The sequence below is a fragment of the Astatotilapia calliptera genome, chromosome 3, assembly GCF_900246225.1.
Source record: "Astatotilapia calliptera chromosome 3, fAstCal1.2, whole genome shotgun sequence".
Lineage (NCBI taxonomy): Eukaryota > Metazoa > Chordata > Actinopteri > Cichliformes > Cichlidae > Astatotilapia > Astatotilapia calliptera.
Genome location: NC_039304.1, coordinates 20,191,946 through 20,336,124, shown reverse-complemented (window position 1 = coordinate 20,336,124; position 144,179 = coordinate 20,191,946). Strand labels below are relative to the sequence as shown.

Sequence of the window (144,179 nt, the reverse complement as noted above, 5' to 3'; positions counted from 1 at the left end):
CAGTGAATTTGTTTTATTTACTTTGTGTATTTAATTTATTACCATACATTTCAAATAATTAATTTGAAGCATGACTGAGTTTATTGATCAATAATGAGGGAAGTACCAGGTTAAATGATTCTGATTGTATTTTGAAACAGTGAGAATTGCCCTCCTAACGATTGTGAGCATTATCGTTCATTGTTGTTGTTCTTTACTTTGTTTTTGGTGTATTGGGAATTGGTGAGTCACAGCTTGGTTTCTTTGGTGTCAGTTAGCACGTTATGTCCTTGTGTTTCTTTACTAAATCTGATGTTGAAGCCTTCTGAATAGCTAAGCATGAGGACCTAGTAAGTGTGTTTATAATTTCTTTTTGCATGTGGGAAGCTGGTACATTTCCTGTCGCACAGATGTGTTTTAGACCACACTAATATGCACAGTCAACTTCACCAATGCCATTGCAGGAAGGCATTGGATGGATTTCCAGCTGAGCTGTTTAGGAAATGCTGGAATAAGACTCCAGTGTTTGTGTTGCAAAACAATTCAGGTTTATCAGCCGAGAGCAGATCTCAGAAACTGAAATCTGAGACTGTTGAACCATTGATGGTGATCACACCTAGCGAGATCTGAACCTCCACTGAAATCTTCTTTCCTGCTGGATCAACCATATTCCAGAGATCAGAAAACTGACTCACACTTTCTGAACTTTGATACGACTCCACCCATAATCTCTGTTTACTGCAACACACAGAGGATTTAATCCAAGAACTGATTCCACACCAGATTGTGACTGTGAAAGGTTTTCTCCTGTAAATCTGTGCGGACAGCTTGATTTGTGCTTTCAGTGTTTGTAATTCCATTCATTGTGTTTGGTGTTGTACTGGTAACTCACTGCTGTTACTGATTATTTCCTACACCAGCCACTCATTGCATGTCTAGTGAGTAAACTGATCGACTCATATGATCAAAGTTTGGAGAAGCATGAAAGAAAGCTGGTAACCCTGAGGAGCTAACACAGGTTTAAACTTGTAGTTCACACAGGTAAGAGTTCAAACTAACCTAGAACTTAGACAGAGAGAGAGATTTTTACATATTGCTGTTTAATTTTATTTAAATATTTTATTCTGGTTTTCACATGCATAAATTAATGTAAACTGGAAACTGATTGTATATTTCTGTGTCTTCTGTTTCCCAACTACAAGTTCAAAGTTCACCCTGGTCCTGGTATGTATTATTGGTTATTGGTTGTTATTTTATTTTAATTTTAATTTTGTTTATCTTTAGTGAAGTATTGAGTTTTCCCATGTACATGAATGCACCGCTGCACTGCTCATGTTAACTTTCTTTCACTGCAGCTCTCTGCAGGCAGCAAGGTAAATTTCTCTGTATATTGCACTGTGTTTAAAGGGTAAAAGAACTCCATGAAACGTAGTTTTGAGCACTGATTTTGCTTTGCAGATGCACAAAACTGCTGTGGTGGGGTGGCTGTAGCTCAGGAGGGTTGGTGGTTCGATCCCTGGCTCCCCTAGTTTGCATGCCAAATATCCTTGGGCAAGATACTTATGGCGTATGAATGCGTATGATTGATAGTTTAGAAAGCACTTAAAGTATAGATAGTAGTGCCTGTGTGAATGGGTGTGTTGTATAGAGCGCTTTGAGTACTCCAGGAGAGTAGAAAGAACCAGTCCATTTACCATGTGTGTTGAGCTACAGAGTTCATGTATTGTGTGAGCAATAAATTAACTCCGGTGAGTCTCTGATTGTGCAAATTAAATTTGATTCACAGTCCGGTTTCTAATTTATAAAACTTTATAAAACAGCTTCTATGTGATTGTAGAAGCTGTTAACGATGTATTCGATGTGTTAGCCCTGTAAAAAATATGCTAGTGTATCCACATGTGCTACCTTTGCAGGTGCAAGTGTTGCATTTTGAGGAGAATTTCATTTTGAGGAAAGAAAAGCTAAATTTGAGTGAACAAAATGAATTGCTGCGTGCAAAATGTATTTCAGTGTTTGCTGTTATCCACACATACCCCAATAGCAGCCCCTTTTGCTCTGTTTTTGCAATTGCGTTTGCTCGCAATGTGTTGCTTGCGCTTCTCAACATTTCTGCCCAGCGCGTTCAGATCGATAGTATCGATCCCAAGTCGGCATCGGTATCGGATCGATACTAGCCTGGTGAGATTGATTCTTTACTTTACAAACTCTGCTTGTTTGCTATGCTGTGCTTTCGGCAAAAACGAAACAACCAGGTCACTGGACTCACCGCTCCTGTGACAGCGGAGAGCACTTTGCTCCCTCTTCCCTCACTTTCGGTGTTGCTGACACGTCATGTGACTTAGACACTTTGGGGGTTGTTACGTTGTTTACATATTAATTATATTTTTTTGTTTTTGTGAATTTTAATTGTAATTTTTGTATTAGTTTATCAACAGTATTTGTTTTAATTTGTTTACTGGTTTGCGTGCACTTAAGATTTAAAAAAAAAAAAAAAAAAGGATCACCACCACGGCAGACCTGATGGCATTTTCATGCTTCGCAGCATCATTTATTCTTACAATAATCACATAGTTGCTGTAACAGTACATTCAATGGCTGCAGCTCTCCCGCTGGCAGCCATACACATCACCACCACCAAACCTGCAGCGGAATCGCAGAACACGCCCTGCCACAAAACAGCCAATCAGAATTTTTTGCATCCTTTTTTTTGCCTGTCCCGTTTGGCTCTTTTGCATCAGAATTATTGTCTAAAGGCAAAGAAAGACGCCCAACGGATTTACTTTACCAAATTGACCATCCCAGCCTTGCCATAATGGTCCATTTGAGTCACCTTTTGTTTATTTTATTTTCACTTGCTGAATACGGGACAGACTTGACTGGGGGAAAGAAGGGGAGAAAGAAAGAGGGAAAGAGAAACAGCTGAAAAGAGGGACGGGGGAGAAGGGCAAAAACAAAAACCAACAGAATGGGCAGGAAAAAAAAGAAAGAAAAAAATGCATATATCGATCACCTGGATCACCTGTTGAGAAAGAAAAAGGAAAACAAGCAGAAGAGAAGAAGAGTAATAGAATAAACAACATCACAATGCCGCTCTTTCGGCTCCGAACCGGCTCTTCAGGTTGTTTTGTTGCTTTAATTAATTTTTATCTCTAAAAAGAGCCGGAAATCCCATCACTACTGGGTGGACCAATTACAATACATCCCTATTGAGATGAAAAGGAACACAGTTTGTCCCGTACTTCAGCTAGAATGAATGTTTTTCCTATCCGGTTGTTCAGTGATGACGTGACGAATCCTACTTCCGGGTCTAAAGTAGTCTGCGTTTAATATGGCTTTTGTGTTGTTAACATGTTTAATGTTTTGTATTTTCTTCTATTTGATCTCAAAAAGCTCCTAAAACAGTCAGTGATCACTGTTGACCTTCCTCGGCTTTTATTACCGCTAATCATTTATTTAAGCTCAGTTTTTAAAACCTTAGGATGTAACTACAGCCCAGCCCATGCAGCAGTATATGAATGACCAGAGGTGTGGACTCGAGTCACATGACTTGGACTCGAGTCAGACTCGAGTCATTAATTTTATGACTTTAGACTTGACTTGAAAAAATGTTCTAAGACTTGTGACTTGACTTGGACTTTTACACCAATGACTTGGGACTTGAATTGGACTTGAACCGGTTTACTTGAAAAGACTTGATATTTCACCCCAAATATAAAATTTAACATGCATATTATATAGAGATTGAAAATGTGACGTCATTCACGGGTAGAACCACAAAGGATTCTGGGAACTCGTGGCAAGCGGTACTAGCGCACGCAGGCTTTCAATTAAAATCAGTCACACAGCGATAAAAAGAAACACAAAAATGTCAAGAAGCTGTTGTATTATTAACTGCAATAGCCGGTCGCATGACAGCCACGGGAAGCCGACGGGTAAAGAGATCGGTTGTTATCGGATTACGTCGTGGAAGAGAAATTGTTCGAGCCATGTTTCCGAAGTAACAAAGAGGCGACTGGATTGCAGCCATTCAAAGATCAAATATAACGTCCTAGAACACTCCAGCTCACAGGTTAGTCTGCTCCAAGCATTTACACAAAGGTCAGTCTGCTGTTGTAGTTAATGCGTCATTTTTCTTAACATAATTGGTGATATAGGTTACAAGCAAGTCTGGCGCTGAACAGAAATTGTCGCGCTATGCTCCTTTATTTATTGTGCATAAATAGTAAATTATCCTGACACAATATTGCGTTTCGCTTCTGTTATTATGGTACACTGACAAAAACATATACTTTTATTCACAGGATAAAACAGGTTTTTTGTATCACTAATTGCCCAGTACGATTACAGCATACAATATTATTGTCACTGCTACATTTCTGTGATGCTACCAGAAATTATTTCCACTACTAATTAATTACCGTTGTGCTCAAAGGTTATATTAATAAACGGTTAACGAATGTGTATTTATGAAGACGATTTGTGAGACTGGTAAACTTATGATACGTACGATGGTCTTTCGTTCTACACGGTGCATTTCAAGGTCCTGCACCCATCCGTCGGTAAACTGTACCTGGGCTTGTTGCAGTGACCGGAAGTTACTAAACTTCATGAGTGTATGCACTCACTCCAAGAACCGTATGATTATAAATATGCATATAAATATGCTAAGATGAGATAGCTGACTTCATCTAACTAGCAAATGTTTTCCAGGCTACGTTGGTGATACAGTTTTTTTTAATGTGTATGATATTTTTGTCATGCGATTTTAAAGCTGGTCCTACAACCGCATCCAAGAATAACATGCAGCGTATCTCAGAACTGTCGGTGAAAATTATTCTTGGAGCTAAGTTTAATTGAGCTGCATTTTAAAGAGGTGCAATTTCACAATTTGTGTATATTTTCTAAGTTCACTATTTTGTATGTGTTGAGAAAAACACAGATTTTAAAATTACATGGTCTAATATTTACATTTAGCATAACTGCAACATTATTTTTTCGTTTGTTTTTTTAAAGACTCGAAAGGACTTGAAATTCAAAGTTTCAGACTTGTGACTTGACTCGGACTTTTACACCAGTGACTTGAGACTCGACTCTGACTTGCCTGACATTACTTGAGACTTGACTTGAGACTTGAGGATAAAGACTTGAGACTTACTTGAGACTTGCAAAACAATGACTTGGTCCCACCTCTGTGAATGACTAACCTCGTATTGTGGATGGATTATCTCAGTTGTTCTCCTGGCTGAAGTTTGGTCCTTTTACAGCATCCTGCCATGCGATTACATTTGTTCCTGACCACCGAGAACACTCACGTTAACTTTTATCGAGTGGAAAAAAAGTTAGCTTGTTTATATTATGCTAACATAGCTGTGTCGCTAGCGGTCACGTAGCACATCATTATATACCAGCTAGCCCAACTTCAGTAACCCTACAAACGTCACTGCGGTTTAGTTTTCTGTCTTCATTTATGCTGGAAGTGATAGCAGAGCTGTACGTTTTAATTTGTTTCCAAAACCCCGCAGTCAGGACATGCTATATTGTATTTAGATAGAAGCTAGCGAGCTAACTCCCTGCTAACTTCTAACTCCGTTAAATGTCATAAATTCCGTTTTCATGGATGCCTGGATGTTAAACTCAATTGTTACACCTGGTAGAGCAGAACGCTGATCATTTTGTTAAAGATGAAAGACTTTAGACAGTTTTTCAACTCTCAGTAATGCCATAGTGATCGTTTGATATATGGACCTGCAGCGGAGTTTAGACCCAGACACGGCTAGTGACGTCAGACTGAACAACCTGATAATACCTGGTGGTCTAGTCAATACACGGGCAGATTTTTGGACGGCACACTTGGGATGTCATTGTCCTCCATTGTCCATGATTACATTCATTGCAGAGAAACAAGCACAGGGCTCTCACTGATTTAGCATTATGACTAATTATATATTTTCATGTACTTTATATTTGTTTTTTAGTTGAGGACATCTTAGGAGGACACTGCCAATAAAGTTACACAATTACGCAGTGAATTGGTGTTTATTATTATTATATTATTATTATTATATCTACAAGAGTTTTGTTGTTGGTCTTATCATTTTATTTTGTTGTATTTATCCGCGACACGCTAAGGCTGGTCCGTGAAAATATTGTCTGACATTAAACCAATTTGTGGCACAAAAAATGTTAGGGACCGCTGATCTAAGTGACCTATATATTATGTTTAACCCGAGTAGGGAAAGACCACGGGGGGGGGGGTTGAAAACAATGTGCGGGAGCCTTGACCAGCCGGTCAGCTGGTGGGTAACAGGCATCTCTGAAAACGTTTTACAAATATGCGATGTTTTGATAAATCGAGCAGATTTTTGAAGTTTACACAGCAACATTCTCACCTGAAAATATTGTAAAAGTTTATTTTGTGATCCAGACAGAGTAATATTTTAAACTCCGCCACTCTGCGTTCTTCCGCCACTGCCTCGTTTGAGTTTTGGATGAAATGCATTCTGGATATTTGCCTGGGTTTAGCTACAGCAGCTAGTGAGCTGATTAGAGACCAAAGCAGCCAATCAGAATTTTTTGCATCCAAGTCTGTGATTGGTTGGTTTTGTGGCACAAATATAAAAGCATACAGAAACAGTTGAACGCGCAGGGGTAGAAATGTTGAGAGCGCAAGCAACACATTGCAAGCAGGTCCGTGATCTAAACAAGAGCAAATGCAAAAACTGAGCGAGAAGGGCTGCTGTTGTGTGTGTGTATGGATAATTGCAAAATTATGGATATGGATAATTGCAAACACTGAAATGAAGCAGCAATAAATCTTTGTTCATTCAAATTTAGCTTATCTTCGCTCAAAATAAATTTCTCTTCCAAATGCAACACTTGCACCTGCAAAAATCTTTTATACGTGCGCTTAAAATAGTGGCACAAAAATAACACCGGTTTGAGCACCGTTTAAGCACTGGCACGTTTCAAAAGTAACAGTTTGGCACCGGATAAAACCTAAATGATACCCATCCCTATTGGCCAGTAAGAACTGTATAGATGATATCTAAAGAAAAAATATAACACTTAGAGGAATTTGATTTTACTCTTTTTTTAATTCATACAAATGAGATACAGGGAAAATTAGTCGGTAGCAGGGCCTTTTTAGCCAATTTTTGGGGGTGCTGAAGCAAAATCCTTTTTTTTTTTAAACAATATTTGCTGTTTGTTTGACACACTACTAAAAATATAAAAAAAAAACAAAACATACAGCACTTGGTTGAGACGTAATATTTTAACAACAAAAGTATAGATACCCCCCCTCTCTCAAAATGGTTTGTTCCAGCTCGCCTTTCCCCTGCTCTGACTCTAGCGCCCTTTCTGCCAAACCGAATGTGGCTGAGATGCAGCGGAGCGGAGGTGTAAGTGCCTGGCTTAAAACAGGACATATTAGCTGCATTTAACCATCAGTTACTCTTTATATAGTTAGGTAGGAGTCAGACCATGTTTCTTTTTAACTGAAAAACATTACACCAAGTAACCTGCAGGGTTGAAAACGTGTTTCCCGACGTTTGCTACCCTACAATGCGTCCTGCTCTGTAGGACGCAAATCAGCAACATTTGACCGTCCTGTTGCTCCATTGAAATGTATACAGCCTTTTTAAAATCTAAAACTTAAAATTGTCTGTAGCCTGCTGTTGTTACCACTGTCCTTGAAATGGATACTAACTAGCTAACTGACTGGGTGCCCATTAACCTTATATGTTACTGTGTGTATGTGCGTGTGTGTACGTGTACAGAGAGACAGCCAGGTTCATAATGGATATTAGGACGTTTTCAACAAAAAAAAAAAAAAAAAAAGGAGCCACATTCAGGTAAAAGTGTAAAATCAAATGATCCATCAATCAAGAATAATGTTGGATCAGTGTTTCAATATTTATATCTTTTATTAGATGTTCATGTGGTTTGGTTATTTGCCTTTTGGTTGAAAGTACACTGAGAGAGGACTTCTTGTTAGGGATCTTAATAGTATTTTTTTCATATTAATGTAATTTTTTCATCTAATTGAATCTATTTGTGTATGATTGTCAGTCCAAAGAGGGAGAGAGGAAAGAGGGGAACGTGAGGAGAAAGTACAAGGTCAGGAAGAACCAGGTAAGAAAACAGACAGGGAACAGTGACAGGCACAACAGAAACTGTTAAACTGACAAAGAGAAAAAAACTAATTTTACTCATAAAATCTGGAAGTTGTGTTCTCCTGATATTAAAGATGCTAAACAGAATCTGCAAAACAAATTGTGTTGAAACATTTTTTGAACACAACATTATAATTGATTGGGGAGATTAAAATTAATGATATATTTTTATGTGGTTCAGTCACAACTCTACTAAAACCTCAGGTAATAATAGATTGGGCCAACTTTTGGACCGTCCAGTTGTCTGAGTGACTGCCGCAGTACGTACAGAGCAGAGTGCTCTGTTTATATTCTAAAGGTGTTTTAAGCTAGCTTGTTTCAAAGATTCTGTACAGCAGCTTTAAATATTTTCCACAAGCACACATAGAGGCTCCTGACTACGGCAGTAATGCTCCGACAATCCACCAAGCAATGCGGCTTCGTAGCTTACCATTTTCTGACAGATTTCTGAGCGCTGTGGACCACATAAAATTGGTTCGAGGTCAGTAAGCACAGCCAGAATTCATATATAAGGCGCACTGTTCATTTTTGAGAAAATTAAAGGATTTTAAGTACGCATTATAGTGTGGAAAATACAGTATACAGAAGAAAATAATATATCGCAATATATATCGTTACCGCACATGCTTCAAATTATACCATGATATGGATTTTTGTCCGTATCGCCCAGTCCTAACCTGAATTAATAGACCAGCGTGTTCTGACAAACCATCCTACTTTGACAAACCGTCCCACCGTAAGTAGTTTATGCACATTTCTGCTGTCACAGAATAATTCCAGCACAAATTTAAGTTGGTATGACGGTTTGCCACTTAACTTTGCCCATCAGAGTATGCTTGTAGCTCATAATTATAAAGCCAGGACGGTTTGCCACTTCATTTTACCCGTTATAGTATGCTTGTATGTAACAATCGCAAAGGTAGCATGGTTTGCCACTTCATTTTACCCGTTATAGTATGCTTGTATGTAACAATCGCAAAGGTAGCATGGTTTGGCACTTCATTTTACCCGTCAGAGTATGTTTCCAGCTCTTATTAAAAAAAAGGTAGGATGATTTGACACTTAATTTTAGCTGTTAAAGTATGCTTGTAGGTCACATTCACAAAGGTAGGATGATTTGACACTTAATTTTAGCTGTTAAAGTATGCTTGTAGGTCACATTCACAAAGGTAGGATGGTTTGGCACTTAATTTCATGGACAACATGTACAGGCTCAAATTGTGGTCATAAATATTTTGTACTTGTAAATCAAATGTGTATTTGTGAACTGAGTTTTGTTTTGTAACCTTGTAAACCAAAATATGGGAAAATTGTATGTTTGTGCATCTACAGATGAGAATGTGTGTGTGTGTAAAAAAGATTTGTGTTTGTATAAAAATATTTACACGAGTTACAATTTTTTTGTTAAGGTCTGCTTACTGAAACAAAGCAAAACATATTTGTGATTTTATACTACACACAGTAATTTTGACCTGATTTTTCTTCCTTTCAGCTGATTGGTTAATGTCATATCAATCACAAATGTAACAATCCAATCAAAAAACAGATTTGGCTGCTTGGGGTGCTTTACTGAGCTTCAGGTCCTGGAAGGGTAATACAGGTTAGTGATGTGCGATACCACTGATTTCCTTTCCGATCCAATACCAAGTAAAGTTACGGGTGGTATCGACGATACTGATCCGATACTTTGTACAAAAACTTAATGTTTCATTGTATTTCATAATGCAATATTTAATTGTATTATGTAATTGTAATAATATAGCTTCATAATAATTACAGGACATCAGACTACTTGTTCTTATTACTAAATAATGCAGAATAACCATATAGAAATAAAAAAAAACTTGTTGAAAAAAAAAAAAAAAACGTTGTGCGCTATTTGAACATGTTGCTGCCTGCAGCACTAAAGGACTCTGCGAGAGACGTCTGTCTCGCCCTAGCAGCACCTGTCCCTCTTCTCCTCTTCAGTTCACCTCAACATAAGCTCGTCATATTCTGTGATATGATTTACTCTGAGGTTCTTGACGAGGTTAGTGGTGTTGCCACAAAACCTCACTGTCTTGCCACATGTATCAAAAACCGCATCTTGGCCTTTTGTCGAGGTAAAATATGTCCACACATCACTCCGTTTACGAACAGCCATTGTTGTGAGTGCGCACACCAGAGGCTGCAACACATTTATACAGCCGTATTTTGCATATGACTATGAAAGGCGTAAGAGGAAGTAGTTCCTCCCAATTTAGACGATCCGAATGATATTGTTTCTTTCCACTGTGTTCCTGTTAATGAAAAACTACAAATTTACTCCAAAGTACTAAAATATTGATATTTTAATATGAGAATAGATTTTAGAACATAAATTACAGGTATCGGAAGAATTGATATTACAATATCGATCCACTATAGGATCTCTATATAAATATCCCATACAAGCTTGGTCCAGAAACTTTCAGTAGCTGTTGGAATGATAAAGTTGTGGTATGTCAGTGGTTAGAAGTACCATTATTACTTTAGGATTAGTTTAACACAAAGTCAGTGTTGACCCGTGACTATTGCTGTGAGTCACAGTGCGCAGCATAAAGGCCCGTTCACACGCTACTAATGGTAACTAAAAGCAAAGGATCCAGAATTTGTTGTGCTGGCCACTGAGCTCTACCTGTACTAAATGCACCTGCTCCTTGTAGTTTCTATCTCTGACTTTATGTCCTCTACTAGAGTTTGTGGTGTTTTATCTTTAATTGTTTAATAAAAACATGTATCGCTAATTCATAACGAAGAAAGCTTTGTAACTCTCCCCACTAGTGAAGACTGTCATTTCCACAACACTGCTTCCCCCCCGAGGTCCGCAGCACTGTTGAAAAGGCTCTGGAGGTCTCTGTGTAAGCACGTAAACCTGTCACACAAAAATCACAGAACTGGGACAAACACTGTTTTCCTGTTCTGTAGAGCTGCACAGCAGAGAAGATACTCTGATGTGTTTTTTGTCTTCACTGTGAGTAAAAAGTTGCTTTTCATGTTTTTTGTTGTCAAACTGAAACCAAAATATTTTAGTGAGCAGCACAAAAAAATCAGCTACAAATCTGCAAGAAAGCGAGTTTTCACTTATTTTAACAAAACAAATTATCTGTACGGAACATCTTCAACTTACATGATACAGTCAGTCCAGGAACTTTACTCCAATATGTTAACAAATAGTCCCTTCTGCCCCGGCAGCTGTATCCTCCGCTGTCAAATTCAGTAACTGTGATTCTGTATTCATTGCAGAGGTGGGACCAAGTCATTGTTTTGCAAGTCTCAAGTAAGTCTCAAGTCTTTATCCTCAAGTCTCAAGTCAAGTCTCAAGTAATGTCAGGCAAGTCAGAGTCGAGTCTCAAGTCACTGGTGTAAAAGTCCGAGTCAAGTCACAAGTCTGAAATTTTGAATTTCAAGTCCTTTCGAGTCTTTAAAAAAAACAAAACGAAAAAATAATGTTGCAGTTATGCTAAATGTAAATATTAGACCATGTAATTTTAAAATCTGTGTTTTTCTCAACACATGACAAAATAGTGAACTTAGAAAATATACACAAATTGTGAAATTGCACCTCTTTAAAATGCAGCTCAATTAAACCTAGCTCCAAGAATAATTTTCACCGACAGTTCTGAGATAAGCTGCATGTTATTCTTGGATGCGGTTGTAGGACCGGTGTTGTGCCAAAAAGTGATTGTCTGCCAAAAACTGATTTCCGGTATTTGCCAAAAAGCGATTGCTCATATTTAAAGTGCTATAAGTAACTTGTTGGGCTATAATATGTTAAACATATGTCAAATGCATCCCTTATGGATGACATAAAGTCATCTTGAGCCACAAACAACATTCGTGTAGCAAGATACAAGCCGCAATCAGTTTTTGGCAGCGACTTTTATATAACCTTTATTTATGCAGTAAAAAAAATCTCATTAACATTAAAAATGTATTTTGTAAGAGTAAGTTGCCCAACAGGACAGCAGAAATGGCAGCAAATATTACAATAGTTCTGTAAAAATATTTTAAGTGGGGATAAAGGACTGGATTGGTTATAATGTAAGTACAAGTTGTAAAGATACTTAAAAAACAGATAATTTTTTAATTCTTTATGTAACCCCTTTGTATCCCCTGTTCACCGAAGTCTATTTACGAACATACGTAAAGATATTACACATAAAAAATACACAGAAACACTGGAAATCACTTTTTGGCAGACAATCACTTTTTGGCACAACACCGGCTTTAAAATCGCATGACAAAAATATCATATACATTAAAAAAAACTGCATCACCAACGTAGCCTGGACAACATTTGCTAGTTAGATGAAGTCAGCTATCTCATCGTAGCATATTTATATGCATATTTATAATTATACGGTTCTTGTGAGTGCATACACTCGTGAAGTTTAGTAACTTCCGGTCACTGCAACAAGCCCAGGTACAGTTTACCGACGGATGGGTACAGGACCTTGAAATGCACCGTGTAGAAAGTAAAGACCATCGTACGTATCATAAGTTTACCAGTCTCACAAATCGTCGTCATAAATACACATTCGTTAACCGTTTATTAATATAACCTTTGAGCTTAACGGTAATTAATTAGTAGTGGAAATAATTTCTGGTAGCATTACAGAAATGTAGCAGTGACAATAATACTGTATGCTGTAATCGTACTGGACAATTAGTGATACAAAACAACTGTTTTATCCTGTGAATAAAAGTATATGTTTTTGTCAATGTACCATAATAACAGAAGCGAAACGCAATATTGTGTCAGGACAATTCACTATTTATGCACAATAAACAAAGAAGCATAGCGCGACAATTTCTGTTCAGCGCCAGACTTGCTTGTAACCTATATCACCAATTATGTTATGAAAAATGACGTATTAACTACTAAAAAACACTGACCTTTGTGTAAATGCTTGGAGCAGACTAACCTGTGAGCTGGAGTGTTCTGGGACGTTATATTTGATCTTTGAATGGCTGCAATCCAGGCCATCCGTCGCCTCTTTGTTACTTCGGAAACATGGCTCGAACAATTTCTCTTCAACGACGTAATCCGATAACAACCGATCTCTTTACCCGTCGGCTTCCCGTGGCTCTCATGCGACCGGCTATTGCAGTTAATAATACAACAGCTTCTTGACATTTTTGTGTTTCTTTTTATCGCTGTATAACTGATTTCAATTGAAAGCCTGCGTGCGCTAGTACCGCTTGCCACGAGTTCCCAGAATCCTTTGCGGTTCTACCCGTGAATGACGTCACATTTTCAATCTCTATATAATATGCATGTTAAATTTTATATTTGGGGTGAAATATCAAGTCTTTTCAAGTAAACCGGTTCAAGTCCAATTCAAGTCCCAAGTCATTGGTGTAAAAGTCCAAGTCAAGTCACAAGTCTTAGAACATTTTTTCAAGTCAAGTCTAAAGTCATAAAATTAATGACTCGAGTCTGACTCGAGTCCAAGTCATGTGACTCGAGTCCACACCTCTGATTCATTGGATGTTTCAGGTATGTTTTTCTGGCCTTGTCTCCATTCATACGTCCACTGAGCTCCTTCACCTCCCTGAATCTCACATCTGACAGTGACTGTCTCACCGCTGTATATCTGAGTCCAGGATGGCTGCAGGGTCACAGTGGGCTTAATGTGAACTGTTCACATAAGAATGATCCAGTTAGAAGAGAAACATAAAAACTCTGCTGTTTATAACATAAGAGTAGAGTCATTACAAAACAGCTGATTCACAGAGAAACAAGTTAAACATAACAAAAAGTCACAACATAAAAGTTTCAAACTGTAACACAATATTTTCAGTAAAATGTAAAAGGTAAAGTCTTTACTTTGCACAGTTTTTGTTCAGATTCCAAAAGTTACAGATTATTTTTCATGAGTTGACAGCAGATTAAGAAGACTGGAAGAAATCATCATTTGAGAAACATTTTCTAAAAGTTGTGATGAGGTCATCATGTGAAACTGGTGCAGTTGCTGATTTGGGACACACTTGTCACACTTGTAGTTATTGTATAACAAACAGGTTCTTGTGGCTCTGACTGATTTTCCATGAACTGAACCACAAACCACTGATCCACTAATGCATCTGTTCTACACTGGAGGTTCTTCTAGCTGTCGTATCATTAAACATATTATGACACTCATGAACACCTTTATTTTTCATTAATTAAAATAAATTAATAAACAAATGCCATTAACAACAATTACAGGAAAGAATCTAAGTGGAACCTGTAATGTAGCAGAACAGTCTCTAATAAAATGTCACGGCCAGGGGATCAGCAGGCCGCTGACTAGTAGTGTTCTCTCTCTCGCTCTCTCGCCAGGGCGGAACTCATGGTGGGTTCACGCCCTCGGCCCACGCCCCCTCTGAAGAGGAAACACCTGGGCCTCATCAGCGCAGCCAGCATTTAAGCCAGGGAGTGGCTTCTACTCATCGCTGGATCGTTGTGTGTGACTCGCGTCAGTGCAGCCCGGCTCTGAGCAAGTTCTCTTTTGCTGCCCTGTGCAAAACGTCTAACGTGTGTTTCCTTCTGTACATAGATCCCCTGGACCCGACCCTGCATTCCCCGAGTGGATTCCCTTTTGTGTGAGTGTTTGGAGAGAGAGCCAGAAGAGGAGCAAGTGTCTTTTCCCTACCTGGATTTCCCCGGAGCCCTTTCCATGTCACCGCTTTGTATATAGCACTATCCCCTGCACTGTTTGTATATACACCTGGTGGAACTGTAATAAATACTGACTGTGCCTCTGAGTCCTGCGTGTGAGTCCTCAAGCGAACCGTGACATAAAATGAGGTTATATTGTAGCCAAACCTGAAACGTCGAGGAATTAATGTAAAAATGCTAAAAACAAAGGAAGTAACTGATCTGCAGTGATAAACTCCACATGTGCAGCCATGAGGTCAAGATGGGAGTGACTGGGATTATTACATTTGGACTGAATTCTTTCATCAAACTAACAAAATATTTTCCAGATGTTTCACTGAGTGATTATTAAATATCTTTATAATGACACTAAAAGATATTTTAAACTACTTTTGATCCTAAACACAAAATAAACCTACAGTGCTGTTGAAATACAAAACGTTTGGTTGAGTTGATGAAACATTGTTCAGTACAAATTAAAATATTTGAAATATGTCCAACTTACCTATTACTTTCAATGAGGTGCTGTCACTCCACTCTGTCCAGGAAGAGCTTCTTCTGCCCCGGCAGCTGTATCCTCCACCATCAGACTCAGTAACTCTGTTGATTGTATATACACTGGATGTTCCACGTATGTTTTTCTGGCCTCGTCTCCATTCATACGTCCACTGAGCTCTTTCCCCTCCATGAATCTCACATCTGACAGTGACTGAGGTATGTTTGTATATTTCTCCTCCATATATCTGAGTGTAGGATGGCTGCAGGGTCACAGTGGGCTTAGGAGGATCTGTTCAAAGAGAAAATATCCCATCATCAGACTTATAGAAAAATAAAACGATCATTGACGCTTTCCTGGTTTTATTGCTCTTGTTAGGGGTAATAACGTTTTTTTCACCCCAGTGACAATTTGACTGAAAATCAACAATAAAAAGGTAATAAAAAAAAAATCAGATTAAACCTTAAACCTAATTTGCTGATATTAAGAATCTACCAGCAAAGTGACGGAAACAACCAGGTGTGCACAAATCTGTGCGACTGAACATCAACACACAATATCATGTAAACAACTTCAGTCTCTCAGATTGTACATTGTAAAAAAGAAGTTTTATACTCAAACATCGCACTATTTACTTATTTCTACATCTTTACATTTGCATATTTATGAGCATATAATCCAGAGTTGTCAGTGGGCTGTTATTCTTCTGAATAACCTGAGACCTTACTTTCCTGTCAGGTATAAAATCCCTAACATATTATACACAATATCAGTTTTACTTTAACTGTTTTTAACAAATTTAATTTTTACTTTTCTTTTTCACTGTTGTAAATATAAAAGTTCCTTTTCTTTGTGGATCAATAAAGTATCTATCTATCTATCTATCTATCTATCTATCTATCTATCTATCTATCTATCTATCTATCTATCTATCTATCTATCTATCTATCTATCTATCTATCTATCTATCTATCTATCTATCTATCTATCTATCTATCTATCTATCTATCAGTATTGACCTGTTTAATATGTGTCCTATGTTGTAAACTGGCTGTGCTGGATTATTCACTCACATTAGGAACACCATGTAGAAAGAATTTAACGACTGTTACGCCCCTCAAAACAGAAACGCAAAACAACACGGGAAAAGTGTGTAACGCACGCAAAAACCACACAGCTGCTGCTGAATTGACGAGGTTTATTTTTACAAAGCTGAAAAAAAAGGAAAAGACTCGCAATAAACACAGCTGAGCCAGGAAGCTAAAAGCATCAGGCTCTCCAAGGCCAAAATAACAAACAAAAACTCTCCCCCTTCCTAGAAACAAAACACAGGGTAAAACTTCCCTGATCAAGAAAAGGAAGATGCAATGCCTGACCTTCCTGGCTGTCCACAAAACAGGAGAAAACTGGGTTAAACAAAAGTGGGTTAAACCACTGCTGCTTCCACTCTGCTGAAAACTGGTGAAAAATCCACATGCAGCAACTGAGCTGAATAAACTGGGATCATTACATTTGTGTTTCATTTTTTTTAATGAAATTTACTGAATATGTCTTTCAACTCCACATGCTTCTGTCACAGTCCTGGGTCTGTGAACCAGTGTTTTGATTTTGTATTACAGTGGTCCCTCCCTCGCTACAATGCAATTCACCTTTCGCGGCCTCGCCGGGAACGTGAGTCATTTGGTACCGGGCAGCGAGAGTTGAGGCTGGAGTGTAAAATTTATGGTTTTCAGAGTTTTTATTGTTAGCTCGGTTTCCCTGGATCTTTTCCTGGTTGTTATGAGTAAATTATGAGCTTTGCCGGTGTCGCCCAAGAATACCCCGAGATTGCCACAACAGCACTAAAAACCCTGTTGCCATTTCCGACATCATAACTGTGTGAAGCGGAGTTTTCTGCAGTTACAGCTTCCAAAACAAAATTGCGGCGCAGACTGAGCAAAAGCAACACACTTCAGGTGTCACTGTCCCCCATTATGCCCAGGTGGGACCGGCTCGTTGCAGAGAAACAAGCACAGGGCTCTCACTGATTCAGCGTTATGGTGATTTATATATTTTCATGTACTTTATTTTTTATCTTTTTGTAGTTTTGTGTCTAATTTTGAAAGAAATATTTACGTGTTACCATAGCGATCAGCGAGCATCAAGGAGAGAGGAGGAGGATCTTACTCTCAATGTTGTTGGTGCATTTCAGGAGGATGCTGCTATTAAAGTTACACAAGTACACAGTGAATTCCTGCTTATTATTAAATTTACAAAACACCACAGTTTTTGTCTTGGTCGTATCATTTTAATTTGATGTATTTATCCGTGACACCTTAAAGGCCGGTCCGTGAAAATACTGTCTGACATTATCCGGTCCGTAGCGCAAGAAAGACTGCGATAAAGGACCGCTGCTGTCCAGTGCAGAATGCGTTCAGCTTGTCAAATTTACATAAATCTTCGATCTCTAGCAGTGTGACTCTGAAGTGCTGCAATGTATGTTTGTAAGTTTTCTCCCCAACAAACACAACACTGGCGACAAAACGTGTTGCACCGTCAAAGGCAATCAGAATCATCAGAATCAGAATCAGAATACTTTATTGATCCCTGGGGGAAATTATTTTTTGTTACAGTGCTCCATTTTAAACCAACATTAAGACAAGACAGACAATACACTAACTAAGAATAGTACAATATATACATATATATACATACATACATAAATAAGTCACTTATAAATAAATAGTTGGAAAAGAAACATGTGTAGCTGTAGCAGCAAACAGTGTGTTAAGTGGATGCGTTGTACAGGGAGATGGCCACAGGCAGGAATGATTTCCTGTGTCGTTCAGTGGTGCTTTTTGGTAATCTCAGTCTCTCACTGAACGAGCTCCTGTGACTGACCAGCATGTCATGGAGTGGGTGGGAGGTGTTATCCAACATTGTCTTTATCTTGGACAGCATCCGCCTCTCCGACACCACCTTGGGGGAGTCCAGCTCCATCCCCACAACATTGCTGGCCTTACGGATCAGTTTATTAAGTCTGTTGGCATCTGCGACCCTCAGCCTGCTCCCCCAGCATGCAACAGCATAGAGGATCGCACTGGCCACAACAGACTCATAGAAAATCCTCAGCATTTTCTGGCAGATGTTGAAGGACCTCAGTCGCCTCAAAAAATAGAGACGACTCTGGCCCTTCCTGTAAAGTGCTGTGGTGTTTTTAGCCCAGTCCAGTTTATTGTCAATGTGTACTCCAAGGTATTTATAGTCCTCCACAATGTCAACACTGACCCCCTGGATTGAAACAGGGGTCAAGTGTTTCCTGGTCTTCCTGAAGTCCACGATCAGTTCCTTGGTCTTTGCCACGTTGAGCTGCAGATGATTCTGCTCACACCACGTGACAAAGGAGTCGACCACAGCCCGGTACTCTGTCTCATCATCCCTGCTGATGCATCCAACCACCGCAGAGTCATCAGAAAACTTCTGAAGATGGCAGGTCTCTGTGCAGTGGCTGAAGTCTGTGGTGTAGAGGGTGAAAAGGAAGGGGGAGAGGACAGTCCCCTGTGGTGCCCCTGTGTTGCTAATCACCTTGTCAGACACACACTGTGGGAGACGTACATATTGTGGTCTTCCTGTCAGGTAATCAACAATCCAGGACACCAGAGAAGCATCCACCTGCATCGCTGCTAACTTATCACCCAGGAGGGTCGGCCTGATGGTGTTGAAAGCACTGGAAAAGTCAAAAAACATGACCCTCACAGTGCTCGCCGGCTGGTCCAGATGGGTGTAGACACGATTGAGCAGGTAGATGATGGCGTCCTCTGTTCCGAGACGAGGCTGATAAGCGAACTGAAGGGGATCCAGATGTGGTCTTACTATGGGTCGCAGCTGGTCCAGGATGAGCCTTTCCAGGGTCTTCATGATGTGGGAGGTCAGTGCCACGGGCCTGTAATCCTGGGGGCCACTGGGACGAGGCGTCTTTGGTACAGGGACGAGGCATGATGTCTTCCACATCACCAGGACCCTCTGCAGACTCAGACTCAGCATAAACAGTTTATGAAAGACTCCACACAGCTGGGGGGCACAGGTCTTGAGGACAAGGGGACTCACTCTGTCTGGTCCAGCAGACTTGCCTGAGTGAAGTCTCCTCATTTGCATCTCAACCTGGTATTGAGTGAAGGTGATGGGTGGGGGAGGGGTGTCAGGAATCTCACAGGAGGCAACATGTGAAGAGAGAGGCTGGCACAGTGGTGTGGCTCTGGATTCCAGGCTGACTGCAGGTGAGGTTGTGGGGGTAGGAGCAGACACTGTGGTGTCGAATCTATTGAAAAACAGATTCAACTCGTCGGCTCTATTCTCACCTCCCTCAGCTCCCCTGCTGTTGGTTGGCCTGAATCCAGTGATGGTCTTCATGCCCCTCCACACCTCTCTCATGCTGTTCTGCTGGAGTTTCCACTCCAGCTTCCTCCTGTAATTGTCCTTAGCCTCTCTGATCTTGTCCTTTAGTAACACCTGGCTCTTCCTCACCTCCTCTTTGTTGCCCCCTCTGAAAGCCCTCTTCTTGTTGTTGAGGAGGGCTTTGATGTCCTTAGTCACCCACGGCTTGTTATTTGGGTAACAATGAACAGTCTGAGCTGGAACAATGGAGTCGGTGCAGAAAGTTATGTAGTCTGTGATGCACTCAGTAAGCCCATTGATGTCCTCGGCGTGAGGCTCACAGAGTGTTTCCCAGTCGGTCACCTCGAAACAGCCCTGTAGTTCCGCTATTGCCTCTTCTGACCACCTCCTAACAGTCCTGGTGGTCCCAGGTTCCCTCCTCACAATTGGCACATAGTGGGGGGTGAGGTGAATCAGGTTATGATCTGACCTACCAAGTGGGGGGAGGGAGGAGGAGCTGTATGCATCCTTGACGTTAGCATACAGTAAGTCTAAAGTTTTCTCTCCCCTGGTGGGACAGTCCACATATTGTTTGAATGTTGGTAGTGTATTGTCCAGTGATACATGGTTGAAGTCACCCGAGATCACAATACAGGCACTCGGGTGCTGAGTCTGTAGCCGAGCTATGGCAGAGTGGATAGTGTCACATGCAGCTGTGGGGTTAGCAGAGGGGGGAACATAGACAGCCACCAAGATGACGTGAGAGAATTCCCTGGGTAAATAATACGGCCTGAGTCCAACCGCGGGTGTGTTTGGTTTCATTCTTTAATTTTGGACTTATTTTTCTAGAAGGTTTGAACTTTGAGAGTTTAAACAAGAGAGAAAACTGTGAAAATGTTCGTGCCTGTCTGAGAAAAGTGAATAAGTGTGTAGTGAGGGGTTTAACAGACTTAAAACATCTATAATAATTGTAAAAAATAAAGTTGGCTACTTCGCAGGTTTCACCTATCGTGGATTACTTTTAGAATTTAACTCCTGACATAAACGAGGGGACACTGTATTTTCTTGTTCCCCAGTCAGTCATGTTCAGGGTTGGGTATCGTCACTGATTTCTAGAAGTCGATTCGATTTGAATGTGGGAAATTTTGCCTCAGACAGTCAGAAATATTATAATTCTGATCACTTATCAGTACATATCCATATTTTTATATCTATAAAAACAAAGCTGACACTTGTGAGACTTTATCAAAGGTGTGAGCATCACAGCAGGTGCCTGCTCTCATTTACTGTTTTAGCTGGTTGGTGGCTGTTGAAATCTTGTGGTTTAACCTGAGATTCTGGCGTTTCGGGCAAAATACATTTATATTTAGAAAATCGATTCAGGGTTTTATTGAATCAATATCACGTTATTCAAGCTAGAATCGATTTTAATCGGAAAACAGATAATCAAAACCCACCCTAGTCGTGTCTTTTGTCTCTCTGGTCTCTGTGCTCCGTGTTCCCTATGTTCAGTGTCGCGTCCGTGTCCGTGTTATACTTGCTGTTTTACTTTGACGGTCTCTTGTCCTTTGTCACTGTTTCTAGTTTTGCTTCACCCTGGTCTCGACTGTTCTCCCCTCATGTGTCTCATTCCCTCGTTTCACTCAGTGTATTTCAGACCCGTGTTTCTCTCTGTCAGTGTCACGTCGTCCCCTCACCATGCTGCGTGTTTCCGTGCTCCCTGAGATCAGTGTCACTAGTTTACAGGTTTCCCAGTGTTTTTGTTTTATTTTGTTTTTGCAAGTTTTTTTCTTTTCGTGAAAATTATACCGCTGCAATAAAGCAGCCTTTTAAGTTCATTGCTCTGATGATTGTTTTGCGTTTGTGTCCTACATCCTCCCTGCCACACAGCCGTATCATAACAGTTTCACTGTGAGTGATTGCTGTGGATTTTATGTAAAACTTTATATTGCATCTTCAAAAAATAGAAATAAAATAACTGAGACTAACAATGAAGTATCGTTGACACTGGTTTACTGAACCTTCTTTTCAGTGCATGTACAGAACATGAGTATCCATTTTCTACTGCCTCCTACAGGACACACTCTTCTTCCACTTCCTTACAACATTAATGTAACACAGAACCACTACTGGCTCTCCTGGCATTACCATTGTAACGACACACTCATTCTTTTTCTTTCAGATGAATAACAGGAACTTAGGATGTAGGTATCTATGAGTAATAACTATTATGCATACTCATATATTTATATAACCAACTAATTTCTTGCGATACCACACTTTAAAACTTGTTTTACGCTGCTTTTGATACTAAAATGAGAAGAAAGCCTGCAGTTTTATTGAAAGACGTGATATTTTCTTCTTTTTGCATCAAACGTTGTGCAATAGAATTTTTTTTAAAAAAAAGGTGAAATATGCCCAACTTACATGACACAGTCAGTGTAATGATGTCACTCCACTGTGTTAACAAATACCCCAGAAGCACAGTACTGATGAAATTATTTTGTTTTGTTTTTGAAATTAAAATGAAAGAAATATGTTCAACTTACATAAGACAGTCAATGTAATGACGTCACTCCACACTGTCCAGAAAGAACCTCGTCCACCTCGGCAGCTGTATCCTCCACTGTCAGACTCAGTAGCTCTGATGATTCTGTATTCATTGGATGTTGGAGGTGTGTTTAACTTGGCTGCTCTCCATTCATACGTCCACTGAGCTCCTTCACCTCCCTGAATCTCACATCTGACAGTGACTGTCTCACCGCTGTATATCTGAGGCCAAGGTGGCTGAAGGGTCACAGTGGGCTTAGGAGGAGCTGATCAAATAAACAGATATCATTAGCAGACTGATAATTTGACTTGAAAATCAACAATAAAATGTTTTGTTTTTATTAAACAAATTAAACCAGGTAATTTACTGATCTTTATATTTGACTGTTTACTTATTTCTACATATTTGCATTTATTTATACATTTATGAACATGTAACCTATGAGCTGTAAGTTAGCTGTTGTTTGCAAACAATGCTGTTAAACCTCCAGTATATCCAAATAATCACACAAAATTAAAAACAAAACCTGTTGTGTTGTCGCAATACAAAGAATTTTGTTGTGTTTTTGGATGAAACATTGTAATTAAAATGTGTGAAACGTGTCCAACTTACATAATACTCTGAATGCGATGATGTCACTCCACTCTGTCCAGGAAAAGCTTCTTCTTCCCCGGCAGCTGTATTCTCCACTGTCAGACTCAGCAGCGCTGCTGATTCTGTATTCACTGGATGCTGAACCTATGTTTACTTGGCCTCGTCTCCATTCATACGTCCACTGAGCTCCTTCACCTCCATGAATCTCACATCTGACAGTGACTGTCTCACCGCTGTATATCTGAGTCCAGGGTGGCTGCAGGGTCACAGTGGGCTTACTGGGAACTATTCACATAAGAATGATCCAGTTAGAAGAGAAACATGAAAACTCTGCTGTTTATAACGTAAGAGTAGAGTGAATGCAAAGCAAATGATTCACAGACAGTTTGAAGTCTGAAAATCAAAACAAAGTCACAATAAAACAATTTATAGCTTTCACACTGTAACACAATATTTTAATATAAAATGTATTAGAATTTACTTTGTAAAGTTATATTTTATTTATACTCCAAAACTCACAGATTATTCTGCTTTACATTTACTTTGAGGTTAAAATCAGCGTGAAGCTGGGAGCCAGTATGAAAAATGGGAGTGCTGGGATCCTATGTGATGTGTTTGAGCTCAAAGCCTGGCAGCTTAAATCTGTTTGGTCTGCAGTCATTCAGCTGATTGTTTGCTTAGACTGTTGCAGTAATCTAGGCAGGGGCACCGTAAGAGGAAGAAAAGTGATAAAAATTATTAACCTATCACCACAAAATATTGTTTGCTTCACACTGTACTTTTAAATGTTTATGTTTCATAGCGTTAGTTTTGTTTTTTTCAACAAAGAAGAGGTTAGAGCAGCACCTCTGCAGGACAAAGAGACTGTAGGATGGGTCTGTTAGAAGTAAGGTCTGTTTTTCAAAAAAGAAAAGTGAGACAGGTGGAAATTAAACTCAGAGGAAGTCTGCATGAAAAGCTTTCCTACTATTAGTCAACTTACTTAACTTCTAACAGAAAACAATGTGTTTGTGTGTTTTTTAGTCAACATGCAGTTAGTTGGTGCAGTCAGACCCTTTGTACATATATATGCTAAATCACTTATCTGCTAACCTGCTGGCAAGACAAACAGATCAAACCACTGGCTCAGGCTTAGCTGTCCCACTGCCTCTGCCCACACCCACACTCCTGAAATTGAACCAGCCCACTGATATCTGAAGGAGGAGCTGAGTCTTTTATGTCAAATATGTCTAGTTGAGGGAGGCCCCTTGGGAATTGTATTTTTTTTTCTGCACACTATTTATTTGGTAATCAAAGAGTAATTTGAAGGGCAAACTGTGCCAAAAGTTCAGGCAAAACAATCACAAAGGCCCAGTCTTAGTCTTAGCCTGTGTTTTAGTCTGCTTCCAGGAACAAATAGAAGCAACTTTTCAGCTGACCTTAGAGTTCTGTTTGGAGTTTGTTTATTTAAAAGATCAGAGAGCTACGAGGGAGTGAATCCATTCAGAGACTTAAAAACAAACGATTAAATAATCATTATAGCCTGGCTGCTACCAAAATAAAGCATATTACACAAGAATGGATGAAATAAATGCATGAATTACTTTCTTAAAGTGAGCAGATGACATAACGAATGTCATTTTTGCAAATGCCCGAACCCTTTTACAACACAATTTATTTATTTCTCAAATGAGAAACTGTCATCAAAGATCACCTGCAGATTTTTTTCAAAGAGAGTTCTGAACTTTTTCAGAGGAACAAGGTTACACGAGCAAAATGAGGGTCTGAAGGTTCAAATAATACAATTTTTTTGATCGTTTACATTCAAAAAAATGAATTGCCAACCATGATTTTATGTCATCACAGCAGTCTAGCAAAACTTTTAAATAGACTGTAAAACTCATGTCATCTGTGGTTTTAGGAGTTTGATGGGCAGCAAACATTAAAATCCCCAAGAGTTAGAATGCTGTCAAATCTTTATATGATTCCAAAGAAAAGGGTGGAAATAAAATCCTTGTTTAGCTTGAGGGGATGATAAACAAGCACAGGAGAAGACAGATCCACCATAAATAATTATAGTTCAGAGCTGCCATAAATATCAGCAGTGAGGTGTTGGCATATAAAAGGGTTCAAATAGATGCAAGACCTCTGCTGTGACCAGGTTCCTGCAGGAAGCTGCCTGTGACTGTTGCAGGTGGTGAGAGCTTTCAGTCAGCTGAAAGAATTAAAACCTTTTTGAGTTCCACCAGGTCTCAGCACAGAGACACATTTTAATTTCTTTTACTTTGTTTAAAAATGTATATCCAAAGAATTACTTATGTTATAATTGCCACTATTTAATAGCATAATTACAAACAGTAATTTAAGAAGTAAGAAATGTCTTCTACACTATTTTATAGATAAGAAATTCAACATTAAAAATATAAAAATATTATAACATATAACAATATAACAAAATCTTTTTCATACTTCAGATGTTTAACTTTGAGTCTTTACTGTTAATTTTTATCAAAGCCATTTTTGCTACTTTTGATAATAAACAACAAATAAACAAAAAAAGCCTTCGGTGTGTTACAATATAAATTAAAAAAACATAGTGTGAGTGAAATATCTCCAACTTACGTTTTACATTCAGTGTGATGACATCACTCCACTCTGTCCAGGAGGAGCCTCTTGTGGCCCGACAGCTGTATCCTCCACTGTCAGACTCACTAACACTGTTGATTGTGTATTCATTGGATGTTGGAGATGTGTTTAACTTGGCTGGACTCCATTCATACGTCCACTGAGCTCCTTCACCTCCCTGAATCTCACATCTGACAGTGACTGTCTCACCGCTGTATATCACACCGCTGTATATCTGAGTCCAGGATGGCTGCAGTGTCACAGTGGGCTTAGGCAGAGCTGTTCAAACAAAAATATATCATTAGCACACTGATAATTGGACTTGAAAATCAAAAAGTTCTTTCTTTTAAATAAATAAATAAAATCAGGTAATTAACGGATCTTTATATTCAACAGTTTACTTATTTCGACATCTTTACATTTCCATATTTATACATTTATGAACATATAATCAATGAGTCATCAGTTAGCTGTTGTTTCCTAACAATGTTGTTAAACCTCCAGTTATGGATTCAAAGCTGGAGGCTGCTCTGCTCTCATAAACTGTTCATAAAATATGAAATACAAAGTTTTTATGTGGCACCAAAGTCAAAACTGGCAAAGAAAAACTAAGAGTAAAGGTTCAGTAACCAGGAAAGGAGCACAAACTGTTTTTTAAATCACTCTAAAAATACAAAACAGCACCATGAACTCCTCTGTGTCTGTAAGTGATCTGAAGACTGAACAAAGGTGAAACAATGTACTGAGCCTAATAATTAATAATTTGACAGATTTAGTGGTTTAAGTACTGGTGATTAGTGAATATTGACTTCCATTACAATTTGGAGAAGACCTTTTTCAACTCTCAAACTTTTTTAAACTCATTAGTTTCCTGAATAATGACTGAATCGCTTTTAGTTGTGACTAAATTCGTGTTTCTTCTCCTTCCTCTGCAGGTGTAGATGCCTCCATCAGAGACAGAGATTGCACTCTTAGAGCTAAAAGAGATGATCTCATTTTCAGATGAGGTTTTTCTGAACAGAGTAATTCACCTCACAGGTCAGTGTCACACTGCCCCCTGCTGGTGTGGTTGTGCTGTGTGCTGTCAGAGTGGCCTTGACTTTAAGTTCTGTAACTTAGACAAATATGAGGCTATTATTGTGGTCCTTTTAGTGGAAGAAGGAGAAACCCACCACATCTGCCACACAGATGTTCCAGCTGCAGTTTTATTTCCTACTGCAACTGAGACTCAAATACAAGGTGAAGAGCAGGTGAGCCTGGCTGAGTAATACGCCACCTGGTGGTTTGTTCTGAGTGTGACAGAAAGCCTGAGCCTGTGAGCCTGAGCTCAGGGTTAATGAACCCTCGATTACAGAAAACCTTCCACACTCATCTGTGGATCTGTCACAGCAGCAGTGCAGCAAAGGTCACAAGTAATAAAACAGACAACAAAGAGAGCAGGTGAGCTGAAACTTGACCACACGTCTGTATTTAAGTGCTTTATGCAAAACTTTAAGACTTTCCAGCTGATAATATCTGTGCACACAGATGTTTCGACATATTTACAAACCTGATCACACACACAGAGATAATAAAATGCACACGAGGGTTAATATATATACACATGACTTTGCTACAGTAAAATCTCCAAACTAAGCTACTATCATAGAAACACCAAATTAGAGAAAAAGTATTTTGTGTCCATTCTTCCAGTAGAGTCCACAGACTTGTAAATATGTGTCTCTGTAACAATGAGTGAAGTGCAGAGGTGTGAACTCAAATGCAGGAAGCAAAATAACTTAAATAAAGCTGAACTTTAATACCTAAATAGTCTAAAAATGGAAACATACAAAGAATCAAAACGTAAAACTAGAAATAAATAAACTGTCAATAGAAACAACTAAGAGATGAACACACTTGAGTGTTCACAGATGCTCTGACAAAGACTGACAAGACACAGCAGGACAATTTAAACAGGACTGGGAATGAGAAACAGTTAAAAACAAACAGGAAAATCATAAAAGAGGAAGAAAAATAACACAAAGTAGGAAAGAAAACAAACCTTTAAATTAAAGAGGAAATGTTTTTTTTAAAAAGCTAAACAAAGATGGGGAAGAAGCACTCAGACTAAAATGATGAAAGACCATGACAGTGACAAATGAATAAATCTATATCGATGGCACTTTGTCCAGTTTGTTTTACTTGTTACTCTTGTGTATGTGAAGTCTTTAACAACGTTTAGAGGTTTTTTTCAAGAGGACACTGAGGCAGACAGCACACCATGACACTATAAATAACTGAGAGTAAAAATTCATAATAAGACTGATTAAAGTCTTCAGGCAGGACTTTAACTGACTGATCTGTGGTTGAGTCTGTTTTCAGATTTGAGTTACCTGCATTTACCCTAAACTCATCACGCTGTGCTGTAATAAATTAGATTGATCCTCCAGTTCATCAGCATCTTGTGAATCATAACTGTGATGTGTGAGGATGGACAGATAAATACTCATGAAAAGGAAATCAGTCAGTTTCAAGGCAACAAACTCTAGTAAATATAAAGTTTGTGTAGCAGCTAAAACATCTGCTCACATGGTTGCACTCTTGATATGATCTTTTAATATTTTAACCAATAAATGCAGTGGAGTGTGAGCTGTATCATATAAAATATTTTGTCCCTCAGGTTATTCCTGAAATATAGTTTGTTTCAACTTTGTTATATGACAGGTCACATTTATTCATCTGCTTCTTCCTGGTCCGCTCATGTCAAAGTCCGCCATCTAGTGGTTAAATGGAGGAAGTGCCGAGTAATAATGGCTAGAGCTCCGTGTCTGTGATAGTTCTGCATCTGCTGCTCTTGAGATGGGATAAAGTGTAAGTTTGGGCAGATGATGGATTGTTTCTACATATTAGTGCTCTGTCCTTCTTGTGGGTCTGTGAAGTTTGTTACATTACTACTGTAAGCTAACTGTTAGTGCTTTGTTTTGCCTGTTAGCATAAAACATGTCAGCATGTGGTATTTGTATTTACGTCACTTGACAGGCTTTGTCCATTTATTGTTAATGTTATGATCTTGCATTGGTCATGTGACATTTGTGCATCTACACTGAGATTAAATGTACCTGCTCTGTTTTGTTGTTACAGTTTTACAGACTGAAAGTGGTACAAATGGTACATCAGTAAAAGCTCTGAAGAACGCCACAGTCTCCACATGGAGCGCTTACTGAAGCCATTTATGTTTAACTGCACAGGCTGAATAGAAGCATTGAGTCTGTGCAGAAGATAACATGTAAACACAGGGAGGATATTATTGAGCACATTATAGGACATAACAGCTACATATATGAACAGGAAGAAAAAGATCATTTCTTACCTTCAGCATTTCCACAGATGACAGTACTGAGCACTAAAATAATGAATAAAACCTCATCAGACATTATACAACGATTAAAATCAAAACAAAAATAAATTAAGACTTTATTGAAGATGAACAGTAATAACCAGTAATCTGTTTGACAATAAAATAAAATAAACATAAACATCCAAACTGTTGTAACACAGTGTGTAACTATAAGTGATGCAAAAAGCAGCAGTGTATCAAACATTTAAACACTATAAGAATCACAAGTCTGCTTTGTTCCAGCTCTCAGGTAAACAGGTTAAAGCAGTGACTCAGTGTAATTCTCACAGATCAGAAACATTTTCATTAATCGCTGCCATTCAAACAATGTCAGACGTGTACTTACAGAAAAAGCCCATCATGCAGAGCAAAGAGTGCCCCATCGTCACATCCAGCCTGCTGCACTCTGATCCTCAGATAATCAAACAGTTTTAGTTTGCAGATAAAGAGAAGTTGTGTTTAATATAGATACAACAAGAGTTTTTCTACAGGCTCTTATTCTGATTGGTCTCTCTGTGCTTCCTGCCCTTTGACACGAAACTTAAACAGCTCGTGTAGCAGTTGGTTGATATGTTTATATTTCCTGTCCACTGCAAACATAGAAGCTTGTTTCTTGTGTTGTGTTGTTTCCTTTTTCTATAATATACAAAGTTGTTGTGTTGCTTCATGTAAGTATACATGTTTTGCCCGTTTGGGGGATTTTTTGGCTGCAATATCCACTAATATTTGTCTCCTGGCAGGTGTCTGCAGACTGGGAGTCACTGAGAGTGAATATACCAAAACAGCTTTTCTACTTTGGTGCCTGTATTTTCACTAAAGCCTTTAAAGTATATATATATATCCTTTTGATTGTTTAACAGTGGAATTAAATTAAATTCTTACTTTAGGCTGCATTAAAATGTCTTTATTTTATTCGACTCTTAGCTGAAACATCATCATGCAGTAATATAGTGAAAAGGCTCCTTTGACCTCAGACCTGTGAAAGTTTCCACCTTGTGGTTAAATTCTGGTTTTAAGTTTGGTGGAGACCCAAACACAGGAAATGACTCAGTGTGTGGCTGAAGTGAGACTAAAGACCTTTATGTTTCACCAACTAAAGAACAATTAAATTCATAGATAAATTCAAAGTTATATTTATTATCTGTTGTCATTTCAAAGTAAAGCAGGAACTCATTTATTCTGCAGACTGTTCTTTGTCTTGCTTTGACATGTATGTGCAGATGCACACTGACCTCAGCCTCTGACTACATGTAAACACAATAAAATAAAACAAACTGATGATGTGAAACAATGATTGAAACACTGTAATAATGATGTTTGTGTTGAACACCACATGTTACCAACCAAGATCATGTGATTGTGTCCAGAGTCAGTTCAAAAAGCAGACCCACATGTTAAATGGTTCTTATACAGCACTTTTTTTTACTCTTCTGAGTGCTTCACACAACTCGTGCATTCACCCATTCATACTAGCACATTTTTCTTAGTGCTTTGTGACAAACATTCACACACACATTCATACTCCGATGGATGCCTCAGAGAGCAATTGGGGGTTAGTATCTTGCCCAAGAATATGTGATAAGCAGACTAGGGGAAGCCAGGAATTGAACCAACAAATCTCCGATCAGCAGATGTTCAGCTCTACCGCCTGAGCTACAGCCGCCCTTGCAAAGCAGGACTCAAAGTACCAAACAAAGGTGACCTTTATTATGAAGCTGATAGTTTCAGGCCTTGATGGTAACAAACGAAGAAAACTGAGTTACAGATAACCAGTGTTGGGACTAACGTGTTGTTAAGTAACGCGTTACAGTAACTACGTTATTATTGTGGTAACGAGCACGGTAACTAGTTATTATGCCAAAATCAGGAACGCGTTAGTCGTTACAGGGATTTAGATAGGCTCGTTACTCGTTACTTCGTGTGGTGGCTATCGCAGAGCTTCCACAGATTCAGTAACATTAGCAAGTGGTGGAGGCCAGCAGGTGGATGAGAGAAAGGGGAGGCAGGAGGAGGAGCAGAGACCCGAGGCAGCCGCTGGTCCAAGTGTCAGGTGCACTGAACTTCAGGTAAGAAGTTATGACCTGCAGTCTGAGTCAGATATAAACCAAGTTTAGGTGGAGTTTATTTTCGTTATGTTGACTTTTTCCGTACTGTGTACTAGCTAGCATGACGGAGTTTCTATATAGCTGGGTGGGTGCTATGAAGATGTTGAACTTTATTTTGTTCATAAGGTTAATTATTAGAGTTGCCAACCGTCCCGCAAAAAACAGAATCGTCTCGTATTCAGAGAAAATATTACGCGTTTCGTGTTGAGGTGAAAAGACACACAGTTTGTCCCGGACTGCAGTTTTTGTGTTGGGTGTAAAAAGCGCACATGATGCTGTGACGTAGGCTAGAATCATGGCCGCGGTCAACGACGGTCCAGGCGTGGGATTTCTCTTGTGGAAATATGCACATTATTATTATTTTTTCTACTGGTAGGTGGCACAGTGCACTTGTTGCAAGTAAGGAAGCTAGAAGACTGGCAAAGTTATGGAAGCAACACATTAACAAGAGAATTCTGCGTAAAACCAAAGTTACTTTCCCTAGTAACGAGTAACTTGAAGTAACTGAGTTACTTTTGATAGAAGTAAGTAGTAATGTAACTAAGTTACTAATTTAAAGTAACTTACCCAACACTGCAGATAACTGATCACAGGAACACAGAGACTTACCTGTGGGTCATCACAAAATCTCTATTGAGATCACAAAAATGTCAACTTACACTTTGCAGTCAACATAAATAAATAACTGAGACTTAAACACTGTGTGATTCCACAAATGTTAATCTGTCCAAATGATTCAGTGATGTGTAGACTAATAGATCAGAAGATACTGTGGTGTATTACCTACAGCATGACTGTAGAGGGATCTTATCATAATTATTCCTGAAAGACTTTTACCTTTATTTTTACTCATGTTGCCATAGTAACTTTAACCTCCGAAGACCTGAACTCTTTCATAGCATTTTTATTTCTCTTTGCTATTTGGGCTGATTGGCACCTGATGAATGTAAAAACAAAGAATTACTTTTTATTGATTTTGCTGTACAAGGGCCTGATATCCACATATGGGGACATTCGTTTGAAAATTTGATAGAACAGTGGCAGAATAATGTCCTCGTGAGTGGATATCAGGTCCTGTGGAGTACTGTGGTCTAGACAAGACAAAATGTGATGTCCACATATGTGGACGCCTCAGGTTAAATCTTGAAAGCATGCTGAGAAAATGCACAAAGCATTGCAACAAACCACTATTGAACAGTTCACTTATAACTGGATCAAGCTTCCACTTCCTCTTTACACTTACTGAGGTTTGATAACAAGAATAAGACGACACCACATTCACACCAGAGTTTTTGAAGTGTTTTAGAGCGGTGGTTTGATGTGGATGATGGTTTGTCCTTGTATATTATGTGCATGTGATCACAGCCCTGGGCCTTGTCCTCAGCTTGTGACGGGTCCCTGGACTCTGGGAGGGTCGGCTGCCCGTTGCCTCTGGTTCTCAGAAGCTCTCCTCATGGGGTCTCTGTCTTCCTTCTGCTCTCTTTCAGGTGCTGTTTGTTTTCTGTGTCATTTCCTCTTTTTTTCTTTTTTTTAAATCTCTTTCCTTCTTTTAATTTCTTCTTCCTAGTCTGGACCTCCCCACCTGTCAGCTCTGACACTGTTACAGTAAAGATGTGTAATCTTTTTTTATTTTACTTTAATACCTGCAAATAGTTAATGTAGCAGTTAAAGCACAGTTTCTATAGCAAATGTTCTTCCTCATTTTAACTCTGCAGGCTGATGAAGGAAACAGCAAAAGATCATTGAGGTTTGTTTCAGTGCAGAGATGGTGCAGATAAGACTGCAGCTCTGTGTGAACTTGCAGTTATACAAATAACAATGTTTACACAATATTTTCCATCATTCACGTCTTTTTGAGAACTGATCCTTCCTGTCACAGTCTGATCTACAAGGTCAGAGTCTAAACACTTTCTGCATATGTTCATGGTCTCAATCATTAAACCTTTACATCTTACTGACATGTATTATAAAGTATTGTCCTCATCAGGGTATGAAGAGGACAATAAAGTGCAGTGTGCTTTAGGACCTTATGTTTGCTGGATACTGATGGCTTAAAATAAGACACTGCTACACACAAAACTATTGTCTCAAACTACAGGCTGCATTTCCTCTTTTGTATGTGGCCGAGACGAAAATGAGGCCGTTCAGTAGATTAAAAATAAACCTGTGGCAGAACAGACAGTAACCACCAACAACCCTTCACACACATATCGGCATTATTCTGCATTGTCATTTTTGCGGTTTGATCTTAATGTCTTTAAATTTAATACACAAACAGATGTCATGGTCCTCCAGTCTTCTCTGACTTCCTGTCAGTGCTGTTGTGGTTGCTCTCTCTCTCTCCTGCTGTCCTCTCCACCTGGGTGGTGCCCCATTCTGGGTTCCTGCCTTTGGCCAAAGCAACTGCTGCTCATCATCCTCATCCGATGCTTAAGGTGGTGGCTGAGCTGTAGGCTTTGCTGGATTGTTGTACTTACTTTAGTTACTGTAACCAAGACACAGAATAACTCCAGCTTTGTGTCTTTTTCATTGTAGCTGAAGTACGGGACAAACTGTTCCTTTTCAGCTCAACACGAAACGCGTAATATTTTCTCTGAATACGAGATGATTCAGTTTTTTAGGGGACGGTTGGCATCTCTACTAATTAATCTTATGAACAAAATAAAGTCCAACATCAGTAACATCATAGCACCCACCCAGCTGTATAGAAACTCCGTCATGCTAGCTAGTACGCAGCACGGAAAAGGTCAGCATAACGAAAATAAACTCCACCTAAACTTGGTTTATTTCTGACCCAGATAGAATGCAGGTCATAACTTCTTACCTGAAGTTCAGTTCACACTCAGACCGGCGGCCGCCACGGGTCTCTGCTCCTCCTGCCTCACCTGCTGGCCTCCACCACTTGCTAATGGTACTCAATCTGTGGAGGCTCCATGATAGCCACCACACGAAGTAACGAGCCTATCTAAATCCCAGTAACGATTGACACGTTCCTGATTTTGGCATAATAACTAGTTACCGTGCTCGTTACCGCAATAATAACGTAGTTACTGTAACGCGTTAGTCAACACTGGTGAGAGCTTTGTGATGTTTACTGTGTTTGGAGTCTCAAGTTAGTTTGTTGTCTTGTGTAGTTAGTGTGTAGTGTAGTCGTTGTTTTGTTTTGTGTGTCAGTTCTACTAGTGAATGTCACAGTTGCTGCAAAAAAGCCACCAAAGGCAGACTGCAGTGTAAATGCTGAGTGACACACCTGCTGTCAGACCTGCAGGATTTATCCCTGTGCTGTTCTCATCTGTGTTATAGTGACACAAACTATTTTTTGGAGTTGCATAAATAATTTGTTCTCTTCTTATTTGATGCAGAACACCTGATTGTTCTGTAAACAGTTTTAAATGGTTTTATAAAAAACGTCTGAGCCTTGGCTGCATTTTTAGGTAAATAGTACCATATAACTTTGTTTTTTGCAAAACTTGTGCATATTTTTTAAAAACGTACCATTTGTATTTGCATTTCAAGTTATGAAAATGATTCGTTAAACATGCTTTTGGTTTTTACTAGAGATGGCACGATACCACTTTTTTATGTCCGATACTGATACCGATATCATAAATTTGGATATCTGCCGATACCGATATGAATCCGATATAGTGTTTTTTAATCAACAAAACTGTTTTTTAAATATCTTGCTGCATTTTGTATAAGTTCATACTCAAGTTTAAAACAACAACTACACTAAAGCTATTCTGTTATACCTGTATGCAAAAAAAAACATTTCATAGTTCAGCAATACTGATCAATCTAATAAACTTAAACCTACACCATCCTCCCTATTCTGGTATTTTAAAGAGTACTTAGCATAAATATTAAGCAACCTAACTAATAGGGTTCCAACTCCCAGCAACAACAAAAATAAATAAATAAAAAATAGGGAACCACCCCTCACGCTCCACCTCATGATGCTTAATCGACGTAATCAACCTTAATTTGATGCAGTGTGAAAAAAAATGCACAGAAATCAATTATTTTTCAAGAAATATTAAATAGATTCAACATCTTTCTTCAACAAAATTGCAGACTGCACAGATGGTACCTTCCCAAAGGAAAAAGTACTATAGCTTACTAGGGTATATATATTAGACTTAATAGTTACTATATACAGTAATTGACTTCTATTCATTTTACATCAAATTAAAACTTTGGGTGTCAGATAATTATTCATTAAAAGCTAGACATTTTAAATGAGAATAAGAAAGAAAAGTATGTCTTTGTGCCCCCTTTTCCCTGTTAATGCCCTATCGGCCCCCCTGGCTAAACTTTGCTAGATCCGCCCCTGCACAGTTACCAGCGTCAGCTACGTAGAAAAAGATCCTGGTGTAGAAAGTAATATTAAATACATTCTAACAATAGCTGATCAAGCTTAAACGTGCTGCTGTTGTTCAGCCGCTGGTTTCCTCTTTCTGGTGCAAAGTGGGCCAAAAGCAAACTAGAGACACGGACTCGCGACAGAAAAGCCGATCAGCTGATCGTTAAGCAGTTTCATGATTGAAGTAGCAGCAGGAGAGGCAGTCGCTTGTTAAGCTTAACGCAGGAATGCTTTACAAACATTCAGAGATGGACTTACACACTTGCTTTACTTCTCTCGGGATAACTTTGTCGGAGATGAAATGCCGGGTTGCTAGCGAAGCTCCAAATGCTATCCAGACCACCGACAGGTCCTGCATGCCACAGCCGCTCTATCACGTGATGCATACTGCTCCGACGTGCTAACGTTCTGAGGTGAGTTACGGCGTGTTGCAAGTTTTGTGAGGTGCTTTCGTGATATTTAATGGATCGGATTACATTTTTTATTTTTCTACGATATCCGATCCAGTAATTTAGGTCAGTATCGGACCGATACCGATACGTAATATCGGATCGGTCCATCTCTAGTTTTTACAGTCAAAAATATCACTTTGTCTGAATTTAGATAAATTGTGCTGATACATTATATCAAAATGGGCAAATAACAGATTGGCAAGATAAACAGTTTTTAAAGGTGAAATATAGAGGCCAAATCAAAAGTAGTCAAAAACGGCCAGTTATACCCTGGACCCCAGAGGGTTAAAGGCTAAAAGCAAAGTTGTCACCAAGTACTGTTTATATTTGTGTGTATTGCTGCAGCTTTTTTAAGTATTAGCTTGGTGCCTTTGGGTGAAATAATGGTAATATGACTGATCCATATACTCACAAAGAATAGCCACTTGTTCCTGTGCTACCAAAGTTCCCCGGCTTTCATTCAAAATGTGTTTATCGTCAGCACCGACACATTAAACTACTTAAACATTATAAATGTCTTCAAGCTCACACTGAGGCCTGTGGGGCACAATCAGCCACTGAGACAGTTCACACATTTATATATATTTGTATATGGATATTTCATACTTTAAGAGTGCCTGTTTATTTAAGGGAGATGAACAAAGTACATTGGAATTGTACATAATAATATCATAGATGATAAATTAAATAGATTTTAAGTAGATGCTTGTGCATTCTTAAAGTCTTATATGTTGAATTGAACTATGTGATCTGTTCAAAGCCTCCCAGTCAGTGCTGTTCTCCATGCCTGTCTGACTGTACATGATGTCATCAGCACAAACACTTTAAAGGTGATCATTTAGGACTTCAGCAATAATACAGACAGCAATGTAGTTAGCAACAAAACAGTTAGTTTTATTGGGAATTAACTTAAAAAACAAACAAACATCAGTCTCCTATTTTCTATCACACAGGAAAGAAGCATCAATATCTGATGAGGCGTATTTATTTATTTTATTTTATTTGGGGGGGGGGGGGGGGGGGGGGGGTTCAACAGGAGAAGAATATCTCTAACAAGTTGATTTGTTCACATCTTAATTTTTAAGTGAAATGTGCATGTTGAGTTTATACACCATGTATATAAGGCGACCGTCCTTTTGCAGTATTTTTGTGTGCTGCGTTTTTCTGTCTTAACAAAAGGGGAACAAATGTTTTTAAGTTCACCCAGGATGATTTGTTTTAATTTTCACATGGTCTTACTGAGGTAATGCGAAAAGACTATGTGCACCTTAGCATATGCTACTTCCGGTGGCACCCAAAATGCACACAGATGGAAGCAAAAGGTGAACTTAAATACAGCTTTAATGCTGGACGACAAAACAGAAAACTGGCTGAAGTAAAATACAAAATAAACTTACGCAGGCAGACAGAACACACAACATGAATGAGGGTAGATCGCAACACTTTTGGACTTTTGCAAATATGTAATGTTCTGATAAATCGAGCAGATATTTGAAGTTTACACAGCTACATTCTCGACTGAAAATATCTTAAACATTTATTTTGTGACCAAGAAAGAGTAATATTAAAACAAAGTAGCTGCCGCCATTGTTGGAAACTAGAATTGGCCGCGCTATGAATTCTGGGTTAGATCGGGCCACAAAGAATACACCCGACCCATCCTTCCAATCTAGGGAAAAGGACACATTTGGAGGAGTCTTCGAGGTTGGACAGTCTTCGTTGCGTTGCTGTAACGTTATCGACCTACAAATGCGGCCTGCAAAGGATGCAGCTCCTGAATTTGGACACAGCAACGATACTGGAGACGGCTTCTTCTTGTTTTTGTGTTGAACACTAGCTGACCTGATCGTGACTAGTCAGCGAATCGTGGCAACCCCAGTTGTTATTATTGGATGACTCTACACAGGTTTAGCTGAGAGGTCGGTGACAGAAAGTGATTATAGGGTTGTAGCTTACACCGTCCCGATCATTGTGTTCTTATTTCTTAGAGCAAAAGAAGTGTCAGTCTGGACAAATGAACAGAAAAACTAAACAGAGGCAGATTCTGTTGGCATTGATATTTTTTATATTGTCATTTGTGCTAAAATAAGGCGTGTGCTGCTGAACTTGGGGAGCCGCTACAACGAGTCTTCAACCTCAGTCTGCGACTGGGGAGAGTGCCCGCCCTATGGAAGACATCCTGCATTGTCCCGGTCCCCAAAAAGAACCGGCCCAATGAGCTGAATGACTTCCGACCGGTGGCACTGACGTCACATCTTATGAAGACTCTAGAGCGGCTCTTCCTCAACCTCCTCCGACCACAGGTACAACATGCCCAGGACCCACTACAGTTTGCATACAAGGCGGGTGTCGGAGTGGAGGATGCCATCCTGTACCTCCTACACAGAGCCCACTCACACCTGGATGGGGGAAAAGGCACGGTCAGGATCCTGTTTCTTGACTTTTCCAGTGCCTTTAATACCATCCGGCCCTGTATGCTTCAAGAAAAACTGAACAGGATGGAGGTGGACCCCTGCCTGGTGGCTTGGATCTCCGACTACCTCACCGACAGACCACAGTACGTCAGGCTGAAGGACATCACGTCTGACACAGTGGTCAGCAGCACAGGAGCACCACAGGGAACTGTGCTGTCCCCTCTTCTCTTCACCCTGTACACCTCTGACTTCTGCTACAACTCTGAATTATGCCACATTCAGAAGTTTGCAGACGACACAGCCATCATGGGGTGTATCTGGGATGATCAGGAAGAGGAGTACAGAAGTCTGGTGAGGAACTTTGTCGCATGGAGTCACACAAACCACCTGCAACTCAACACCTCAAAGACTAAGGAACTGGTTGTGGACTTCGGGAGGTCTAGAGCAGGTCCACTGCCGGTACAGATAGAGGGGGAGGAGGTGGAGGTGGTCAACAAGTACAAGTACCTCGGGCTGTGGGTGGACAATAAACTGGACTGGTCATGCAACACAGAGTACCTGTATAAAAAAGCCCAAAGCCGACTGTACTTCCTCAGGAGGCTGAGGTCTTTTAACATCTGCAGGAAGCTCCTGAGGATGTTTTACCAGTCGGTGGTTGCTGGAGTACTTTTCTATGCTGTGGTGTGCTGGGGGAGCAGCACAGCAAAGAAGGACTCATCCAGGCTGGAGAAACTAATCAGGAGGGCTAGCTCTGTGGTCGGCATGAAGCTGGACACTCTGGTGACAGTGGCAGAGAAAAGGACATTAAAGAAACTGATGGACATTATGGACAATGCCAGGCATCCTCTGCACACGGCCATTAACAACCAGAAGAGTCTGTTCAGTGACAGGTTGCTTCTCCCAAAGACAAGAACTAACAGACTTAAAAACTCCTTTGTCCCACACGCCATCAAACTGTTTAACTCCTCTCTGGAGGGGAGAGGGAGGGGAAACAGGAGGACAAAGGAGGGGGGAACAACTAAGCTGTAGTGCCTCTTCACCTCACTGTGCAATACCTTTTTGTGCAATACTTTTGTAAATAGTCAACAGTGCAATAGACTCAATACTTGAAATGTGCAATTCACTTGTATTTTTATTTTTATTCCTATTTATTCTATTTATCCCCTTCGTATATTTTATTTATATTGTCTCTGTATTTATATATATGTGTGTGTGTATAACTCTGTAACTTCTGTCGGTGCTGTGCTTTTTTGGAAATCGAATTTCCCAGAGGAACCCACCCGAGGGATTAATAAAGTTCTATCTTATCTTATCTTATCTTAAAATATATAGATATAGAATCATCGCCTTTATCTGTCCTAATATGGCTATAATTATGAAGAAGTCAGACAGTCAGAGGATTTATTTTCAACCTTCTACTATTTCCTTTATCTGTGTCTGTGCTGACAAAATGTGCTTTCTTTATTTAGAGTGCAGCTTAGTCCAGAGATGAGCTATGTTATACATTAGGAAAGCACCATGTTCAGTTTCTTCTAAAGTGCAAGACTTCACACCTTTAAATGTTTGTTTGAGACATGACTTATTACAAGTTCCTGTTTTTATAGTTTAGCAAAGTGCTTGTTTCTGCTTTTCTGCATACCTCATACACACGGTTTAAGGTCATTGAAAGGTCACGTGTCTATGTATGGTATAGCTGGAAACACACACACACACACACACACACACACACACACACACACACACACACACACACACACACACACACACACACACACACACACACACACACACATGCAGTCTGAGCAGAAGAAAAGCTGCTCTGGAAACATGAGCAACAGTTTGACAGGTGACCAGAAAGATGGTGAAGCTCAGCAAACACGAAGCAATTTGATACCAGAACAAAAGAGAAATGTCTCCCAAGAACAGCAACGACTTCACAGTTTAAAGAAGAGCGATGATTCATAACCATCAAAGAGCAACTCAGAGGATAAACAGAAGAAAAGTGATTTGATTGAGAGGAGAGTGATTCTCAGAGACGGTCACTGAACAGGAGACGTGACGACTTTCAGGACGCCTCACTGACATTCATTGATGCAGATGATGATTTGACTGTGACTAACCCAAAGATAACAGTTATATTTGTTACCATTTATGATATTTTGACTCTAAATGATGTATTTTTTATTATCGTAAAGCATTTCTAAAACCAGTAACACTGAGATTTTATCCACTTCTGTCTGTAGTTTTGTGTCATGGTCACAAGTCTGTGAAAACAAAGTGAGTGTAATCTCTAAGAGTTCAAATTTAGGTGCAAATTAAAATATTTTGATGAAAAAAAAACCCATCAGAAATGTTTACATGAACCAAATCACAAAAACTGGAAGATGGAGGATGGAAAACATGTAAAACAATCAGGTACTGAGCAGAATTAATGTGTGGAAATGTCACATCAGGTGTTCAGCATTAAAGGGGACATGAAACACTACATGTATAAATGCTGATGTACATCATGGAGCCCAGCTCTCAAAAACTGACACAGATGTAACTCTGACTGTGAAGCTTAATTTAAGAAATAAGTGCTTAGAGTTATAAAAAGATGTTCAGCGCCATCTTCTGTCAGTACAGAGCATCACATCACCAGGTCAGTTGGTTCGTTTCAGTCAAAAGACTCACATCAGTTTATGTTAAGTAACTAATAGCAGAACCAATAACTCAGTGAAAATAAGGACACTTAAACTAAACATCAGTTTAATGGGGTCACTGTTGTGCTGCTGTCAGCTGCAACAATGACTTTTATGTTAAAACGGAGGATATACTGTCTGCTTTCACCGTCTGTCTCTTTAGCAGTAAGAGGTTCTGTGCTGTTTGGTTAGCTGCACTGACACAGGAAAATCCAGCTGTTAGCTGTAATGTTCAGGTCTGTGAAGCACTTTATGAACGAGGACTTCATGAAGGAGAGTCTGTTTGACATGTTTTGTGAACTTTAAGTTCTTATTTCTTGAATCCAGTTTCACAGACAGTTACATCTGAGTCAGTGTTTGAGAGCAGGGCTCTAAGATGTAAATTATCATTTATACATGTGGTGTTTTTTAACGTCCACTATAAAGGACAAATGTAATTTCATGCATTTGAACCTGTTTTACATACAAGAACATGTTTGAGTAAATATTTAACTATTTTTCACGTAGAACCACTTAACAGTGTCCCAGCTGTAGATCTTCTGTTGTGAGCTGAGAAAAGAAGTGTTTCTATAATCTGCTGCAGAGGACTGTGGAAATGTTTGCTGCATAAATCAGCAGCTACAAACACTGAGAACCTGCCTGGATATCAGCATAAGGACGTGTGTGAGGGGTCACTGGCTGCCCCTGTGTCTGTCCCACCTGTGTTGAAGAACAATAAAGTTTATTATAAAAGCATTGTCTCCCCTTGATGCAAAGTGAAGTTCTGTTTTGTGTTTGAGTCTTTACAGGTGTGTAATGTTACTGTGAAGTGGTATGAAAATGATACATGGCTTTCAAAATTTTAAGCAAATAAAACTCTGAAAAGTGTGGCATGCATTTGTTTTCAACCCACCTTCGTCAATACTTTGTAGAGACACTGCTCGCTGCATTTACAGCTGCAAGTCTTTACCAGCTTTGCACATCTACAGACTGAAATGTTTGCCAATTATTTGTTGCAAAATGGCTCAAGCTCAGCCAGACTGTGAACAGCAATTTTTCAAGTCTTGCCACAGATGCTCAGTGGGATTTAGGTCTGGACTTTGACTGAGCCATTCTAACACAAGAATATTCTTTGATCTAAACCAGGGGTCGGCTGGTGTCCTGCAGGTTTTAGAGATCACCCTGGTTTGCAGTTGTAGCATGCTTTTTCCATTTTTGGATGATGGATTGAACAATACTCCTTGAGATGTTCAAAGCTTGGGATATTTTTTTTATTACCTAACCCTGCTTTAAACTTATCTCCAACTTTATCCCTGACCTGTCTGGTGAGTTCCTTGGTCTTCATGATGCTGTTTGTTCACTAATGTTCTCTAACAAACCACTGAGGCCTCCACAGAGCAGCTAAATAGGTGACTTCTGAAAGTAAATGAATGCACTGGATTTTAATGAGGGATATCAGAGTACAGGTGGCTGAAAACAAATGCACGCCACACTTTTTAAAACCATGTATCATTTTCATACCACTTCACAATTATGTGCTACGTTGTGTTGGTCTATCACAGAAAATCTCAATTTAAAAAAGGTGTCAAAATGTGTAGAAGTTCAACAGGTATGAATACTTAAGCTCATGTAAGCTCATGCTTTGTTCAGTTTGATCAGAAATATCCAAGTGACGAGTTTAATGTTGAAAGAAGTGATCAGAGTAAAATACAGCTTTATTATCCACTTAGCTTTGGTTCAGACTAATAATTGGTTCTTAGTGCAGTGGCACTTTGATATCACTGTAATGTGTTGTCATGCTAATAATGCCAGTAATAGATTACTTTGGCTTGCACAGCAAATGTGTAGCTTACAAAGAATGATGAATAAATGTTTTTATTCTTCATTTGTTTGGTGTTTAACTGTTTTCCCATCTCACTAAATACACAGATTTAAAAAGGTGAAAAGAACAAAATAATACATTTGAATAAATGTCTGTTTCCTAACATGAGAAAAATGCCGCCAGACCTAACTTATATTAATAAGTCCACCCAAAATGAATTTCATACTAATTAAAAATCTTTCCAAACCAGGTTTTCTTTTTATAAAATTAACTTTGGTGTACTCACTCTTAGTTCTAAGATCTTTAAACTCAATAAGAGAGGAGGTGATGTCATCGTATTCATCTGATCCTGAAATGTTCATATTTTTATTTACAGGATTGTTAAAACATATAACATGAAATTAGACTCATTAAATCAAAAACAAGTTTCATCTCTAACTGCTCTGTGCTTTCCAGCACATATACTGTACCATTTCTGTTTTTCACTTGTGTGACTGATTCATAGAGGTCAGCAGTACCTAAAGAAAAAACAAGCCAGGCTCACATTAATCATTTTATTACAGTTACACTAAAGATCAGAGCAAACACAGAAACACTGTGTGAGTCAAAACCAGGACTGTAAGATCTTTAAATGTTATTTAAAAAACTCGTGAACGCAAACTGAACCTGATAAATGTTTGTGTTAATGGAGGTTTAATAAAAGTCAGTATCCATCCATCCATTCGCTTCTGCTTATCTGCCAGTCTGTCGCAGGGCTCACACACAGGGACAGACAACCATTCGTGCTCACATTCACTCCCACATTCACACCTATGGGCAATTTAGATTGATCAATTAGCCTTTCCCCACTAAAAGTCAATATTAATAATGATAATAAAGATTGTTTTAAATACTGACCATGTTGAAGAGAGTCGTACACATGAGTTTCATTCAGGTTGACTCCATGATTTGTGGAGGAGCCCGGACTGTGACTCTCAGACTGGATCGACCTAAAACAGGAAATAAACACAATTGTCATGGTCCTCGGTCTTTTGACCCAACGGTTTGTGTTTTTCATTATTATGATCTTGTTTTTGTTCTGATTGTGTACTGGGGTTTAGACTTTTTAGTTCCTAGAGTTTGGTTTCTGTGTTCCCTCTGTTTAGTGTCTGTACCGTGTCTCTGTGCATTTCCTGTTTTATTGTGAAGATCCATGTCTTCTGTTAGTGTGTTCACTTTATGTTTTCCCCTGACTCATCAGTTCAATTTGGTTCAGCTGTGTCTTCCTCCTGTTTGCTATTCCACGTTTCCCTCTGTGTGTATTTATAGTGTGTGTCCTCGTGTGCTTGTTGCTGGTTCGTCCGTGTTCTTTCCCTGCATCATTCTGTGTCGTCCCCCGTGTCTCCCTGCATCGCCATTTTGCCTTTGCTGTTTCTGTTTGTTTCACCTCTTTATGAATAAAACTCATTTGCATCTCAGCTGCCTGCATCTTAGGTCCTAATTCTCAGCCTCCACTCATCTGCCACGGCAGACGTGACAACAATAAACTCAAAAGTAACTGATGTTTGTTTAAAAATAATAATAAAAAGTATTTTACCAACCTGGTGAAGCAGGAATCTGTAAGATAATATAAGAATACTTTATTAATCTCAGAGGAAACCAAGCGGTCACAGTGGCTAAAAGACAGTAAGAACAAAAACTGACTAAACTAAATAATATACACTGAACAAAAATATAAACGCAACACCTTTGTTACTGCTCCCATTCCCCATGGGATGGACGTAGAGACCTAAAATTCATTCCAGATACACAATATAACCATCCCTCCCAAACAGTGGTCACAAATCAGTCCAAATGTGTGGTAGTGGGCACATCTGCTATATTGAGATAATCCATCCCACCTCACAGGTGTGCCACATCAGGATGCTGATCTGACATCATGAGTAGTGCACAGGTGTACCTCAGACTGCCCACAACAAAAGGCCACCCTGGAATGTGCAGTTTTTTGCGCTATTGGGGGTCTGGGGACCCAGAACCGGTCAGTATCTGGTGTGACCACCATTTGCCTCATGCAGTGCAACACATCGTCGCATGGAGTCTATCAGATTGTCAATTGTGGCCTGTGGAATGTTGGTCCACTCCACTTCAATGGCTGTGCGAGGTTGTTGGATATTCGTGGGAACTGGTACACGCTGTCGTATACGCCGGTCAAGCACATCCCGAACATGCTCAATGGGTGACATGTCCGGTGAGTATGCTGGCCATGCAAGAACTGGGACATTCTCAGCTGCCATCTGCCCTGAACAATGTGAACCATGATTCATCCGTGAAGCGCACACCTCTCCAACGTGCCAGACGCCATCGAATGTGAGCATTTGCCCACACAAGTCTGTTACGGCGACGAGCTGGAGTCAGGTCAAGACCCCGATGAGGACGACGGGCATGCAGTTGAGCGTCCCTGAGACGGTTTCTGACAGTTTGTGCAGAAATTGTTTGGTTGTGCAAACCAATTGTTCCAGCAGCTGTCTGGGTGGCTGGTCTCAGACGATCTTGGAGGTGAACCTGCTGGATGTGGAGGTCCTGGGCTGGTGTGGTTACACGAGGTCTGCGGTTGTGAGGCCGGTTGGATGTGCTGCCATATTCTCTGAAACGCCTGTGGAGACGGCTTATGGTTGAGAAATGAACATTCAATGCACGGGCGACAGATCTGGTTGACATTCCTGCTGTCAGCATGCCAGTTGCACGCTCCCTCATTGCTTGTGGCATCTGTGGCATTTTGCTGTGAGACAAAACTGCACATTCCAGGGTGGCCTTTTGTTGTGGGCAGTCTGAGGTACAGCTGTGCACTACTCATGATGTCAGATCAGCATCCTGATGTGGCACACCTGTGAGGTGGGATGGATTATCTCAATATAGCAGATGTGCCCACTACCACACATTTGGACTGATTTGTGACCACTGTTTGGGAGGGATGGTTATATTGTGTATCTGGAATGAATTTTAGGTCTCTACGTCCATCCCATGGGGAATGGGAGCAGTAACAAAGGTGTTGCGTTTATATTTTTGTTGAGTGTAATATATCACAAAGTATGAATAATAATGCACACCACAAAAAGTAGAGAATTTCAATTCTGTTGTACCAGCTGCAAATGGCAGCATTTCATCGTGCAGTCGATGGATGTTAGTAGCAGCAGGTATAGAGTATTGCACATTGAGATATTTACAGACACCAGTGTGTGCATGTGTGCTTTCACATGATGATGTATGTTGTAGAGTCTGACAGCAGCTGGAAGGAAAGATCTCCTAAATCTCTCCTTCACACTGTGGGTGCAGCAGCCTGTCACTGCAGGAGCTGCTCAGTGCTGTCAGAGTGACCTGCATGGGGTGGGAGGTGTTATCAGAAACAGGGGTTACAGCTGAGCCACCATCCTGTCACTGACTACCTCCACTGGGTCATGACGACGTCCCAGAACAGAGCTGGTCTTCTTCATCAGACTGTTCAGATTCTCTCATTTACAATTATTATGTTTAATTGTTTCACTGATATTTTGTGTCATCAGATCAGAATGAATGTTTGAATATTTAAAGTGAATGTAGTAAATAAACTCTGTAAAACTATCTAATAGTGAAATGTTCATATTTTATTTACAGGTTTGTAAAAACACACCACATGGAATTAGTTTCATTAAATCAAAAACAAGTTTCATCTCTAACTGCTCTGTGCTTTCCAGCACACATACTGTACCATTTCTGTTTGTCACTTGTGTGACTGATTCATAGACGTCAGCAGTACCTAAAGAAAAAACAAGCCAGGCTCACATTAATCATTTTATTACAGTTACACTAAAGATCAGAGCAAACACAGAAACACTGTGTGAGTCAAAACCAGGACTGTAAGATCTTTAAATGTTATTTAAAAAACTCGTGAACGCAAACTGAACCTGATAAATGTTTGTGTTAATGGAGGCTTAATAAAAGTCAATATTAATAATGATAATATTATTTAAATGGTTTAAATACTGACCATGTTGAAGAGAGTTGTACTCATGAGTTTCATTCTGGTTGACTCCATGATTTGTGGAGGAGCCCGGACTGTGACTCTCAGACTGGATCAACCTAAAACAGGAAATAAACACAATAAACTCAAAAGTAACTGATGTTTGTTTCAAATAATAATAAAAAGTATTTTACCAACCTGGTGAAGCAGGAATCTGTGAAAGAGACAAATGTTATTACACATGTTTGTCATGTATAAATTGTTCCACTGATATTTTGTGTCATGAGATCAGAATACATGTATATGTGTGAATAATTAAAGTGTATGTAGTAAATAAACTCTCTAACACAGCATGAAAAGAAGAGGCTCTTACACTTGGACTGTCTGCAGCGATACAACAAGAGCAGGAGAATAATAATGAGAGAGACTCCACAAACCAGTCCAACCATCAACCACACAGGAGATGAACTACGTCCAGTTACTGTAATAACAAACAATAATTAATTATTAATAAAGTATAAAACAAACACTGAGAGCACAAATCTCTGCTAAGGCAGCTCACTCTGTTGACAGTATTTGCTTTCAAAGAAAAAACATATTGTATTTTCAGTGTATCTTTTTGTTTGTACTGTGAGAAGTTTGTAGTTCAGTAAAAATAAGTCCAAAGGCAGATTTTTTTCAACATGACAACAAGGGCAGATGTGAAATGTAAAAGTGAGGTCAGAGGTCAAACCTAACATGATATTTTAAATCTTTATACAGTATTTTCTATATGTTGACAAGACACAACACCTTTGTAAGAATCATAGTTTCTGTGTTATAAGGATTTTTATTTAGTGATAAAGTTGACCTTGAAGACCTCGGTGGCTGTAGCCAAATGTTAATGGATAGTTAACATGACTGCAGCTCGTCAGTGAGGTAACCAGGCAGGTCTGCTGGGATCCTTTCTAGGAAAATAAGATTTGTATGCTAAGAGATTTTCCCCTTGTTTCAGTTTCTTCCTGCTTCAAGATTCGTTTTCATGCCATCATTCACCTCCAGTCAGACGCCTGCCACCTTGGATCATTACCCCTGTATTCACCACCACCGCTGCCCCCCTCGGAGCCTCTTCCTCACTTGCCTGCCTTCCCATCATTCAGCAGTTTCCACAGACCTCTGCCTTCATCCACTAAACCCAGCTAGTCTGGACTCCAAGTAAGGCATTGTTGCAGCCACTTTATGAACACTCTCTGTCTTGTCACATTCCCTCAGATTTCCTGCCCTAACTGCTCTCTCCTCTCCCACAGATCTGCCGCCCTCACACTGTTATGTCCGCTCCTCTGGCCTGTCTCTCTCACCTCAGTTAAGATGTTTTTGTAGGACTCACTCATTAAGTTTAGGTTCATTTATGTTTTGTTCTTGTTGACTGAGTCAAAGCTCACAATCTGTTGTGTTAAATAAATTATCCTTTGTTTGATAAAGAAACTGACTCATTACATCCTCTGCTGTTTCCACCTGAGTCCATCACTTGAGTCCTGAATCACAACAATATTAAACCTGACAATTTAGAGATATTACATAATAGTTTTATAAAGTTCTGACTAAATAGATCCAGGTGGCTTCAAAACATTAAGAAAGATAATATGATGTTATTTCTCAGTCATGAAACTCATTTACAGAAAGACACACTGTTTTGATCCTGCTCACCTTTAACTGACATCCAGCTCTGTGCTGACTCTCTTCCTGAGTACTGACACTTGTAGAAACCTTCATCAGACTTTGACACTGCAGAGATCTTCAGCTCCCCTCGGGTATCATTTTCAATAAGTTTGTCATTGTGATAGAAAAACACATTGGAAAGTATTTTTTGTGTTCTCAAACTGCAGCTCAGACTAACAGAAGCTCCCTCAGTCACAGGATGAACAGGACTCACCAGGATAGAAACATTACCATCATCTGTGAAACAATCACACACAATTGTTTCAGTCAGACCAGCTGGTGCACACTTTGAGAAAAAGCTGTGAGTCGTGTCTCATGATCTACATGCAGACCTGGTTTTCTGAGTGATTATGAGGACTGGAAATATAGTTGGGATGTTTCCTGCAGGAGTCAAATTACTGATGGTGACATTATTGAATGGTTAAAGGTGAAATTGTAAATGTTTGTATGTTTGTGTTATTTTGCATGATGTGTTTCACAAATTTCTCTGAATTGAGACATTAAAGGTTCATCTAATCTGACGACAGAGATGTTGAGCTTTGTTGAGTTTTATTCTGACAGAGAAAATAAAAAATACTGTTGGCAAATTATGACAAACTGGATTATGAAAGGATGAAATTAGACAAACAACCAAGAATATTTTGATGCTTTTCTGTCTAAAATTGTCTGAATTTTGTTTTGTTTTTCCACATAGAATTACTTCACATAGAGCAAAGCTGGGACAAATGTTCATGTGACGTCTAAATCATTCAGATCCAAGAAGTAAATGTATAATAACATACTCTGTACAGTGATGTTGACTGCACTGCTGAACTCTCCCGATCCAGACTCACACCAGTACACTCCAGTATCTGACTTTGATGTGTTGAAGTTACATGTGGATCCAGTCATTCTCCTACAGTCAGAGAGTCGGCCGTCCTCAGAGAACTTCCTCACTCTCCACTCAGTGAAGTTTCCCTCACAGGTCAGTGAGACAGAGTCAGAGGTGAAGTGTTGCACTCTGTCAGGACTCACTGTGAGAGACGCTGCTGAATGAACATCTGGAAACAACATGCAGTGAAGAGACAAAGCTCACAGATGTTAGGATTCAAAAGATCACAGTGAAAATATTTGTTTGTTTGAAGCTTTTGTTTTGAAGATTAAATTTAATAGTTCAATATGATAAAGTGTTTGTTTGGTGAGACAACACTGAGTCTGACAACAAGCCCTGAATCACACAGACAGTCAAATCAATGGAAAACAAAGGAGCCGAATACTGACATGTTTAAGCTGATCTAACCCACATGCTTTATCTGCTGGCAGCTCATGTAGAGCTTGGTACACGTCATGTGACATCATGAGCTTTGAGTCATCACTCTCAGCATCATCCACCTGATACAGATCACTCTGAACACACTTCAGTCATTTGCTGTAATGTTTCTGCCATAATTCTGTGATATTGTCTGTTTCACAGATTCCTTCTACAGTGAGATATTTTGCAGCAGCAGGACCAAAACTAAAAACCTTTGAAGTATATTTTAAATGAACAATAACAGCAGCTGTTATTTGTGACGTCTTCTTCTAGCGTCCATCTGTAGTCAGTGTTTCTCTTGTATTTGTCAGAGCTGTTAACCTGCCTGCTGACATCTTTGTTTCTTTATTAACTATATTTGACTTTTTTATCTGAACACCTACCTGAGCACCAAACAAAGAGTCTTAACTGTGTAAATCCTGTCTGTGCAGTAAGTAAAAATAATCAGTACAAACAGAAACATGAGTTTAAATATCAAAACATTTAAAATCTCATAGATGTCTTTTGTTTTTCATGTTATCTCATTAAATAAAAACTGAAAAATAAGAAAAGGAAACGAAGAAATTCAGTTTGGTTTGATCACAGAGAGAACGGAAAACATTCAGTTCAGTTCTTCTTTTGGGAAGTTTTAATATAAACGGAGATAAATGGTTGTCATGGAGATGAGATTTTAATGGTCTAAATCCTGGTGAATAAAAATGATGACCTAACATGAGCTTATTGAAAGGACAGAGAGAAACAAACTGACCTGCAGACCAGACAAACTTTGGTTGACTGTGATCAGTGTGATACTCTGGGTCTCCTCTTCCAGCTCTGCACACATATCCTGCTGTGTGTGTCTGTCCATGAATGATGTAGGAGTCCTGTGCAGTCCCACTGCCATCAGGTAGCAGCTCATAACTGGAGGATTTATAGTTGAATGTTTTCAGATCAGGAACAGCTTTATACCAGTAGAAGCTCCATCCTGCAGACGGATGTTCAACCTCACAGTTCAGAGTTACTGAGGCTCCAGGACTCAGCCATGATGGAGACACAGTGAGGACAGGACGGGGTTTATCTGTTCAACAAAGATTTTCTCTCAGTGAACATGTAGTACAGTCTCTGAACAGTGAGCTCAGTTTATACAAAGAATAATAATCTCAGTCTATATGAACAGAAACACATTTTACAAAGTGTTCAAACAGCTTAAAGCAAACATGACTTACTGTCAGAAACTGTCAGTGTGACTGAATCACTCCACTCTGTTGTTTCATGCTGTGAACTTTTCATTCTGCCCTTACAGCGATAGTTTCCACTGTTGGATGATGAAGCAGATCTAATCCTGTATTCATTTTGATTTGGAGGTTTTATGATGCTGTTTGTTTTCCACTCATAATCCCACTCAGTGTCTCCTCCATGGATCTCACATCTGACAGTGATCGTCTCTCCTCTGTATATCTCAGACCAGTTTGGATACAGAGTCACAACAGACCTGTTTGACACTGTTAATGTTCAAGAAAGTACAATAAAAACACATGAAAGACAAAAGGTTCAGTTACCATCAGATGTAGTGCTTTGTAGGAAGTTACATTTACACTCACCAGTTGTGTCAATCCTGACTGACTGGCTCCACTCTGTGTAGTAAACTGGTTCTCCTCTTCCTCCTCTGCACCAGTAGTTTCCTCCCTCTGAGACACTGATTTGTTCATTTGTCACAGGTTGATAAGATTTGCCATCTGTGTACCAGTAGTATTTCCATCCATATGATGATGATGATGATGATGATGGGTTCACAGAGCAGGTCAGGGTCACACTGCCCCCTACTGGAACAGCTGTCCTATCAGCTCTCAGTTCAGCCTTTGGTTTGGCTGCAGTTCAGTTTAGAACAAGAACATAAAAGTAAAAATGACTGAATCAGAACAATTTAAAGATGGAAAAATGTAAATGATCAAATATCACAAAACCATAGTTGAGATAAAACAAACTGTGCCACACAAAATATTCTGTATTTCTGTTTTGATCAAAACAGTTAATTTGTTTTATTTACTTTTGTGTATTTTAATTTATTACATACATGCACATTTCGAATAATTAATTTGAAGCATGACTGAGTTTATTGATCAATAATGAGGAAGTAACCCAGGTTAATATGATCTGATTGTATTTTGAACATGTGAGAATTGCTCCTAAACGAGTGTGAGCAGTTATCATTTCATTAATGTTGTTTTTGACTTTTGTTTTTGGTGTATTGGGATTTGGTGAGTCACAGTTAGTTTTCTTTGGTGTCAGTTAGGACGTTATGTCCTTGCGTTCTTTACTAAATCTGATGTTGAAGCCTCTGATAGCTAAGATGAGACCTAGTAAGGTTGTTTTATATTCTTTTGCTGTGGAAGCTGACATTTCCTGTCGCACAGATGTCTTTAGACCACACTAATACGCACAGTCAACTCTACCGCTGACATTACAGGGAGCAGTTTGGATGTGATTTCCAGCTGAGCTGTTAGGAATGCTGGAATAAGACTCCAGTGTTTGTGTTGCAAAACAGATCAGGTTTATCAGCCGAGAGCAGATCTTAGAACTGAAATCTGAGACTGTTGAATCTTGACGGTGATCCACGCCTAGGAGATCTGAACTTCCACTGAAATCTTCTGTTCCTGATGGATCAACTCATATTCCAGAGATCAGAAAACTGACTCACACTTCTGAACTGTGACACGACTCCACCATAAACTCTGTTACTGCGACACACAGAGGATTTAACAAGAACTGATTCCACACCAGACTGTGACTGTGAAAGGTTTTCTCTGTAAATCTGTGGACAGCTGATTTTGTGCTTTCAGTGTTGTAATTCCATTCATTGTGTTGGTGTTGTACTGGTAACTCACTGTGTTACTGATTATTCCTAACCAGCCACTCCGCAGGTCTAGTGAGTAAACTGAGTCGACTCATATTGATCAAAGTTTGAAGAGCAGCTGAAAGAAAGCTGGTTAACCCTGAAGGAGCTAACACAGGTTAACTTGTAGTTCACACAGGTAAGAGTTCAAACTAACCTGAACTAGACAGAGAGAGATTTTTACATATTGTTGTTTAATTTTATTTAAATATTTTATTCTGGTTTTCAGATGCATAAATTAATGTAAACTGGAAACTGTTGTATATTTATGTGTCTTCTGTTTCCCACCTACAAGTTCAAAGTTCACCCTGGTCCTGGTATGTATTATTGGTTATTGGTTGTTATTTTATTTTAATTTTGTTTTATCTTTAGTGAAGTATTGAGTTTTCCCATGTACCATGAATGCACCGCTGCACTGCTCATGTTAACTTTCTTTCACTGCAGCTCTAACACAATTTGCTTTGTGGATCAATAAAGTATCTATCTATCTATCTATCTATCTATCTATCTATCTATCTATCTATCTATCTATCTATCTATCTATCTATCTATCTATCTATCTATCTATCTATCTATCTATCTATCTATCTATCTATCTATCTATCTATCTATCTATCTATCTATCTATCTATCATTATTGACCTGTTTAATATGTGTCCTATGTTGTAAACTGGCTGTGCTAACAGCTGGATTATTCACTCACATTAGGAACACCATGTAGAAAGAATTTAACGACTGTTACGCCCCTCAAAACAGAAACGCAAAACAACACGGGAAAAGTGTGTAACGCACGCAAAAACCACACAGCTGCTGCTGAATTGACAAGGTTTATTTTTACAAAGCTGAAAAAAAAGGAAAAGACTCGCAATAAACACAGCTGAGCCAGGAAGCTAAAAGCATCAGGCTCTCCAAGGCCAAAATAACAAACAAAAACTCTCCCCCTTCCTAGAAACAAAACACAGGGTAAAACTTCCCTGATCAAGAAAAGGAAGATGCAATGCCTGACCTTCCTGGCTGTCCACAAAACAGGAGAAAACTGGGTTAAACAAAAGTGGGTTAAACCACTGCTGCTTCCACTCTGCTGAAAACTGGTGAAAAATCCACATGTACAACAACTGAGCTGAATAAACTGGGATCATTACATTTGTGTTTCATTTTTTTTAATGAAATTTACTGAATATGTCTTTCAACTCCACATGCTTCTGTCACAGTCCTGGGTCTGTGAACCAGTGTTTTGATTTTGTATTACAGTGGTCTCTCCCTCGCTACAATGCAATTCACCTTTCGCGGCCTCACCGGGACCGTGAGTCATTTGGTACCGGGCAGCGAGAGTTGAGGCTGGAGTGTAAAATTTATGGTTTTCAGAGTTTTTATTGTTAGCTCGGTTTCCCTGGATCTTTTCCTGGTTGTTATGAGTAAATTATGAGCTTTGCCGGTGTCGCCCGAGAATACCCCGAGATTGCCACAACAGCACTAAAAACCCTGTTGCCATTTCCGACATCATAACTGTGTGAAGCGGAGTTTTCTGCAGTTACAGCTTCCAAAACAAAATTGCGGCGCAGACTGAGCAAAAGCAACACACTTCAGGTGTCACTGTCCCCCATTATGCCCAGGTGGGACCGGCTCGTTGCAGAGAAACAAGCACAGGGCTCTCACTGATTCAGCGTTATGGTGAATTATATATTTTCATGTACTTTATTTTTATCTTTTTGTAGTTTTGTGTCTTATTTTGAAAGAAATATTTACGTGTTACCATAGCGATCAGCGAGCATCAGGGAGAGAGGAGGAGGATCTTACTCTCAATGTAAAAGAAAGCCTGCGATAAAGGACCGCTGCTGTCCAGTGCAGAATGCGTTCAGCTTGTCAAATTTACATAAATCTTCGATCTCTAGCAGTGTGACTCTGAAGTGCTGCACTGTATGTTTGTAAGTTTTCTCCCCAACAAACACAACACTGGCGACAAAACGTGTTGCACCGTCAAAGGCAACTGCGGGTGTGTTTGGTTTCATTCTTTAATTTTGGACTTATTTTTCTAGAAGGTTTGAACTTTGAGAGTTTAAACAAGAGAGAAAACTGTGAAAATGTTCGTGCCTGTCTGAGAAAAGTGAATAAGTGAGGGGTTTAACAGCCTTAAAACATCTATAATAATTGTAAAAAATAAAGTTGGCTACTTCGCAGGTTTCACCTATCGTGGATTACTTTTAGAATTTAACTCCCGACATAAACGAGGGGATTTTCTGTATTTTCTTGTTCCCCAGTCAGTCGTGTCCAGGGTTGGGTATCGTCACTGATTTCTAGAAGTCGATTCGATTTGAATGTGGGAAATTTTGCCTCAGACAGTCAGAAATATTATAATTCTGATCACTTATCAGTACATATCCATATTTTTATATCTATAAAAACAAAGCTGACACTTGTGAGACTTTATCAAAGGTGTGAGCATCACAGCAGGTGCCTGCTCTCATTTACTGTTTTAGCTGGTTGGTGGCTGTTGAAATCTTGTGGTTTAACCTGAGATTCTGGCGTTTCGGGCAAAATACATTTATATTTAGAAAATCGATTCAGGGTTTTATTGAATCAATATCACGTTATTCAAGCTAGAATCGATTTTAATCGGAAAATAGATAATCAAAACCCACCCTAGTCGTGTCTTTTGTTTCTCTGGTCTCTGTGCTCCGTGTTCCCTATGTTCAGTGTCTCGTCCGTGTCTGTGTTATACTTGCTGTTTTACTTTGACGGTCTCTTGTCCTTTGTCACTGTTTCTAGTTTTGCTTCACCCTGGTCTCGACTGTTCTCCCCTCATGTGTCTCATTCCCTCGTTTCACTCAGTGTATTTCAGACCCGTGTTTCTCTCTGTCAGTGTCACGTCGTCCCGTCACCATGCTGCGTGTTTTCGTGCTCCCTGAGATCAGTGTCACTAGTTTACAGGTTTCCCAGTGTTTTTGTTTTTAGTTCCCATTTTTTTGTTTTATTTTGTTTTTGTAAGTTTTTTTCTTTTCGTGAAAATTATACCGCTGCAATAAAGCAGCCTTTTAAGTTCATTGCTCTGATGATTGTTTTGCGTTTGTGTCCTACATCCTCCCTGCCACACAGCCGTATCATAACAGTTTCACTGTGAGTGATTGCTGTGGATTTTATGTAAAACTTTATGTTGCATCTTCAAAAAATAGAAATAAAATAACTGAGACTAACAATGAAGTATCGTTGACACTGGTTTACTGAACCTTCTTTTCAGTGCATGTACAGAACATGAGTATCCATTTTCTACTGCCTCCTACAGGACACACTCTTCTTCCACTTCCTTACAACATTAATGTAACACAGAACCACTACTGCCTCTCCTGGCATTACCATTGTAACGACACACTCATTCTTTTTCTTTCAGATGAATAACAGGAACTTAGGATGTAGGTATCTATGAATAATAACTATTATGCATACTCATATATTTATATAACCAACTAATATCTTGTGATACCACACTTTAAAACTTGTTTTACGCTACTTTTGATACTAAAATGAGAAGAAAGCCTGCAGTTTTATTGAAAGACGTGATATTTTCTTGTTTTTGCATCAAACGTTGTGCAATAGAATTTTTTTTTTTTTTAAAAGGTGAAATATGCCCAACTTACATGACACAGTCAGTGTGATGATGTCACTCCACTGTGTTAACAAATACCCCAGAAACCACAGTACTGATGAAATTATTTTGTTTTGTTTTTGAAATTAAAATGAAAGAAATATGTTCAACTTACATAAGACAGTCAATGTAATGACGTCACTCCACACTGTCCAGAAAGAACCTCGTCTACCCCGACAGCTGTATCCTCCACTGTCAGACTCAGTAGCTCTGCTGATTGTGTATTCATTGGATGTTGGAGGTGTGTTTAACTTGGCTGGACTCCATTCATACGTCCACTGAGCTCCTTCACCTCCCTGAATCTCACATCTGACAGTGACTGTCTCACCGCTGTATATCACACCGCTGTATATCTGAGTCCAGGATGGCTGCAGGGTCACAGTGGGCTTAGGAGGAGCTGTTCAAATAAACAGATATCATTAGCAGACTGATAATTTGACTCGAAAATCAACAATAAAATGTTTTGTTTTTATTAAATAAATTAAACCAGGTAATTTACTGATCTTTATATTTGATTGTTTACTTATTTCTACATATTTGCATTTATTTATACATTTATGAACATGTAACCTATGAGCTGTAAGTTAGCTGTTGTTTGCAAACAATGCTGTTAAACCTCCAATATATCCAAATAATCACACAAAATTAAAAACAAAACCTGTTGTGTTGTTGCAATACAAAGAATTTTGTTGTGTTTTTGGATGAAACATTGTGCAGTATAAATTAAAATGTGTGAAACGTGTCCAACTTACCTGTTACTTTCAATGTAATGACGTCACTCCACACTGTCCAGAAAGAACCTCGTCCACCTCGGCAGCTGTATCCTCCACTGTCAGACTCAGTAACTGTGAAGATTCTGTATTCATTGGATGTTGGAGGTGTGTTTAACTTGGCTGGACTCCATTCATACGTCCACTGAGCTCCTTCACCTCCCTGAATCTCACATCTGACAGTGACTGTCTCACCGCTGTATATCACACCGCTGTATATCTGAGTCCAGGATGGCTGCAGGGTCACAGTGGGCTTAGGAGGAGCTGTTCAAATAAACAGATATCATTAGCAGACTGATAATTTGACTCGAAAATCAACAATAAAATGTTTTGTTTTTATTAAATAAATTAAACCAGGTAATTTACTGATCTTTATATTTGACTGTTTACTTATTTCTACATATTTGCATTTATTTATACATTTATGAACATGTAACCTATGAGCTGTAAGTTAGCTGTTGTTTGCAAACAATGCTGTTAAACCTCCAATATATCCAAATAATCACACAAAATTAAAAACAAAACCTCTTGTGTTGTTGCAATACAAAGAATTTTGTTGTGTTTTTGGATGAAACATTGTGCAGTATAAATTAAAATGTGTGAAACGTGTCCAACTTACATAATACTCTGAATGCGATGATGTCACTCCACTCTGTCCAGGAAAAGCTTCTTTTGCCCCGGCAGCTGTATTCTTCATTGTCAGACTCAGTAGCTCTGATGATTCTGTATTCACTGGATGTATGACCTGTGTTTACTTGGCCTCGTCTCCATTCATACGTCCACTGAGCTCCTTCACCTCCCTGAATCTCACATCTGACAGTGACTGTCTCACCGCTGTATATCTGAGTCCAGGGTGGCTGCAGGGTCACAGTGGGCTTAGTGGGAACTGTTCACATAATAATGATCCAGTTAGAAGAGAAACATGAAAACTCTGCTGTTTATAACGTAAGAGTAGAGTGACTGCAAAGCAAATGATTCACAAACAGTTTGAAGTCTGAAAATCAAAACAAAGTCACAATAAAACAATTTATAGCTTTCACACTGTAACACAATATTTTAATATAAAATGTATTAGAATTTACTTTGTAAAGTTATATTTTATTTATACTCCAAAACTCACAGATTTTTCTGCTTTACATTTACTTTGAGGTTAAAATCAGCGTGAAGCTGGGAGCCAGTATGAAAAATGGGAGTGCTGGGATCCTATGTGATGTGTTTGAGCTCAAAGCCTGGCAGCTTAAATCTGTTTGGTCTGCAGTCATTCAGCTGATTGTTTGCTTAGACTGTTGCAGTAATCTAGGCAGGGGCACCGTAAGAGGAAGAAAAGTGATAAAAATTATTAACCTATCACCACAAAATATTGTTTGCTTCACACTGTACTTTTAAATGTTTACGTTTCATAGTGTTAGTTTTGTTTTTTTCAACAAAGAAGAGGCTAGAGCAGCACCTCTGCAGGACAAAGAGACTGTAGGATGGGTCTGTTAGAAGTAAGGACTGTTTTTTTTTTTTAAATAGAAAAGTGAGACAGGTGGAAATTAAACTCAGAGGAAGTCTGCATGAAAAGCTTTCCTACTATTAGTCAACTTACTTCACTTCTAACAGAAAACAATGTGTTTGTGTGTTTTTTAATCAACATGCAGTTAGTTGGTGCAGTCAGACCCTTTGTACATATATATGCTAAATCACTTATCTGCTGACCTGCTGGCAAGACAAACAGATCAAACCACTGGCTCAGGCTTAGCTGTCCCACTGCCTCTGCCCACACCCACACTCCTGAAATTGAACCAGCCCACTGATATCTGAAGGAGGAGCTGAGTCTTTTATGTCAAATATGTCTAGTTGAGGGAGGCCCCTTGGGAATTGTATTTTTTTTCTGCACACTATTTATTTGGTAATCAAAGAGTAATTTGAAGGGCAAACTGTGCCAAAGTTCAGGCAAAACAATCACAAAGGCCCAGTCTTAGTCTTAGCCTGTGTTTTAGTCTGCTTCTAGGAACAAATAGAAGCAACTTTTCAGCTGACCTTGGAGTTCTGTTTGGAGTTTGTTTATTTAAAAGATCAGAGAGCTACGAGGGAGTGAATCCATTCAGAGACTTAAAAACAAACAATTAAATAATCATTATAGCCTGACTGCTACCAAAATAAAGCATATTACACAAGAATGGATGAAATAAATGCAGGAATTACTTTCTTAAAGTGAGCAGATGACATAACGAACGTCATTTTTGCAAATGCCCGAACCCTTTTACAACACAATTTATTTATTTCTCAAATGAGAAACTGTCATCAAGGATCACCTGCAGATTTTTTTCAAAGAGAGTTCTGAACTTTTTCAGAGGAACAAGGTTACACGAGCAAAACGAGGGTCTGAAGGTTCAAATAATACAATTTTTTTGATCGTTTACATTCAAAAAAATGAATTGCCAACCATGATTTTATGTCATCACAGCAGTTTAGCAAAACCTTTAAATAGACTGTAAAACTCATGTCATCTGTTGGAAGGGTGTTTTATAGGAGTTTGATGGGCAGCAAACATTAAAATCCCCAAGAGTTAGAATGCTGTCAAATCTTTATATGATTCCAAAGAAAAGGGTGGAAATAAAATCCTTGTTTAACTTGAGGGGATGATAAACAAGCACAGGAGGAGACAGATCCACCATAAATAATTATAGTTCAGAGCTGCCATAAATATCAGCAGTGAGGTGTTGGCATATAAAAGGGTTCAAATAGATGCAAGACCTCCGCTGTGACCAGGTTCCTGCAGGAAGCTGCCTGTGACTGTTGCAGGTGGTGAGAGCTTTCAGTCAGCTGAAAGAATTAAAACCTTTTTGAGTTCCACCAGGTCTCAGCACAGAGACATATTTTAATTTGTTTTACTTTGTTTAAAAATGTATATCCAAAGAATTACTTATGTTATAATTGCCACTATTTAATAGCATAATTACAAACAGTAATTTAAGAAGTAAGAAATGTCTTCTACACTATTTTATAGATAAGAAATTCAACATTAAAAATATAAAAATATTATAACATATAACAATATAACAAAACCTTTTTCATACTTCAGATGTTTAACTTTGAGTCTTTACTGTTAATTTTTATCAAAGCCATTTTTGATAGACTTTTGATAATAAACAACAAATAAACAAAAAAGCCTTCGGTGTGTTACAATATAAATTAAAAAAACATAGTGTGAGTGAAATATCTCCAACTTACGTTTTACATTCAGTGTGATGACATCACTCCACTCTGTCCAGGAGGAGCCTCTTGTGCCCCGACAGCTGTATCCTCCACCATCAGACTCACTAACACTGTTGATTGTGTATTCATTGGATGTTGGAGGTGTGTTTAACTTGGCTGGACTCCATTCATATGTCCACTGAGCTCCTTCACCTCCCTGAATCTCACATCTGACAGTGACTGTCTCACCGCTGTATATCACACCGCTGTATATCTGAGGCCAAGATGGCTGCAGGGTCACAGTGGGCTTAGGCAGAGCTGTTCAAACAAAAATATATCATTAGCACACTGATAATTGGACTTGAAAATCAAAAAGTTCTTTCTTTTAAATAAATAAATAAAATCAGGTAATTAACGGATCTTTATATTCAACAGTTTACTTATTTCGACATCTTTACATTTCCATATTTATACATTTATGAACATATAATCAATGAGTCATCAGTTAGCTGTTGTTTCCTAACAATGTTGTTAAACCTCCAGTGATGGATTCAAAGCTGGAGGCTGCTCTGCTCTCATAAACTGTTCATAAAATGTGAAATACAAAGTTTTTATGTGGCACCAAAGTCAAAACTGGCAAAGAAAAACTAAGAGTAAAGGTTCAGTAACCAGGAAAGGAGCACAAACTGTTTTTTAAATCACTCTAAAAAGACAAAACAGCACCATGAACTCCTCTGTGTCTGTAAGTGATCTGAAGACTGAACAAAGGTGAAACAATGTACTGAGCCTAATAATTCATAATTTGACAGATTTAGTGGTTTAAGTGCTGGTGATTAGTGAATATTGACTTCCATTACAATTTGGAGAAGACCTTTTTCAACTCTCAAATTTTTTTAAACTCATCAGTTTCCTGAATAATGACTGAATCGCTTTTAGTTGTGACTAAATTCGTGTTTCTTCTCCTTCCTCTGCAGGTGTAGATGCCTCCATCAGAGACAGAGATTGCACTCTTAGAGCTAAAAGAGATGATCTCATTTTCAGATGAGGTTTTTCTGAACAGAGTAATTCACCTCACAGGTCAGTGTCACACTGCCCCCTGCTGGTGTGGTTGTGCTGTCTGCTGTCAGAGTGGCCTTGACTTTAAGTTCTGTAACTTAGACAAATATGAGGCTATAATTGTGGTCCTTTTAGTGGAAGAAGGAGAAACCCACCACATCTGCCACACAGATGTTCCAGCTGGTTTTATTTCCTACTGCAACTGAGACTCAAATACAAGGTGAAGAGCAGGTGAGCCTGGCTGAGTAATACGCCACCTGGTGGTTTGTTCTGAGTGTGACAGAAAGCCTGAGCCTGTGAGCCTGAGCTCAGGGTTAATGAACCCTCGATTACAGAAAACCTTCCACACTCATCTGTGGATCTGTCACAGCAGAAGTGCAGCAAAGGTCACAAGTAATAAAACAGACAACAAAGAGAGCAGGTGAGCTGAAACTTGACCACATGTCTGTATTTTAAGTGCTTCATGCAAAACTTTAAGACTTTCCAGCTGATAATATCTGTGCACACAGATGTTTCGACATATTTACAAACCTGATCACACACAGAGATAATAAAATGCACACGAGGGTTAATATATATACACATGACTTTGCTACAGTAAAATCTCCAAACTAAGCTACTATCATAGAAACACCAAATTAGAGAAAAAGTATTTTGTGTCCATTCTTCCAGTAGAGTCCACACACTTGTAAATATGTGTCTCTGTAACAATGAGTGGAGTGCAGAGGTGTGAACTCAAATGCAGGAAGCAAAATAACTTAAATAAAGCTGAACTTTAATACCTAAATAGTCTAAAAATGGAAACATACAAAGAATCAAAACGTAAAACTAGAAATAAATAAACTGTCAATAGAAACAACTAAGAGATGAACACACGTGAGTGTTCACAGATGCTCTGACAAAGACTGACAAGACACAGCAGAACTATTTATATATGAAAGAAACCAAACCTTCAAATTAAAGAGGAAATACTTTTTTTAAAAAGCTAAACAAAGATGAGGAAGAAGCACTCAGACTAAAATGATGAAACCATGACAGTGACAAATGAATAAATCTATATCGATGGCACTTTGTCCAGTTTGTTTTACTTGTTACTCTTCTGTATGTGAAGTCTTATTCATTCATGACTTTAACAACTTTCAGAGGTTTTTTCAAGAGGACACTGAGGCAGACAGCACACCATGACACTATAAATAACTGAGAGTAAAAATTCATAATAAGACTGATTAAAGTCTTCAGGCAGGACTTTAACTGACTGATCTGTGGTTGAGTCTGTTTTCAGATTTGAGTTACCTGCATTTACCCTCATCACGCTGTGCTGTAATAAATTAGATTGATCCTCCAGTTCATCAGCATCTTGTGAATCCTAACTGTGATCTGTGAGGATGGACAGATAAATACTCATGAAAAGGAAATCAGTCAGTTTCACGGCAACAAACTCTAGTAAATGTAAAGTTTGTGTATCGGCTGAGTGAAACATCTGCTCACATGGTTGCACTCTTGATATGATCATTTTAATATTTTAACCAATAAATGCAGTGGAGTGTGAGCTGTATCATATACAATATTTTGTCCCTCAGGTTATTCCTGAAATATAGTTTGTTTCAACTTTGTTATATGACGGGTCACATTTATTCATCTGCTTCTTCCTGGTCCGCTCATGTCAAAGTCCGCCATCTAGTGGTTAAATGGAGGAAGTGCCGAGTAATAATGGCTAGAGCTCCCTGTCTGTGATAGTTCTGCATCTGCTGCTCTTGAGATGGGATAAAGTATAAGTTTGGGGAGATGATGGATTGTTTCTACACATTAGTGCTCTGTGGGTCTGTGAAGTTTGTTACATTACTACTGTAAGCTAACTGTTAGTGCTTTGTTTTGCCTGTTAGCATAAAACATGTCAGCATGTGGTATTTGTATTTACGTCACTTGACAGGCTTTGTCCATTTATTGTTAATGTTATGATCTTGCATTGGTCATGTGACATTTGTGCATCTACACTGAGATTAAATGTACCTGCTCTGTTTTGTTGTTACAGTTTTACAGACTGAAAGTGGTACAAATGGTACATCAGTAAAAGCTCTGAAGAACGCCACAGTCTCCACATGGAGCGCTTACTGAAGCCATTTATGTTTAACTGCACAGGCTGAATAGAAGCATTGAGTCTGTGCAGAAGATAACATGTAAACACAGGGAGGATATTATTGAGCACATTATAGGAGATAACAGCTACATATATGAACAGGAAGAAAATAATAATTTCTTACCTTCAGCATTTCCACAGATGACAGTACTGAGCACTAAAATAATGAATAAAACCTCATCAGCCATTATACAACGATTAAAATCAAAACAAAAATAAATTAAGACTTTATTGAAGATGAACAGTAATAACCAGTAATCTGTTTGACAATAAAATAAAATAAACATAAAAATCCAAACTGTTGTAACACAGTGTGGGGTGACTGTAGCTCAGGTGGCAGAGCAGGTCATCCACTAATCAGAAGGTCGGTGGTTCGATCCCACACTGAAAAAAATAATCAGTGGTATAAACGTAAAAAAATTATTGTAATCGGTTGCACGAAATTAAGTTATGTTTGGTTAACCTTAGTTTTTTATGTTATACCTGCACACATTTTTCTGGTAACACAAACATGACTTTTTTATGTTGTTGTTATGTTTTTCATTCCGGTCAAATATTTATAGAAACCACTTGTTTATCAGACATGAACTTTTTGTGTTAATTGTATTGGACTACTATGTGTTATATTGACAAGATTATTTTATGGTAAGTTTATTTTATTTTATAACAAATTTCAAATATATAATATATAATATAATATAGTATATAATTGAGTGTTCAATAAATAAAACTAAATTAAGGCTGATCTTACTGTATGTACTGTACACTTTCTCTTCAATCAAAGAAATAAGCAAAACATTTTTGAACAATGACCTGTATTTTTGAAAATACTACACAGTTGTAACAATGGACTTTCAATTCAGGCTTCCAAAATATACATGAGTCATATTTGTACAATGCATCTCTTGAAAAACATTCCATAACATTCCTCAAAGTTATCTGCTGTAACCTGAATTCAACATTGTGGGGCCTTATGACATCGCGCTTATGTAAAAAATAGTTTTTTAAATGTAAGAGCCATAAGGTAATATGGCAACAGGGGTGTAATTATTAAAATGACACAAAGAAGAGACTTAAAATAACATTATAACCCACAGGCACACAACCAAGAGACCTAAACTGATTAGTATTGGCTTGCTTCTATCACTAAACATCACAATCACTAATACTAGACGATGCAATCTGTTTGTAGTGGTGCACCTTGGGAAAAAAATTGCAAACTGGTGAAATTGGTGCAAGGCACCATTTCCATTGAGAAAAATGGACATTCAAAGTTTGAATTTTTTTTTAAAAGAGTCATGGCTTGAAAAGTGAAAACTGCAGTAATAAAGGCCCCAAGTTGAAAAGTGCCAGAAAAATAAGTTTCACTATGTCCTGCAACTTTACCAGTGCTGGCTTAAAAGAAAGGATGGTACATATTTGAAGAGGTAAACATGTTGTTCCCACATCATAACTGGAAAACTGTTCAATCGTACAGTCTGGTCCTGAAAACCTGGGCCTTCTTTGAAAGGCTGTTCCTTTTGAGCTCCATAACCAGTTTCTATAATACCTCGAAGGTATACTTTTCCAGTGGGTAGGTGAGGTTCAAAGTGTACATTAGTCCAAACAGCATTGCAGCTGCTAGGGTATAGTTATCCAAATCCTGCCAGACTCTCTGGCCTTCAAGGACTATCCCGATGTCCTCAGGGCTGCCATTGGCATCTCTTGACTTTATGATGTAAATTCCCATGGTTGTTTCCTTATTAGATCGTTGGATAATGGCTTCATCCGTGGCCTAGAAAATGCAGAATTCCAAAATTTAATTAAACAGAACACTGGTCAAAGAACATTATACCAAATCTTATTTTAATCTGTGTCACTATTCCAAAAAATGTTAACATTAACACATTAGGTGAACAAAAATGGATTCATTACAGCATGTGATTTGAGTCCTCAGAATGCTTAAAAAGGTAATGAAGTGAAATCTCCATGCAAAGAAGCAGAATACGGTCAGAGCACAGAGAGGTGTTCAACTATCAACTCCACACATAGAAAAATGCAGGTAAAAGAAAAAGAAAAAAAACGCACCCATGGTAAATTGTGAAAATCCCAGGTGATTTTCGACATACTCCTGGCATAGAGTGACAAGCAGCATTTTGTTAAAATTATTATTTTCCCTAAAGTGTATACACAAATTAATTTTTTTCTTACCTGGGCCGTGGGCTCCAGAATGTTCTGAAGTCTTCTTCCTATTTGTCCTCCTCGCCTTTTGAAGACCTTTATTAGTTTGTCAGATAGCACATCTATCTGCGAGAGTAATCTGGACTGCAGTGGCATGGTGGTAATGCGCTTAAACTCTGCATTTATCTAAAAAGAGAAGTTGTCACATAAAAATGCTGTCAAAATCTCAAATCTCACAAGGTTACATCCACACAAAGTTATATTACTATTTATTAGCTATGGGTCCCATGTTGCTGAGCAGTTCCATAGTTGCCCTTACTTCCAAACCACCCAAAGCCTGTTTGCAACCACAGCAGTTGCCTCCTTCTGGCCATTTTGCAGTTCTGCCAAATGACCCAGAAACGACATCTATTATTGTCATATACACATCAAGGTCTTTCATTAATACTTAGTTAAATTTGTTAATTTGACCTTTCCAGAAAATTTACCTTACAGAATGTGAGATAAGATATGCAAATCTTCACTAGTAAATAAAATAATGTTATTAAAACCTTAACAGTAACACCTCTACATAACAGCGCTAGACAATTGTTCTGAAGCAACACCAATCTGCCCTTCAGCAGGGATAAGCACCATATATCGATACAGAAAAAATAAATTTAACATATTTATATTGTCATTATTTTTATCTCTTTAAGCCCTCCTCTCAGTCTCTCTATAAATCAGTTAAAATAATTTGTTGGGTTTTTGTGTGTCTTTAACATGTTATCAGTAGATTACATTCACTGCCCCAGAACATGAAATAAAGCCCCACGTCATGCACTTCCTCTCCTAATGAGTACTGCATAGGTGTCATGCCCTAAATAAACCGACTTTAGTGAAGACACCCCCCCCCCCCCCAACACACACAGAGCCCACCCCATGGCAAACTAGCTTATTTAACTGTATAACTAAAACATTTTAGGTACAACCAGTTAACTAAATGGACACGAGTTTGTTAGTCTGTATTCACTGAGAAAAAACAAGCGGATGTGACTGGGCACACACTGAAAAAAAGCTAATGCACATAATATTGTCCCGCAGCTTAAGCTAGCATTATCGTTAGTTAACTTAAGGAATGACTTGTTTTTTACATTATGTTGCTCAACAGCAATTCATGAGAAAAACTTCCCCATCTAATGGATGTTCTCTTCGTTTCCTCTCAAACATGTAGTTTTCAGTTTACCTTGACAAAGTAAAGCTCAGCACCAAACGTAAACGAAGCGAAGACAAAAAATGGCGGACCGCCACAGTGAATTTTCCCTCGCAAAACACGCCCTGGGGGTGGAGTTTCAACAGAAAACATAACTATTTTCTGTTATTTTGATATGACTGGTTTTAAAAGACTGAACATCCTTCTAAAACAAGTGAAAGGCGTGAGACTTAATTATGTTTAGACCAAAAATATAAATGATTCATGTTGGATATATTTACTGTATTTTTACTAATTTAACAACCTCATCATTGCATTAGTCGCTTTATGCTATAGCATTACGCTTACATTAGCTTGAAGCTCAAGGTCGTCATTTTATTTAATTTCTTTTTCTGGGCTTACAAACAGGACACACAACATTTAGATAACCGTTACACTGAATCTTGGGTCTGTGTTGAGTCTTCCAGCTGCTGACTACAGAAGCTAGATTGACCTTTCAGCATGTTTATAGCGGCTGTGGCTATGTGCTGGTAATGTTACCGTGTGTGAGCAGTCACATTGGCAGCAGACATGTTTCAACAAACTAGTCATATCCCGGCCCTACATTAGCTTGTTTAATGGTTAAGACACTGCAGGTACCACCACTTACTACAGACACCGATGCAAGTTTGTAATAGTCTGTTAATTTAGACTGAAAGAATATAGAAACAATATTAACTCACATTATATATGTTAATTACTAATTTGCTTATCGCATAATTTCAGTTACCATTAGCTAACTGGAGCCTAACATTGGCCTTTCATGGTTTTCGATAAACAGCCCACATACCTGTAAAATAACAACACCCCAGTAAAAGTCCACATATATAAAGGGTCTACACTCGTTCTCACTGGTGTGTTAGCTTTAAAATCTTATTTACCTTCAAGTGTAAAACTCCAGATGGTAGTAGATTTTCCAAAGCGAGAGACAAAAATGGCGGACAGCGCAGCCGATTTTTCCTTTCCAGGGGGCGGAGCTTGAGGATAAAACACGACTAACTTGTTTCTTTTCAACATGATTTGTTCTAAAAGAATCAATATTCTTAAAGAATATGTGAAAATTAAAAGACAAAAATATGTTTAGATGTGAAATTTAAATTAGTCATGCTGGATATATGAAGTAATTCTATGCAAATTCAACAACCACCCTATTGCATTTTTTTCAGTGCAGGCTGCATCCTGGCTGCATGGCAAATATCCTTGGGCAAGATACTAACCCCGTGTTTGCGTACTGGTGGTGGTCAGAGGGCCCGGTGGCGCCAGTGTCCGGCAGCCTCGCCTCTGTCAGTACGCCCCAGGGCAGCTGTGGCTACAATGTAGCTTGCCATCGCCAGTGTGTGAATGTGTGTGTGAATGGGTGAATGACTTAATGTAGTGTGAAGCGCTTTGGGGTCCTTACGGACTAGAAAAGCGCTATACAAATGCAGGCCATTTTACCATTTAACTATAAGTGATGCAAAAAGCAGCAGTGTATCAAACATTTAAACACTTAAAGAATCACAAGTCTGCTTTGTTCCAGCTCTCAGGTAAACAGGTTAAAGCAGTGACTCACTGTAATTCTCACAGATCAGAAACATTTTCATTAATCGCTGCCGTTCAAACAATGCCAGACGTGTACTTACAGAAAAAGCCCATCATGCAGAGCAAAGAGTGCCCCATCGTCACATCCAGCCGGCTGCACTCTGATCCTCAGATAATCAAACAGTTTTAGTTTGCAGAAAAAGGAGAAGTTGTGTTTAATATAGATACAACAAGAGTTTTTCTACAGGCTCTTATTCTGATTGGTCTCTCTGTGCTTCCTGCCCTTTGACATGAAACTTAAACAGCTCCTGTAGCTTTGACCGCAGCAGTTGGTTGACATGTTTATATTTCCTGTCCACTGCAAACATAGAAGCTTGTTTCTTTTGTTGTGTTGTTTCCTTTCTCTATAATATACAAAGCTGTTCTGTTGCTTCATGTCAGGATATTTCTTTTGCCCGTTTGGGGGATTTTTTGGCTGCAATATCCACTAATATTTGTCTCCTGGCAGGTCTCTGCAGACTGGGAGTCACTGAGAGTGAATATAACCAAAACAGCTTTTCTACTTTGGTGCCTGTATTTTCACAAAAGCCTTTTTAAATCATTTTTCTCCTTTTGATTGTTTAACTGCTGAATTAAAATTAAATTCTTACTTTAGGCTGCATTAAAATATGTTTATTTTATTCGACTCTTAGCTGAAACATCATCATGCAGTAATATAGTGAAAAGGCTCCTTTGACCTCAGACCTGTGAAAGTTTTCACCTTGTGGTTAAATTCTGGTTTTAAGTTTGGTGGAGACCCAAACACAGGAAATGACTCAGTGTGTGGCTGAAGTGAGACTAAAGACTTTTATGTTTCACCAACTAAAGAACAATTAAATTCATAGATAAATTCAAAGTTATATTTATTATCTGTTATCATTTCAAAGTAAAGCAGGAACTCATTTATTCTGCAGACTGTTCTTTGTCTTGCTTTGACATGTATGTGCAGATGCACACTGACCTCAGCCTCTGACTACATGTAAACACAATAAAATAAAACAAACTGATGATGTGAAACAATGATTGAAACACTGTAATAATGATGTTTGTGTTGAACACCACATGTTACCAACCAAGATCATGTGATTGTGTTCAGAGTCAGTTCAAAAAGCAGACCCATATCCAGAGCAGGACTCAGAGTACCAAACAAAGGTGACCTTTATTATGAAGCTGATAGTTTCAGGCCTCGATGGTAACAAATGAAGAAAACTGAGTTACAGATAACTGATCACAGGAACACAGAGACTTACCTGTGGGTCATCACAAAATCTCTATTGAGGTTTCAACTTACACCCTCCAGTCAACATAAATAAATAACTGAGACTTAAACACTGTGTGATTCCACAAATGTTAATCTGTCCAAATGATTCAGTGATGTGTAGACTAATAGATCAGAAGATACTGTGGTGTATTACCCACAACATGACTGTAGACGGATGTTTTTTTTCTGTGTATCTAATGTTATAATAATTATTCCTGATAGACTTTTGCCCTTATTTTTACTCATGTTGCCATAGTAACTTTAAATCGTAAAAGGCTACTGAGAAAATGCACAAAGCAACAAACCACATGTTCCTTCATTGTGTTAAATAGTTCACTTATAACTGGAGCAAACTTCCACTTCCTCTTTACATTTACTGAAGTTTGCTAACAAGAGTAAGTAACCACACCAGACACCACATTCACACCAGAGTTTTTGAAGTGTTTTAGAGCGGTGGTTTGATGTGGATGATTGTTTGTCCTTGTATATTATGTGCATGTGATCACAGCCCTGGGCCTTGTCCTCAGCTTGTGACGGGTCCCTGGTCTCTGGGAGGGTCGGCTGTCCGTTGCCTCTGGTTCTCAGAAGCTCTCCTCATGGGGTCTCTGTCTTCCTTCTGCTCTCTTTCAGGTGCTGTTTGTTTTCTGTATCGCTACCTCTTTTTTCTCTTTCTCTCTCTTTCCTTCTCTTTCATTCTTCTAATTTCTTCTTCCTAGTCTGGACCTCCCCACCTGTCAGCTCTGGCACTGTTACAGTAAAGATGTGTAATCTTTTTTTTTCTTTTACTTTAATACCTGCAAATAGTTAATGTAGCAGTTAAAGCACAGTTTCTATAGTAAATGTTCTTCCTCATTTTAACTCTGCAGGCTGATGAAGGAAACAACAAAAGATCATTGAGGTTTGTTTCAGTGCAGAGATGGTGCAGATAAGACTGCAGCTCTGTGTGAACTTGCAGTTATACAAATAACAATGTTTACACAATATTTTCCATCATTTTGAGAAGTGATCCTTCCTGTCACAGTCTGAGCTACAGGTCAGAGTTTAAACACTTTCTGCATATGTTCATGGTCTCAATCATTAAAACTTTACATCTTACTGACATGTTAATAGTCTGAAGCAGCGGTCCCCAACCTTTTTTGCGCCACGGACCGGTTTATGCCCAACAATATTTTTATGGACCGGCCTTTAAGGTGTCGTGGATAAATACAACAAAATAAAACTAGTACCGGTACCGAAAAAAGAAGATTTATTCATAACACACGTGAAAAGACCAAGGAAAAATGAGTAAATGATAAAAACGATAACAAAATAACGCTGAAAACCGATAAAAACCCTGAAAACTATACATTTCACACCTGAGCCTCAACTCTCGTGGCCCGGTGCCAAACGACTCACGGACCGGTACCGGTCCGAGGCCCGGGGGTTGGGGACCGCTGGTCTAAAGTATTGTCCTCATCAGGGTATAAAGAGGACAATAAAGTGCAGTGTGCTTTAGGACCTTATGTTTGCTGGATACTGATGGCTTAAAATAAGAGATTGCTACACACAAAACTGTTGTTTCAAACCACAGGCTGCATTTCCTCTTTTCTATGTGGCCCAGTCGAATATGAGGCCGTTCAGTGGATTAAAAATAAACCTGTGGCAGAACAGACAGCAACCACCAACAACCCTTCATGCACACTGTAGCTGCCGCCCTGTGTGTCGGCATTATTCTGTATTGTCATGTTTGCAGTTTGATGAATTTATAGATAGAGTTAGAAGAATATATATATATTTTTCTTATTTTAAACATTTAAATATAACTGAAATAACAAGAGAAAAAAGAAAAAACAAAACGTAAAAATCATCAAGTTTTCATGTAAATATCTATGTCTACAGAATGTGTGTGCTCGAAAAGGAGTAGGATGAAGTTTACACTTTTAATAACAGTTTGCATTTATATAGCGCTTTTCAGGACCCCTCAAAGCGCTTTACAATTCCACTATTCATTCACTCTCACATTCACACACTGGTGGAGTCAGCTACAGTTGTAGCCACAGCTGCCCTGGGGCAGACTGACAGAAGCGAGGCTGCCGTATTGCGCCATCGGCCCCTCTGGGCATCACCAGTAGGTGGTAGGTGAAGTGTCTTGCCCAAGGACACAACGACCGAGACTGTCTGAGCCGGGACTCGAACCGGCAACCTTCCAGTTACAAGACGAACACCCAACTCTTGAGCCACGATCGCCCTTTTCCTGTTCCTAGCCTCTTATCTCAAATGTAATTGCTTACAGATCCATAGCTAGAATTCAACATTATTTGATCCATACATGTTTAACTATGTACAAGTCTAACACATGAACATACACAAATAAAACCATTTGCAGCATGTAAACCAAAACAACAACAAACGACATTTTTACATAAACTAAGCATCCTGTGTTTAACATCTGCTTAATCTCTGAGCTTATTTTATGTGACAAACACCTTAATAAACACTTTGGTTAAGCTTTGGTTACTCTGGCCTTGATCTATTAGAATGAGGACACAATGAGACAACTCAGTCACTGAGAGGAAGATTTCCTATATTCATGCAATTTATATTTTTAAGCAATTGTGTGAATTTTTGTACTGATGTACTTGTCTTGATTTCATGTGTACAGGTGTTCCACACACTAACTCCTCTGACTGTAATGCTGTGATATTTTACATTTGTCCTTACTATTGGCTTGCTGAACATAAGGATTCCTCTCATGAGTATTTGGTCTTATATGGAACAAGTTCTGAATTTGTGGGGCAAAGATTTATTTGCTGATTTGTACATTGTTTGCACAGTTCTGAGGTCAACCAAATCTTTAAATTTGAGAATATTTAATTTGATAAAAAGTGGATTTAATGGTTCTCTTGAACTAGTTTTATTTCTTATGCTTATTGCTCTTTTTTGCAGAATCTATATTGGATGGGTGTGTGTTTTATACGTCTTTCCCCACACTTCCACACAGTATGTCATGTACAGCAGTATAATAGAACAATAGATAATATAATGATGTTTGATTGATGAGATCCTTAACCTTGTAGAGAATTGCCAGAGACTTTGATATTTTGCCTTTGATATAAGTAATGTGGTGAATCCAGCATAGTTTGTGATGTATTATCACACCGAGGAATTTTATTTCAGATACTTTGTCTAATTCAATGTTATTTACTGTCAGTTTACTATTGGTCGAATATGTGCGATTCCCAAATATTATGAATTTTGTTTTCTCAGGTTCAATGTTAATTTATTAAGGTCAAACCAGGTCTTCAGATTATTTAATTCATTTTCTAGTTCATTCAGACGTTGCTCCAAGTTACTTCCACAGCACAGTAAGTTTGTATCATCTGCAAATAATATTACTTTAAAAGAGTTTGAAATTGCACATATCTCATTAATGTACAATATGAAAAGCAGCGGCTCCAAAACTGATCCTTGGGGAACCCCTCACACAATTTTGGCATTTATGGCATTTATTTATTTATTTATTTTTACAGTTTTTAAGGTAACTGTTAACCCATGATAATGCCACCCCTCTGATTCCATATGTACATAGTTTGTTAAGTAAAAGGTTGTGATCAACTGTATCAAATGCTTTCTTTAAATCTAAAAAAAACTCTGACAGCATATTCTTTGTTTTCAAAACAGTGTTTACTGTACCTATGAACTCCATTAAGGCAAGCGTTGTGGTCCTTTAGGGTCTAAATCAATATTGCTCTTCATATAGTACATTGTTTTTTGTGATAAAGTCATAAAATCTATTGTAAAATATTCTTTCCAGTATCTTAGAGAACTGCAGTAGTAGAGAGATGGGCCGATAGTTTGTGAGAAGATGTTTATCTCCAGCTTTATATATTGGAACTACTTTTGCAATTTTCATCATATCAGGAAATAAACCACTTTGTAATGACAGATTACAAATGTAGGTAAATTGTTTCACAATGCATCCAATAATATCTTTAATTAAGTCCATATCAATGCCATCACAGTCAGTTCATTTCTTGAAGTTAAAGGATGTAACTGCATCAATAATTTCCTCTTCATCTACTCCCCTCATAAACATTGAGTTTGCTACATTAATAGTTTTAGTTTTAGGAGGGTTTCCAGTTTTTACAATTTCTTTTGCCAAGCCAGGACCAACATTAAGAAAAAGGTTATTAAAACGATTTGCATTTTTTTATGTCACTGGTGTCTTTGTCACAAAATTAATATAAATTTAATCCTGTCAGACAGGACAGGATTGGAAGGTTGATGGTTCGCTCCAGTCTGCGTGCCAAATATCCTTGGGGAAGATACTAACCCCAAGCTGCTCTCTGATCCATCTGCTGAAGTGTGAATATGTGACAGAAAGCAAGTAAATAGAGAAAAGTGCTTGGGTAAATTGGGCAAGTTGTGTACAGCGCATTGAGTGCTCAGAATAAAAAAGTGCAGTATAAGAACCAAACCATTTATCAGACATTCCTCAGAGGTTCCTCACACCTCGATGCTCTTCCTGGTTGTGTTGTTTTGTCTTTCTCCAGGTCTTTCCCTGCAGGATGGTGGCCCTCTCTTTATGCCCACTTTCTGCATCACTTATTCTCTGGTGTAGTAGAGAAACATATAATCAGTAGTCAGGGAGTGAATGTTAGTTACAGATGATCTTACACACCACCTCAACATAGTATAGTATAGTTTGTATAGGCGTATAGGTTAGCTTGTAAGCCTCTGTATACACACACAAAAAACAACAAAGTAAAGAATCAACAGCATAATGTAGTGTTTGGGATTTATGAGGTTCAGCAGTGCTGGGAATAGTGGGAGTGTTACTGGGAGGTGCTTGGGTAACAAAAGGCCATGCACAGGTGTAGTTGGCCTCTTTGTCTTAGTTTTGTTGTGTTAATGAAGCTACGTTTCTCCTCACAAATCAGCTCTGAGCCTGAAGGACTGAAAAGAAACAATTCAAACTTTCACAGCTGCAGAAAAAGATTCAGTGACTTTGTGATTATTTCCTTATTTTCCAACAAAGACCCGAAGTTCAAACTTTTGGCTTCAGACATTTTCACGTATCTCAATTCTGTTAAGGAGAGATGCTGACACCATGTGGACAAATGCTATTATTGCTGGTTTGTGGGTTACAAATGTTTTTATCATGGCAAACCATATAAGTAATAGTAATACTGGTCCAGTGTGGAAATATCTGTGTGTCCGTTGTTCCAATAAGTGTTTTTATTCATCATTTCTATGAGGAAAAGAAGAAGGGAAAATGTTTCGACATTAAAGTGGCAAATTTGTGAGAAAAAAGTGGCCCTTTAGTGCCGAACTGCCATCGCCTGCAGTACAGTAACTGATACCCAATGTCTCATTTACAACAGAGACCTGTTTCAGACAAACATATTTAAATTACAACATCAGCATGTTTGTGATATCAGTGTTGTGACCTGTAGATTGTATAATTCAGAAGTGATATGCTCACTCATACAAACAATCACAGACTTTGTCATGTTTTTAATCCTGTAAGGAGACAAAAGTGATCCAGAGGAAATGTTTTAAGCGCACTGGCGTCTGTTGCATCAGCAGTAAGATTATTTCTAAATTGGTGAACCCAAAATATTCAAGATTTAAGGCGAGGATTGTTTCGAAGGCTTAACTGGTGCAAAAGGTCTAAACTCAAGATAAGATTGGGAGATTTGTTAACATATATTTGATTATTTTATTTTTTTAACCTTTTCCTCTATAACATTACTTTGTTTTTATTTAGGCCAGAAACAAAAGTAGGCTAAATAATTAAATTTGAAAGAGAGATTATTTTGAAGTAAGAAAGTTTAAAAAAAAATCACAAACAAAAAATCACACTTTTAACACTTATTTAAAAAAAAGTAAGATTGATTTAAAAAAAAAAATTGCTATGGTTACTGCAGGATGCTGCCTTTAAGTTTTCTTTCTTTCTTTTCTTTTTCTTTCTTGAAAAACAAAACAAACACCAAAGAACAAAAATGTCAGCTCTTTCAAACAACAAGGATTTTATTTCTCACAGTTTTACTGACAACAAACTGTATTTATATAATTTATTAGACAAAAGAATTTAAACAAAAACAAAGTCAAGCAGTAAATAAATGTTGTTATGAATAAAAAAAAAAGCCACATTCTTCTTTTTCCAAATATCAGATAAAACAGTAAAGAGTGGAGTGTGTTGTAACACATATTCAAAGTGTTGCAGTCATGTTTCTAATCCAGCTCATTACCAAAACTGTCTTTTAATCATTTTACAGAGAGCAGCGGAAAAACAGAACAACACAACCAAAGATTTTACAAAAACATCAGATGATGTCAGGAAACAGACCAGTTTACTGTTGTTTAGTATAATAGTATAATACTGTATAGGGAAAATTTATGAATGGATAGTTGTTATTAGGGCTGTCACAAATGATTATTTTTATAGTCGACTAGTCACCGATTATTTTTTTGATTAGTCGACTAATCAGATCATCATCCACTGGACGTAAAACGTAGAGCTTATTGCACCAGCAGCATCTGCTTTCATATAACTATCACTAGCTTACAGCTTGAAGTGTTTAAGGTATGTGCTCACTATAAAAAGGACCAGATGATAGTTCATTAAACTTTTCATTAAATTTGCAGATTGTGTCGGTGGATTTTAATAAACTCGGCCTTCTGCTCTTTGCTCCCTAAAATATAACACTACACAGGAGTAAATTCTCGATCATGTCACACTTCTGTTTAATCAGTTTTCTGTTTGACGTTTATTTCGCCGTGTGAAAACTATAACTTTAATCTCCGCTAAACTGATCTACTCAGGAAAAAGTAAAACACTGAAAAAAGCCAAATAATAACATTTTTAAGTTATCTAAGTTATCTAAACCGGCGAACCGTGGGCAATATGCCAGGTGACACAGCCTGACGGGACACGTCCACAGACAGGGGAGCAGCAAGAGTGAACTCGCGAACGAGTTCTTTCCCTGCATTCTGTGTCTCCCTGCATCGCCATTTAAGGTTTCAGGTTTGTTTTTGTTAGTATTTTCCAGTTTAGGTTTGCTTAGTTTCCATCCTTGCCTTCGCGGTTTCTCTTTATTTCACCACTTTATGAATAAAACTGACTTGCATCTCAGCTGCCTGCATCTTAGGTCCTAACTCTCAATGTCCAGTCATCTGCCACGGCAGACGTGACAACAATGAATTCAAAAGCAACTGATGTTTGTTTAAAATAATAATAAAAAGTATTTTACCAACCTGGTGAAGCAGGAATCTGTGAAAGAGACAAATGTTATTACACATGTTTGTCATGTATAAATTGTTCCAGTGTAATTTTGTGTCATGAGATCAGAATACATGTATATGTGTGAATAATTAAAGTGTGTGTAGTAAATAAACTCTCTAATACAGCATGAAAAGAAGAGGCTCTTACACTTGGACTGTCTGCAGCGATACAACAAGAGCAGGAGAATAATAATGAGAGAGACTCCACAAACCAGTCCAACCATCAACCACACAGGAGATGAAGAGCTGTCAGCTCCTGACACAGTTACTGTAACAACAAACAATAACAAGACATCTGAGAGCACAAACCTCTGCCAAGGCAGCTCACAGGGAACAGTATCGTAGTATCTATGTATTCCATTGTTTTATTTGTACAATGAGAAGTTTGTAGAGAATAAAATACAATCACTTATTTGGTGGTTGTATGTTATATCTGATATTACAAAACATAGTTTAATGACAGTTATTACAAAATAGACCCGGGTGGCTTCAAACATTAAAAGAGATAATATGATGTTATTTCTAAGCCATGAAACTCATTTACAGAAACACATCAAATGTTTTGTTCCTGCTCACCTTTAACTGGCATCCAGCTCTGTGCTGACTCTCTTCCTGAGTACTGACACTAACCCTTCATCAGACTTTGACACTGCAGAGATCTTCAGCTCCCCTCGGGGATCATTTTGAATAAGTTTGTCATTGTGATAGAAAAACACATTGGAAAGTATTTTTTGTGTTCTCAAACTGCAGCTCAGACTAACAGAAGCTCCCTCAGTCACAGGATGAACAGGACTCACCAGGATAGAAACATTACCATCATCTGTGACACAATCACACACAATTGTTTCAGTCACATCAGCTGGTGCACACTTTTAGAAAAAGGTGACATATAAATTTGAATTTCTAAAAACTAAACAAAAGTTTGATCTGTAAAGAAAAAAAAAACATTTAAAGCATTTCAAATTCCAACTTTGAGTCGTGTCTTATGATCTACACAGAGACCTGACTTCAGAGAGATTTTCTGACCCACTGGTTCAGCTAAATGGCCTTTCAAGTGTTTGTATGGACAAAAACTATAAATCAGGTAAAATGAGGAGTGATGGCCTCATCATTGATAATGATGTAAAAGTTTTACGGTTAAGGATGCTGTATTTACTCTTGATCTTGAGCTTTTATGTTTAAGTTTAAAACCTTTTCACCAACTGGGAGAATTCAGTAATATTTTTATGTGTGTTGTAAAAATCCCACATAGCGGACTGGAAATATAGTTTCCAGTCCACTCATGATGAAGGGAGTTTGGATGCTCCCTTCATCTTCCTTGCAGGAGTTAAATAATTATCAACACAATTATTGAATGGTTATGAGTGAAATTGTAAATGAGTTCTCTAGCATATCGAGACTCTTCACACCGTTACATATTCCATATGTACCGGGTACCCCCCTTGGTCGTGGTGCATGGATGCTTCTTTAAGACACTGCGGCTTGCCCGGCCACGCCCCACAACTCACGTATAAAACGGCTGTGCAGATGTGACATCGGTGATTGTGTGAGTGACTTTTCTTCGAGTGTTCGAGTGCTGTGTCTGTGTGCATCCGTCCATCAGGAGCCTGTTTCGACAGCCTCCCATGGCCCCGCCTCTGTGAGGACTAGGCCGGTGGAGGTTGACTATCAGGAGGCGGATGTTGAAGAAGCTTCCATCCTCTCCTCCAGTCTCGCCCACCTGTCCCTGGGCTGCTCTTGCAGGACCCCAGGCACAGTGTCGGGCAAGATGGGTCCCTTTAGCTCTTGATTGCAGCATGCTTAACAGGGGCGTGAGGGTAACTGATGCTCCGCTGGCGGCCATTTTGTCGCTCCCTTTTTGGCTGCAGGCAGGCTGGGGACACGGAAAGCCCTCCCCCATCCTGTGCTCCTCAGGCTAAAATGGGGATGATGGCTGCAGCATTCCCTCCCATGGCCCTGCCTCTGTGAGGACTGGGCCAGTGGAGGCTAATTATCGTGAGGTAGATGTTGAAGAAGCTTCCATCCCCTCTGGCTGCCACTGGAGTGGGGCCCAGACAGGTGGACCCATGGTCTGGATCGCCTGATTTCTGGGCCCCTCCCGCAGCGTTCCCACCCATGGCCCCGCTTCTGTGAGGCCTGCGCCGGTGGAGAATGATTGTCGGGAAGTTGATGTTTATGACGCTTGGCTGCAGTCAGACGACCAGGGTTGCCCGATGGGACTGCCTGTTTACCTTGCAGCCACCTCGGTGTGCTGAGGGGCCTATGCAGGCGTGTGGGGACGGTCGTGTTCAGGTGAGGTGGTAAGGACTCGGAGCCTAGGCTCATCTGTCCTCCAGCCACCATCCTCCCTCCTGACATCCTTGAGTTGGCCTAGTGGCCAGCACTGGTGCAGGCTGTGTTCCCCTAGCATATTGCCTGTGCTTCGCCGTTTTATAAGCCAGTCAGGCCTCGCTGCGTCTGATGCCTCGGTCAGTAGTTGACAGTTCTCCAGCCTTCAAGGCTGGCTCTCTTTCTGGCAGATTGCTCACATGTTGTGGGTTTACGTGGCCGGCAGGGCCTGCTCAGTGAACTGACACCCCCTGCGAGTCACTTCCCTGGCTGCACTGCAGCTCCAGGCTGTGTTCCCCTGGCGTGTTGCTCGCGTTTCACCGGCTTACGCGCCAGTCAGACCTCGCTGCGGCGAGAGAGCATTATCCAGCCTATTTTAGCCAGGATCTCTCTGGCTAAAATAGGCAGCTGGCATCTCAGCTGTTGCAGCTCCAGGCTGTGTTCCCCTGGCATATTGCCCGTGGTTCGCCAGCTTACATTCCAGTCGTACCTCGCTGTGTCTGATTCCTCATCCAGCGAAAGAGTGTTCTCCAGTGTTCTCTGGCTGGCGATCCTTTGGAGAGCGTGCACACGAGCTTGTCCTAACTCACTGCCCATGCTTTCTGGCATGCTAACCACGTCCGCGGGTTTACACACTTGTCAGACCTCGCATTGTCTGACACTTCGGCCAGTGAGTGCGAGCTCTCCAGCCTGTCTGGTGTGTTTCCTTTGTGTCCCGGCCAGAACAGGCCCGCTCGTCGCCTTGCTCAACCCTCCACTTCAGCAGGCTAGGCTGCCAGCCCCACTCCCTGTCTGTCAACAGCAGGGGGCGGCTTCGGCTCTGTGCATGGACAGGTCTCATCCCTAGCGTGACCTGCTACTGTAGGCTGTGCTCCCCTGGCGTGTTGCCCACTTCATCAGTAGTCGGACCTTGCTGTGGTGAGTGAGAGTTCACCAGCCTGTAGCGCTGACTCTCTGTCTGGCATTGCCTGCATGTGATAGACTAATGCGACCTACTTGGCAGCTAGGTGTGCTGTGCTACCTGGTGGTCTGCTTCGCGGTTCCCGGGCTAACCTTGAGCGGCCGATTACTTGCAGTCCTGCGTCCTGCACGACTGGTTCTGGCCTGATATTTTATAACTACAATAAACAGTTTTACACTACTTTTGATACTAAACTATAAAGACACTCATGGTAGAGTAATCAGGAACGACATGCCACGTCTCCCTGTCTGATCTTTTTTTCCTGGTTGCAGGACACTTATAGCTGTCTACAGGTGCTGCCACTCGGTACCTGTATCACATGATTAACCATTAGCAAAATTACATATAGATATAATTAGCACTCTGTGTTACGCTAACCATAAGGAGGTGGATGTTACAGTATGTCCTTTACTTCACTCTTAAGCCAGAGGATTTGAACCTTGTTGAAAAAATAAACATTTAAATACATTTACAACATGTAACAACCAGGAAGAAAACCAAATTGTTCCTACAGAATCTGATGCTCAAATAACAGATGGACTTTCCTCTCCAGTAATCTGGCATAGATCTTCCAGGACAGGCTGCAAGCTGTGATCCTCTAAAGTTGGAATACACTCTCCAGTCTCCCTGCCTGAAGAGAAGAACCCTCACCCCAGTCTGCCAATCCAAAGGCGCTGTCCCCAACTCCCACACAATATTGCAAGAGTGTGTCAGCCATGAATCCATGAGTCCCATCCACACTATATACAGTGTGGGTATTTAAAGGCTTAAAACCTTCATTTTTGATAAAGCTTATAGTTAAGGCTGGATCACGTGACCCAGAATCCTCCTTTAGTGTAGGCTACTGCAGGCTTCCCATGATGCACTGGGTGTTTCTTGTCCACTCACCTTTTTCACTCATTATGCTGTTTTCTTTCTCCTCTCTCTCCTCCCACCCAACTGGTCACAGTACATGGCAGCCCCCTCCCTGAACAATTCAATTGATAGTCCCCATCAGGCCCGCACACCTCACCTTTCTCAACCTGTGGTGCAACAACTACTCCACTACCTGCCTCATCATCAGAAATTTGATGACGCTGCTCTAGAGTTATTATAGCTGTTTCAAGCAGCCGCACAGCCCGCTCTTCTTCAGTCTCTACCTGCTGGGGAGACTGTTTCATGGGCGGTGACTGCACTCCGCCACAAGCTCCCTCCTCATTAACAAAAGTGGAGCTTTGCTTTATTCTTTCACTCTTCGGGGCTGGAGTAGGTCGTTTGGGCTCTTTAGATATATCACAATCCACATAACCTCCTGTCACTTCTAAAACTTGGCCATTCTCACCAGAGAGACAGCCCTGCTCCACCCTCAGCACAGGGTAAAGGGGGGCGGGGGCCTGATAGGGAGGGGGAAAACCAGTGAGCGATGACTTCACCGGAGAAGCCGGCAGCATCAGCTTCTCAGGCTCCTCCCTTCTCTCCCTCATCCAGTGCTCCACCCCCTGGCATGTCACAGCCCACCTCGTTACGCGGGCTTTCTCCTCCTGCACCTCCTGCAACTGTTTTTTAATCCTCCGCCTTGTCCACAAAGAGGCCTCCTCTAACTGTGTACTAATCTCCTGCTCTTCTTCCTGGAGCTTCTGTGCTATTCCCAGAAGCAATTTTGCCAACGAACCTCTTGTTTCTCCTCTCACTCCTTCCTTATCACACAACTTTTTAACTTTCGCTGCCACAGCTGCAGCCTTTGATTTTTTCTCACCCACGCTGCCAGGTCGCATGACCCTCAGCGCCCGCAACAACTCCTTCACCTGCTCATCAACAGTTTTCCACTCACCCTGCATCACTCCTTTTTCTATGTCAGATTTAAGACCCGACATATTCACACCACCACACACTTCTCACCCTCTCTCTCCTTTTTTTTTTTTTATAATACTTTTTAAAATGTTTACACCACAGAGTAATACACCCAATTATGCCCGTCTATCTCTATGTGGCTCCAAATTCCCTCTTTATTCTAATTTCACACTCGTCAGGGGACAGGCACACAACAATTTTAACCACTGAAACGAGGAATTTTAACCTTTTTATTTCTTAACTAATCTAGACTCAACCTTTGTTCGCAAAATGTGTCTTGTTCTAGTCCGGAACAAATGTGAACCCGCGATTACGCTGCGGTCCCAGTGTTATTCCGTAGCTATGCGGGGGCCCTCACCTCCCCAAGTCACCACCTCGGCACCCGGACGCCGCCAGTCCTGGCCGCGCGTCCACGAACAGGAGGGTCGCCACTCCTAGGGCAACATTATTTCCACAGGTACACTAGGCATCAACCTTTGATCCTAAAATGTGTCTTTGCTCTAATGTCCTCCTAATCAAACACATCAACCGTCACCGTCACTGTGTTCACGCTTCACACTTCACACAAAAAACACACTCAGAGCGCGCCTCACTCACACTCAAAACAACACCTAGAGCGCGCTTTACACACAAGACAGCACCCAGAGCGCGCTTCGCAGCTTCGCACACACTCTCACTCAGAGCGCGCCTTCACACACACACACAACACTTTTCTTCAGCGGGAATTTTACACAGAAACCTCTGAGCTCAACTATTAGATCTTCTTAAAGCACACTGCACCATAGACCAAAATACCCCTTTCTCTGCGCTTATGACCGCCACAACGGGGCAAAGTCGCATCATAAAAGTGATGCTTGCATCCCCGAAGTTATACCCGACATCATAAACCAGGTTTTGCTCTATGTACTTCTTGGCAGGTAAAATTTTACTTTGTTTTATGACCGCAGCCCTTAAAAAAAAAACTCGACTGACGCCACAAACCACCGTCAAACCTCTGTTCAATGTACTAAAACTAGCACCCACCACTACTGCACTTCACGGCCGCACCACCGGAACACGGCCGTATCATAAACCAAACCTACGGACGTGTTTCGCTCTCGCGTTGCCAGTGTTTAACCGCACCGTGAAGCCAGCATCTGCTTTTCCTTAAATCAACTTCTATTTCATAGCCGGCAAGAGCCAGGACGTAACCGACACCATAAACAAACTTCAAACCTCGACTTCAATGTACTGAACTAATGGCCGCGTCTTCAGAAGAAATTCTAATGTATTATTGCTACAGAAGCCAGTCTTAGACAAAATTAAATGTGGAAGGTAAAGTGGCTGCAACTAGCTCAACGTAGTATCTTATTAGTTTCTCGGTAGAAGCAGTTTACTGCAACTAGCTCAACGTAGTGTCTTATTAGTTTCCCGGTAGAAGCAGTTTATTTAACACACTGGAATTCAGCCTCAACTTATGTTGTTAGTATCTTGCGCCAAAAACCAGACACCGACAAATTTACTGTGAAAATACATGTGACTCAGCGAACAGATTAATTTGGAAAGCCCAATATGCACATTTGGTATACAACAGGCTGTGCTTACCTTTTTGTTGTTAGACCGGTCTTCCGTTCGCCTCGCCCCACGATCTCACCAAAGGCCCAATTTGCACTTCCTCAGCACACCAAAGATCCGGGTCACACGGCACCAAGTTGTTGAAATCTCCCAATTCTTTGAATCTTTGGGCTGAAGGAAGGACAATACTCGGTGTATAAATGCTCAATCAACAATCATTTATTTCCATACAATTCAACAGTCAGAGCATTACAACGTCCGGACGGGAGAGATGCCTGCAGAGGTTCGACAGCATGTCTCAAAATGGTAGCAACTTTCACAGACTTTTATAGCTAGTCACAGCCCCCCTCTTTGTCATAAAAGCTGCATCTTCACATGTTTTTCTAATTCTTAGCGAGCCTGGCTCCTGACCTTGCCTCCCTGTCTTTCTGTGTGAAGCAGGAAGGGGGGTAAGGAATGTGGTTTTATCTCTTCTGCCCAGACACCTAGTCTCCCTCTTACAGCCTTCTTCACATGATTCAGCAATAAAACAGCTCAAGAAAACAGTGTCAGACATTCACAGCTGATCAAGGATACAGAGTAATGCACACTTTGTCTAATGAACTACAAATGATTATGTTTCTTTTATTCAAGAGTATAATAGAGACTAAACTACATACATAGCACACCATTAGAACTAAAGGATAATATATGGCCTACAGCTGTTAAGCTAATTTACTACATTGACTACTGGTCATAAAATGGCACATGTTTAACTACTAGTCTCAACATACTTCTATATTTAAATTGCAAAAATGTTGACTACAGCCCTCCAGTCAACCTCAATAAATAAATGAAATGTATATACTGTACAAATCTACAAAAAGTAAGCCGCCTGTAAAAGATAAACTATTATTATTCCCAGAGATGGGAAATTCACTTTGTTACAGCAGCAAAGTAAACAGGGCAGAAATGAATAAATGCAGCAAACCTAAAAACAACACTACTATGCAAAATAGAAGAGAATAAACCATTGAATTATGTGAAGAATAATATGTCAGAGTACACTGTGGTGTCCCTACAATATGACTGAATTAACTCTCAACCTCACCAGCGTCACCTCATGTGTCACACACAGAGGTGCTGGTTGGACCAACTGAAGCCTTTTGGTTTGTTTGTTTTTGTTTCTCCAGACAGAATATAAAATATTCACATTTTACTTAATTCAAATTGTGCTGTCACGTTAAAAGTAACATTTCATATGTCATGCAAGAAACCTAAACTGTAACGTTACGTAAATGTAAAATGAGCAGCTCGTGTCCAGGTTCACCAAAGTCAGTTTTGTGACTGAAAGCTGTCGGCCAAATTAGCACGATGATGTTTCCACAGGAGAGGAGCTGCATTATTATAAACTGTTCCACCACATAAACCTGAAAACTACCTGTGACAGCTGACCTGGGTGATTTGTAGAAGAACATCAAATTTTATTTAGCATCAAATCCGTGTGTTAATGAAGAACATGTTCCTGTGCCATGTGCATAAATACACACATCAATCTTGTTTTTGTGTTTTTCCTGTGGGCTTTGTGAGGCTGCAGGTATTTACGAAAGTCTGACAGACTAACACAGTCATGTGACGACACTGTGAAGAGCCGAGAGTTGCTTCTTCATCTGAAACCTGAAATCAGCTTTAATTCTGTTCAATTTCAACAAAATCCATGTATCATTATTAGAATGGACTAACACTGCACCCATATCTCTGAGTCATCCACCCGTGATTTCTCCCTCTTATTGTGTGTTTTGAAAGTGAAAGTCACTGATAAGCCACCACAATATCAGGGTCCAGGACATGAGAGTACACTCATCCAGCTCTGAAACACCACAGATCACTGTCACATCTGCGACGGACAACATTTAAGCATCTGTCAAACTGCTACAATTAATGCGAATCAGAAAGACCGGAAATATTTAGGCTGGTGTCTGATTTCTACAGTATATAATAGTGTAACGAATGTTAAAGGTTATTTTGCTGTGATAGGTTGAGCATCTCTGTGCACTGTTGCTGGTTCTTTAAGAGACATGTTTGTTTGTGCCGCAGTAAAAGTCAGTGAGTGTGGTTTTAGAGACAGAAGTAATAGTCACTCACCTCAGCGTGACGGCTTTCTTTCCCTTTTTATACTTTTAGGCCACATGTTGAAACTCATAGCCACGAATTTCTCTTTTTTTGGTGAAACCTTGGACTCGTCTCCAAATCTTCCGGCAGAGATCATCCAATCAGATCCTTTTAGGGAATCGGACCTCTAAACTGTCGGTCGTCATGAGACAGGACCACCAACAGATACCTCTTTCCACATTTATCTTCGCCTGTGTTATCACTCCACAACAAACTTGATGAGCTCCAGATATTGTCAGGTTCCCGAAGGAGTAAAACAGCACCTTTCTGTTTGTTGTAATGGAAACTCGGCTTAAAGAACAATGATGTGTTCATGTTGAAGTCGGAAGTTTCAGCTGGAATGCCCCATCAAGACAGCTACCAAGTCAATAAGCTCCACCTGCCCTGACTTAATGGGAATGGCAGATGAGGAAGTTGGAGGAAGGAGAGATGACTGACTTTTAATTACTTTTATACAAAATGATTGATTACATGGATATAAGAACAAACTAAGCATTTTGTGTTTTATGATCTTGGATTATGTTCCTTTGGACCACCTTACAGGCTAATTATGGCACAGCGGGGAATCAAACTGAAGAAGAAAAGTAGGGTCAAAAGAGCCAAACCACAGAGAGGGATGGGTCTGAGGGCGGGAGTGAGAGTGTTGGTGTTCATGAAATAGTGTCTAAATTTGAGTCAGTGGATTTAAATTTCTTGTTGCATTTAAAGATGTGTGTGAAGAGGCTCAAGATGCACAAACAGCATAAAGATGAGATGAGAAATGTGTTGAATATGAAAATGCTACTGAATGGGAATATTCTTGATTTCTATAAGTCTGAGGTGCAGAGAGTAAAGGCACTGACAGTGATTTGTTCCCAGTCAGGGTAAAAACTGACTGATATGAGCCCTGAGAGTCTGAAAGTGCTGTGTTTAAAGATGTAGAAGCAGCTGAGGTCAAGATTGTAGGTTTAAAGAGTCGGGCACTGCTGTATTGTTGACATTCAGACATGATGCAGTTACAGTGAGCTTGGGGTACATGAGCTATCATGTTAGGCAAATACCAGCAGCCTCCATTGTGATGCAGCGTTTTGGTCCTGTAGCAGCAGTGTGCAGTATTTCCTTAAACAAGTAAAAAAATCAAAGTATAAATCTGTAAGTTTGGTCAGCAGCTGTGGTTCCAGAGGAGATCTTTGGAGTTAGACCAGGATCTCTGAGTTTAGGGTTTCACTACAGTTAAATACAGTATCTGTGGTGCTTCATTGGCTACTTTAAATAAAGGGATATCAAGTGTTACTCTGACAGTGTCCTCAGCATCTGTAGCCCACTACACCCCAGATGGTTCAATGATGCCAGTAAACTGAGGACTCATCATCTCCGTCCACAAACATAAGTGTAAAGTCTTCTGGGTTGTAACACTGCTCACATGCTAAACTGCTCCGAAAGTCTTTTTTATAAATCTTCTTTCATTTGGAAACATTGACTCGTCTCGACTTATAACATCGACTTATTGATCACAGTCCTGTCAAAGCAGATCATCAGCAGATTCATTATTAAGCTGTTGAATGATCAGCTCATAAAAGTTATGTTCATGTTTTCAGTGTTTTCTCCATCCAAGCTCATCCCAAAGTCCAGACATGCAGGTGATTAGAAAAGACATCTGATCTGAATGTGCTGCTGACTCTTTGAATATTGTGATTTCCTGATAACCAGGAGAAACATGTCTGGAAAACATGCAAGTGTTTAGAATGAAATAGGCTGCGGAAATGTGCAGTGAATGAAGGTTATAGTAGGAGACACCTGGTCCTGGTCAGATGAACCACTTTAACTGGCTCCTTTCTTTTTAGCCCACAATGATCATTTTGATCTGTGTTTTATTCTCATTATTTTAAATGGACTCAGTTAACAAAGACCAGTATAGCAGTGAAAAAGCACAATGGCTGTAAACAATAAAGATCACAGATTAAATTAAGACATCAGCCTAAAGAGCAACATAACAATGAGGTCACATAAAAGAAGCAATTATGAAGCTTTGACTGCAAACTACAGATCTGCTAAAATAAGAAATCAACCAACTAGACTTGATAATTATATTATAACAGCAGGTGGCAGCAGTGTGCTGGTTGGCACTGTCTCCTCACAGCAAGAAGGTCCTGACTGGGTTTTCCCCGGGTCTGCGTGGCCCCTCTCTGGGAACTCCAGCTGCCTCCCACAGCCCAGGGACCTGCATGTTAGATTAACTGGTAATTCTAAAGTGGTCGTAGGTGTGAATGTGAGCCTGAATGCTTGTGTGTCTCTGTCTGATAGTCATATGACACAACTGTGACTTGTCCAGGTGTACACTGCTTCTGGATTGAGGAGTAATAATATTTTAAAAACAAACAGACAAAGAAAGCAGAGCTGCACCTCACAGTTTGTATTGATGATATTTTTGGACCCAGCTGTGTTTTGTTCTTCTAGAAAGCCACATGTGGGACGAGCACAAATGTAAAGGCAGCCAGTGATGCCTCAACATCTTTAAAACTCAAGGCTGCATCATCAACTCACAGAGCTCTGGACACAAATGTCTGCTGGGACCTAACCAACTTGTTTTGATGACCAGGCCTTTATTCTTTCTTCAATAATAAGAAATAGTAATAATGTGTACGAGTACTTCTAAATGGAGAGCACCTTATTGAAAAAATAAAAGGTAACATCACAATATAGCTTCAATAAAAACTTTAAAGCAGCCAATCATGAAGAGTTCTGTGGTCCACTTCCAAACCAGAAAATCTAATCAAGCACAAACAATCTTAAATCTTTACTCTGATGAAAATATAAGAGAAAGTGAAGTCAAGGTTAAGTTTATTCATATATGTTTAAAACAACAGAGCTGATCGCAGCGCTCTACATTTAAAATATATAACCTTAAAAAAAAGTAAAATGTTAAATCCAGAAAAAGTGAGAACAGCAAACAATATTAAAATAAAATTAAATAAAAAATAAAATTCACAGTATCTGACATCAAATGAATCAAGCTCAGCTTTTTCACAAATAATTCATTTTTGCATGATGCAGATCTTTAAACTCAGACAGTAAAAGTATTTGTTGGTGTTCATACCAGCACTAATGTGACTCTGCTGACTTTAAGTTGTTGCTTTCAGGTAATAAAAAACACAGACTTAAAACTTTTTTCTCACTTGCTATTGGAACAGGATACATTCAAAATTGTATATCAAAGCTTAAAAATGAATAAAAAAATATCAGCTGAATATAAAGAGCATGGATCTGAAACAGGACACACCTCTGTGTGCTTTATGCTAAAAGATAGTACCAAGTCTATATCATATTATTATTCAATATCATCTTCATAAACACTAAAAAGTGAGCACGTCTGATATTTGAGCAGCAGAGGAGCAACAGTGGAGTCATAAAATGCTCCTTTTTGCTGCTGCAGCTCTCCTCACTGACCTGCAAGACAAACACACAAAGAACAGAAATGTCCAAGTTTCAGGATGTTAGACATTTAATAACTTGAAGAATAACTCATCCTGCACAGAAGCATAATTACCAGGAAAGCTTCCTAATGTGACTTCAGAATAAACTGCTGCATCAGCTGCAGGACTTGATTTTCCTGTGAGTGGAAAGAAGATTTTAAGACCAGATAAACATGTTGAACAACATTCACTGGAGGTGATGGCAGACTTTGTTTACCTGCTTTTTTCTTGGCTTTTCCTTTTTTGGGGCGTTTGACCTCAGCATACATCAGACTGTCCTCTAAAAGAGAAGTCAGGATACATTTGATCAGCAGGTATATGACACAGAGCTGTTGGACACATGTGGATTTAAACTCTGCAGATCAAGTCTGATTTGTCAGCCACAGCCATTAGATTATTACTTAAGCTGCCAAGTAAAGAACAGACTATTTTAAGTGCTAAGAGCAGCATGTAAGAACTATGTATGAGATGTAAAACGTCACAAGGTTTCTTTTACTGTTACACAAAAAGTTAACAATTTAGACTTTTGAACACAGGATATTTTATTTAAGCAAATTAGCAGGGGCAAAACAAAAATCTTAATCAACTAGTAATAATCACTTGATTCATTCACCTAAATTTTATCCAAATATAACTAATCTACTCAGTGCTATTGCTGATTTCAGATATAGTGTGGAGGTGAGGAGAGGGGTAATCAGTGCTGCACTCCTCTCCATCCTGTGCATGAAAGTCCAAATGAGGAAGGAGTAACACGGTACAAAGTCTTCCAACTCTTTTGTGAGACAAAAAATGATCATTTCAGTTCATAAGTCCACAGTGATTGTTCAACTGAAACTTTTGACTGTGAACTCCACAGTGTTTGCTTACGATGTTACTCATCTTTAGCAAACTACAAAAAGAACCTTGAACCTTCCCAAACAGCTCCATTCATACTTATCTGCCCGTCTGCATCTCTCCCTTCTTTCATCCCTTACTCATATTTTATATGCCCTACATCTATTGCACACACACTTTCCATGCTATTGGCACATCTGATACTTTCCTGTATCAAAAAACCAGCTTAAACAGTTCTCTGCTGTGCCTCCAGTGATTGAGCACACTCAGGTTATGCGTTTTATTTGATGGTGTTTGGTTTTGTGATCGTTGGTCTGGTTCAGAAGCTCTGGATGCTGTGATTCAGTAAATCCAGCTGAAAGGGGACTTTTTTTGCCTCCCAGATTAAAGACTTTGATCAAAGGCCTTAGATTAGAGATTAACCTCTGATCTGATGAAGAGACTGAACTCAAACTGTGGAAGAAGTTTGTTTTGAGTTTTCTTCGTTCTTTGCAAACATTCTGACCTGCTGTGTTTCTGAATCACTCAATTAATCTGTTCACCTTCTCCAGTGTGTCTGTGTTTGAGTGCTTTAAACAACGACAACAACACAACAACACAATATCATGTTAAACAAATACACCTGACTTAATGACTAACCCACCAAAACCTAAATGACTGCAGATTAACTCTGCTGATGTGTAGTAGCTAAGCTTGGTAAGTGAATAACTAAACTCCATGTTGACCTATAATTAGCTGCAACATAATGAAATGACACATTTCAGTACAAACACTGAATGAGACTGTTGTGTCTGTACCTGCAGCTCCCGTCTTCACCTCAGAGTAAACAGCACTCTGCTCTGGTTCATGATGCTTCCCTGTGAAGATGATCAGAATATTTATCATGAGAAAATAATTAACTGTTAGATTTTTTAAAATATTTATTTATTTTATTTTACATTACATTTACATTTAATTGCACATGTTTTATGTACTTACTCTTCTTTTCAACGTTTTTAAGTTCAATAAGAGAGTATGTGACATCTTGATGTTCATCTGATCCTGAAATGTTCATATTTTAGTTACAGGATTGTAAACATGTCACATGGAATTAGTTTCATTAAATCAAAAACAAGTTTCATCTGTAACTGTTCTGTGCTTTTCAGCACATATACTGCACCATTTCTGTTGTCTTCCACTTGGCTAACAGATTCATAGAGGTTATTAGTACCTAAAAAAAGATGAACCAGGGTCACATTAATCATTTTAATAAAAACCTAAAGCAGAGTTTAAAAAATTCTGTTTAAGTCAAAACCAGGACTGTAAGATGTTTTCAGACAATAAAACCATAATGTTGTTACTGTTTGTGCTGTTCTGATATGAAACAATAACATTATGGATTTTTTCAGTCGAGTTAAAGACACAATCAGGTTTGTAAAATTATTTTTGTTTCTCATTTAATGTGTCAGTTTACTGTTTGGATGTTTGTCCAACTGGATTTTGACAAATATTCTCTTAAAAGCTGCTGAGCACAAAGTTAATCTAAAAACTGTTACTGTTAATGAAGACAGATATAAAAGTCAATATTAATAATGATAATATTATTTAAATGGTTTAAATACTGACCATGTTGAAGAGAGTTGTACTCATGAGTTTCATTCTGGTTGACTCCATGATTTGTGGAGGAGCCCGGACTGTGACTCTCAGACTGGATCGACCTAAAACAGGAAATAAACACAATAAACTCAAAAGTAACTGATGTTTGTTTAAAATAATAATAAAAAGTATTTTACCAACCTGGTGAAGCAGGAATCTGTGAAAGAGACAAATGTTATTACACATGTTTGTCATGTATAAATTGTTCCACTGATATTTAGTGTCATGAGATCAGAATACATGTATATGTGTGAATAATTAAAGTGTATGTAGTAAATAAACTCTCTAATACAGCATGAAAAGAAGAGGCTCTTACACTTGGACTGTCTGCAGCGATACAACAAGAGCAGGAGAATAATAATGAGAGAGACTCCACAAACCAGTCCAACCATCAACCACACAGGAAATGAAGAGCTGTCAGCTCCTGACACAGTTACTGCAACAACAAACAATAATTAATTATTAATAAAGTATAAAACAAACACTCTGAGAGCACAAATCTCTGCTAAGGCAGCTCACTCTGTTGACAGTATTTACTTTTAAAGGAACAATATTGTATTTTCAGTGTATTTATTTTGTTTTATTTGTACTGTGAGAAGTTTGTAGTTCAGTAAAATAAGTTCAAAGGCAGATTTTTTCAACATGACAACAAGGGCACATGTGAAATGTAAAAGTGAGGTCAGAGGTCAAACGTAACATGATATTTTAAATCTTTATACAGTATTTTCTATATGTTGACAATAAACAGCACCTTTATAAGAATCAGTTTCTATGTTAAAGGATTTCTATTTTTATTTTCCCCTTGTTTCAGTTTCTTCCTGCTTCAAGATTCATTTTCATGCCATCATTCACCTCCAGTCAGACGCCTGCCACCTTGGATCATTGCCCCCCTATTCACCACCACTGCTGCCCCCCTCGGAGCCTCTTCCTCACTTGCCTGCCTGCCCATCGTTCAGCAGTTTCCACAGACCTCTGCCTTCATCCACTAAACCCAGCTAGTCTGGACTCCAAGTAAGGCATTGTTGCAGCCACTTTATGAACACTCTCTGTCTTGTCACATTCCCTCAGATTTCCTGCCCTAACTGCTCTCTCCTCTCCCACAGATCTGCCGCCCTCACGCTGTTATGTCCGCTCCTCTGGCCTGTCTCTCTCACCTCAGTTAAGATGTTTTTGTAGGACTCGCTCATTAAGTTTAGGTTCATTTATGTTTTGTTCTTGTTGACCAAGTCGAAGCTCACAATCTGTTGTGTTAAATTATTTATCCTTTGTTTGAATAAAGAAACTGACTGATTACATCCTCTGCTGTTTTCACCTGAGTCCCACACATGAGTCCTGAACCACAACAATATTAAACCTGACAATTTAGAGATATTACATAATAGTTTTATAAAGTTCTGACTAAATAGATCCAGGTGGATTTAAACATTAAAAGCGATAATATGATGTTATTTCTCAGTCATGAAACTCATTTACAGAAAGACACACTGTTTTGATCCTGCTCACCTTTAACTGACATCCAGCTCTGTGCTGACTCTCTTCCTGAGTACTGACACTTGTAGAAACCTTCATCAGACTTTGACACTGCAGAGATCTTCAGCTCCCCTCGGGGATCATTTTGAATAAGTTTGTCATTGTGATAGAAAAACACATTGGAAAGTATTTTTTGTGTTTTCAAACTGCAGCTCAGATTAACAGAAGCTCCCTCAGTCACAGGATGAACAGGACTCACCAGGATAGGAACATCATCATCTGTGAAAATAAAATAAACATGTTGTTTCAGTCAGACCAGCTGGTGCAAACCTTAGAGAAAAAGCTGTGAGTCGTGTCTCATGATCTACATGCAGACCTGGTTTTCTGAGTGATTATGAGGACTGGAAATATAGTTGGGATGTTCCCTGCAGGAGTCAAATTATTGACGGTGACATTATTGAATGGTTGAAGGTGAAATTGTAAATGTTTGTATGTTTGTGTTATTTTGCATGACGTGTTTCCCAAATTTCTCTGAATTGAGACATTAAAGGTTCATCTAATGTGACGACAGAGATGTTGAGCTTTGTTGAGTTTTATTCTGACAGAGAAAATAAAAAATACTGTTGGCAAATTATGACAAACTGGATTATGAACGGATGAAGAGAAATTAGACCAACATCCAAGAATATTTTGATGCTTCGTTGCCTGAAATTGTCTGAAATTCTCATTTTTGTTTGTGTTGCCACATAGAATTACTTCACATACAGCAAAGCTGAGACAAATGTTCATGTGACGTCTAAATCATTCAGATCCAAGAAGTAAATGTATAATAACATACTCTGTACAGTGATGTTGACTGCACTGCTGAACTCTCCTGATCCAGACTCACACCAGTACACTCCAGTATCTGACTTTGATGTGTTGATGTCACATGTGGATCCAGTCATTCTCCTACAGTCAGAGAGTCGGCCGTCCTCAGAGAACTTCCTCACTCTCCACTCAGTGAAGTTTCCCTCACAGGTCAGTGAGACAGAGTCAGAGGTGAAGTGTTGCACTCTGTCAGGACTCACTGTGAGAGACGCTGCTGAATGAACATCTGGAAACAACATGCAGTGAAGACACAAAGCTCACAGATGTTAGGATTCAAAATATCACAGTGAAAATATTTGTTTGTTTGAAGCTTTTGTTTTGAAAATCAAATTTAATAGTTCAATATGATAAAGTGTTTGTTTGGTGAGACAACACTGAGTCTGACAACAAGCCCTGAATCACACAGACAGTCAAATCAATGGAAAACAAAGGAGCCGAATACTGACATGTTTAAGATGATCTAACCCACATGCTTTATCTGCTGGCAGCTCATGTAGAGCTTGGTACACGTCATGTGACATCATGAGCTTTGAGTCATCACTCTCAGCATCATCCACCTGATACAGATCACTCTGAACACACTTCAGTCATTTGCTGTAATGTTTCTGTCATAATTCTGTGATATTGTCTGTTTCACAGATTCCTTCTACAGTGAGATATTTTGCAGCAGCAGGACCAAAACTAAAAACCTTTGAAGTATATTTTAAATGAACAATAACAGCAGCTGTTATTTGTGACGTCTTCTTCTAGCGTCCATCTGTAGTCAGTGTTTGTCTTGTATTTGTCAGAGCTGTTAACCTGCCTGCTGACATCTTTGTTTCTTTATTAATTATATTTGACTTTTTTATCTGAACACCTACCTGAGCACTAAACAAAGAGTCTTAACTGTGTAAATCCTGTCTGTGCACTAAGTAAAAATAATCAGTACAAACAGAAACATGAGTTTAAATATCAAAACATTTAAAATCTCATAGATGTCTTTTGTTTTTCATGTTATCACATTAAATATAAACTGAAAAATAAGAAAAGGAAACGAAGAAATTCAGTTTGGTTTGATCACAGAGAGAAAGGAAAACATTCAGTTCAGTTCTTCTTTTGGGGAGTTTTAATGTACACAGGCATAAATGGTTGTCATGGAGATGAGATTTTAATGGTCTAAATGTTGTTGAATAAAAATGATGACCTAACATGAACTTATTGAAAGGACAGAGAAACAAACTGACCTGCAGACCAGACAAACTTTGGTTGACTGTGATCAGTGTGATACTCTGGGTCTCCTCTTCCAGCTCTGCACACATATCCTGCTGTGTGTGTCTGTCCATGAATGATGTAGGAGTCCTGTGCAGTCCCACTGCCATCAGGTAGCAGCTCATAACTGGAGGATTTCTCTGATAGATCAGGAACAGCTTTATACCAGTAGAAGCTCCATCCTGCAGACGGATGTTCAACCTCACAGTTCAGAGTTACTGAGGCTCCAGGACTCAGCCATGATGGAGACACAGTGAGGACAGGACGGGGTTCATCTGTTCAACAAAGATTTTCTCTCAGTGAACATGTAGTACAGTCTCTGAACAGTGAGCTCAGTTTATACAAAGAATAATAATCTCAGTCTATATGAACAGAAACACATTTTACAAAGTGTTCAAACAGCTTAAAGCAAACATGACTTACTGTCAGAAACTGTCAGTGTGACTGAATCACTCCACTCTGTTGTTTCATGCTGTGAACTTTTCATTCTGCCCTTACAGCGATAGTTTCCACTGTTGTATGATGAAGCAGAAATAATCCTGTATTCATTTAGATTTTGAGGTTTTCTGTTGCTGTTTGTTTTCCACTCATAATCCCACTCAGTGTCTCCTCCATGGATCTCACATCTGACAGTGATCGTCTCTCCTCTGTATATCTTAGACCAGTTTGGATGCAGAGTCACAACAGGTCTGATTGAGACTGTTAATGTTCAAGAAAGTACAATAAAAACACATGAAAGAAAAAAGGTTCAGTTACCATCAGATGTAGTGCTTTTTGGGGAAATTTAAAGTTTAAACTCACCAGTTGTGTCAATCCTGACTGTCTCACTGTCCTCTGTGTAGTAAACTGGTTCTCCTCTTCCTCCTCTGCAGCTGTAGCGTCCTCCCTCTGAGACACTGATTTGTCCATTTGTCACAGGTTGATAAGATTTCCCATCTGTGTACCAGTAGTATTTCCATCCAGATGATGATGATGATGATGATGATGATGATGATGGGCTCACAGAGCAGGTCAGGGTCACACTGCCCCCTACTGGAACAGCTGTCCTATCAGCTCTCAGTTCAGCCTTTGGTTTCGCTGCAGTTCAGTTTAGAACAAGAACATAAAAGTAAAAATGACTGAATCAGAACAATTTAAAGATGGAAACATGTAAATGATCAAATATCACAAAACCATAGTTGAGATAAAACAAAGTGTGCCACACAAAATATTCTGTATTACTCTTTTGATCAAAACAGTGAATTTTTTTGTTTACTTTTGTGTATTTTCATTTATTACGTACATGCACATTTCAAATAATTCATTTGAAGCATGACTGAGTTTATTGATCAATAATGAGGAAGTAACCCAGGTCAATATGATCTGATTGTATTTTGAACATGTGAGAATTGTTCCTAAATGAGTGTGAGCAGTTATCGTTTCATTGGTGTTGTTTTTTACTTTTGTTTTTGGTGTATTGGGATTTGGTGAGTAAGAGTTAGTTTTCTTTGGTGTCAGTTAGCACGTTATGTCCTTGTGTTCTTTACTAAATCTGATGTTGAAGCCTCTGATAGCTAAGATGAGACCTAGTAAGGTTGTTTTATATTCTTTTGCTGTGGAAGCTGACATTTCCTGTCGCACAGATGTCTTTAGACCACACTAATACGCACAGTCAACTCCAGAGGTGTGGACTCGAGTCACATGACTTGGACTCGAGTCAGACTTGAGTCATTAATTTTATGACTTTAGACTTGACTTGAAAAAATGTTCTAAGACTTGTGACTTGACTTGGACTTTTACACCAATGACCTGGGACTTGAATTGGACTTGAACCGGTTTACTTGAAAAGACTTGATATTTCTTGATAAATTAAATAATTTCCCCCAGGGATCAATAAAGTATTCTGATTCTGATTCTGATTTCACCCCAAATATAAAATTTAACATGCATATTATATAGAGATTGAAAATGTGACGTCATTCAGGGGTAGAACCACAAAGGATTCTGGGAACTCGTGGCAAGAGGTACTAGCGCACGCAGGCTTTCAATTGAAATCAGTCACACAGCGATAAAAAGAAACACAAAAATGGCAAGAAGCTGTTGTATTATTAACTGCAATAGCCGGTCGCATGACAGCCACGGGAAGCCGACGGGTAAAGAGATCGGTTGTTATCGGATTACGTCGTTGAAGAGAAATTGTTCGAACCATGTTTCCGAAGTAACAAAGACGCGACGGATGGCCTGGATTGCAGCCATTCAAAGATCAAATATAACGTCCCAGAACACTCCAGCTCACAGGTTAGTCTGCTCCAAGCATTTACACGAAGGTCAGTCTGCTGTTGTAGTTAATGCGTCATTTTCTTAACATAATTGGTGATATAGGTTACAAGCAAGTCTGGCGCTGAACAGAAATTGTCGCTCCTTTGTTTATTGTGCATAAATAGTAAATTGTCCTGACACAATATTGCGTTTCGCTTCTGTTATTATGGTACATTGACAAAAACATATACTTTTATTCACAGGATAAAACAGTTGTTTTGTATCACTAATTGCCCAGTACGATTACAGCATACAGTATTATTGTCACTGCTACATTTCTGTAATGCTACCAGAAATTATTTCCACTGCTAATTAATTACCGTTGAGCTCAAAGGTCCTATTAATAAACGGTTAACGAATGTGTATTTATGACGACGATTTGTGAGACTGGTAAACTTATGATACGTACGATGGTCTTTCGTTCTACACGGTGCATTTCAAGGTCCTGTACCCATCCGTCGGTAAACTGTACGTGGGCTTGTTGCAGTGACCGGAAGTTACTAAACTTCATGAGTGTATGCACTCACTCCAAGAACCGTATAATTATAAATATGCATATAAATATGCTACGATGAGATAGCTGACCTCATCTAACTAGCAAATGTTTTCCAGGCTACGTTGGTGATACAGTTTTTTTTTAATGTGTATGATATTTTTGTCATGCGATTTTAAAGCTGGTCCTACAACCGCATCCAAGAATAACATGCAGCTTATCTCAGAACTGTCGGTGAAAATTATTCTTGGAGCTAGGTTTAATTGAGCTGCATTTTAAAGAGGTGCAATTTCACAATTTGTGTATATTTTCTAAGTTCACTATTTTGTCATGTGTTGAGAAAAACACAGATTTAAAAATTACATGGTCTAATATTTACATTTAGCATAACTGCAACATTCTTCCTTCCTTTTTTTTTTTTTTAAAGACTCAAAAAGACTTGAAATTCAAAATTTCAGACTTGTGACTTTACTTGGACTTTTACACCAGTGACTTGAGACTCGACTCTGACTTGCCTGACATTACTTGAGACTTGACTTGTGACTTGAGGATAAAGACTTGAGACTTACTTGAGACTTGCAAAACAATGACTTGGTCCCACCTCTGGTCAACTCTACTGCTGACATTGCAGGGAGCAGTTTGGATGTGATTTCCAGCTGAGCTGTTAGGAATGCTGGAATAAGACTCCAGTGTTTGTGTTGCAAAACAGATCAGGTTAATTAGCCGAGAGCAGATCTCAGAACTGAAATCTGAGACTGTTGAATCTTGACGGTTCTGTTCCTGATGGATCAACTCATATTCCAGAGATCAGGAAACTGACTCACACTTCTGAACTGTGACACGACTCCACCATAAACTCTGTTACTGCGACACACAGAGGATTTAATCCAAGAACTGATTCCACACCAGACTGTGACTGTGAAAGTTTTCTCTGTAAATCTGTGGACAGCTAATTTTGTGCGTTCAGTGTTGTAATTCCATTCATTGTGTTGGTGTTGTACTGGTGACTCACTGTGTTACTGATTATTCCTAACCAGCCACTCTGCAGGTCTAGTGAGTGAACTGAGCCGACTTATATTGATCAAAGTTTGAAGAGCAGCTGAAAGAAAGCTGGTTAACCCTGAAGGAGCTAACACAGGTTAACAAGTAGTTAACACAGATAAGAGTCAAACTAACCTGAACTAGACAGAGAGAGATATTTTTACATATTGTTGTTTAATTTTATTTAAATATTTTATTCTGGTTTTCGGATGCATAACTTAATGTAAACTGGAAATTGTTGTATATTTCCGTGTCTTCTGTTTCTCACCTACAAGTTCAAAGTTCACCCTGGTCCTGACTCTTTAACTCAAACCTTAAACCTCTAAGATTGATTTCAACAATGGGCAACATGTACGGGCTCAAATTGTGGTCATAAATATTTTGTACTTGTAAATCAAATGTGTATTTGTGAACTGAGGTTTGTTTTGTAACCTTGTAAACCAAAATATGTGAAAATTGTATGTTTGTGCATCTACAGATGAGAATGTGTGTGTGTGTGTGTGTGTGTGTGTGTGTGTGTGTGTGTGTGTGTGTGTGTGTGTGTGTGTGTGTGTGTGAAAAAGATTTGTGTTTGTATAAAAATATTTACACGAGTTACAATTTTTTTTGTTAAGGTCTGCTTACTGAAACAAAGCAAAAACTATTTGTGATTTTATACTACACACAGTAATTTTGACCTGATTTTTCTTCGTTTCAGCTGATTGGTTAATGTCATATCAATCACAAATGTAACAATCCAATCAAGAAACAGATTTGGCTGCTTGTCGTGCTTTACTGAGCTTCAGGTCCTGGAAGGGTAATACAGTTTAGTGATGTGCGATACCACTGATTTCCTTTCCGATCCGATACCAAGTAAAGTTACGGGTGGTATCGATGATACTGATCCGATACTGATACTTTGTACAAAAACTTAATGTTTCATTGTATTTCATAATACAGTATTTAATTGTATTATGTAATTGTAATAATACTATTAAGATATAGCTTCATAGTGATTACAGGACATCAGACTACTTGTACTTATTGCTTAATATTGCAGAATAATCATATAGAAATTAAAAAAAACTTGAAGTTGTGCGCTATTATTACATATGACTATGAAAGGCATAAGAGGAAGTAATTCCTTCCAATTTAGACGATCTAAATCATATAGAAATATATATCATATATCATATCAATATCATATTTAAAATATCGATATTTTAATATGAGAATCGATTTTAGAACATAAATTACAGGTATTGGAAGAATTGATATTTCAATATCGATCCGCACACCACTAATAAAGTTTAAAGCTGGAGGATCTCTATATAAATATCCCATACAAGCTTGGTCCAGAAACTTTCGGATGCTGTTGAAATAATAAAGTTGTGGTATGTCAGTGGTTAGAAATACCATTATTACTTTAGGATTAGTTTAACACAAAGTCAGTGCTGACCCGGGACTATTGCTGTGAGTCACAGAGCGCAGCATAAAGGCCCTTTCACAGCGGACGCAGCATGCGCTACTAATGCTAAATGCTAACTAAAAGCAAAGGATCCAGAATTTGTTGTGCTGGCCACTGAGCTCTACCTGTACTAAATGCACCTGCTCCTTGTAGTTTCTATCTCTGACTTCATGTCCTCTACTAGAGTTTGTGGTGTTTTATCTTTAATTGTTTAATAAAAACATGTAACGAAGAAAGCTTTGTAACTCTCCCCACTAGTGAAGACTGTCATTTCCACAGCACTGCTTTCCCCCCGAGGTCCGCAGCACTGTTGAAAAGGCTCTGGAGGTCCCTGTGTAAGCACGTAAACCTGTCACACAAAAATCACAGAACTGGGACAAACACTGTTTTCCTGTTCTGTAGAGCTGCACAGCAGAGAAGATACTCTGATATGTTTTTTGTCTTCACTGTGAGTAAAAAGTTGCTTTTCATGTTTTTTTGTTGTCAAACTGAAACCAAAATATTTTAGTGAGCAGCACAAAAGAATCAGCTACAAATCTGCAAGAAAGCCAGTTTTCACTTATTTTAACAAAACAAATTATCTGTACGGAACATCTTCAACTTACATGATACAGTCAGTCCAGGAACTTTACTCCAATATGTTAACAAATAGTCCCTTCTGCCCCGGCAGCTGTATCCTCCACTGTCAAATTCAGTAACTGTGATTGTGTATTCACTGGATGTTTCAGGTATGTTTTTCTGGCCTTGTCTCCATTCATACGTCCACTGAGCTCCTTCACGTCTCTGAATCTCACATCTGACAGTGACTGTCTCACCGCTGTATATCTGAGTCCAGGATGGCTGCAGGGTCACAGTGGGCTTAGTGGGAACTGTTCACATAAGAATGATCCAGTTAGAAGAGAAACATAAAAACTCTGCTGTTTATAACATAAGAGTAGAGTGACTGCAAAACAGCTGGTTCACAGAGAAACAAGTTAAACATAACAAAAAGTCACAACATAAAAGTTTCAAACTGTAACACAATATTTTCAGTAAAATGTTAAAGGTAAAGTCTTTACTTTGCACAGTTTTTGTTCAGATTCCAAAAAATTACAGATTATTTTTCATGAGTTGACAGCAGATTAAGAAGACTGGAAGAAATTATGTGAGAAATGTTTTCTAAAAGTTGTGATGAGGTCATCATGTGAAACTGGTGCAGTTGCTGATTTGGGACATTGGAGAGTGTCACACTTGTAGTTATTGTATAACAAACAGGTTATTGTGGCTCTGACTGATTTTTCATGAACTGAACCTTAAACCACTGATCCACTAATGCATCTGTTCTACACTGGAGGTTCTTCTAGCTGTGGTATCATTAAAGATATTATGACACTCATGAACACCTTTATTTTTCATTAATTAAAATAACTGCCATTAACAGTAATTACAGGAAAGAATCTAAGTGGAACCTGTAATGTAGCAGAACAGTCTCTAATAAAATGAGGTTATATTGTAGCCAAACCTGAAACGTCGAGGAATTAATGTAAAAATGCTAAAAACAAAGGAAGTAACTGATCTGCAGTGATAAACTCCACATGTGCAGCCATGAGGTCAAGATGGGAGCGACTGGGATTATTACATTTGGACTGAAATCTTTCATCAAACTAACAAAATATTTTCCAGATGTTTCACTGAGTGATTATTAAATATCTTTATAATGATACGAAAAGATATTTGAAACTACTTTTGATCCTAAACACAAAATAAACCTACAGTGCTGTTGAAAGACAAAACGTTTGGTTGAGTTGATGAAACATTGTTCAGTACAAATTAAAATATGTGAAATATGTCCAATTTACCTATTACTCTCAATGAGGTGCTGTCACTCCACTCTGTCCAGGAAGAGCTTCTTGTGGCCCGACAGCTGTATCCTCCACCATCAGACTCAGTAACTCTGTTGATTGTATGTACACTTGATGTTTCACGTATGTTTTTCTGGCCTCCTCTCCATTCATACGTCCACTGAACTCTTTCCCCTCCATGAATCTCACATCTGACAGTGACTGTATCACCGCTGTATGTCTGAGTCCAGGATGGCTGCAGGGTCACAGTGGGCTTAGGAGGAGCTGATCAAAGAGAAAATATCCCATCATCAGACTTATAGAAATATAAAATGATCATTAATGCTTTCCTGGTTTTATTGCTCTTGTTAGTGGTAATCAAAATTTTTTCATCCCAGTGACAATTTGACTGAAAATCAACAATAAAAAGGTAATAAAAAAAAAATCAGATTAAACCTGGTAATTTGCTGATATTTAGAATCTACCAGCAGAGTGACTGAAAACAACCAGGTGTGCACAAAACTAAACTGTGCGACTGAACATCAACACATCAACACACAATATCATGTAAACAACTTCAGTCTCTCAGATTGTACATTGTAAAAAAGAAGTTTTATACTCAAACATCGCACTATTTACTTATTTCTACATCGTTACATTTGCATATTTATACATTTATGAGCATATAATCCAGAGTTGTCGGTGGGCTGTTATTCTTCTGAATAACCTGAGACCTTACTTTCCTGTCAGGTATAAAATCCCTAACATATTATACACAATATCAGTTTTACTTTAACTGTTTTCAACTAGGGCTGCCACAAACGATTATTTTGATAGTCGACTAGTCAGCGATTACTTTTGCGATTAGTCGACTAATCAGATCATCATCCATTGAACATAAAACGTACAGCTTATTGCACCAGCAGCATCTGCTCTTATATAACTATCATTAGCTTACAGCTTTAAGTGTTTAAGGTATGTGCTAACTAAAAATAAAGACAAGATGATAGTTTATTAAATTTTAATGAAATTTGCAGATTGTTTCGGTGGAGTTTAATAAACTCCTTGCTATCTAAAATATAACAGGACACCGGAGTAGATTCTCACACTTCTGATAATCAGCTGTCTGCTTGATGTTTATTCAGCTGTGTAAAAACTATAACTTTCCTCTCAGCCAAACAGATTTACTCAGGAACAAATAAAACACTGAAAAAAGCCAAACAACATTTTGAAGTTATCTAAGTGACTTATATATCATGTTCAACCTGAGTAGTGAAAGACGGCGGTGGGTTTGAAAATGATCTGCCAGGAGTCCGGTGTTCTCACGGCTCTAGTGAGCCCTGCCCCCGGCTAGCTATCGAGCTAGTGGGTAACAGATGCCTCCAAAAACGTCGGAGCACTTTTGAAAATATGTGGTGTCTTGATAAACTGAGCAGATATTTGAGGTTTACACAGCTACATTCTCGCCTGAAAATATGTTAAACGTTTATTTTGTGACCCAGAAAGAATAATAAGAATAATATTAAAACTAACCAGCTGCTGCCATTGTTGGAAACTAAGCAGGTCCGCGATGGGCCGCGCTATGAATTCTGGGACACAGTTTCTTCTTCTTTGGTGTTTAACGGCAGCTGGCATCCTTGAACATGCAGTGCTGCCATCTTCTGTTTCAGTCCGTTATTACACTCTTAAATCCTGCTACTTATTCCTGCGTCTTTTGTGATCTTACAAAGCGTCAAACGATGCGTCGACTATTAAATTAGTCGTCGACGTTTTTGATAGTCGACTAATCGTGGCAGCCCTATTTTCAACAAATTTAATTTTTACTTTTCTTTTTCACTGTTGTAAATATAAAAATTCCTGCGCTGTCTCATAGTGTAAGGCCCTATTTTCACTTTTTATCATGCTGCTCTAACACAACAATTTGCTTTGTGGATCAATAAAGTATCTATCTATCAGTATTGACCTGTTTAATATGTGTCCTATGTTGTAAACTCGCTGTGCTAACAGCTGGATTATTCACTCACATTAAGAACACCATGTAGAAAGAATTTAACGACTGTTACGCCCCTCAAAACAGAAACACAAAACAACACGGGAAAAGTGTGTAACCACACAGCTGCTGCTGAATTGACGAGGTTTATTTTTACAAAGCTGGAAAAAAAGGAAAAGACTCGCAATAAACACAGCTGAGCCAGGAAGCTAAAAGCATCAGGGTCTCCGAGGCCAAAATAACAAACAAAAACTCTCCCCCTTCCTAGAAACAAAACACAGGGTAAAGCTTCCCTGATCAAGAAAAGGAAGATGTGGCTGTCCACAAAACAGGAGAAAACTGAGTTAAACAAAAGTGGGTTAAACCACTGCCTGCTTCCTGCTGCCTGCTTCCACTTTGCTGAAAACTGGTGAAAAATCCACATGTGCAACAACTGAGCTGAATAAACTGGGATCATTACATTTGTGTTTCATTTTTTATGAAATGTACTGAATATGTTTTTCAACTCCACATGCTTCTGTCACAGTCCTGGGTCTGTGAACCAGTGTTTTGATTTTGTATTACAGTGGTCCCTCCCTCGATATAACACGGTTCACCTTTCGTGCCCTCACCGGGACCGTGAGTCATTTGGTACCGGGCAGCGAGAGTTGAGGCTGGAGTGTGAAATTTATGGTTTTCAGAGTTTTTATTGTTAACTCGGTTTCCCTGGATCTTTTCCTGGTTGTCCTTTGTCACTGTTTCTAGCTTTGCTTCACCCTGGTCTCGACTGTTCTCCCCTCATGTGTCTCATTCCCTCATTTCGCTCAGTGTATTTCAGACCCGTGTTTCTCTCTGTCAGTGTCACGTCGTCCCCTCACCATGCTGCGTGTTTCCGTGCTCCCTGAGATCAGTGTCACTCGTTTACAGGTTTCGAAGTGTTTTTGTTATTAGTTCCCAGTTTTTAGTTTCATTTTGTTTTTGCAAGTTTTTTTCTTTTCGTGAAAATTATACCGCTGCAATAAAGCAGCATTTTAAGTTCATTGCTCTGATGATTGTTTTGCGTTTGTGTCCTACATCCTCCCTGCCACACAGCCGTATCATAACAGTTTCACTGTTGCTGTGGATTTTATGTAAAACTTTAAAAATTGTTTTACGCTACTTTTGATATTAAAATAGGTACAAATCCTGCAGTTTTATTGACAGACATGATATTTTGTTGTTTTTGCATTAAACATTGTGCAATAGAATTTTTTTAAAAAAAGGTGAAATATGCCCAACTTACATGACACAGTCAGTGTGATGATGTCACTCCACTGTGTTAACAAATACCCCAGAAACCCACAGTACTGACGAAATTATTTTGTTTTGTTTTTGAAATTAAAATGAGAGAAATATGTTCAACTTACATAAGACAGTCAATGTAATGACGTCACTCCACACTGTCCAGAAAGAACCTCGTCTACCCCGGCAGCTGTATTCTCCACTGTCAGACTCAGTAACTGTGATTCTGTATTCACTGGATGTTGCAGGTGTTTTTAACTGGCCTCTTTTCCATTCATACGTCCACTGAGCTCCTTCACCTCCATGAATCTCACATCTGACAGTGACTGTCTCACCGCTGTATATCACACCGCTGTTTAACTGAGTCTTGGATGGCTGCAGGGTCACAGTGGGCTTAGGAGGAGCTGTTCAAATAAACAGATATCATTAGCAGACTGATAATTTGACTTGAAAAGCAACAATAAAATGTTTTGTTTTTATTAAATAAGGGTTGGCGTAATAAGCAAATGCTTCAGCCAATACCTTTTGATTAGCCTTGTCTCATGCTTTCTTGCTTTGTGGTAGATCTTTGTTCTGTATTCATTGAGATATTTGAATGCTAATCAATAAAATCAAATCAAATCAAATCAATCAATCAAATCAATTAAATAAATTAAACCAGGTAATTTACTGATCTTCATATTTGACTGTTTACTTATTTCTACATATTTGCATTTACATATTTATACATTTATGAACATGTAACCTATGAGCTGTAAGTTAGCTGTTGTTTGCAAACAATGCTGTTAAACCTCCAATATATCCAAATAATCTTCATTCAGAAAAAAATTGAATTCTTTCTTTGCCATAAATTCATGATATTTAATTTGGGAATTACAAGATGATCAAATCAAAAAACTGCTGCTATGAGTAAACATACCAACAGTTAGAGAAAGGCTAACGTAGCAGAGCAGTCTCTCCTAAAATGAGACCAAATTGTAGTCAAATGGAAACTTTGAGGAATTGGAAAAAATAAAAATGCTAAAACAAAAGATCTGCATCATGACGCTGAGCTGCAGTGATGAAAAGCAACTGAGCTGAATAAACTGGGATAATTAAATCTGAATTTACAGGGTGGGCCATTTATATGGATACACCGTAATAACATGGGAATGGTTGGTGATATTAAAGTCCTGTTTGTGGCACATTAGTATATCTGAGGGGGCAAACTCCTCAAGATGGGTGGTGACCATGGTGGCCATTTAGAAGTCGGCCATCTTGGATACAACTTTTGTTTTTTCAATAGGAAGAGGGCCACGTGACACATCAAACTTATTGGTAATGTCACAAGAAAAACAATGGTGTGCTTGGTTTCAACGTAACTTTATTCTTTCATGAGTTATTTACAAGTTTCTCTTTGTTCACAGCCATTGACATGTTGAAGAGGTTAACACATGAGGAGCGGATCAAAATTGTGTTGATATCTGGTGAACGCAGTAACCGGGTCATTGCAGCAGATTTCAATGCAAGACACCCTACGAGTCCACCCATCTCCCATGTTACAGTCAACAAACTGCTTGCTAAGTTTCGTGAACTTGGTTCAGTGTTGGATTTGCCAAAATGTGGAAGCAAGAAAACTGTCACTAATGAAGAAACATCAGTGGCTGTCCTAGCTTCATTCAGCAAGAGCCCACAGCGTAGCACTCGCTGCATGTCACTGGAAAGTGGCATTAGTCGAACATCCCTTCAGCAGATATTAACTACTCACAAATGGCACCCTTACAAACTCCAGCTACTGCAGCATCTCAACGAGCATGACCCAGATCGGCACACAGAATTTGCAGAATGGGCAAAACAAAAATTGGAACAGAACCCTCAGTTCACGCAGAAGATTTTGTTCAGTGATGAGGCAAACTTTTATGTGAATGGTGAAGTTAACAAACAAAACCACCCCTATTGGTCTGACACTAACCCACATTGGATGGATCCTCCAAGACTGTTGGAACAACAAAAGTGATGGTTTGGTGTGGTATATGGGGTACAACGATAGTGGGTCCATTCTTCATCAATGGAAACCTCAAGGCCACTGGATATTTGAAATTGCTACATGATGATGTGTTTCCCTCTTTATGCACTGAAGCTGGCACGTTCCCTGAGTTTTTCCAGCAAGATGGTGCACCACCACATTATGGGTGCCAGGTCCGAGCATTCCTAGATGAACAGTTTCCTGGAAAGTGGATTGGTCATCGTGGGCCAGTTGAATGGCCCCCAAGGTCTCCCGATCTGACCCCATTAGACTTTCATCTTTGGGGTCATCTGAAGGCAATTGTCTGTGGTGTGAAGATACGAGATGTGCAGCACCTGAAACTACGGATACTGGATGCCTGTGCTGGCATTTCTCCTGCGGTGTTGCTATCAGTGTGTGAAGAGTGGGAGAAGAGGGTTGCATTGACAATCCAACACAATGGGCAGCACATTGAACACATTTTATAAGTGGTCAGAAACTTGTAAATAACTCATGAAAGAATAAAGTTACATTGAAACCAAGGACATCGGGACAGGCCAAAAAAAAAAAAAAAAAAACCAAAAAAAAAAACCAAGCACATCATTGTTTTTCTTGTGACATTACCAATAAGTTTGATGTGTCACATGGCCCTCTTCCTATTGAAAAAACAAAAGTTGTATCCAAGATGGCCGACTTCTAAATGGCCACCATGGTCACCACCCATCTTGAGGAGTTTGCCCCCTCACATATACTAATGTGCCACAAACAGGACTTTAATATCACCAACCATTCCCATGTTATTACAGTGTATCCATATAAATAGCCCACCCTGTAGTTTTTCAACAAATGTACTGAATATGTTTTTTCTTACCCAGATGTTTCACTGTCAGTGATCACTGTATGTTGTTATAATTAAACAAAACCCGTAGTGTTGTTGAAATACAAAGTATTTTGTTGTGTTTTTGGATGAAACATTGTGTAGTATAAATTATAATGAGTGAAATGTGTCCAACTTACATAATACTCTGAATATGATGGTATCACTCCACTCTGTTAACAAATAGGTCCCTGTGCCCCGGCAGCTGTATTCACCACCATCAGACTCAGTAACGCTTCTAAATGTGTATTCTCTGGATGCTGAACGTATGCTTGACTGGCCTCGTCTCCATTCATACGTCCACTGAGCTCCTTCACCTCCATGAATCTCACATCTGACAGTGACTGTCTCACCGCTGTATATCTGAGTCCAGGATGGCTGCAGGGTCACAGTGGGCTTAGGAGGAGCTGATCAAATAAACATATATCATTAGCAGACTGATAATTTTGACTTGAATACATTTTAAAAAATAAATTAAACCAGGTAATTTAATGATCTTTATGTTTCACTATTTACTTTTTTCTACATCTTTACATTTACATATTACACATTTCTAAACATATAATCCATGAGTCATCAGTTAGCTGTTGTTTCCTAACAATGCTGTTAAACCTCCAGTGATGGATTCAAAGCTGGAGGCTGCTCTGCTCTCATAAAGTGATTAATAGTTCATAAATGGTGAAATACAAAGTTTTCATGTGGCACCAAAGTCAAAACAGACTGGCAAAGAAAAATAAGAGTAAAGGTTCAGTAACCAGGAAAGGAGCACAAACTGTTTTTTAAATCACAATTACAATTTGGAGAAGACGTTTTTCAACTCTCAAAAATATTTAAACTCATCAGTTTTCTGAATAATGACTGAATCGCTTTTAGTTGTGAGTAAATTCGTGTTTCTTCTCCTTCCTCTGCAGGTGTAGATGCCTCCATCAGAGACAGAGATTGCACTCTTAGAGCTAAAAGAGATTATCTCATTTTTTAGATGAGGTTTTTCTGAACAGAGTAATTCACATCACAGATCAGTGTCACACTGCCCCCTGCTGGTGTGGTTGTGCTGTGTGCTGTCAGAATGGCCTTGATTTTAAGTTCTGTAACTTAGACAAATATGAGGCTATAATTGTGGTCCTTTTAGTGGAAGAAGGAGAACACCACATCTGCCACACAGATGTTCCAGCTGCAGTTTTATTTCCTACTGCAACTGTGACTCAATTACAAGGTGAAGAGCAGGTGAGCCTGGCTGAGTAATACGCCACCTGGTGGTTTGTTCTGAGTGTGACAGAAAGCCTGAGCCTGTGAGCCTGAGCTCAGGGTTAATGAACCCTCGATTACAGAAACCCTTCCACACTCATCTGTGGATCTGTCACAGCAGAAGTGCAGCAAAGGTCACAAGTAATAAAACAGACAACAAAGAGAGCAGGTGAGCTGAAACGTGATCACTTGTCTGTATTTTAAGTGCTTTATGCAAAACTTTAAGACTTTCCAGCTGATAATATCTGTGCACACAGATGTTTTGACATATTTACAAACCTGATCACACACACAGAGATAATAAAATGCATACGAGGGTTAATATATATACATATGTTTTTGATACAGTAAAATCTCCAAACTAAGCTACTATCATAGAAACACCAAATTAGAGAAAAAGTATTTTGTGTCCATTCTTCCAGTAGAGTCCACACACTTGTAAATATGTGTCTCTGTAACAATGAGTGGAGTGCAGAGGTGTGAACTCAAATGCAGGAAGCAAAATAACTTAAATAAAACTGAACTTTAATATCTAAATAGTCTAAAAATGGAAACATACAAAGAATCAAAACGTAAAACTAGAAATAAATAAACTGTCAATAGAAACAACTAAGAGATGAACACACGTGAGTGTTCACAGATGCTCTGACAAAGACTGACAAGACACAGCAGGACTATTTAAACATGACTGGGAATGAGAAACAGTTAAAAACAAACAGGAAAATCATAAAGGAGGAAGAAAAATAACACAAAGGAGGAAAGAAAACAAACCTTTAAATTAAAGAGGAAATAATTTTTAAAAAAACTAAACAAAGATGAGGAAGAAGCACTCAGACTAAAATGATGAAATCATGACAGTCATAAATGAATGAATCTATATCGACGGCACTTTGTCCAGTTTGTTTTACTTGTTACTCTTGTGAAGTCTTATTCATTTATGACTTTAACAACTTTTAGAGGTTTTTTCAAGAGGACACTGAGGCAGACAGCACACCATGACACTATAAATAACTGAAAGTAAAAACTCATAATAAGACTGATTAAAGTCTTCAGGCAGGACTTTAACTGACTGACCTGTGGTTGAGTCTGTTTTCAGATTTGAGTTACCTGCATTAACCCTCATCACGCTGTGCTGTAATAAATTAGATTGATCCTCCAGTTCATCAGCATCTTGTGAATCATAACTGTGATCTGTGAGGATGGACAGATAAATACTCATGAAAAGGAAATCAGTCAGTTTCAAGGCAACAAACTCTAGTAAATGTAAAGTTTGTGTAGCAGCTGAGTGAAACATCTGCTCACATGGTTGCACTCTTGATATGATCATTTTAATATTTTAACCAATAAATGCAGTGGAGTGTGAGCTGTATCATATACAATATTTTGTCCCTCAGGTTATTGACTATGTGCACGTTAGCATATGCTACTTCCGGTGCGGAAACTCCTGTGGGGAGCTTTGTTTCCGGTGTCCTGTTCACGCCCTGTTTACGGTCCAAAACAAGTTAAGCAAATGAATGAATCAAGCGGCGATTTACATTTCTATAGATGTCTTGGGCATTTACCCAATATATCTGTAAATGATGTTCATCGACTTGTCGATATTTTCCCCCTGCGCCTCAGAGCAAAAGAGAAAAGGGATTCAAATGTTATATTTCTCAGCTGTCCCTCGTTTATCGCGGGTGTTATGTTCTAAAAATAACCAGCGATAGGTGAAATCAAGTAGCCAATTTTATTTTTTGACGGTGCAAAACGTTTGGTGGACATCGTCGACATACAGTACTGCACTTCAGAGTCACACTGCTAGCGATCCATGCAGCGATTCTGTACTGTACAGGAGAGACGTCACGGAGGAGATCGTCTGCAGCGATCAGGACGCAGGACACAATGTGACGTAAAAAAAAAGGTGCAAACTTGCACTAAAAAATCCTCAAAACAGCGAGGTGAAAGGTGAACCGTGTTATTGCGAGGGACCGCTGTAATTTTGAAGGTAAGTCACAACATACCCTTCGTACATACTAGCGTATCGAAACCGTTACCAGCAATCATTCATTTTTTGTGTGGCTTTTTTCACGGTTTGTTAACATGCTGTGTAGGTGTGTACTTGACTAGCTGATATCGACATAACGGGGAAACATCTGGTTTGACTATTCTTCACCTGTAGTTTGAATGCTGAACATTTGCCTGTTTAAATCATGAGACCAGTCACTATACAGAGATACTTCTGAATGTGGACGATGTGTCTTCTGCTGCAGTAATGCAGTTCTGCTTGTGTTGAGTGATGTAAACAAGTGATCGATCTAAACTCTTTAAACGTCAAAATTGATCATTAGATTTTTTTTATGACATAACAGTGGTGAGTGTTTCCACCTTCTGCTCTTTGTAACTTAATGCGATCTTTCCGTTTTCGAGTTTTGGACATGATTTTGGAGTATATCTTCGCAGTAGCGATTGACCACAAAGTAAAGCTACTGGAAATGTACAACCCTACATCCGTTGGGTTGTTCAGTGATGACGCGACGAATCCTACTTCCGGGTCTAAAGTAGTCTGCGTTTAATAGAGATTGAAAATGTGACGTCACTCAGGGGTAAAACCGCAAAGAATTCTGGGAACTCGTGGCAAGAGGTACTAGCGCACGCAGGCTTTCAATTGAAATCAGTTATACAGCGATAAAAAGAAACACAAAAAATGGCAAGAAGCTGTTGTATTATTAACTGCAATAGCTGGTCGCATGACAGCCACGGGAAGCCGACGGGTAAAGAGATCGTTTTTATCGGATTACGTCGTTGAAGAGAAATTGTTCGAGCCATGTTTCCGAAGTAACAAAGAGGCGACGGGTGGCCTGGATTGCAGCCATTCAAAGACAAAATATAACGTCCCAGAACACTCCAGCTCACAGGTTAGTCTGCGCCAAGCATTTCCACACGGGTCAGTCTGCTGTTGTAGTTAATGCGTCATTTTTCATAACATAATTGGTGATATAGGTTACAAGCAAGTCTGGCACTGAACAGAAATTGTCGCGCTATGCTCCTTTGTTTATTGTGCATAAATAGTAAATTGTCCTGACACAATATTGTGTTTCGCTTCTGTTATTGCCATGGTACACTGACAAAAACATATACTTTTATTCACAGGATAAAACAGTTGTTTTATATCACTAATTGCCCAGTACGATTACAGCATATAATATCACTGTCACTGCTACATTTCTGTGATGGGTACCAGAAATTATTTCTACTACTAATTAATTACCGTTGAGCTCAAAGGTCCTATTAATAAACGGTTAACGAATGTGTATTTATGAAGATGATTTGTGAGACTGGTAAACTTACCTTTGTTCGTAGGATGGTCTTTACTTTCTACACGGTGCATTTCAAGGTCCTGTACCCATCCGTCGGTAAACTGTACCTGGGCTTGTTGCAGTGACCGGAAGTTACTAAACTGCACGAGTGTATGCACTCACTCCAAGAACCGTATAATTATAAATCTGAGCGTGGTGAAAGTTGGGCAGCACGCTAACGTATTTTGTCCCTCTGTGTGCTCGTAAGGGTCTAACACTTTCACTGGTTTGATTTTTTTCCTCGTATCTTTTCTTTGACTTTTCATTAAGACTGTCTTTGTACGGACCGGCATTGTTCTCCTTCGTTTTGTACATACCTTTTTCGGGGGCAAAGAAAAAGCAAGAATTTATTGGAACCGAAGAATGAACGTTTTGCGGTGCTGCAAATGCTTGCATTTGATGCGGTACTTGGATTGTTTTGCCACGAGTTACCGGCATGCAATGCGCGAAAGTCACGTGGTCTGTCAATCTCTATATGGCTTTTGTGTTGTTAACATGTTTAATGTTATGTATTTTCTTTTATTTGATCTCAAAAAGCTCCTAAAACAGTCAGTGATCCCTGTTGACCTCCCTCAGCTTTTATTACCACTAATCATTTATTTAAGCTCAGTTTTTAAAACCTTAGGATGTAACTACAGCCCAGCCCATGCAGCAGTATATGAATGACTAACCTCGTATTGTGGATGGATTATCTCAGTTGTTCTCCTGGCTGAAGTTTGGTCCTTTTACAGCATCCTGCCATGCGATTACATTTGTTTCTGACCACCGAGAACACTCACGTTAACTTTTATCGAGTGGAAAAAAGTTAGCTTGTTTATATTATGCTAACGTAGCTGTGTCGCTAGCGGTCACGTAGCACATCATTATATACCAGCTAGCCAAACTTCAGTAACCCTACAAACGTCACTGCTGTTTAGTTTTCTGTCTTCATTTATGCTGGAAGTGATAACAGAGCTGTACGTTTTAATTTGTTTCCAAAACCCCGCAGTCAGGACATGCTATATTGTATTTAGATAGAAGCTAGCGAGCTAACTCCCTGCTAACTTCTAACTCCGTTAAATGTCATAAATTCCGTTTTCATGGATGCTTGGATGTTAAACTCAATTGTTACACCTGGTAGAGCAGAACGCTGATCATTTTATTAAAGATGAAAGACTTTAGACAGTTTTTCAACTCTCAGTAATGCCATAGTGATCGTTTGATATATGGACCTGCAGCGGAGTTTAGACCCAGACACGGCTAGTGACGTCAGACTGAACAACCGGATATTTTCGCAGTAGTGATTGACCACAAAGTAAAGCTACTGGAAATGTACAACCCTACATCCGGTCTCAAACCAGGAAGTTAGCATTGTCTCGTGCACATAGTCAATCCCTGAAATATAGTTTGTTTCAAGTTTGTTATATGACGGGTCACATTTATTCATCCGCTTCTTCCTGGTCCGCTCATGTCAAAGTCCGCCATCTAGTGGTTAAATGGAGGAAGTGCGGAGTAATAATGGCTAGAGCTCCGTGTCTGTGATAGTTCTGCATCTGCTGCTCTTGAGATGGGATGTCACTACCCGATCCGTACCGGAAAACCGATCGGTACCCCGCATGCGTGAAAGGTTTCTACTTCCGGTCGTAGCGTTTTACGATAGTTATGGGTCAGAGTATCTGTTAAAATGTTAAGAATAACAAGTATATCTTAAAATGTTTGCAATAATGAAGCATTTCAGTACAATGTAGACAAAAACGAAAAATAAAAAGAAAGTTACGGATCAGGACTCTCCGATCCTTACTGCGCATGTGTAAAGTCTGACCGTACAAATCGGGTCTACCCGATCCGTACCGCGCATGTGCAGATGTTTTCTTCTTCTTCTGTTCGTTTAATGGCAGTTTACTCCCCAGTGTACGAGGATACCGCCACCTGCTGACCGAGCGAATAAACCCTATTATAAACTGAATTATCGTCATTACAAACGTGTGTTAAATCTGATTTAGCGATAGTCGAGTGTGTTTATGCTTGTCTGTGAGGAGAGGATTGCTGGAATAGTGATGATGATGTGCGCTATCACTGTCAATTGTCAGTAAACACTTAATCCGGCTGATGAATCTACACGTGAGATATTACAAAGTCTGCATTATTAACTCTGTAATTAGGCGCCATTCTTCTTATTTTACGGCGCTGTTGCTCAATCGGGGGACGCTCTCTGTTGAGGAGAAAAGCATGAATTTGTTTGTATACAGATTATCCATTGTTTAAATGTCCCGGGCAGTCGAAAATGAGGCAGAGCTGTTGAGAAATGCTAGGAGCTAACTGGGCGCTAACCGTACCATTCAAATATATTGAATGTCGCAATGTTGGCAAAAAGAGGAAGTGACGTAAGATTTGCGCATGCGGGGTACCGATCGGGTTTCCGGTACGGATCGGGTAGTGACATGGGATAAAGTGTAAGTTTGGGCAGATGATGGATTGTTTCTACATATTACTGCTCTGTCCTTCTTGTGGGTCTGTGAAGTTTGTTACATTACTACTGTAAGCTAACTGTTAGTGCTTTGTTTTGCCTGTTAGCATAAAACATGTCAGCATGTGGTATTTGTATTTACGTCACTTGACAGGCTTTGTCCATTTATTGTTAATGTTATGATCTTGCATTGGTCATGTGACATTTGTGCATCTACACTGAGATTAAATGTACCTGCTCTGTTTTGTTGTTACAGTTTTACAGACTGAAAGTGGTACAAATGGTACATCAGTAAAAGCTCTGAAGAACGCCACAGTCTCCACATGGAGCGCTTACTGAAGCCATTTATGTTTAACTGCACAGGCTGAATAGAAGCATTGAGTCTGTGCAGAAGATAACATATAAACACAGGGAGGATATTATTGAGCACATTATAGGAGATAACAGCTACATATATGAACAGGAAGAAAAAGATCATTTCTTACCTTCAGCATTTCCACAGATGACAGTACTGAGCACTAAAATAATGAATAAAACCTCATCAGACATTATACAACTGACAAGATCAAAAACAATATAAAGTAAGACTTTCTAAAGATACATCCAGATGAACAGCAATCACCAAATTTCTGTGCTTCTGTTTGTCAAACAGGCTCAAACATAATAACTCAAACTGTTGTAACACAGTGTGTAACTATAAGTGATGCAAAAAGCAGCAGCGTATCAAACATTTAAACACTTAAAGAATCACAAGTCTGCTTTGTTCCAGCTCTCAGGTAAACAGGTTAAAGCAGTGACTCACTGTAATTCTCATAGCTCAGAAACATTTTCATTAATCGCTGCCGTTCAAACAATGTCAGACGTGTACTTACAGAAAAAGTCCATCATGCAGAGCAAAGAGTGCCCCATCGTCACATCCAGCCGGCTGCACTCTGATCCTCAGATAATCAAACAGTTTTAGTTTGCAGATAAAGAGAAGTTGTGTTTAATATAGATACAACAAGAGTTTTTCTACAGGCTCTTATTCTGATTGGTCTCTCTGTGCTTCCTGCCCTTTGACACGAAACTTAAACAGCTCCTGTAGCTTTGACCGCAGCAGTTGGTTGACATGTTTATATTTCCTGTCCACTGCAAACATAGAAGCTTGTTTCTTGTGTTGTGTTGTTTCCTTTTTCTATAATATACAAAGTTGTTGTGTTGCTTCATGTAAGTATGTTTTGCCCTTTTGGGGTATTTTTTGGGTGCAATATCCACTAATATTTGTCTCCTGGCAGGCCTCTGCAGACTGGGAGTCACTGAGAGTGAATATACCAAAACAGCTTTTCTACTTTGGTGCCTGTATTTTCACTAAAGCCTTTAAAAAAAAAAAAAAAAAAAAAAAAAAAAAAAAAAATATATATATATATATATATATATATATATATATATATATATATATATATATATATATATATATATATATATCCTTTTGATTGTTTAACTGCTGAATTAGAATTATATTCTTACTTTAGGCTGCATTAAAATGTTTTTATTTTATTCGACTCTTAGCTGAAACATCATCATGCAGTAATATAGTGAAAAGGCTCCTTTGACCTCAGACCTGTGAAAGTTTCCACCTTGTGGTTAAATTCTGGTTTTAAGTTTTGTGGAGACCCAAACACAGGAAATGACTCAGTGTGTGGCTGAAGTGAGACTAAAGACCTTTATGTTTCACCAACTAAAGAACAATTAAATTCATAGATAAATTCAAAGTTATATTTATTATCTGTTGTCATTTCAAAGTAAAGCAGGAACTCATTTATTCTGCAGATTGTTCTTTGTCTTGCTTTGACATGTATGTGCAGATGCACACTGACCTCAGCCTCTGACTACATGTAAACACAATAAAATAAAACAAGCTGATGATGTGAAACAATGATTGAAACACTGTAATAATGATGTTTGTGTTGAACACCACATGTTACCAACCAAGATCATGTGATTGTGTCCAGAGTCAGTTCAAAAAGAAGACCCACATGCTAAATGGTTCTTATACAGCACTTTTTTTACTCTTCTGAGCGCTTCACACAACTTGTGCATTCACCCATTCACACTAGCACATTTTTCTTAGTGCTTTCTGACAAACATTCACACACACATCCATACTCCGATGGATGCCTCGGAGAGCAATTTGGGGTTAGTATCTTACCCAAGGATATTTGATAAGCAGACTAGGGGAAGCCAGGAATTGAACCAGCAACCCTCCGATCAGTAGATGTTCAGCTCTACTGCCTGAGCTACAGCCACCCATGCAAAGCAGGACTCAGAGTACCAAACAAAGGTGACCTTTATTATGAAGCTGATAGTTTCAGGCCTCGATGGTAACAAACGAAGAAAACTGAGTTACAGATAACCAGTGTTGGGACTAACGCGTTATTAAGTAACGCGTTACAGTAACTACATTTTTATTGTGGTAACGAGCACAGTAACTAGTTGTGTCCTTGGGCAAGACACTTCACCCGTTGCCTACTGGTGGTGGTCAGAGGGCCCGGTGGCGCCAGTGTCCGGCAGCCTCGCCTCTGTCATTGCACCCCAGGGTGGCTGTGGCTACAATGTAGCTTGCCATCACCTGTGTTTGAATGGGTGGATGACTGGATGTGTAAAGCGCTTTGGGGTCCTTAGGGACTAGAAAAGCACTATATAAATACAGGCCATTTATTATGCCAAAATCAGGAACGCGTTAGTCGTTACTGGGATTTAGATAGGCTCGTTACTCGTTACTTCATGTGGTGGCTCTCGCAGAGCTTCCACAGATTCAGTAACATTAGCAAGTGGTGGAGGCAGCAGGTGGATGAGGGAAAGGGGAGGCAGGAGGAGAAGCAGAAACCCGAGGCAGCTGCTGGTCCGAGTGTCAGGTGAACTGAACTTCAGGTAAGAAGTTATGACCTGCAGTCTATCTGAGTCAGATATAAACCAAGTTTAGGTGGAGTTTATTTTCCTTATTCTGACTTTTTCCGTACTGCGTACTAGCTAGCATGACGGAGTTTCTATACAGCTTGGTGGGTGCTATGATGTTACTGATGTTGAATTTTATTTTGTTCATAAGGTTAATTATTAGAGTTGCCAACCGTCCCGTAAAAGACAGAATCGTCTCGTATTCAGAGAAAATATTACGCGTTTCGTGTTGAGGTGAAAAGACACACAGTTTGTCCCGGACTGCAGTTTTTGTGTTGGATGTAAAAAGCGCACATGATGCTGTGACGTGGGCTGGAATCATGGCCGCGGTCAACGACGGTCCAGGCGTGGGATTTCTCTTGTGGAAATATGCACATTATTATTATTTTTTCTATTGGTAGGTGGCACAGTGCACTTGTTGCAAGTAAGGAAGCTAGAAGACTGTAAAAGTTATGGAAGCAACACATTAACAAGAGAATTCTGCGTAAACCAAAGTTACTTTCCCTAGTAACTAGTTACTTTGAAAGTAACGAGTAACTTGAAGTAACTGAGTTACTTTTGATAGAAGTTGTCATGGTCCTGGGTCGAGCGACCCAGTGTTTGAGTTTATGTATCTTTTGTATTTATTTGTGCCTTAGCTTAGTTCACCTAGTTAATTTCTAGATTACTGTGTAGTCCTGTTTCTTAGTTATGTCATCTCCCCTGTACTAAGTCTCCCTGGTTCATGCGTCATGTCTGTGTGGTTATGTTCGGTTCCTTGTCTAGTCTGTCATGTGTGTTAGGCCTGTTAAGTTGTGTTGTCGTGTCTAAGTCTGCATGTTTCCTGTTTTATTTTGAAAAGGGTCTTGTATTCTGTGTTCATGTGGTTAGTTTTACTCTTGCCTGTGCATCATTATGTTTATCCTAGTCAGCTGTTTCCTCATGTGTCTCCACTTCCCCTGATCACCTCATGTGTGTATTTAAGTCCTTTGTTTTCTGAATGTCATCGTCGGGTCGTCTGTTATCCCCACCATAGTCTTAGAACTTCATAGTATTTGTTTCTTAGTGGGTTTTTTTTTGTTTGCTTAGGTTTCCTTGTTTAACCCCTGCAATCATCCAAATAAAGGATCGCTTTCTGTTTAAACCTGCAACACCTCGTCCACATCTGCTTTTGGGTCCTGTTTCAAAAAACACACCGGCGCACCCCGCCGTGACAGAAGTAAGTAGTAATGTAACTAAGTTACTAATTTAAAGTAACTTACCCAACACTGCAGATAACTGATCACAGGAACACAGAGACTTACCTGTGGGTCATCACAAAATCTCTGTTGAGATCACAAAAGTGTCAACTTACACTTTCCAGTCAACATAAATAAATAACTGAGACTTAAACACTGTGTGATTCCACAAATGTTAATCTGTCCAAATGATTCAGTGATGTGTAGACTAATAGATCAGAAGATACTGTGGTGTATTACCTACAGCATGACTGTAGATGGATCTTATCATAATTATTCCTGAAAGACTTTTACCTTTATTTTTACTCATGTTGCCATAGTAACTTTAACCTCCGAAGACCTGAACTCTTTCATAGCATTTTTTTTCTCTTTGCTATTTGAGCTGATTGGGACCTGATGAATGTAAAAACAAAGAATTACTTTGTACTTGATTTTGCTGTACAAGGGCCTGATATCCACATATGGGGACATTCGATTGAAAATTTGATAGAACAGTGGCAGAATAATGTGCTCGTGAGTGGATATCAGGTCCTGTGGAGTACTGTGGTCTAGACAAGACAAAATGTGATGTCCACATATGTGGACGCCACAGGTTAAATCTTGAAAGCATGCTGAGAAAATGCACAAAGCACTGCAACAAACCATTATTGAACTGTTCACTTATAACTGGACCAAGCTTCCAGTTCCTCTTTACACTTACTGAGGTTTGATAACAAGAATAAGACGACACCACATTCACACCAGAGTTTTTGAAGTGTTTTAGAGCAGTGGGTTGATGTGGATGGTGGTTTGTCCTTGTATATTATGTGCATGTGATCACAGCTCTGGGCCCTGTCCTCAGGCCTCCGTCTTCCTTCTGCTCTCTTTCAGGTGCTGTTTGTTTTCTGTGTCATTTCCTCTTTTTTCTTTTTTTAAATCTCTTTCCTTTTTCTAATTTCTTCTTCCTAGTCTGGACCTCCCCACCTGTCAGCTCTGGCACTGTTACAGTAAAGATGTGTAACCTTTTTTAATTTTACTTTAATACCTGCAAATAGTTAATGTAGCAGTTAAAGCACAGTTTCTATAGCAAATGTTCTTCCTCATTTTAACTCTGCAGGCTGATGAAGGAAACAACAAAAGATCATTGAGGTTTGTTTCAGTGCAGAGATGGTGCAGATAAGACTGCAGCTCCGTGTGAACTTGCAGTTATACAAATAACAATGTTTACACAATATTTTCCATCATTCACGTCTTTTTGAGAAGTGATCCTTCCTGTCACAGTCTGATCTACAGGTCAGAGTCTAAACACTTTCTGCATATGTTCATGGTCTCAATCATTAAAGTTTCACATGTTACTGACATGTTAATATTCTAAAGTATTTTCCTCATCAGGGTATGAAGAGGACAATAAAGTGCAGTGTGCTTTAGGACCTTATGTTTGCTGGATACTGATGGCTTAAAATAAGACACTGCTACACACAAAACTGTTGTCTCAAACCACAGGCTGCATTTCCTCTTTTGTATGTGGCCGAGACGAAAATGAGGCCGTTCAGTAGATTAAAAATAAACCTGTGGCAGAACAGACAGTAACCACCAACAACCCTTCACACACATATCGGCACTGTAGCTATTCTGTATTGTCATTTTTGCGGTTTGATCTTAATGTCTTTAAATTTCATACACAAACAGATGTCATGGTCCTCCAGTCCTCTCTGACTTCCTGTCAGTGCTGTTGTTGTTCCTCTCTCTCTCTCTCCTGCTGTCCTCTCCACCTGGGTGGTGCACCATTCCAGGTTCCTGCCTTTGGCCAAAGCAACTGCTGCTCATCATCCTCATCCGATGCTTAAGGTGGTGGCTGAGCTTTAGGCTTTGCTGGATTGTTGTACTTAGTTTAGTTACTGTAACCAAGACACAGAATAACTCCAGCTTTGTGTCGTTTTCATTGTAGCTGAAGTACGGGACAAACTGTTCCTTTTCAGCTCAACACGAAACGCGTAATATTTTCTCTGAATACGAGATGATTCAGTTTTTAGGGGACGGTTGGCAACTCTACTAATTAACCTTATGAACAAAATAAAGTCCAACATCAGTAACTTCATAGCACCCACCCAGCTGTAGAAACTCCATCGTGCTAGCTAGTACGCAGTACGAAAAGGTCAGCATAACGAAAATAAACTCCACCTAAACTTGGTTCATATCTGACCCAGATAGACTGCAGGTCATAACTTCTTACCCGAAGTTCAGTTCACACTTGGACCGGCGGCCGCCACGGGTCTCTGCTCCTCCTGCCTCACCTTAGTTAGTTTGTTGTCTTGTGTAGTTAGTGTGTAGTGTAGTTGTTGTTTTGTTTTGTGTGTCAGTTCTACTAGTGAATGTCACAGTTGCTGTCTTAAAGCCACCAAAGGCAGACTGCAGTGTAAATGCTGAGTGACACACCTGCTGTCAGACCTGCAGGATTTATCCCTGTGCTGTTCTCATCTGTGTTATAGTGACACAAACTATTTTTTGGAGTTGCATAAATAATTTGTGTGCCTTTTTATTTGATGCAGAACACCTGATTGTTCTGTAAACAGTTTTAAATGGTTATATAAAAAACGTCTGAGCCTTGGCTGCATTTTTAGGTAAATAGTACCATATAACTTTGTTGTTTGCAAAACTTGTGCATATTTTTTAAAAATGTACAATTTGTATTTGCATTTCAAGTTATGAAAATGATTCGTTAAACATGCTTTTGGTTTTTACAGTCAAAAATATCACTTTGTCTGAATTTAGATAAATTGTGCTGATACATTATATCAAAATGGGTAAATAACAGATTGGCAGGATAAACAGTTTTTAAAGGTGAAATATAGAGACCGAATCAAAAGTAGTCAAAAATGGCCAGTTATACCCTGGACACCAGAAGGTTAAAGGCTAAAAGCAAAGTTGTCACCAAGTACTGTTTATATTTGTGTGTATTTCTGCAGCTTTTTAAAGTATTAACTTGGTGCCTTTGGGTGAAATAATGGTAATATGACTGATCCATATGCTCACAAAGAATAGCCACTTGTTTCGGTGCTACCAAAGTTCATTCAAAATGTGTTTATCGTCACCACCGACACATTAAACTACTTAGACATTATAAATGTCTTCAAGCTCACACTGAGGCCTGTGGGGCACAATCAGCCACTGAGACAGTTCACACATTTATGTGTGTTTGTATATGAATATTTCATACTTTAAGGGTGCTTGTTTATTTAAGGGAGATGAACAAAGTACATTGGAATTGCACATAATAATATCATAGATGATAAATTAAATAGATTTTAAGTACACTGAACAAAAATATAAACGCAACACCTTTGTTACTGCTCCCATTCCCCATGGGATGGACGTAGAGACCTAAAATTCATCCCAGATACACAATATAACCATCCCTCCCAAACAGTGGTCACAAATCAGTCCAAATGTGTGGTAGTGGGCACATCTGCCATATTGAGATAATCCATCCCACCTCACAGGTGTGCCACATCAGGATGCTGATCTGACATCATGAGTAGTGCACAGGTGTACCTCAGACTGCCCACAACAAAAGGCCACCCTGGAATGTGCAGTTTTTTGTGCTATTGGGGGTCTGGGGACCCAGAACCGGTCAGTATCTGGTGTGACCACCATTTGCCTCATGCAGTGCAACACATCGTCGCATGGAGTCTATCAGATTGTCAATTGTGGCCTGTGGAATGTTGGTCCACTCCACTTCAATGGCTGTGCGAGGTTGTTGGATATTCGTGGGAACTGGTACACGCTGTCGTATACGCCGGTCAAGCACATCCCGAACATGCTCAATGGGTGACATGTCCGGTGAGTATGCTGGCCATGCAAGAACTGGGACATTCTCAGCTGCCATCTGCCCTGAACAATGTGAACCATGATTCATCCGTGAAGCGCACACCTCTCCAACGTGCCAGACGCCATCGAATGTGAGCATTTGCCCACACAAGTCTGTTACGGCGACGAGCTGGAGTCAGGTCAAGACCCCGATGAGGACGACGGGCATGCAGTTGAGCGTCCCTGAGACGGTTTCTGACAGTTTGTGCAGAAATTGTTTGGTTGTGCAAACCAATTGTTCCAGCAGCTGTCTGGGTGGCTGGTCTCAGACGATCTTGGAGGTGAACCTGCTGGATGTGGAGGTCCTGGGCTGGTGTGGTTACACGAGGTCTGCGGTTGTGAGGCCGGTTGGATGTGCTGCCATATTCTCTGAAACGCCTGTGGAGACGGCTTATGGTTGAGAACTGAACATTCAATGCACGGGCGACAGATCTGGTTGACATTCCTGCTGTCAGCATGCCAATTGCACGCTCCCTCATTGCTTGTGGCACCTGTGGCATTTTGCTGTGAGACAAAACTGCACATTCCAGGGTGGCCTTTTGTTGTGGGCAGTCTGAGGTACACCTGTGCACTACTCATGATGTCAGATCAGCATCCTGATGTGGCACACCTGTGAGGTGGGATGGATTATCTCAATATAGCAGATGTGCCCACTACCACACATTTGGACTGATTTGTGACCACTGTTTGGGAGGGATGGTTATATTGTGTATCTGGAATGAATTTTAGGTCTCTACGTCCATCCCATGGGGAATGGGAGCAGTAACAAAGGTGTTGCGTTTATATTTTTGTTCAGTGTAGATGCTTGTGCATTCTTAAAGTCTTATATGTTGAATTGAACTATGTGATCTGTTCAAAGCCTCCCAGTCAGTGCTGTTCTCCATGACTGTCTGACTGTACATGATGTTATTAGCACAAACACTTTAAAGGTGATCATTTAGGACTTCAGCAATAATACAGACAGCAATGTAGTTAGCAATAAAACAGTTTTATTGGGAATTAACTTAAAAAACAAACAAACATCAGTCTCCTATTTTCTATCACACAGGAAAGAAGCATCAATATCTGATAAGACGTATTTATTTATTTATTTATTTATTTATTTATTTATTTTGGGGGGGGGGGGGTTCAACAGGAGAAGAATATCTCTAACAAGTTGATTTGTTCTCATCTTAATTTTTAAGTGAAAAGTGCATTTTGAGTTTATACACCATGTATATAAGGCGACAGTATTTTTGTGTGCTGCGTTTTTCTGTCTTAACAAAAGGGGAACAGATGTGTTTAAGTTCACCCAGGATGATTTGTTTTCATTTTCACATGGTCTTACTGAGGTAATGCGAAAAGACTATGTGCACCTTAGCATATGCTACTTCCGGTGGCACCCAAAATGCACACAGATGGAAGCAAACGGTGAACTTAAATACAGCTTTAATGCTGGACGACAAAACAGAAAACTGGCTGAAGTAAAATACAAAATAAACTTACGCAGGCAGACAGAACACACAACATGAATGAGGGTAGATCGCAACACTTTTGCACTTTTGCAAATATGTAATGTCCTGATAAATCGAGCAGATATTTGAAGTTTACACAGCTACATTCTCGACTGAAAATATCTTAAGCATTTATTTTGTGACCAAGAAAGAGTAATATTAAAACAAAGTAGCTTCCGCCATTGTTGGAAACTAGAATTGGCTGGGCCGCGCTATGAATTCTGGGTTAGATCGGGCCACAAAGAATACACCCGACCCATCTTTTCAATCTAGGGAAAAGGACACATTTGGAGGAGTCTTCGAGGTTGGACAGTCTTCGTTGCGTTGCTGTAACGTTATCGACCTACAAATGCAGCCTGCAAAGGATGCAGCCCCTGAATTTGGACACATCAATGATACTGGAGACGGCTTCTTCTTGTTTTTGTGTTGAACACTAGCTGACCTGATCGTGACTAGTCAACGAATCGTGGCAACCCCAGTTGTTATTATTGGATGACTCTACACAGGTTTAGCTGAGAGGTCGGTGACAGAAAGTGATTATAGGGTTGTAGCTTACACCGTCCCGATCATTGTGTTCTTATTTCTTAGAGCAAAAGAAGTGTCAGTCTGGACAAATGAACAGAAAAACTAAACAGAGGCCGATTCTGTTGGCATTGATATTTTTTATATTGTTATTTGTGCTAAAATATATAGATATATAATCATCGCCTTTATGTGTCCTAATATGGCTATAATTATGAAGAAGTCAGACAGTCAGAGGATTTATTTTAAACCTTCTACTATTTCCTTTATCTGTGTCTGTGCTGACAAAATGTGCTTTCTTTATTTAGAGTGCAGCTTAGTCCAGAGATGAGCTATGTTATACATTAGGAAAGCACCATGTTCTGTTTCTTCTAAAGTGCAAGACTTCACACTGTTAAATGTTTGTTTGAGACATGACTTATTACAAGTTCCTGTTTTTATAGTTTAGCAAGGTGCTTGTTTCTGCTTTTCTGCATACCTCATACACACGGTTTAAGTTCATTGAAAGGTCGCGTGTCTATGTATGGTATAGCTGGAAACACACACACGCACACACACACACACACACACACACACATGCAGTCTGAGCAGAAGAAAAGCTGCTCTGGAAACATGAGCAACAGTTTGACAGGTGACCAGAAAGATGGTGAAGCTCAGCAAACACGAAGCAATTTGATACCAGAACAAAAGAGAAATGTCTCCCAAGAACAGCAACGACTTCACAGTTTAAAGAAGAGCGATGATTCATAACCATCAAAGAGCAACTCAGAGGATAAACAGAAGAAAAGTGATTTGATTGAGAGGAGAGTGATTCTCAGAGACGGTCACTGAACAGGAGACGTGACGACTTTCAGGACGCCTCACTGACATTAATTGATGCAGATGATGATTTGACTGTGACTAACCCAAAGATAACAGTTATATTTGTTACCATTTAAGATATTTTGACTCTAAATGATGTATTTTTTATTATCGTAAAGCATTTCTAAAACCAGTAACACTGAGATTTTATCCACTTCTGTCTGTAGTTTTGTGTCATGGTCACAAGTCTGTGAAAACAAAGTGAGTGTAATCTCTAAGAGTTCAAACTTAAGTGCAAATTAAAATATTTTGATGAAAATAAAACCATCAGAAATGTTTACATGAACCAAATCACAAAAACTGGAAGATGGAGGATGGAAAACATGGAAAACAATCAGGTACTGAGCAGAATTAAAGTGTGGAAATGTCACATCAGGTGTTCAGCATTAAAGGGGACATGAAACACTACATGTATAAATGCTGATGTACATCATGGAGCCCAGCTCTCAAAAACTGACACAGATGTAACTCTGACTGTGAAGCTTCATTTAAGAAATAAGTGCTTAGAGTTATAAAAAGATGTTCAGCGCCATCTTCTGTCAGTACAGAGCATCACATCACCAGGTCAGTTTGTTTCAGTCAAAGACTCACATCAGTTTATGCTAAGTAACTAATAGCAGAACCAATAACTCAGTGAAAATAAGGACACTAAAACTAAACATCAGTTTAACCACTGTTGTGCTGCTGTCAGCTGCAACAATGAGTTTTATGTTAAAACCGAGGATATGCTGTCTGCTTTCACCGTCTGTCTCTTTAGCAGTAAGAGGTTCTGCGCTGTTTGGTTAGCTGCACTGACACAGGAAAATCCAGCTGTTAGCTGTAATGTTCAGGTCTGTGAAGCACTTTATGAACGAGGACTTCATGAAGGAGAGTCTGTTTGACATGTTTTGTGAACTTTAAGTTCTTATTTCTTAAATCTGGTTTCACAGACAGTTACATCTGAGTCAGTGTTTGAGAGCAGGGCTCTAAGATGTAAATTATCATTTATACATGTGGTGTTTTTTAATGTCCACTATAAAGGACAAATATAATTTCATGCATTTGAACCGGTTTTACATACAAGAACATGTTTGAGTAAATATTTAACTATTTTTCATGTAGAACCACTTAACAGTGTCCCAGCTGTAGATCTTCTGTCGTGAGCTGAGAGAAGAAGTGTTTCTATAATCTGCTGCAGAGGACTGTGGAAATGTTTGCTGCATAAATCAGCAGCTACAAACACTGAGAACCTGCCTGGATATCAGCATAAGGACGTGTGTGAGGGGTCACTGGCTGCCCCTGTGTCTGTCCCACCTGTGTTGGAGAACAATAAGGTTTATTATAAAAGCATTGTCTCCCCTTGATGCAAAGTGAAGTTCTGTTTTGTGTTTGAGTCTTTACAGGTGTGTAATGTTACTGTACCTTATAGGATTTGTTTAGAAGGCGGAGACAGACTCTGTATCTGTGTGGACGAGGAAATCATCTGGTTTTACTTTCATGTAAACATCTGGCCTCAGACACATAACTTATCATTTGTAATTTGTTCTGTGTTGTAAAGATTTTTTTTGCAAAACATGTGAAGCTGAAACACTTCTCTATCTTCTTCTGTATCAGTAAAAAATCATTAAGACCTCACCTGGGATACTTGAAACAATGGTGTGTTTTGTACGGTGATGCTGTTACTCGACTAAATCAAACTGACAGAGACTTGAAAAAGTATCATACCCTTTGAACGTTTATACATTTTGTCACCGTACAAACGCCAACTTAAATGTTTTTACGGGGATAGACCAACACAAATAGTGCAGAACTGTGAAGTGGTATGAAAATGATACATGGTTTTCAAAATTTTAAGCAAATAAAACTCTGAAAAGTGTGGCATGCATTTGTTTTCAACCCACCTTCGTCAATACTTTGTAGAGACACTGCTCGCTGCATTTACAGCTGCAAGTCTTTACCAGCTTTGCACATCTACAGACTGAAATGTTTGCCAATTATTTGTTGCAAAATGGCTCAAGCTCAGCCAGACTGTGAACAGCAATTTTTCAAGTCTTGCCACAGATGCTCAGTGGGATTTAGGTCTGGACTTTGACTGAGCCATTCTAACACAAGAATATTCTTTGATCTAAACCAGGGGCAGGCTGGTGTCCTGCAGGTTTTAGAGATCACCCTGGTTTGCAGTTGTAGCATGCTTTTTCCATTTTTGGATGATGGATTGAACAATACTCCTTGAGATGTTCAAAGCTTGGGATATTTTTTTATTACCTAATCCTGCTTTAAACTTATCTCCAACTTTATCCCTGACCTGTCTGGTGAGTTCCTTGGTCTTCATGATGCTGTTTGTTCACTAATGTTCTCTAACAAACCACTGAGGCCTCCACAGAGCAGCTAAATAGGTGACTTCTGAAGGTAAATGAATGCACTGGATTTTAATGAGGGATATCAGAGTACAGGTGGCTGAAAACAAATGCACGCCACACTTTTTAAAACCATGTATCATTTTCATACCACTTCATAATTATGTGCTACGTTGTGTTGGTCTATCACAGAAAATCTCAATTAAAAAAAAGGTGTCAAAATGTGTAGAAGTGCAACAGGTATGAATACTTAAGCTCATGCTTTGTTCAGATTGATCAGAACTAAATACACAGATTAAAAAAGATGAAAAGAACAAAATAATACATTTCAATAAATGTATTATTCAAATGGGGGGGAATAAATGTCCCCCCTCCCAGCCCCAAAATTAATTTCATACTAATTAAAAAAACTTTCCAAACCAGGTTTTCTTTTTATAAAATTAACTTTGGTGTACTCACTCTTAGTTCTAAGATCTTTAAACTCAATAAGAGAGGAGGTGATGTCATCGTATTCATCTGAACCTGAAATGTTCATATTTTATTTACAGGTTTGTAAAAACATATCACATGAAATTAGTTTCATTAAATCAAAAAAAAGTTTCATCTCTAACTGCTCTGTGATTTCCAGCACATATACTGTACCATTTCTGTTTTTCACTTGTGTGACTGATTCATAGAGGTCAGCAGTACCTAAAGAAAAAAACAAGCCAGGCTCACATTAATCATTTTATTACAGTTACACTAAAGATCAGAGCAAACACAGAAACACTGTGTGAGTCAAAACCAGGACTGTAAGATCTTTAAATGTTCTTTAAAAAACTGCTGAACACAAACTGAACCTGATAAATGTTTGTGTTAATGGAGGTTTAATAAAAGTCAGTATCCATCCATCCATTCGCTTCTGCTTATCCTTTTCAGGGGCGCTGGAGTCTATCCCAGCTGTCATAGGTCGAGAGGCAGGCTACATCCTTAATGTGTGTGTATGTGTTAGTCCCCATAGGGAAATCGTTCCTCTGCATTTAACCCATTCACCCAGTGAAGCAGTGGGCAGCCACCAATGCAGCACCCGGGGAGCAGTGTGTAGGGACGGTACCTTGCTCAGGGGTACCTCAGGGTAGCCGTTCAGTGGAGTTGAACCCCCGACCTTCCGATCATGGGGCCACCACTCTACCTACTGAGCTATCCCTGGACAGGTCGCCAGTCTGTCGCAGGGCTCACACACAGGGACAGACAACCATTCGTGCTCACATTCACTCCCACATTCACACCTATGGGCAATTTAGATTGATCAATTAGCCTTTCCCCACTAAAAGTCAATATTAATAATGATGATAAAGATTGTTTTAAATACTGACCATGTTGAAGAGAGCCGTACACATGAGTTTCATTCTGGTTGACTCCATGATTTGTGGAGGAGCCCGGACTGTGACTCTCAGACTGGATCGACCTAAAACAGGAAATAAACACAATTGTCATGGTCCTCGGTCTTTTGACCCAACGGTTTGTGTTTTTCATTATTATGATATTGTGTTTGTTCTGTTTGTGTACTGGGGTTTAGACTTCTTAGTTCCTAGAGTTTGGTTTCTGTGTTTCCTCTGTTTAGAGTCTGCACTTAGAGTCTCTGTGCATTTCCTGTTTTATTGTGAAGATCCATGTCTTCTGTTAGTGTGTTCAGTTTATGTTTTCCCCTGTCTCGTCAGTTCAATTTGGTTCAGCTGTGTCTGCCTCCTGTTTGCTATTCCACGTTTCCCTCTGTGTGTATTTATAGTGTGTGTCCTCGTGTGTTTGTTGCTGGTTCGTCTGTGTTCTTTCCCTGCATCATTCTGTGTCGTCCCCAGTGTCTCCCTGCATCATCATTTTGCCTTTGCTGTTTCTGTTTGTTTCACCTCTTTATGAATAAAACTCATTTGCATCTCAGCTGCCTGCATCTTAGGTCCTAATTCTCAACCTCCACTCATCTGCCACGGCAGACGTGACAACAATAAATTCAAAAGCAACTGATGTTTGTTTAAAATAATAATAAAAAGTATTTTACCAACCTGGTGAAGCAGGAATCTGTAAGATAAGATAAGAATACTTTATTAATCTCAGAGGAAACCAAGCGGTCACAGTGGCTAAAAGACAGTAAGAACAAAAACTGACTAAACTAAATAATATAATATATCACAAAGTATGAATAATAATGCACACCACAAAAAGTAGAGAATTTCAATTCTGTTGTACCAGCTGCAAATGGAAGCATTTCATCGTGTAGTCGATGGATGTTAGTAGCAGCAGGTATAGAGTATTGCACATTGAGATATTTACAGACACCAGTGTGTGCATGTGTGCTTTCACATGATGATGTATGTTGTAGAGTCTGACAGCAGCTGGAAGGAAAGATCTCCTAAATCTCTCCTTCACACTGTGGGTGCAGCAGCCTGTCACTGCAGGAGCTGCTCAGTGCTGTCAGAGTGACCTGCGTGGGGTGGGAGGTGTTATCTAACAGGGGTGACAGCTGAGCCACCATCCTGTCACTGACTACCTCCACTGGGTCATGACGACGTCCCAGAACAGAGCTGGTCTTCTTCATCAGACTGTTCAGATTCTTTCAATTACAATTATTATGTTTAAATGTTTCACTGATATTTTGTGTCATCAGATCAGAATGAATGTTTGAATATTTAAAGTGAATGTAGTAAATAATCTCTGTAAAACTATCTATTAGTGAAATGTTCATATTTTATTTACAGGTTTGTAAAAACATATCACATTAAATTAGTTTCATTAAATCAAAAACAAGATTCATCTCTAACTGCTCTGTGCTTTCCAGCACATATACTGTACCATTTCTGTTTGTCACTTGTGTGACTGATTCATAGACGTCAGCAGTACCTAAAGAAAAAACAAGCCAGGCTCACATTAATCATTTTATTACAGTTACACTAAAGATCAGAGCAAACACAGAAACACTGTGTGAGTCAAAACCAGGACTGTAAGATCTTTAAATGTTCTTTGAAAAACTGCTGAACACAAACTGAACCTGATAATGTTTGTGTTAATGGAGGTTTAATAAAAGTAAATATTAATAATGATAATAAAGACTGTTTTTCAATGCTGACCATGTTGAAGAGAGCCGTACTCATGAGTTTCATTCTGGTTGACTCCATGATTTGTGGAGGAGCCCGGACTGTGACTCTCAGACTGGATCGACCTGAAACAGGAAATAAACACAATAAACTCAAAAGTAACTGATGTTTGTTTCAAATAATAATAAAAAGTATTTTACCAACCTGGTGAAGCAGGAATCTGTGAAAGAGACAAATGTTATTACACATGTTTGTCATGTATAAATTTTTCCACTGATATTTTGTGTCATGAGATCAGAATACATGTATATGTGTGAATAATTAAAGTGTGTGTAGTAAATAAACTCTCTAATACAGCATGAAAAGAAGAGGCTCTTACACTTGGACTGTCTGCAGCGATACAACAAGAGCAGGAGAATAATAATGAGAGAGACTCCACAAACCAGTCCAACCATCAACCACACAGGAGATGAAGAGCTGTCAGCTCCTGACACAGTTACTGCAACAACAAACAATAATTAATTATTAATAAAGTGTAAAAGAAGAACTCTGAGAGCACAAATCTCTGCTAAGGCAGCTCACTCTGTTGACAGTATTTGCTTTTAAGGGAACAATATTGTATTTTCAGTGTATTTATTTTGTTTTATTTGTACTGTGAGAAGTTTGTAGTTCAGTAAAAATAAGTCCAAAGGCAGATTTGTTTCAACATGACAACAAGGGCAGATGTGAAATGTAAAAGTGAGGTCAGAGGTCAAACAAATTATAATTTAAATCTTTATACAGTATTTTCTATATGTTGACAATACACAGCACCTTTGTAAGAATCATAGTTTCTGTGTTATAAGGATTTCTTTTTAGTCATAAAGTTGACCTTGAAGACCTCAGTGGCTGTAAGCCAAATGTTAATGGATAGTTAACATGACTGCAGCTCGTCAGTGAGGTAACCAGGCAGGTCTGCTGGGATCCTTTCTAGGAAAATAAGGTTTGTATGCTAACAGATTTTCCCCTTGTTTCAGTTTCTTCCTGCTTCAAGATTCGTTTTCATGCCATCATTCACCTCCAGTCAGACGCCTGCCACCTTGGATCATTACCCCCCTATTCACCACCACTGCTGCCCCCCTCAGAGCCTCTTCCTCACTTGCCTGCCTGCCCATCGTTCAGCAGTTTCCACAGACCTCTGCTTTATCCTTTACCCCCAGCTAGTCTGGACTCCAAGTAAGGCATTGTTGCAGCCACTTTATGAACACTCTCTGTCTTGTCACATTCCCTCAGATTTCCTGCCCTAACTGCTCTCTCCTCTCCCACAGATCTGCCGCCCTCACGCTGTTATGTCCGCTCCTCTGGCCTGTCTCTCTCACCTCAGTTAAGATGTTTTTGTAGGACTCGCTCATTAATTTTAAGTTCATTTATGTTTTGTTCTTGTTGACTGAGTCAAAGCTCACAATCTGTTGTGTTAAATGAATTATCCTGTTTGATAAAGAAACTTTCACTCATTACTTCCTCTGCTGTTTTCACCTGAGTCCCACACATGAGTCCTGAAACTCACCGATATTAAACCTGACAATATAGAGATATTATATAATAGTTTTATAAAGTTCTGACTAAATAGATCCAGGTGGCTTCAAACATTAAAAGAGATAATATGATGTTATTTCTCAGTCATGAAACTCATTTACAGAAAGACACACTGTTTTGATCCTGCTCACCTTTAACTGACATCCAGCTCTGTGCTGACTCTCTTCCTGAGTACTGACACTTGTAGAAACCTTCATCAGACTTTGACACTGCAGAGATCTTCAGCTCCCCTCGGGGATCATTTTGAATAAGTTTGTCATTGTGATAGAAAAACACATTGGAAAGTATTTTTTGTGTTTTCAAACTGCAGCTCAGACTAACAGAAGCTCCCTCAGTCACAGGATGAACAGGACTCACCAGGATAGGACCATCATCATCTGTGACACAATCACACACAATTGTTTCAGTCAGACCAGCTGGTGCAAACCTTTAGAAAAAGCTGTGAGTCGTGTCTCATGATCTACATGCAGACCTGGTTTTCTGAGTGATTATGAGGACTGGAAATATAGTTGGGATGTTTCCTGCAGGAGTCAAATTATTGACGGTGACATTATTGAATGGTTGAAGGCGAAATTGTAAATGTTTCTATGTTTGTGTTATTTTGCATGACGTGTTTCCCAAATTTCTCTCTATTGAGATATTAAAGGTTCATCTAATGTGACGACAGAGATGTTGAGCTTTGTTGAGTTTTATTCTGACAGAGAAAATAAAAAATACTGTTGGCAAATTATGACAAACTGGATTATGAACGGATGAAGAGAAATTAGACCAACATCCAAGAATATTTTGATGCTTCGTTGCCTGAAATTGTCTGAAATTCTCATTTTTGTTTGTGTTGCCACATAGAATTACTTCACATACAGCAAAGCTGGGACAAATGTTCATGTGACGTCTAAATCACTCAGATCCAAGAAGTAAATGTATAATAACATACTCTGTACAGTGATGTTGACTGCACTGCTGAACTCTCCTGATCCAGACTCACACCAGTACACTCCAGTATCTGACTTTGATGTGTTGATGTCACATGTGGATCCAGTCATTCTCCTACAGTCAGAGAGTCGGCCGTCCTCAGAGAACTTCCTCACTCTCCACTCAGTGAAGTTTCCCTCACAGGTCAGTGAGACAGAGTCAGAAGTGAAGTGTTGCACTCTGTCAGGACTCACTGTGAGAGACGCTGCTGAATGAACATCTGGAAACAACATGCAGTGAAGAGACAAAGCTCACAGATGTTAGGATTCAAAATATCACAGTGAAAATATTTGTTTGTTTGAAGCTTTTGTTTTGAAAATCAAATTTAATAGTTCAATATGATAAAGTGTTTATTTGGTGAGACAACACTGAGTCTGACAACAAGCCCTGAATCACACAGACAGTCAAATCAATGGAAAACAAAGGAGCCGAATACTGACATGTTTAAGATGATCTAACCCACATGCTTTATCTGCTGGCAGCTCATGTAGAGCTTGGTACACGTCATGTGACATCATGAGCTTTGAGTCATCACTCTCAGCATCATCCACCTGATACAGATCACTCTGAACACACTTCAGTCATTTGCTGTAATGTTTCTGTCATAATTCTGTGATATTGTCTGTTTCACAGATTCCTTCTACAGTGAGATATTTTGCAGCAGCAGGACCAAAACTAAAAACCTTTGAAGTATATTTTAAATGAACAATAACAGCAGCTGTTATTTGTGACGTCTTCTTCTAGCGTCCATCTGTAGTCAGTGTTTGTCTTGTATTTGTCAGAGCTGTTAACCTGCCTGCTGACATCTTTGTTTCTTTATTAACTATATTTGACTTTTTTTATCTGAACACCTACCTGAGCACTAAACAAAGAGTCTTAACTGTGTAAATCCTGTCTGTGCACCAAGTAAAAATAATCAGTACAAACAGAAACACGAGTTTAAATATCAAAACATTTAAAATCTCATAGATGTCTTTTGTTTTTCATGTTATCACATTAAATATAAACTGAAAAATAAGAAAAGGAAACGAAGAAATTCAGTTTGGTTTGATCACAGAGAGAAAGGAAAACATTCAGTTCAGTTCTTCTTTTGGGGAGTTTTAATGTACACAGGCATAAATGGTTGTCATGGAGATGAGATTTTAATGGTCTAAATGTTGTTGAATAAAAATGATGACCTAACATGAGCTCATTGAAAGGACAGAGAAACAAACTGACCTGCAGACCAGACAAACTTTGGTTGACTGTGATCAGTGTGATACTCTGGGTCTCCTCTTCCAGCTCTGCACACATATCCTGCTGTGTGTGTCTGTCCATGAATGATGTAGGAGTCCTGTGCAGTCCCACTGCCATCAGGTAGCAGCTCATAACTGGAGGATTTCTCTGATAGATCAGGAACAGCTTTATACCAGTAGAAGCTCCATCCTGCAGACGGATGTTCAACCTCACAGTTCAGAGTTACTGAGGCTCCAGGACTCAGCCATGATGGAGACACAGTGAGGACAGGACGGGGTTTATCTGTTCAACAAAGATTTTCTCTCAGTGAACGTGTAGTACAGTCTCTGAACAGTGAGCTCAGTTTATACAAAGAATAATAATCTCAGTCTATATGAACAGAAACACATTTTACAAAGTGTTCAAACAGCTTAAAGAAAATATGACAGCAAGCAGGAGAAACCTGAGTGAGGGGAAGAGATTCAACAAGAGAGCAAGTTATAAACAGATGCATTTTTACTTCCAGTCTTTGACAGTGATGGTGTCCAACTTCAGTCCTGGTGGATAAAATCTGTTTGATGCAGTTTAAATGAGGATTTGGTGAGTCACAGTTGGTTGTCTTTGGTGTCAGTTAGCATGCTATGTGCTTGTTCTTTACTAAATCTGATGTTGAAGCCTCTGATAGCTAAGATGAGACCTAGTAAGGTTGTTTTATATTCTTTTGCTGTGGAAGCTGACCTTTCCTGTCGATGTGCACAGATGTCTTTAGGCCACATTAATAAGCACGCTGACATTACAGGGAGCAGTTTGGATGTGATTTCCAGCTGAGCTGTTAGGAATGCTGGAATAAGACTTCAGTGTTTATGTTGCACAACAGGCCAGGTTAATTAGTCGAGTGCAGATCTTGGCGTTGAAACCTGATACTGCTGAACCTTAATGATCCACCTCTAGGAGATCTGAACTTCCACTGAAATCTTCTGTTCCTAATAATAATGTATACTTTATTGATCCCCATGGGGAAACTCCTCTCTGCATTTAACCCATTCACTCAGTGAAGCAGTTAGCAGCCACTGGCCGCCCAGGGAGCAGTGTGTAGGGATGGTACCTTGCTCAGGAGTACCTCAGGGTAGCCGTTCAGTGGATTAGAACCCCCGACCTTAAGACCTTAACAAAACCCCTGGATTCCTGATGGATCAACTGATATTCCAGAGAAACTGACTCACACTTCTGAACTGTGACACGACTCCACCATAAACTCTGTTACTGCGACACACAGAGGATTTAATCCAAGAACTGATTCCACACCAGACTGTGACTGTGAAAGGTTTCTCTGTAAATCTGTGGACAGCTGATTTTGTGCTTTCAGTGTTGTAATTCCATTCATTGTGTTGGTGTTGTGCTGGTAACTCACTCTGTTACTGATTATTCCTAAACAGCCACTCTGCAGGTCTAGTGAGTAAACTGAGTCGACTCATATTGATCAGAGTTTGAAGAGCAGCTGAAAGAAAGCTGGTTAACCCTGAAGGCGCTAACACAGGTTAACTTGTAGTTAACACAGATAAGAGTCAAACTAACTTGAACTGGACAGAGAGAGAGACATTTATTTATATTATTGTTTTACTTTTATTTATTTTACTCTGGTTTTTGGATGCATAAATTAATGTAAACTGGAAACTGTTTGTATATTTCCGTGCCTTCTGTTTCCCAAAAACAAGTTCAAAGTTCACCCTGATCTGTTATTTTAGGGCAGCTAGGTATACTGCTGGTGAGAACAAAGACTCTGGTCCTAGTTATCTGTAAATGTCTATGTAACCCATGGTTATTTTTATTGTAAATGGAATTTTTTTTAAGTTTTACTTTTTGTTAAGTATAAGTTTTCCTATGTACCGTGAATGCACCTCAGCGCTGCTCTACGGTGTGCATTATATGTGCTCCATATTGACTGCGCAGAGCAAGGTACATCTCTGTATATTGCACTGTGTTTAATGGGTAAAAGAGCTCCATGAAACTTTGTTTTGAGCAGTGATTTTGTTTTGTAGATGCACAAAGCTGTTGTGGAACTTTCAATCCTGTTGAGCTACAGAGTTAATGTATTGTGTGAAGAATATCCTGGTGAGTCTCGAATTATGCAAATTGAATTTTGATTCACAGTCCGGTTTCAAAGTTCTAAAATCGGTCAGGATATGATGTTTTGTTGGAAATGTGATTGCAGAAGCTGTTAAGGATTTCTTAGCTGTGTTAGCCCTGTGAGAAGTATGCTAGCATACCCACATGTGCTCCCTGGGCTAATGTGCTTGCATGAGACACTTTTCATGGTTCACTTGATTTGCACTAAAATGTATAATATATGTATTGTTATTGGCCAGTAAGAACTGCCCAAGGGTTGTATTGAAGCAATCAAGTGATGAATAACTGTTTTCCAGTATGTTGTTTTTTTCTTTTTTTGCATTGTTGATTTGTTTGTCAGCGAAGCAGCTAATAAAGCATGATGGAATACAATTTTGCATCTTTCTTGTAAGATTCTATAATAGAATGAAACAATAATGCCAGTCATAAATAAAGACAAATTGAATGAATTACGAAACACTCATTTTTTTTCTATTAGATCCAAAAATGTTGTGTAATACTACAACCTGAAACAACAAATAGTTTGCGTTTGCCTGTACAGGAGATAAAGGAAAATAATTTAACAACAGCTGTGAAATGGAATAGTCCAAATCACCAAAGTAAACTGGACCTGGGCTTGTTGCAGGGATCTGAAGTTAATAAACATCCTGTGAGTGTATGCACTAACACTTAGGACCATATAATAATAAAATGTGCGTGATGAAAGTTGGGCAGCACGCTAACGTCCTTACTTCACTCTGTATGCTCGTATGGGTCTGACCCTTTTACTCCTTTGATTTTTTTCCTCGTCCTTTTTTTTTTTTTTTTGCCTTTTCGTCAAGTCTGTCTTTGTACGGACCTGCCGTGTTGTCTGTCGTTTTGTACATAACTGTTTTTGGGGCAAATAAAATGCAAGTAGGGATTAAAACCGCAGAATTAACGATTACCGGTGCTGGAAATACTAGTGCTTGATGCAGTGTTTTGATTTTGTTGCCACGGGTACCCACAAAGCAATGCATGAAAGTATGGCCGCATGAAAATGAGGCCATATTGTTGTCTGCAGTTCAGAGTTCATTAAGTGAAAAAGATGCAGTGTGTGTTTCTGATGAGAGCAGACTCTTTAACTAAAGCCTCTAAGATTAATTTAAAAGAGGTAACATGTTAAAAACAACTGAAGTAACTGCATCATATGTTGGTGCAACAGGTAAAAAATAAAAATAAGACGAATGCAGAAGAGAAAATATTGGATGTTACTGTTGTTCTTAGTGGATGTGGTGGAGCAGCTGAAACAGGTTCAGCATTTGTTCTGCACTTCATGTATTAGAGCTGCACAGCAGAGAAGTTACTCTGGTATGTTTTGTTCTCTTGAATGTGCATAAAAAGCTGCTTTTTACAGTTTTTTGTTATCAGAATAAAAGAAAAATATTTTACTTAACAGCACAAAAGAAACAGCTACAAAGCTGCAAAACAAGTGATTTCACTTATTTTGATGGCAGATGATGTGGATGAAACTTACTTAATACAGTCAGTCTGATGATATCACTCCACTCTGTTAACAAATAGTCCCTTCTGCCCCGGCAGCTGTATCCTTCACCATCAGATTCAGTAACTGTGATTCTGTATTCACTGGATGTTCCACGTATGTTTTTCTGGCCTCGTCTCCATTCATACGTCCACTGAGCTCCTTCACCTCCCCGAATCTCACATCTGACAGTGACTGTCTCACCGCTGTATATCGGAGTCCAGGATGGCTGCAGGGTCACAGTGGGCTTAGTGGGAGCTGTTCACATAAGAATAATCCAGTTAGAAGGAGAGAAACATAAAAACATGGCTTTTTATAACATAAGAGTAGAGTCACTGCAAAGCAAATGATTCACAGACAAACAGTTGAAACTTTAAAACAAAGTCACATCGTAACAATTTCAAACTGTAACACAACATTTTTTACAAAGTGTGCAGTATTTACTTTGCACAGTTATCATCTTTTGTTCAGATTCCAAAAGTTACAGATTATTTTTCATGAGTTGACAGCAGATTAAGAAGACTGGAAGAAATCATCATGTGAGAAACATTTTCTAAAAGTTGTGATGAGGTCATCATGTGAAACTGGTGCAGTTGCTGATTTGGGACATTGGAGTGTGTCACACTTGTAGTTATTGTATAACAAACAGGTTCTTGTGGCTCTGACTGATTTTCCATGAACTAAACTGTACCAGTTTCACATGATGACCTCATCAGAACCTTTATTTTTCATTTATTTAAAAAAATTAATTGATTCCATGAACAACAATTACATGAAAGAATCTAAGTGGAACCTGTAATGTAGCAGAACAGTCTCTAATAAAATGAGGTTATATTGTAGCCAAACCTGAAACGTCGAGGAATTAATGTAAAAATGCTAAAAACAAAGGAAGTAACTGATCTGCAGTGATAAACTCCACATGTGCAGCCATGAGGTCAAGATGGGAGCGACTGGGATTATTACATTTGGACTGATTTTTTTTCATCAAACTAACAAAATCTTTTTCAGATGTTTCACTGAGCGATTATTAAATATTTTATAATGACATTTAAAGATATTTTAAACTGCTTTTTATCCGAAACAACAAAATAAACCTACAGTGCTGTTGAAAGACAAAGTGTTTGGTTGAGTTGATGAAACATTGTGCAGTATAAATTAAAATATGTGAAATATGTCCAACTTACTTATTACTCTCAATGGGGTGCTATTACTCCACTCTGTCCAGGAAGAGCTTCTTGTGGACCGGCAGCTGTATCCTCCACCATCAGACTCAGTAACACTGTTGATTCTGTATTCATTGGACGTTTCAGGTATGTTTGACTGGCCTCGTCTCCATTCATACGTCCACTGAGCTCCTTCACCTCCCTGAATCTCACATCTGACAGTGACTGTATCACCGCTGTATATCTGAGTCCAGGATGGCTGCAGGGTCACAGTGGGCTTAGGAGGAGCTGTTCATAAAAAATAACATCATCAGACTTATAGAAATATGAAATGATCATTAAAGCTTTCTTGGTTTTATTGCTCTTGTTCGTGGTAATCACATTTTTTTTCATCGCAGTGTCAATTTGACTGAAAATCAACATTAAAAATGTTAATTAAAACAAACAGATTAAACCTGGTAATTTGCTGATATTTAGACTCTGCCAGCAGAGTGACTGAAAACAACCAGGTGTGCACAAATCTAAACTGTGACACTGAACATCAACACAAAAACACACAATATCATGTAAACAACTTCAGTTTCTCAGATTTTACATTGCATAAACAATTTTTATAGTCAAATATTGACCGAAACTAGACTGGAAAAAAATTACATTCTTATTTTGCCCCAAACTCATTATGTTTAATTTGGCAAATTAAAGATAAATAAAGTTTAAAAAAAAAAAACTGCTGCTATGAGTAAACATACCAGCAGTTAGAGAAAGGCTAACGTAGCAGAGCAGTCTCTCCTAAAATGAGGCCAAATTGTAGTCAAATCGAAACTTGCTAAATGCTAAAAGAAAAGAACTGCATCATGACACTGAGCTGCAGTGATGAAAACTCCACATGTGCAACAACTGAGGTGAAGAAACTGGGATCATTACGTTTGTATTTCATTTTTCATCAAACCTACTGAATATGTCCAACTTACATGATACAGTTAATTTGGTGACATCACTCCACTTTGTCCAGGAGGAGCTTCTTTTACCCCGGCAGCTGTATTGTCCACTGTCAGACTTAGTAGCTCTGCTGATTGTGTATTCTCTGGATGTTGGAGGTGTGTTTAACTTGGCTGGTCTCCATTCATACGTCCACTGAGCTCCTTCACCTCCATGAATCTCACATCTGACAGTGACTGTCTCACCGCTGTATATCTGAGTCCAGGATGGCTGCAGGGTCACAGTGGGCTTAGGAGGAGCTGTTCAAAAAAAAAATATATCATTAGCAGACTGATACTTGGCTTGAAAATCAAAAGGTTCTTTTTTTTTTTAAATAAATAAATTAAACCAGGTAATTTACTGATCTTTTCATATTTAACAATTTACTTGTTTCTACATCTTCATATTTACATATGTAGACATTTATGAACATATAATCCATGAGCAGTCAGTTAGCTCTTGTTTGCTAACAATGCTGTTAAACTTCCAGCAATGGATTCAAAGCTGGAGGCTGCTCTGCTCTCATAAAGTGATTATTAGTTCATAAATGGTGAAAAAAAAAGTCTTCATGTAGCAACAAAGTCAAAACTACACAAAACCTTTGTAAAAACATTTATCTGAGTTCAGTTTTACAGAAAATAATCTTCATTCAGAGTAAAATTAATTTCTTATTTTGCCCAAAACTCGTGATGTTTAATTTGGAAAGTGTAAAGATAAATAAAGTAAAAAAAAAACACTGCTGCTATGAGTAAACATACCAGCAGTTAGAGAAAGGCTAATGTAGCAGAGCAGTCTCTCCTAAAATGAGGCCAAATTGTAGTCAAATGGAAACTTTGAGGAATTAGAAAAAGAAAAATGCTAAAAGAAAAGATCTGCATCATGACACTGAGCTGCAGTGATGCAAACTCCACATGTGCAACAACTGAGGTGAAGAAACTGGGATCATTACATCTGTTTTTCATTTTTCATCAAATTTACTGAATATATATTTTTGTGAATGATTACTGTTACATTAAAAATTAATTTACACTACTTTTGTTGTTATTTTGTATAAAATGTGTGAAATAAATTAACATTAAAATATCCTGTCATGTGATCAACTTACATGATACAGATAATGAGATGATGTCACTCCACTGTGTGTAGAAATTTCCCCTTCTTCCTATGCAGGTGTATCCTCCACTGTCAGACTCAGTAGCTTTGATAATTCTGTATTCCTTGGATTTTTCATGTATGTTTGACCGGTCTTGCCTCCATTCATACGTCCACTGAGCTCCTTCACCTCCCTGAATCTCACATCTGACAGTGACTGTCTCACCGCTGTATATCTGAGCCCAGGATGGCTGCAGGGTCACAGTGGGCTTAGGAGGAGCTGTTAAAAATATATCATGAGCAGGCTTATAGAAATACAAATTTAACGCTGTCCTGCCTTTTTTGCTCTGGTTAATGGGAATAATATTTTTGCATCGTGTTGTAAATATGACTTGCAATACAAAATGTTCTGACATGTTGATTATTACTTAAAGAGATAAAGAGATGCATTTCTGATGTCATATGAGTCTGAAATGTAGGTTTCTTCGAATTCTACTTTTTTTGTTATTGCCTTGAAATTTTCCAGCAGAGCAGCAGCTGATGGCAGCATGTGTTCAGCGTGTGTTCAGCCGAGGAGATTCAGTGACAACATTTAAAGCTTTGTCCGAGTTTAGCTGGAGGACATTAGCTCACATTCAGTTTGAGCCTCAAAGTCATCAGTCATTAAGAGAACTCAACATGCCAGGGTCACATGGTCTAAGTACAGCATATCTTTGTGTCATCAGCATATGCAAAATAAGAAGATGCACCATGTGTCTCCATTACATGTCCAATACTAAGGACATATAAGGAGAGCAGGATCAGACTGACTCTGGTCGTGTCCAAATTCATGGGCTGCATCCTCCTGAGGCCGCATTTGTAGACCGATTACGTCACAGCGACGCGCCGAAGGCTGTTCAAATTCGTAGACTGCTCCGAATGCAGCCGACAAATGCGTCCTCCTTTTCCCCGAATTTGAAGGATGGGTCGGGCGTGTCCTTCGTGGCCCACCATATCCCAGAATTCATAGCGCGGCCCAGCCAAACTCCAGTTTCCAGCAATGGCGGCCGCTACTAAGTTTTAAAATTACTCTTACTAATCTTTCTGGGTCACAAAATAAACTTTTAACATATTTTCAGGCGTGAAAGTAGTTGTGTAAACATCAAATATCTGCTTGGTTAATCAAGATATCGCATATTTGCCAAAGTGCTTCGATGTTTTCGGAGACGTCTGCTACCCACCAGCTCGACAGCTAGCCAGGAGCTCGAGGGTTACTGATGCGGCCGAGAACGGCACAACTCCTGGCACATCATTTTCAGATCATCGCGGACTTTCGCTACTCGGGTTAAACGTAATATATAATTCACTTAGACAACCTAAAAATGTTATTGTTGGGCTTTTTTCAGTGTTTTGTTTGTTCGTGAGTAAATCGGTTTGGCTGAGATTAAAGTTATTAGATTAGATTAGATAAAATAAAACTTTATTAATCCCCCTCCTCCTTGGTTTTTACACAGCTGACTAAACGTCAAACAGAAACCTGATTAAACATAAGTATGAGACAGTCGAGAATTTACGCCAGTGTCCTGTTATATTTTAGATAGCAAGGAGCAGACGGCTGAGTTTATTAAACTCCACCGAGACAGCGGCGACGCTAATCAGAAGGCTAGACCGTCCAATTTCACGGCCGTTTACTTCCGGCCAACCCGTTCTCACTCCCAAAGCGTAACATTTTACGCTAGGTGACAAATCGTCACCATATTACGTTTTCGGCTACCCACCACGTTCCTAAATGACGACCTCGGAAAAAGAGGAAATATGAGAACCGTCTTGACTGAACCTACACATGTTCGCTCTTTTTCTTCAAATCGCTTAGAAACACGCTATTTAACATCATTAAAGTCCTGGATAAGGTCAGGAATAAGGTTATGGTTAGGGCTAGGGATAAGGTTAGGTTTAGGGCTGGAATACAGGGCTGGAACGTCTATTACCGCGGGAGCGTCATTGCACTGGATTCCAGCCATAA

The 144,179-nt window shown here is 39.2% G+C and overlaps 1 protein-coding gene and 1 long non-coding RNA gene across 2 annotated transcripts; one reads left to right on the top strand and one right to left on the bottom strand.

Moving 5' to 3' along the window:
• The first annotated feature begins 14,060 nt into the window (after nucleotides 1-14,060).
• Nucleotides 14,061-14,924, top strand: LOC113018861 (uncharacterized). The gene is made up of 2 exons (XR_003271875.1): nucleotides 14,061-14,635; nucleotides 14,717-14,924. It is a non-coding gene; the product is annotated as an uncharacterized LOC113018861 (long non-coding RNA).
• A 26,295-nt stretch (nucleotides 14,925-41,219) lies between these two features.
• Nucleotides 41,220-140,366, bottom strand: LOC113013484 (obscurin-like; the record flags this gene model as incomplete). The annotated part of the gene is made up of 18 exons (XM_026154421.1): nucleotides 41,220-41,505; nucleotides 42,894-42,956; nucleotides 43,078-43,125; nucleotides 43,505-43,596; nucleotides 44,188-44,203; nucleotides 46,332-46,379; nucleotides 129,842-129,933; nucleotides 130,526-130,541; nucleotides 131,313-131,360; nucleotides 131,588-131,679; nucleotides 131,759-131,774; nucleotides 131,934-132,053; nucleotides 133,261-133,506; nucleotides 134,064-134,321; nucleotides 135,320-135,625; nucleotides 138,939-139,202; nucleotides 140,129-140,335; nucleotide 140,366. Coding segments are annotated over 18 exons (1,986 nt in total), but the record flags the coding sequence as incomplete, so codon positions are not given.
• Nucleotides 140,367-144,179: the final 3,813 nt, after the last annotated feature.